This window comes from Aquarana catesbeiana, linkage group LG02 (genome assembly GCF_042186555.1).
Source record: "Aquarana catesbeiana isolate 2022-GZ linkage group LG02, ASM4218655v1, whole genome shotgun sequence".
NCBI classification, from domain to species: Eukaryota; Metazoa; Chordata; class Amphibia; order Anura; family Ranidae; genus Aquarana; species Aquarana catesbeiana.
Window position 1 is genome coordinate 138,190,776 of NC_133325.1, and position 144,179 is coordinate 138,334,954.

The following is a 144,179-nucleotide window of genomic DNA, read 5'->3' on the forward strand; positions in this document are numbered from 1 at the left end:
TCTCCCAATCACCACCAATGTAAGGGAGCACTTTATCCTTGAAAATGAATGTTAAAGGAGAAGTACAGCCTGAGCTCGAATGACTGGGCTTCTCCTATGGGTCACAGAAGTGCAATTCTTTTTGCACTCCTGTGACCCGTTTTTGAACTCCGCTCTCTGCTGACATCACAGGAATCAGTCCAGGTATCACGTCATCATGAAAATAAAGTCTGGATCTGCCAGGTGCCTAGACTGATGCCTGTCTCAGCCTCTCAGCGAGCCACTGAGAGCCTGAGATGGCCGCTCCCCGCCCCTCCACAGATCAGCGCTCCAGTGAACGTGGAGGAGTAGAGCAGAGAGTTGCTGATTAACAGCAGCATCCACCTAGGTAAGTATGAATGTGCAAAAAAAAAAAACCCTTACTTCTCTTTTAAGCCAGCCACACTGTACATGGATCGAAATTCAGCTGGTTCAGCAGGGACCATATGAATTTTGATCCATGTAGGAGCAAGCTGATTGTACCCAAGTCGATCCATCGATCGACTTTGGTACAACCAGTCTGTTGTATTTTTGGTACAGTATGTGGTTACTGCCAGAGGCTGTAGCTGCTAGCAGTAATCATTGTTTTCTGCCAGCTGGGAAGGCTTCCTGTGCCCCACCCCCTCCCGACAGCAGCCAGCACTGCAGGAGGCATCTAGTGCTGATGAGGGAATCAAGCAATTTTCTTTCCTTCCACCCGCGGTGGAAGGAAAGAGCATTGAATCATCTATGGGCTGCCTAAGGGTACACTACAATTTTAACCATTTTCATTTCATTCTGGCCTTTATTATTATTTAATAATCTTAAAGTGATTGTAAAGTCTTGTTTTTTTTTTCTTATAAAAATAACAAACATATTATATTTACCTGCTCTGTTGCAGTTGGGTTTGCACAGAGCAGTCCGGATCCTCCTTTTCTCGGTCCCTCCCTTCTGTTCAGTGCCCCCAGAGCAAGCAGCTTGCTATGGGGCACCCGAGCTGAGTTACAGCTCCCTGTGTCTATTCAGACACGGAGCCCCGACCTGGCCCAGCCCCTTCTCTCCCCTGATTGGCTAGCTGACTTTGATTGACAGCAACGGGAGCCAATGGCGCCGTTGCTGTGTCTCAGCCAATCAGGAAGGAGAATCTCGGACAGCTAAGACACTTGTGGACATCGTTGGACAGGGAGGGACCTCAGGTAACTGTTAGGGGGGCTGAGGGGGGCTGCTACACACTTTATCTTAATGCATAGAATGCATTAACATGAAAAAACCTTCTGCCTTTACAACCCCTTTAATTATCACTGGAATTAATTTTGATGTATAGGGGGGTTAAATAAAAGATCCACCCTGGGATTTGAATATGATAGGTGTGTTACTGGTCTGGAAACAAAGACAAACCTACAGTTATACAGTTATAATGGGCGTAAACATGGAATGGTGTTAGGGTATACAGAAGGAAGCAAAAAACAGCAATGTTTAGAAAAAAAGTCCAAGTCATTTGCTTTAGAGACGAAGCAGGGGCCATTCCTTCTGTCATTCCTTTAATCAAGTGTTGGAGTTCAGATAGATGTTGTTTCCACTCCCGAGTCCAGAAAGTCAGGATATGTTCAAGTTCTTCCTTGGACACTGTGGTCCATAGATCTGTGAGCTCCCTTCCCGAGTGTTCAGCCAAACCTAACATGGTAGGGTGAGCTTTCTGCTGAGCAATGTACTGTATGGTTGTATTTCCAGACCACTTTGACTAATGGGTCAATTTCCCTTGTTTGTCATGATTTAAGCCACTCAACAGTTGTATCATGGTGCGACTGGACCTGTTACTTGCCCAATTGCCTTGCGAGTGATACAAGGCAGTTTGTGACTTCTTTAGGCCTAGTAAATGGCACCATTCTTGGAAGAATTTGCTTCTGAAACAGGACCCCTGGTCTGAATGTATCTTATGTGGACAGACATAATAAAGGCAGAACTGCTCCCACACCATCTGGGCCATAGTTTTGGTGGTCTGGTTGCAAGTTGGTACTGCCACTGCAAATTTGGTAAAGTGGTTGACCATGACTAGAATGTGAAGTATCCATCCATCTATGTCAAGTGTAAGAAAATCAGTACTTCCACTGAGGCAGATGTGCCAAGCCAGAAGCTGGAATTTGGGCCTCAGCACCCTCCAACACTGAACGAACCACACAGTATTGGCAGACTTGCACAACTACAGGTGACTAGAACAGATGCACACAGTGCTTGTCTCTTGAACCGAGTGTTGTGGATACCCCTGTCCCCTGCATAGTGGCTTCCCTGCTGCATTCTAAACACATGAGGTTGCTTGCTCGAAATAGGCAGCATTCAGGGAATATTTTGCATTTTCTCTATGATTGAAAATTCTTTAATTAGACCAGCGGGAGGGGCTGTAACGGTGATGTCTCACCTCATCCAATCAGAGAACACTTTGCATTCTTTGAGAAATGGAAAATGTTTTCTGAATTGCACCAGTGCCGAGCCAGTGACCTCCTATTTTCAGTAAGCAACAGTGCTGCTGCTTGGCAAGGGACCTGGAACCTACAGGCAGTCAGTGTAGTAAGGAAGCCTGCTACAGGGATTTTCAGCTTCCACGGGGATGCCACAGATATGTCACATGCCAGGTTGGTCCAGTTTGTAAAAATTGCTATACAGTACCTGGAATTCAGCTCTAAGTAGTTCTTTGTCGCTTTTGCTAGATTTTGGCCTTTTTTACATGTGTAAAGCTCAGGAATAGCTCAAGGTATGCTTCATGTGGACCTGGAAACCCCACTGTAATTTAACATACTATACCTGAAAGCAAAAAGTATTATAAAGGGCAGGAACATAGCAGGAAGCCATGGTTTGCTAGCCTGGCTACGATTAAGTGAAATCTGATTGGTTGGTGCAAGCCACTACAGATTGTATAAGTACACCTTCAGTGCTCTTGGCCTTGCCCATTGAACTTTAACTCGTATATTTCATCAGATCTGAATTCTTGTGCTATGCAAGATTTTTTTCATTGTTTGACTTCAAAAAAAGTGTGAGAGAAAGAAGCTTAGAGCTAAAAGGATGCCAAACTAGTACTGAGTGACGGAATAACTAATATCTACTCTCTTATAGCATTCTTACTTGTCAGAGGGTTTCTATAATCAGAGGATGGTATGCTCAGTTTTAGCCCTGAGGTGTGGGTCTTTCTCAGATTCTCACAGCCATAAATTACACATGAATGAAAATTTATTATAATACAACCAGTCTGCTAGTTTCTATCTATTGTTTTTTTTTATATGCATGCATAAAGCATACTGCAAGTTAGCACGTCGTTTTTTTAGCTGGAGGTGTGGGTGCAGGTTGTAGTTAAAATGAGTTTCCTCTAAAGCGCCACTATTTATATAATGGTTATCTCCATTAAAGCTGATCTACAGGGGAAAAAACAACTAAATACACAGCTGAAATACATTAATATCAGCACTATACTAACAGCATTTTCTATTCAGGTCAAAGTGGCAGAACCTTCTTAAGTGCCGGTTCACACTTGTGTGATGTCAGACATCGCATGTGATTTGCACCGCACTGCTGTGCAGATCACATGCCATGTCTGCGCGATGCAAATTCAGCCATGCAGATTGTATGGCTGAATTCACATCGCATTTGGACCAAAATCACGCAGGACCCTTTTTTTTGTCTGCACCAGAATTGGATCGCATGGGTGTTCACACCCATGCAATCCAATTCCTGTCTGAATTCACAGTTTGCACTGTGATATGCGAACTGATCTGGGGGTGTCATTAACTTTCTATTGACACCCACAGCGGTTCGCATAGGGCCACGTGAACTGCCTGCAGGTTCTATGTGATGCGGGAATCGGCACTGGAATTACGCTGGTTCCAGCATCGCGCTGGTGTGAACCAGCACTAAAGCCCAATTGAACTCCCAATTTATTCTGCTAAATACATTCCAGGTGCAGTCAAATTAAATATGTTCAAAGTCGTACAGTTTATTCTTTAAAAAGTAGCCATAGCCTAGATAGAAAAGCCTGTCCCCTGCCAGCAGCTACAGAGATTCAATGAAAAGCAGCTGCCACTGGTTGGGGGTAATGAGAGAATAATGCTCTAGGAAAGTGCTCTGTAAACTTTCTAAACAAAGGGCCAGTTTACTGTCTTTTTACTTTTTGGGGGGGGCAGACTTTGGCCATTGGGAGCAGAAAGGTCCTGACATCAGTGGGAAAAAACAATGCCCCATCTTTGGTCTCAGTGGGAGGAATTGTACCCTGTCATTGGCTGCGATGAATTGTGCCCCATCATTGGTGTCAGTGGAGGGAGGGGAGTTATGCCCCATTGTTGGTATCAGTGGAAGGAATAGTGCCCCAAGGGCCGGATAAAAGCAAGCAAAGGGACACATCTGGCTCCCGGGCCGGAGTTTAGAGACCACTGCTCTAGAAGACGGTGAGTAGCATCTTAATAATTCTGTTGCCATCAAATTGTCACTAGAAACACAATAAATATTGTAAAATAGCCATATGGAGCAACGGGAACAGAGCAATGAATAGATGATCAGAAAAATGTGCAGCAATGACTCTACATATTATAATAGAAAAAGAAAATGTCATTTTACTGGCAACCTGCCCCTACTTTTATCCTTTCTCCAGGCAATGGGGATACTTGAAAGAAGGCAAAATACCAATGTAGCAGTATGCTGGCTGCTTTGTCCTGGGGAAGTCACCAGTGGTTGCCCATAGTAGCCCCAGTGAAATTTTGTATAGAGTACAGTATGTGGAGCATGTGAAAAAGGGTACCAGGTGCCTTATCACATCTCGGGCACATTGGAGAAACTCAATTGTCCCAACACACTTGGGTGCTGGATTTCTGTACCTACAAGCTTAAGATTCTGTACCTACAAGATTTCTGAGCTACAAGCTTAAAGTTGCTCTCTGATAAATTAGCGTTGACAGAAAAAGTATGAGTTAAGAGAAGCATTTTAGACCAATGTTCGGAATTGTAGATGTGTGACAATTCCTTCTCCCAGCAGACTAGGTAGGCCTTCGTGCCCCTTCACACCACAAAAACGTCCTCCAGATCTGTTCTGGATGCGTTTAAGTTTTTTGATGCATTCCAGTGCATCTTTTAATGCTTTATTGATACGTTTCTGGATACATGCCAGATGGGTTTTTTTTCCTTAATTTTTCCTGTTTTTTTTTTTTTTCATTGTACTGGGGCCCGGTGCGTTTTTTATGCATTTTTGATGCTTTTTACCACGTTCCAGTACAGTTCTGTGCAGGAAAAAAGCAGCATGTTGTACCTTTTTTCTGGAAAATAAAACATGTAAAGTAGGTTAGATGGGTTCCAATGGCATAGTTCACACCAGCGCAGTGTGTTTCCAGTGCTTCCCAGTTCCAGGAAAAAAGTACAACATGCTGCTTTTTTCCTGCACAGAACTTTACTAGAACGCAGTAAATGGTATAAAAACACCAGACCCCAGCACAGTAAAAAAAAAAAAACCAGGATAAAAGAAGGAAAAAGTATCTGGAATGCACCCGGAAATGCATCAAAACGTGTTAAAAAAGTGCATTCAGAAGAGAGCCTAAGTGCTTTGACTTTAGTAACATAATTTGGTCATAGTGGGCTTTCTTTAGACCAGTTTTGGGAAGCTCTCTCATCTACACCTGGAGGGAACGTTCATCTTAAAATTCCACATTCTAAGGCCTCATGCGTACAGGATGTTAAAAACGCCAGTATCTTTGCAGTGATTTTTTAAAACTTTTTTCAGCTTTTTTCAACGTTTTTGCAATAGCGGTTTTTAGTGTTTTTCCGCGTTAGCGTTTTTTAGCGGTTTTTTTATTTCAAATTTTTTTTTTTTTTTCAATGGATCAAAAACTTTAAAAAAATGTTGGTGAGTGATGTTTTTGAGCATTTTTGAGCGTTTATCAGCAGGCCCGGATTTACTCCCTTTGCCGCCCCAAGGCCGGGTCCTTCAATGCCACCCCCCACCCCCGACACACACACACACACCACCATTCTCGTCCTTTATCGATGGCTGCTACAATAGATCGATTAAAAACATATCTCCACTATATACTCCCCCCTCTATCATCTCTATATACTCCCCCCTCTATCGTCTCTATATACTCCCCCCTCTATCGTCTCTATATACTCCCCCCTCTATTGTCTCTATATACACCCCCCTCTATATACAGGTATACAGGCAGGCCAGGACTGTATACAGGCAGGCCGGGACGGTATACAGGCAGGCCGGGACGGTATACAGGCAGGCCGGGACGGTGTACAGGCAGGCCGGGACGGTATACAGGCAGGCCGGGACGATATACAGGCAGGCCGGGACGGTATACAGGCAGGCCGAGACGGTATACAGCCAGGCCGGGACGGTATACAGGCAGGCCGGGACGGTATACAGGCAGGCCGGGACGGTATACAGGCAGGCCGGGACGGTATACAGGCAGGCCGGGACGGTATACAGGCAGGCCGGGACGATATACAGGCAGGCTGGGACGGTGTACAGGCAGGCCGGGACGGTATACAGGCAGGCCGGGACGATATACAGGCAGGCCGGGACGGTATACAGGCAGGCCGAGACGGTATACAGCCAGGCCGGGACGGTATACAGGCAGGCCGGGACGGTATACAGGCAGGCCGGGACGGTATACAGGCAGGCCGGGACGGTATACAGGCAGGCCGGGACGGTATACAGGCAGGCCGGGACGATATACAGGCAGGCTGGGACGAGAGAGAAGGTGATGATCATGAGGAAGAGGGGGGGGGGAAGAAGGTGCATAGCACAAAGGGGTGGGAACAGAGAGGGGGGTTATTCTGGGGGTCTCACTCACCAATTATGCTCTCCCATTTAGCCTGGTCTCCCCCAGGGCTGTGGCAGCTATTGTTTGAAAACAGAACTCCTCTCACAGCACAGTACAGTGCATTGCATGCATGTGGCTGGAGTGTGGGTGGGCACAAATGGGAGGCGGAGTATTGGATTGGACAAGCAGTGCAGTGAGGGAGGGGTTAGGAAGACAGTGGAGACAGAACACAGCCCGACTCCTGCACAAGCTAGCTGGCTTTCCACACTCTCACTGTGTCACTGTGACAGGATGCCAGAGGTTGTGGAGCGCCGGAGTTAGAGGGGAATACCTATCCTTGATCTCCACTCCATACAAGTCTTGCTGCCTGGGGGAGAATATGCTCCTCCCACAGCTGCCCACACAGACTCCGCCTCCTGCTCTCCTTTCTAGTCAGAACAGCTGGTTTATCCTCATCCCGCCCTGCTCATACAGAGCCACGAATGATGTTAGTGCAGGGGGGCGGCCGCAAAAGCCGAGAAGTCGCCGCCGCCCCTGCACCACTGCCGCCCCGAGGCCTGGCCTCGGTGGCCTTGTGGGAAATCCGGCCTTGTTTATCAGCGTTAGAGTGTTTTTACAGCTGAAAAACGTCTCTCAGAACCCACTGGTCCTGGGTTTTTTTACAGCTTAAAAACGCCTATGCCATTTGCAGCTCAAAAACGCCTAGGTGGGCATGAAGCCATAGACTAACATAGACAGGTCTTTTTAAGCTGCAAAAACGCTCAAAAAAGCGGCTGTAAAAACGTCCGTGTGCATGAGGCCTAAGTGTTATAAATACACTTTAACCACTTGCTGTCCTGCTCATGTACATTTACTGCGGCAGGTCGGCTCTCCTGCAGGAACCAACGTACCTGTACTTCGGTCTGTGCAAGGAGGATAGCGGGCGCGCAATGTCCGCCAGCAACACGTGATCACTGTGTACAGAGGCAGAATGGGGAACTGCCTATGTAAACAAGCCGATTCCCTGTTCTGCCTAATGACATGTCAGAAATCTTCTGTTCCCAGTGATCGGGAAAAGTGATCTCTGTCATGTCGCAGTGAGCCCATCCCCCCTACAGTTAGAACACACCCAGGGAACACAGTTAACCCCTTTTTTGCTTAGTGTTCACTCCTTCCCTGTCAGTGACATTTTTACATTGATCAGTGCATTTTTATAGCACTGATCAATGTAAAAATGTCACTGGTCCCCAAAAAGTTTGGGGTCAGATTTGTCCGCAGCAATGTCACAGTCCCGCTAAAAATCGCAGATCCCCACCATTACCAGTAAAAACGATAAAAATAAAGTCCCCAAATCTATTCCGTAGTTTGTAGACGCAATAACTTTTGCGCAAACTAATCAATATATGCCTATTGCGTTTTTGTTTACCAAAAATATGTAGAAGAATATATATCAGCCTAAACTGATGAATAAATGTGTTTTTTTCTATATTTTTTGGGATACGTATTATAGCAGAACATTTTTTTTCTTCAAATTTGTAGGTTGTTTTTTGTGTATAGCGCAAAAAATAAAAACCGCAGAGGTGATCACCAAAAGAAAGCTCTATTTGTGAGTAAAAAAGGACATTCATTTTGTTTGGCTACAGCGTGGCACGACCGCGCAATTGTCAGTTAAAGGGATGCAGTGCCATACCCCAAAAAATGGCCTGGTCATTAGGGGGGCTAATCCTTCTGGGGCTGAAGTGGAAACTACAGTTGGAAATTATAAACATTTTTGAAAAAAATCACACATTGATTGTTCATTGCACCTGCTCAAGAGCATAGCATACAAATATGCAGCATGCTAAGAGAAAGACAGCCAAGGGCCCTTTCACATGGGCTTTATGATCAGGTCCGCCTTTCAGTTTTTCAGGTGGACCTGATTGGAAGCTCTTTGCATCTCTATAAGTAGGCTTATGTAAACGACCTTGTGTCCTTGTGACCTACCTCAGAGTTTGTCAAACTCTGTTTTTCTAGACCTAAACATGATGGACCAGAGGTAAAAAATGTTTAACACCTTCCCGCCCAGGCTATAGCAAAATGACAACCAGGTGGTGGCTCTCCCGTTCTATCTGGACATCATATGATGTTCTTTTAACCACATGCCAACCAGCTGCCGCAGTTGTACTGCGGCAAAATGGCACGGCTGGGTGAAGCGACGTTATTTAACGTTGCTTCGCCCTGTGGCCACTAGGGGCGCGCGAGCCCGGTCACGATCACCGCCGGGCTCCCGTGATCGCGGCTGACACATGGAGAACCGGGATCTGTGTGTGTGTAAACACACAGTTTCCGGTTCTCTGAGTCCCAGTCCCAGTCCCAGTCCCAGTCCCCTTCAGTTAGAATCACCTCCCAGGGATCACAATTAACCCCTTGATCGCCCCCTAGTGTTAATCCCTTCCCCGCCAGTGACATTTTTACAGTAATAGTACAGTAAAAGCCACAAAACTATCCCCTATTTTGTAGACGCCTTTTGCGCAAACCAATCAATATACGCTTATTGCAATTTTTTATATATATATATATATTTTGGGGATATTTATTATAGCAAAAAGTAAAAAATATTGTGTTTTTTTCAAAACTGTCGCTCTTTTTTTGTTTATAGCGCAAAAAATAAAAAAGGCAGAGGTGATCAAATACCACCAAAAGGGTGCAACGTAGCACGACCGCGCAATTGTCAGTTAAAGCGACGCAGTGCCGAAACGCAAAAAGTGCTCTGGTCAGGAAGGGGGTAAAATCTTCCGGGGCTGAAACGGTTAAACAAGCTACTCATGTGTACCGGGGGCGCGCAACACGGCAATCGGTAGTGTGGTGTGTCTCTGACACACTGCATCTCTGATTACAGTAGAGAGCCTCTTGGGTAGGCTCTTTACCATGTGAACAGCTGTGTCCAATCACAGCTGATCACAGCGTAACTAGGAAGGGCCAGTTATCAACACTCTGCTGGCAGAGCGTGAGTAGAGGAGAGCCAATAAGCGGCTCTCCTGACGGGGGGATCTGCACTGATGATCAGTGCAGTGATTATTAGTGCACTCCCATCCACAATGCCCACCAGTGATGCCAATCAGTGTCCATCAGTGATGCCCATCAGTAATGCCTTTTAGTGCCGCCCATCAGTGCCCAAAAAGGCTGCCCATCAGTGCCACCTATCAGTGCCGCCTATCAGTGCTCATCAGTGCCGCTCATTAGTGCCTATCAGTGCTGCATATCAGTGCCCATCACTGTTGCATATTAGTGCCTCCTCATCAGTGCCGCCTCATCAGTGAAGGAGAAAACGTACTTATTTACAAAATTTTACAGCACAAATGAAGAAGAATTTTTTTTTCAAAATTTTCAGGCTTTTTTAATTTGTTTAGCAAAAAATAAAAAAACCCAATGGTGATTAAATACCAAAAGAAAGCTCTATTTGTCTCAAAAAATTTTTAGAAATGACCACACAGTTATCATTCAAAGTGAAAAGCTGAAAATTGTCCTGGGCAGGAAGGGGGTGAAAGTGCCCTGTATTGAAGTGGTTAATCAACAAATATGTCATACTTACCTGCTCTGTGCAATGGTTTTACACAGAGCAGCCCCGACCCTTCTCTTCTCGGGTCCTCTGCAGGCGCTCTGGGCTCCTCCCCTGATTGCTATGAGGGCACTCGTGCATGCTCGCTTCTAAGCCCCACTCTGTGTGTCCATAAGACATACAAAACGGGGCTCAGCCCCACCACCTGCTTCCATCTCACTGGCTGTGATTGACAGCAGCGGGAGCTGATGGCTCCCGCTGCTGTCTCTGAGACAATGAGAACTGAGAGAGCTGGGAGAGCCTCAGCTCTCACGCATATCATTGGATCAAGATCGGGCGCAGGTATGTATTTTTGGGGGTGCTGCACATGGAAGGTTTTTTTCATGCATAGAAGTTAAAAAAAAAAAAAAACTTCAGCCTTTAGAACTACTTTAAGTTTAAGTACTCGCATTGGTTAATTTTGGTTTATGGTTTGCTTAATAAAGTTAGAGTAACATTTTAAGAAAAAGTACCAGGTCAAAGTCTCTATGTCCACAAATAAGGAGTGTGGCCTGAATGGAAGATGTATAATAAAAAAAATGCACCAAATGATTAGTATCACCTTAAACCAAATAGGAAAAAAAAAAAGAAAAAGGAGGACACAAAAGAAAACAGAATCATGTAAACAAAGGTTTTTGCTTGCTTGTCTTAAAGCAAATGTAAGTATAATTAAAATATAACAACATAAAATTCAAACAAAGGTAAACATACTGTGAAAAAGTACACAGGGCAGTGGTTGAGAAAATCCAAAGCGATCAGCTGAAGGTTGATATTTGATTGCTTGCCAAGGATTACCTCACCCTATATCATTTTGCATTATTTTACAAGCTTGTTGCACATAGTATGCTTTACGGTGATGTTGTGTAGCTGAAAGTTTCTGGAGTCTTACACTCTGCCAAGTGTTAACTCAAATGATACACGATGGCAAACGAATAAAAGCTTGTTATATTATTATTTGTTTACTGTTTATCACATATAATATGGATTAATTTTAGAAATTAAGCACATTATTAATTTTTACAAAATTCTGTGAATTGTTCATTACTTGGTAACTATGGAGAAATTAGCAATGCGTTTTTTATTTTTTTTCTCACATAACAGAAACACATACTGTAACACAGAAGAAGAAATTATATTATCACACATATGTTAATAAATCTATGTATAGTATTAGAAGCAAATATTCTCAATCTACAATGTGAATAGATAGCTTGGAGCCTGGACATTTAGGGAACTAAGGCTGGCCATACACAGTTCAAATCTCGGCTGGTTTAGCAGGAACCGGCCGAGATTCAACCCATTAATGGGCAGGCTGAAAGTACCAAGTAGATCAATCGATCAACTTGGGCACAACCAGCCTGCCGGATTCTCTTGCGATTATTACTAGCGGCTTCTATAGCCGCTATCAATGATCACTGTCTTCTCCCGGTGGGAATGGCTGCCTCACCCCCCCCGCCGGGAGAAGACAGTTGTTTAGCAAGAGTGACTCCCCTGTCAGCACTGTCTGTGTTGATGAAAAAAGGAAAGAAATTCACACTGTGTGTGGCCTACCTTACACTTAGCTGCTAACAAATCTCTGACAAGGTCTTGTAGGCTTTGGTGTAGATAATGCTAATCAACAATCACCTCAAAAAGCCATCAAAATTGTCCTCACAGACTATAAGACTACAACCCAGAGGGGAGGGAGAGTTCTTTACACAATGAGGCTCCAAACTGTCTGCAGTATTTCATAATTTTTGTTATGATCAAAGGGAAATATGTTACATCTCCCATAAAATCCAAAATATTAGCAGTGAGGAGATGAGAATTAATACTCAAAATGCGGTGTGAGCTACATGCAGATGCAAAATGGTATATCCTGGCCTTAAAGAAAAGCCTAGGGAATGACTAAATAGTTTTATTGACTCTGCTTACAGATGCCATGTGTTGTTTGGACTGCAATCTGGATAATGAGGTCCTGTCAGAAACTCTTCAATTCAACCTGTCCATCAGTACTGGATGGTCCATACAAGCTATAATCATTTCAGGGAACAAGAAATCTCCTCAAAGCAGGTGAGGTACTGTCAGAAACCATGAATCAGACCGAGGCAGAAGTACAGTTAAATCACACTTGTTTAATAATAAAAGTAAATAGAACAAACGTAGTCAAAACGTAGCCAAAGTTCGGTAACCGGAACAGATAGTCAGACAAGCCAGAAAGTCAGGAAGCCAGAGATCAGCATAGTGGAACAGCAAGCAGGATCTGGAGCCAGAAGAAATGTCAGCCAAGCAAGAAATGTCAGCCAAGCAAGAAATATAGCAACCTAGGAATTGCTTCAAGGACTGATTGGCTCGTTCTGCAGCCACAATAGACTGCGGGTGATACGCAGAGGAGAAAGCAAGCTGAATTCCCAACTGTGCACAAAAAGCTTGCCAGAACCGGGACACAAACTGACTACCCCTGTCCAAGACAATCACCTTGGGTAGCCCATGTAAGCAAAAGATCTCCCGAGCAAAAATGGAAGCCAGTTCCTTAGAAGTGGGCAACTTCTTAAGTTGAGACAATGAGACATTTTCGAGAACCGGTCAACCACCCTAAGGATAACTGTGTTGCCCTAGGAGTTGGGTAACTCCACAATGAAATCCATAGACAGGTGGGTCCAGGGCCTCCCTCCATTGGGTATGGGTTGTAGGAGGCCGACTGGAAGGTGTCGTGGAGTCTTACTCTGAGGACGCACAGAACAGGTAGCTACTGAAGGTGGTTACATCAGCACATAGACTAGGCCACCAGAATTGTTGACAAATGGCCCAAAAGAGTTGATTCTTCACAGGGTGGCCAGCAGCCTTGGGAGAATGGTAAGTCTGGAGCACGGAAGTACAGAGACTCTCCGGGACAAAGCAGCGGTCACAAGGTTTCTCAGGAGGAGCATGGACCTGAGCAGCAAGAATTTTGTCACCCAAAGGAGAAGTGAGACTGGTGCGAACCGTAGCCAGAATACGATCAGGAGGAATCACAGGAACCGGAAGCGACTCCATCTTGGAAGTAGAGGAAAATTGTCGTGACAAAGCGTCAACCCTTACATTGTTAGTACCGGGTAAGAATGAGACAATGTAATTTTAAATTTGACAAGAAAAGAGCCCATCGCGCCCTTCTGGGAAAGAGGCGTTTAGCCCTAGACAAGAATGTGAGATTCTTATGATCAGTAAGAATGAGAACCGGCACGGTGGTACCTCCATTCTTTCAGGGCTAAAATGATCGCTAACAGCTCTCTCTCACCAATCTCGTAATTGCACTCCGCAGGTGACAATTTCTTGGAAAAGTAGCCACAAGGATGCATAACTCTCCCAGAGGCAGGACGTTGAGACAAAAGGGCACCAACTCCAGTCTCAGAAGCATCAACCTCAAGGATAAAGGGTAACTTAGGAGCAGGATATGCCAACACAGGAGCAGAAACAAAGGCAGCCTTGAGACTCTCAAAGGCCTTAATGGACTCGGGAGACCAACTCTGTGGGTTACCGTCCTTTCTGGTCATATCAGTCAGGGGCTTGACCAGAGACGAGAAGTTATGAATAAACTTCCGCTAATAGTTGGCAAAGCCAAGAAAAAGCTGCAGAGGATGTAAACCCATGGGGCGGGGCCACTGTAGGACTGCTGAAAGTTTCTCTGGGTCCATCCAAAAACCAGCAGTGGAAATGACATAACCCAGGAATTTAACCTGTTAACGATGGAATTCGCACTTCTCCAATTTACAATAGAGATTGTTCTCTCTTAGTTTCTGAAGCACATGACAAACATCTATGTGGTGGCTCCCCAGGGACTTGGAAAATATGGATAGATAGGAGCTAGCAATTAGCCGACAGCTGATTGGCCAGCTCTGGGGAAGGAAGGGCTTAGCCCAGCCCTGACAGGTACTACCTTCAGAGGCGAATGACCAAGGGTTAGAGTCTGTCCTACATCCATACCCCTGAATATTAAGGCTACTTTCAAACTGAGGCGCTTTACAGGTGCTACAGCGCTAAAAAAAGTGCCTGTAAAGAGCCTCTCCTGTGTCCCGCGTGAAAGCCGGGGGCCGAGGGCTTTCACACTGGAGCGCTGCGCTTGCAGGACGGTCAAAAAAGTCCTGCAAGCAGCATCTTTTCAGCGCTATAGGACAACGCTCATAAAGCGCCCCTGCCCAAGTGAAAAACAATGGGGCAGCTCCTGCAAACCGCCGGCGGCTTTAACCCTTTTTCAGTCACTAGCGGGTGTTAAAACCATCCCGCTAGCAGCCTGAATAGCGCCTCTAAAATCACGGTAAATCGACGCCAAAAATAGTGCCGCTTTAGCGTCGGCGCCCGCCCGCCCCAGTGTGAAAGTAGCCTTAGTTGCCTGAAAATTAACATTTGTATTTTTCCATAAAATGTATTCAGGGACACGGTTATTACAGACTTTCCAGCATAAACAGCAAAATTTATGGTTGTTCTCTATCAAATTTTAATTTCATTCTGTTCAATAAAATGTTGTTTTTTGGACTGTAAAACCTTGTCACTTGGAATTATAGATATAGTTAGAACAGTTGGCAATAATGGTGTGTCTGTCGAGCTTCATAAATTACCCTCCAACCTTCTTGTGTTTTCTTCCGTTCTACCTCACAGCAAATTGGGAACCCACCACCCATGTGTGAAAAAAGAGAACCGTCAGAATTGGTATGTCACAGGATCACGGATTTTAGGTGAATAAAAGGAGACATTTGGATAGCAATTTTTTTTGCAAGTGTGCTTGAATAGAGACAGAAATTTGGTGATTTCCAAATCCACTCTTGCAGAATCCATGATAAGAAACTTGTTTTGAATGTTTGCATCTTTAAAAATTCTTTAAAATGTCTTTATAACAACTAAATCCATCTGTTAAAGCTTGAGTTCTGGTGGGAAGATTTTGCTATTAAAGACCACGAATGATAAACAAAGGCTGTATATGATTCCAACTGCCAAGCTACAAGACAAAACTAAAACATGAGTTTTGTGTGAGGGTCACTGTCAATTTACCTTGCACCTTACAGAGGACCTCGGAATGGGTCTGCAGCCTTTTGCCTGTCATTCTGAGCAACCTTCCTGTTCCTTTGGGGCTGCAGTTTGAGAGAACAAAGGGTGTGTAATTTTTCTAGAAATGTGTCTCCTTAAAGTGTATCTATAGCCAACATTTAAAGAAGAACTCCAGATTTTCCTCCCCCAAACAACAGATGCATTGTGCATGTAAATGAATCACAACCTCACTGTCAGATTGTGTGTAACTTATCTCCTTTAGCTGCATAAAGCAGGTTTCTGTGTCTGTGATGTCACTCCTTCTCCTGGCTAAATTTCAAAGTTCTCTGACTTCCTGTTTCCTTTTTTTACCATTCCTGATACTACATGTCTCATCATGCTTTGAGCCTCTGTAGTTTCAGGGCGGGCTATGAGAGCATCACTTGTAGCAGTTCTGGGAGTTGATGTGGGTGGGTCCTAGGGTTAGTATGGGTGTTTCTGGGTCTTCATGTAGGTGGTGATAGGAGAGTATTGGAATTCTGCTCTCACCAATCACACTCCATTCCTCTCTGCAGTGAACAGAGTGCTGTACAGCAGGAAGACCATCTCTTGGATAAGAAATGTGCTATTCTAGCTATAAAGGACAAATAAATATAAGACTGATCACATGATCGTGTTTTTTTTCTGTTCTGATCTCATCCTTTTTAACAGAGAAACAGCAAATTGTCTTTGTTGACGGCATGATTTGTAATGTGTATATAGTGTATGCACACACAACACACACACACACAATTTTAGTCACACACAAATCTTTGGTTGTTGTAAAGTGTATGTGTAGTCACCAAACACACTAAATTGTTGTGAGCAGAAATGCGCACTCCTTCTACACAAAGTGTAAATGGGACTTAGATGCAAGGGATCACTACCATACTAGAATCATTACAGTCTTAAGCCTCGTACACAAGATCAGATTTTTGGACAACTGTTCGTTCGTTTTTTGTTGCATGCTAGTCTCATGTCGAAAGTGAAGAGGTTACTCACCATGCGAAAATTCTCGTACGACAGAATACAACTTCAGAAGTGACGTAATGTGTTGACTAGTTTTGTATGTATTCTTTAGTTTCTGAGCATGCGTAGTCTTGCTCTTACAATTTTTGTTCCTATGAAAACCGTACTAATTAAACAAAAATCGGACTTTGAGTTCACATACGACAAAAATTATATAGTCTGCACATCCAGCTTTTGTCTGACGAAAAACCGGAATCGTCTCTCGAAAGCACCATACTAACGATCCGAAAATCGGCAGATCGGTTGTCGGACTAAATGTTACTTCCGATTTTTGTATCGTGTGTACGGGCCTTTAAGGACTTGTTTAAATGAATGGTGTAAATATGCAGCACAACCACAAGGTTTTACCACCTTCAACTGCTCCCCCTTTAGCTGAAGGGGCAGTGGCTGGGGGTAAACAAATGCCACAACTGCGATATTCTGCTTCATGGCTGTGGTGGGATCTCTACCTCCTGTTGTGCTTGGTGGGCCTGCCGGACACAACCAATTCTAATGAATTGAGCCACACTGCAATTGTACACAATGTGCATGTTTGCAGTGCAGTACTTTTGCAGCATTTAGGGGGTTAAAATAGGTGATGAGGAGGTGATACAACCCCTTTTCATCACTTGTCAAATGCTCTCTGAAGAGTGATCCAAATGCAGATCGTTCTTCAGTCTGCAAAGCAGGTGTAAATGTGTCATTCCTGTTTTGCAGCATGCCAAAGAATAAAGGCTTACTGCAAGACTACAGAGAAAGGGCTATGGGAAACTATTATGAAGGTGTTTCCTTCAAATGTAAATTAATCAGTTCACAGAGAGCAGGGCTCTGGGAGAGCGGGAACTGAGGGGTGGCACTTTCCCTGTTCACACTGGTCAGCATATTTAACTGGGCAGGACTGATTCTAATTGTGATCCATTCAGTCTTGTCCAGCAGCAGCACAACTAGCATTTAGAACAGGCTGTGTATGAAGGCCTTTCCTTCTTGAACAAAGCTGTGATCTGTGAGGTGGGACTGCTAATTAGGATGTATTCCATCCCACCCACCATCAGAGCTGTGAAGGAAATTACATCATTTGCAGAGTCTCAAAGACTACAGAGGGGTGTGTTTTAGGCTACATATGTTGCAGGAAGTGGCTATGGAAGGCATTCAATGTACATCAGACTATACAGAGTGTCACATGGTACAAAGCCACAACTAAACCCAGAATATCAGGAGATCTGCAGATATCAGAGCAACATGGTACAGAGGTATGACCTATGCTAGGACTGATTCCATTCAGTACTAGTAAAAAAGAAAGTTGGAGTTCAGCTTTAAAATCATATATTCATTTCAATGTTGAATTTCAACTATTTCTACCCTACTCCGATAATTTGAATGATCTTGAAGTTTGAAAATGTTTACTTCCTTTAATGCGGTGACACACATTCACTATGCCCTCTGAATATGCACTGCTGTGTCACACATTTCACAGATACTGTTGTCTGAACTACAAAGAAGCTGAGGAGGAGGAGGTTCAGGAGGCACAGTCAGTACTGGAAACACACCACATCATGCATAGTTGCCAACATTGTAAAAAAAAAAATGTGGGACACTTTTGTGGCTGTAGGCGGAGGTGTACAATAATTAGGGGGCGGGGCATTCATTTGTAGGCGTGGCTTAGAGAAAATACAAAAGTGTGGCGTGCTCAGCGTGCCGCGGCGAAAAATGGGCGTGGTTTACACGACATAGTGGGTGTGGCTTAAATGGGCGTGGCTCAATAGGGTGTGGTTAGAGTCTGAGATGAATGATGGAGAGGGGGAAAGGGGGAGAGGGAAATGACGAGGGAGCAGCCCCAGATCCTACACAATAAAAATATGTGTATTCTAGAAAGTTTAACAATCAGCAGATAAAGATACTCCAAACACCTGGTGTTAGCACTTCAATCATCCCGGCACCATGGTTGTTATGGTGTCAGGATGATTGAAGTGCATTATTTCTATTATTACATTGTAATATAAAATTAAATCATTCAACTCACCATAATGCAGAATCAGTGGGATCCCTGAGCGTGTCACTAGCCACGTCGCCTGCCACCAGCCGTCCGTCCTTGCGTCAGATGTCCCAGTAGAGTCCGTTCTTGCATCAGGTGCCCCCAGCGGAGCCCCCCTTACATCAGATGTCCCCAGAGGAGCCCCCCTCACACCAGGAGTCCCCGGCGGAGCCCCCTCTCACACCAGGAGTCCCCGGCAGAGCTCCCCCTCACATCAGGAGTCCCCGGCGGAGCCCCCCTCACATCAGGAGTCCCCGGCGGAGCTCCCCCTCACATCAGGAGTCCCCGGCGGAGCTCCCCCTCACATAAGGGTCCCAGCGGAGCCCCACCTCACATGAGGAGTCCCCGGCGGAGCCCCCCCTCACATGAGGAGTCCCCGGCGGAGCCCCCTCACATGAGGAGTCCCCGGCGGAGCCCCCCCCACATGAGGAGTCCCCGGCGGAGCTCCCCCTCACATGAGGAGTCCCCGGCGGAGCCCCCCTCACATGAGGAGTCCCCGGCGGAGCCCCCCTCACATGAGGAGTCCCCGGCGGAGCCCCCCCTCACATGAGGAGTCCCCGGCGGAGTTCCCCCTCACATTAGGAGTCCCCGGCGGACCCTCCCTTACATCAGGAGTCCCCGGCGGAGCTCCCCCTCACATCAGGAGTCCCTGGCCGAGCCCCCCCTCACATTAGGAGTCCCTGGCGGAGATCCCCCTCACATCAGGTGCCCACGGCGGAGCTCCCCCTCACATCAGGTATCCCCGGTAGAGCCCCCCTCACATCAGGAGTCCCCAGCGGAGCCCCCCCTCACATCAGGTGTCCCCGGTAGAGCCCCCCCTCACATCAGGAGTCCCCAGTGGAGCCCCCCTCAGGTCAGGTGTCCCCAGTGGAGCCCCCCCTCACAGGTGTCCCCAGTGGAGCCCCCCCCTCACATCAGGAGTCCCCAGTGGAGCCCCCCTCACATTAGGTGTCCCCAGTGGAGCCCCCCCTCACATTAGGTGTCCCCAGTTGAGCCCCCCCTCACATTAGGTGTCCCCAGTGGAGCCCCCCTCACATCAGGTGTCCCCGGCGGAGCCCCCCTTGCATCAGGTGTCCCCAGTGGAGCTCCCCCTTACGATTCCCAGAGCGATGCGCCCCCCCACCTCAGAGGTGTCCGCCGGCCGCATGGCTAGAACCCCCGCCCCTTTCCATAACAGACTGGCAGCGGGGTGTGGCAAGGCGGAGCGGGGTGGAGGGTGGGCGGCGACGCAGGACTGGCAGCGGGGCGGGGCGGGGCGTAGGCGGGGCGGAGGGTGGTTGGCGATGCAGGACTGGCAGCGGGGTGTGGCAAGGCGGATCGGGATGGAGGGTGGGCGGCGACGCAGGACTGGCAGCGGGGCGGGGCGTAGGCGGGGCGGAGGGTGGGCGGCGACGCAGGACTGGCAGCGGGGCGGGGGGTAGGCGGGGAGAGGCGGGGCGAGGCGGAGCGGGGCGGAGGGTGGGCGGTGACGCAGGAGCTCTGTCTAGCTCCCCCCAGCCGTGTTCCTGATCTTCGTTAAAATGGCGGCCGGCGGAGACATTGTCTCCGCCGGCCGCGGACCTCTAGCGGCGGTGGCGAAAATCCTGAAGAACTGGATTTCTCTGCACATTTACCGGGACACCACAAATTCGGGGATGGCGTGTAAGTCCCGGGAATGTCCCGGGAAATCCGGGACCGTTGGCAACTATGCATCATGTCTTCTTGCAGGCAGCAATGTACCATGGGATATGTGGTCCTTAGAATCAAAAGTAAGCCAAAGGAATGAGCGGAGGAGAAGCTGAAAAGGATGCAGGGAATCCAGAAAGTTGTGGAAAGAGAAAACAACATGAAATTAGATTTTTCAGGTAAGCTTATTTTGTATTGTCAAAAATATTGATTGTTTGTATTGCTATTACAATGCTGATGTTCCAAATTGACAGTGTATGCTGTTGTTCCAGGACATTAGGTTACCACCAATCACAGGGATTTGCAGACTCGGGTGTCCTGGTATGCATAATCAATACTGGGATATAATGGGATCCAGGTAGACTACTTCTGTGTTTATTTAAAGTTTTTCTGTTTAAGGCATCTGTATACATTTCTTATCAAATATTTCCCTAACATAACAAGATGCTTGTATTGAATATGGCAGCTATTTGGAGATATATTGTAAAAAAAAAAAAAAAGGAAGATTCACTAAATTAGGCATCACTTAGTAATCTGATGTACTGCTGTGCATACTCCAGGAACTGCTACTGCTCTGAGATCTGGAAGGCCTTCTCACTTCTGCAAAGTGGAAAAGAAAACCTTATGTTATTGTCTTAGTGAAAAAACTCAAGCATTTATATATTTAAATAAATTACATTTTGCTACCAGTCTCTTTTCTTGCTTGTGATTTGTTTTCTCTAGGTCAGGGCCATAAAACTATGGGGTCTCTTTTAAAAAAAAAAATAGCGTTACAGATGCCACAGCATTTGCACAGCCATCCCGAATAAATCTTGTAATGTGTCTAATTTCCTATGATCGTCAGCTCCATCTAGTGGCCATTACATGGTATTTTCCTGATTGAGATGTGCCAGGAAAATATTGCATTATGGTAATTAGGTGGAGCTGAAAATCATGGAAAATATATTAGACACATTACATGGATTATTCGTGAAGGTTGTTCAAATGCTGTGACATTCGTACAGCAATTTTTAATTTTTTATTTAATAAACAACCGGCTTAGTGTGTTTGAGGCCATATACAGCCACTTTGGTCCCCATCCATATACTGAAGCTGTCAGTAAGCGCAAGATGAATTTAAACTGAATATCATCCAACAAGTTTTTAAAGCAAACTTGCAGAGCAAAGCAACAATTAAAAGAAAACTTGCAGGGCAAAGCAAAAAGTTTGTTTTAATTTCTCTCCCTACCAGCATATACACATATTGCGTCTGTTTACACCCATCGGTCTATAGGAGTGAATGAAGGGTCCTTTTAGGTCTGGCTGAAAAACTGACAGACGAACCTGATTGGACCCTTCCTCTGAAAGAGGCCTTACTGTTATCTGCATGGGCAAAAGCACAGTTTTACTTAAAGGAGAAGTCCAGCCTAAGCTCGTTTGGCTGGGCTTCTCCTATGGGTCACAGGAGTGCAATGCATTTTGCACTCCTGTGACCCGTTTTCAGCAGAGAGCGGTCTGATGTCCGTTCTCTGCTGACGTCACAGAAATCAGTCCAGGCACTGCGTCATCCCGACAATAAAGTCTGGATCCGCCAGGTGCCTGGACTGACCCTCGTCTCAGCCTCTTAGCAAGCTGCTAAGAGCCTGAGATGGCCACTCCCTGCCCCTCCACAGATCAGCACTCCAGTGTGTGTGGAGGAGCAGAAAGGAGAGCTGCTGATTGACAGTCAGCAGCTCTCTGCTCAGAGAGCAGTGAGAACTGAGCCATCGGTGGTATTCGATCGCTTGGCTCAAGTGTAGAGGCGCCAGGGGACAGATGCAGCATCGGACCGATGCTGAATCCACCTAGGTATGTATAATGGAGGAAAAAACCCCAAACCCATACTTCTCTTTTAAGCCCTGGTCCACACCAGTGAAATCATGCTACTTCAGAACGATTTTAAAGCTGCAGATCAGTGCAATTTGGGTTGGCGATTTTATTGCAGCTTACGACTTCATTTAGCAGAAGTCAGTCAATTAAATCACAGAAAAATAATGCAGGAACCTTTTTCAAAGTCTCTGCAACTTGAGTCGCAATGATTTGAACAGTTCCATTGCCAAAAATAGTGACTTGTCATGCGATTTTGAACTGTCAAATTGCATTGGTGTGAGACGAGGGCTTAAAGCCACACTTTTAGTGGCTTTAAAGGGACTATGTCAGCATTTTAAATAAAACAAAAAATACCCTGCAAAAGAAATGATTATAGTTACCCATCCCTATGCATTTGACACAGTTCTAGGTGATTTGAATATCCTTTGGCACGCTGTATTCCATCCGCTAATCCATACGTCACTTAAAGGACACAGAAGTGGCATATAGCCAACCGATGGAACCAAAGCATGAGGTTGGTATTGAGGAAACCAACATATTCTGAAGTGTGTAAGATGTGAATTTCCGTGGGCAGATTTTGAAGTTCCGTGGGCAGATTTTCCCTACAAATGACCACGCATTTCTGAGTGACAGATAATTATAAAAAGTATTCTTTTGCACTGTATTTTAATTGTTTGATAAAAGCAAACTTTGCTGCCTTGCGTAATGAACCTCACAATTATGCAGAGCAAAAGTGAAGTAATGCTGACAAGAGTTATTGTAGAACTGCCCTCCAGTGATGTGATGTCTGCAAGCTCCCTTCCCAGTGCTGACATCTTTGCCTGGTTTTTGTCTGGGTTCACCATCTTCAGTCACCTTGATTGGCTGGGCTGAAATAATGTAACTCCTATGCATGCATAGCTCAGTGTATTGTCTAAATATGCTAGCAAGAAGGACGTTTAGAAGCTTTTAATGCCAAAGAGGCACAATATGTCTCTTCTTCAATAAAAAAAACTCTATTGTCTGCAATTTTTTAAAAACATTTCTTTAATTCACAATAGATAGGGAAGATGCTGATTTGCATCACAGTAATGCTGCCTTGTGTTCCCCAACATTTGGTCATGTGACCAGATTCCCTGTCTATGCTCTGAAAATACATGCAACCTGACAGTTTAAAGATGTCACAACTTATAATATATATAGCAATGTTCATTTAGTTAGTAAAGAAACCTACCAGTTGTTTCACAATGAACATTTACAACTGGAGGAGACTTCAGCCTGAAAAACAAAATAGAGGGGAGACTTTACTGATTGAAAAAAAAAACAACAGATCTTGAAGGCTTTAAAGAGGAAGTAAACACTGTCTCCTTTTTTTTTTGGTCACCTGCAAAGTAAAGGCATAATGTGCTAGTATGCATCGCAGTGGCATCTGGTGGTATATTTTTTTGGGGGGGCGGTAATCAATCCCCCGGCTGCCATCCCCCTCCCCCAGTCTGTGTCACCAGCCCTGCACTAACCCCATCTAGGTCGCGGGCAGCGCTTCCTCCGGGTGGCGTCTCCTCCTCCTGGTGCTTCACGGTGGCTTCCTCTGCGTCTCCTCCCTCCTCGGTGGCCAATAGGATCGCTTCTTCTCTCAGCCAATCGGACGGGAGGAGAATCAGAAAGACAATTAATTCCCTATTGTCACACAACTGGGTGGGCTCGGGAGGCGCAGTGATCTGCCCCTGAGCCCATCCTTTTTGGAAGCCTATTAAAGTCTCTGGCTCTAATCACGTGCTTAAAAAAAAACCATTGGAATCCATGCGTCCGGTGTCCCGCATGTAGATTAGGGGACCGGACGCATTGATTAGGGTTATTTTTTCTTTAAGCACGTGATTAAACCCAGAGGGGCCGCCACTGATGCATCGCATACCAGCACTTTATGAGAAACTTACCTGCAAACAAAGCCCTTGTCGTCCCCGCTGGAGGCCGCATCCATCTTCCTTCTGGGTCCGCAGGCTCCGGCTGTGTGAGCTATTTCCTCACGGGAGCCGCCGGTCACGGCACAGGGCTCTAAAGAAATGGCACGGATGGCCGTTCCTTCAGAGCGCATGCACCGATTACGTCATTGGCGCAGTATACAGTAAATATCTCCTAAATAGTGCAAGTTTAGGAGATATTTACAGTACCTATAGGTAAGCCTTATTATAGGCTTACCTATAGGTACAAACATTAGAGAGGTTTACTTCCTCTTTAACACTATGGATCTTGTGTATTACAAACATCTCAAGAAAGGGTCTGTGTTGAATTTAGAAGCTGGTTAGATTTCAGCAATAATGTTTCTGGTGCAGGTAAGACATTAACCTCTTGCCGACCAGCCACTGTCATTATACCGTGGCAGGTTGGCACGGCTGCACGGATCACCGTAGGTGTACGTCGGCCCCTTTAAGAGCGATAGGGGGCGCGGTGCCGGAGTCAATGCATGTGGCCGGCGGTCGTGATGTCCTGCGATCGCTCCACAGAGAACCAGAATGGGGATGTGTGTATGTAAACAAACAGATCCCTGTTCTGACAGGGGAGTAGAGAGAGATCTGCTGTTGCTAGTGATCAGGAACAGTGATCTCTCTCCTCCTCCAGTCAGCCCAGCCCCCACAGTTAGAAACACCTCTTTAGGGAACACTTAACCCCTTGATCGCCTCTAGTGTTAACCCCTTCCCTGCCAGTGACATTTATACAGTAATCAGTGGCTATTTTTAGCTCTGATTGCTGTATAAATGTCACTGGTCCCACAAAAGTGTCAAAAGTGTCCAATTCGTCCGTCGCAATGTCGCAGTCCCGCTAAAAATCACAGTTTGCCACCATCAGGGCTTTTTTTCAGCGGGAACGCGGGGGAACGCAGTTCTGGCACCTCCACCACTGAATGTATGTAATGACAAGGGGTGCTGGGGGTGTGCTGGAGGTTCTATTGATGCTAGCTGCTGGGGAATCAATTGTTGCTGGAGGATATTTATTTTTGCAGGGGGGGTCTATTGTTCCTGTGGAAGGATCTATTGCTGCTGGGGGTGGGTCTTATGTTGCTGGGGGGAATTAGTCGTTGCTGGGAGGGATCTACTGTTGAGACAGGGGTCTATTGTTGCTGGCTGCTGGAGTGTCTATTGATGCTGACTGTTGGGAGTCTAACGTTGCTGGGGTGGATCTATTGTTGCTGGAAGGTCCATTGTTGCTAGCTACAGGGAATCTTTTTTACTGTCTTTCTTGTTGTCATTAACAAATTCCATACAAATTACACAAAATTATTCTTGGTTCTGTATTCTGTAAAAGGGGTGGTACTGGGAGGTGGGGTGAGGGTGGAACCAAGGAACAGTGCTCAGAGGTGAGTACGGGGCAGGGACAAGGGGTGAGTTGGAAGAGGTGAGTTCCTGCACCTATCCTCTGAGAAAAAATGCCCTGGCCGCCATTACTAGTAAAAAATAAATAAATAATAAAAATGCCATAAATCTATCCCCTATTTTGTAGACGCTATATCTTAGCGCAAACCAATCAATACGCTTATTGCGATTATTTTTACCAAAAATATGTAGTAGAATACATATTGGCCTAAACTGATGAAGAATTTTTTTTTTTTTTTTTTAAATTGGGGATATTTATTATAGCAAAAAGTAAAAAAAATATATATATATTTTTTCACAATTGTCGCTCTTTTTTTGTTTATAGCGCAAAAAATAAAAATCGCAGAGGTGATCAAATACCACCAGAAGAAAGCTCTATTTGTGAGAAAAAAAGGACATACATTTTCTTTGGGTACAATGTCGCACGACCGCGCAATTGTCAGTTAAAGCAACGCAGTGCCGTATCTCAAAAAATGGCCTGGTCATTAACTGCTTCCTGACCGCCTCACGCGGATATACTGTGGCAGAAGGGCATGTACAGGCAGATTAACGTACCTGTACGTTGCCATTTAAGAGGCGGCATGCAGGTGCCCGCCCGCCGGGTACCCCGTGGGCGTGATCACGGGTCCCACGGACTCGATGTCCGCGGGGATACCCGCAATCGTCTCACGGAGAGGAAGAACGGGGAAATGCTGATGTAAACAAGCATTTCCCCGTTCTGCCTAATGACACACACTGATCACAGCTCCCTGTAATCGGGAGTGATGATTAGTGTTGTGTCACACATTCTCATTCCCAGCCCATTCCCCCCACAGTTAGAATCACTCCCTAGGACACACTTAACCCCTACAGGGCCACCTAGTGGTTAACCCCTTCACTGCCAGTCAATGCATTTTTAATCTCACTGATCGCTGTATAAATGTGAATGGTCCCAAAAATGTTTTTTTATATATTTTTTTGGGGATATTTATTATAGTAAGTAAAAAACAAAGCATTTTTTTCAAAATTGTCACAATTTTTTTAATAGCACAAAAAATAAAAACCGCAAAGGTGATCAAATACCACTAAAAGAAAGCTCTATTTGTGGGGAAAAAAGGACGTAAATTTTGTTTGGGAGCCACGTCGCACGAACGCACAATTGTCAGTTAAAGCGACGCAGTGGCGAATCGCAAAAAGTGCTCTGGTCTTTGGCCAGCCAAATGGTCCGGGGCTTAAGTGGTTAAGGGGGCAAATCCTTCCAGTCCTTAAGTGGTTAAATGGAAGAATCTCACTTACTGCTATAGTCACACAGACTTTCTTTTTTTTTTAAACGCTAGCCATAGACAGATAGAAATTTGACCAGTTTAGCGAACAGTGACTGCAGCCAATTGGCTACAAATACTGATCAGTGTATTCTGACAGCAGCAGGAATCTATCCATCTGTGGCCAGTGCAACTGTATTTTAAACTGCAATTTACTGTTTAGTTCATGGCAATAAATGGCAGCAAGTTAAAGAGACCATACAATATAATTTACCATACTTTACAGCCTAATTCAAAGAGCACTTCCAGTCTAATCAAGCTAACACTAATGCCGCGTACACACGGTCGGACTTTTGAGCTAAAAAAGTCCGACAGCCTGTCCGACAGACTTTCGACGGACTTTTGGCGAACTTTCAACAGACTTTCTAACGATATTTCTGGGTCCAGCGGAGTTACGACGTAATGATTTGAAGCATGTTCCAAATCTAAAGTCCGTCAAATTTGTGGCTGGAAAAGTCCGCTGAAGGTCCGAGGAAGCCCACACACGATCGGATTGTCCGCCGGATTTGGTCCGTCGGCGTCCGTCGGACAAGTCCGGTCGAAAAGTCTGACCATGTGTACGCGGCATTACAAATTCCTCTTGGAAGCTTTAAGACCCTGGGTGCTTTATTTTGGAAATCCCATCTTTATCTAAGACTGGCACGTTGGCTTTTAGCCCCCACACCACACCCAAAGTGATGGGTTTCCTCACTGACTAAAATAGCCCTGGGAAAAATGCTAAATATGTAATGCAGGCCCCTGGATTTGAATATGAATTTACTTATGTTAGAATAAGGGCACTTTCACACTGGCGTGCTTCAAAACTGCCAGTAAAATGCCTAGGTGTTCATGGAGCGCTTTTGCTGCACTTTTTAAAAGGACATGTTCCTCAAAAACTGCACCAAAAATGCTTAGTGGGAGTGTTTTTGGGGCGTTTTTGAGCCGGTTCCCGTTCAATTCAATGGAGAGGAGCGTTTTTGGTGTGTTTTTTTTTTCTTTTAGCGCCCCAAACATGCTCCAAAGATTCTATAAGCAGGGTTTTTTTTGACTACAAGGAAAGTGCACCACCCCAGTGTGAAAACATTCATTGATTTTAAAGAGAAACACTTTTCTTGAGCTTTTTGAATTGTTTAGAATGCTGGGTGTCCAGTGCACCCCTGTACCTTTAAAGAGGGATGGGCTCCCTCCAGGCTCACCTGCCCTCTGCCTTTCCATTATAATGCATGTGCTGCCATTGTGGAGTTTTTTGAGTTAGGACTGCAGATAATATTGGGGTGCCTTGAAGGGGCTCTGCAGCTTGCGTGTGTATTTGCAAATGCGAGCAAAATAATCCCCTGTTTTTAATTCATACTGTTCGATAGGATATTTTTGTTGGTTGCAGTCTGGTCGGTAAGTTGAACTGGGAATTTCTTGGGTTTTGTTTTGCATGGAATTGTTTAGTGTTGACAGGGTGCCAGCAGGTGGAATCTATGTTGTGGGCAGAGCCTGAAAATCTGGTGGAGATATCTGAGCATTGCAATACCAAAAAGATAAAACTTTTCTAGCACCTTCTCATGGGAAAAATAACAGTTCTTTACAAAAATGAAAAAATAAAATAAAATGGGAAAATTTTGAGTTTTGCTATATGTATGCTCTACTTCAGATCATACTACTCAAAATGACAATGTAGGGAAGCCCGGAATGATAATGGAAATATGGAATGGTAATGAAGGGCTGGGCATGACAAGGTGGAATAGGAGACAACGGAGGGTTAAAAATGGAAAGGAAGTAAGAGGGAGGGGATTGAAGTTAACTTTAGGGGTGGAGAGATATAAAAGGAATAGGCGGGGTTTAAGCAGGAGCAGTGTGAGGAGACAGAAAAAGGGGAAGTTGCCACAGGGGGAGAGAAGCTTTTGCAGCAGCATGGCAGACATTGATTTGATCCTAGCAAGGCTGAGGACGGCGGCGGCCACGAGGGGACAGGAATGGCTACAGGCTCAGGTAGCTCCATTGCTCCTAGACGAAGCGGGGGGGTCCGGCGGGGGGGGGGAAGCGACGCCACGCGCCAGGCGGTCTAGGCCGCCTGAGCGTTTTTCACCAGGCCCCTCATCCAGAACAGCTCGCCCTAATAGGAGCCCGGGAACGGACCCGTCGGCCCCACCAGCAAAACGGGTGGCCGCCGTCACCCCTGGGGGGACCGGGCGGAATCCTCCACAACGGCGGAGCGCGGGGGGCGGGGCTTCGGGCCGTTATGGCGCCCGGGCTTCGCCACCCAGAAGACAGGACAGCAGCAGAACGGTCCCCCCCACAGCACAGGCATCTGCTAGGGGGGAGATCCGACGGGGGAGGAGCAGGGGCACGGCTGGAGGTCAGCTTCCAGACGCTGCTGGCAGCCCCCATGCAGCTAGGATCAGTAGAGAGCCAGTGGAAGACAGAAGGAGAGGTCCAGGGGCCAGCAGAGGTGACAGCAGTGTGGGACAGCAGAGCACAGCAGCAGGTGGTCGCAAGGAAAGGGGGAGAACAGCCACAAGATGGGAATCCACAGCCCCCAGGCAAGCTTCACCTGGGAGGTTACTCACGCCGATGCTCCAAGCCACGGAAGTTCGGTCGGAAGGAGAGCTGTCGGGTTCGGATGAGGACGTGCGCCAGGACATCGCGCCTTCTGGAGGATCCAGTGCAGCGGCGATGGGAAGCAGACCCAGTCAGCCTGGTGAGTCACATGTTCTAACTGATTCTGTTATCAATGTTGATGGTGGTAATTGGTTAGATAGGGGTGATGGGGGGGACACCATGGCTCCTGGGGGAGTTCTAGGGGCCGTGGCGGGGGGATCGCCTGGCTTAAGGGGGACGGGCGTTCAGCCTGTCGCCGCTGGGACAGGGGGAACATTGCAGGAATTGTTGGGAGGATTAAGGGATTTGGTGCAACGATTTGCAACCAACCAGACGGCGCCAGCGATAGTGGCGCCGTGGGTTGGAGGGCAGGTGGAGCAGTCGGGTGTTGGGGGAACAACGGGGACAAGGGGTGAGGCTGTCGCCGACTCAGACGCCGGGGTGGCGGAAAACACCGCCACGGGGGAATCTGCAGTGGCGGTCAGGAAGGATGTGGTCAGGATAGCGGATGCGGCTAAATGCGAAGTGTACGTCTGCTATGAAGGCCCGCTGGGAGCACACTTAAAACAAGAAGTGCGGGAGAAAATAGTAAAAGGTGAGTATGTGGAAATTTTTTCCTTGTTACCGTTAGAGAAGTTCAACTTGGATAGGGTAAAGCCTGACGATTCCAAAAAAGAAGATGAGGAGAAGCGAAGGTATCGTCTGATCCCTAGGACCTTTAGTAATTGGTTGCAGGCGTTCGCCATTATGGCGAGTGTAATTGGCGAAAAGAACCCGGAGCATTGCTCTGCGTTGTTTTGCTACATGGATGCCATAGGTGAGGCACATAGGGTGTATGGGGGCACTGCGTGGCTTCGATACGATGAGCAATTTAGGCAACGCAGGGCGGTGAGGCCGGCTCTTAGGTGGGACCATAAGGATATAAGCTTATGGATGCGTTTGATGTCTTCCGCCAGGGCACCAAACCAGCCTTTTCATGGGGGGGCCGGGGGATCGTCTACCTCTGGACTCCCGGCCGGGAAAAAATTTGGGGTGTGTTGGCAGTTTAACGAAGGATCCTGCAAGTTTGGGGGATCCTGTCGTTTTAAACATGAATGCTCAGGATGTGGGGGGAACCACGCGTTGTCACGCTGCTTCAAAAGAGGAAAGAAGACAGGGGAACCTGCTCAGAAGAGGGATAACGCCAGTGAAGGAGGTAAGGATGCGGCCTTTTTTAAATAGGTACCCGGACAGAGAGGCAGCGAGGGAGTTGGGGGAGGGTTTTTCAGTGGGTTTCAGAATTCCATGTTCTCTGACAGCTATACCTCCGATGGCCAAGAACTTGCGGTCTGCACTGCAGAATCCTGGGGTGGTTTCGGAAAAACTGGCCAAGGAGGTTGCGTTGGGGCGCATGAGTGGGCCTTTCGCAACTAAGCCGTTACAGAATTTAGTAGTGTCACCGTTGGGAGTGGTGCCTAAAAAGGAACCAAACAGGTTTCGCCTTATTCACCACCTTTCATTTCCAAAAGGGGCGTCTGTGAATGATGGTATCAATCCTGAAGATTGTTCAGTGTCGTACACATCGTTCGATGCAGCGGTGGGATGGGTGAGACATTACGGTCAGGGGGCACTCATGGCAAAAGCAGACATTGAGGCGGCATTCCGTTTGCTTCCAGTACATCCGGACAGCTTTTGGCTGTTGGGTTGCTGTTGGCAGGGGGAGTTTTACGTCGATCAGTGCCTGCCAATGGGTTGCTCGATATCTTGCGCCAAGTTTGAGCTGTTTAGCTCATTTCTTGAATGGGTGATTAGGGATGTGTCAGGGATGGATTCTGTGATTCATTATCTGGATGACTTTCTCTGCGTGGGGCCTCGTGAGTCCAAGGGGTGTGCGATTCTGTTGGCAACCTTGGAACACATTGCAGGTAAGTTTGGGGTACCATTAGCAGCGGATAAAACAGAGGGCCCGACGACAGTGTTGAGTTTTTTGGGCATCGAAATAGATACCAGAGACATGGAGTGCAGGTTGCCAGGGGATAAGGTGGACGGGTTAAAAAGGGATGTCAGGGATTTGATGGGACAGAGGAAAGTGCAGCTGCGGCAATTACAATCCCTTTTAGGTAAGTTGAATTTTGCGTGTCGCATTATTCCAATGGGTAGAGTTTTTTGCCGCCGGTTGTCAGCTGCCACAGCGGGGATACAGTCTCCGACTCACTTTATCAGGCTTACCAGGGAACATAGGGAGGACTTGAAGGTGTGGCACACGTTCCTGGAAAGCTACAACGGGCGCTCGGTGTGGATGGAAGGACCGGTAAGTAACTGTGACATGGATTTGGTGACGGACGCCGCGGGATCTACGGGGTATGGGGCTTTTTTCCAAGGGCAGTGGAGTGTGGAGGCATGGCCTGATTTTTGGGTAGAGGCGGGATTTACCCGGAATCTGGTGCTTTTGGAATTATTCCCGGTGGTATTAGCAGTAGAATTGTGGGGGGAGAGATGGCGGAACTTGAAAATACGTTTAAATTGTGACAATATGGGGGTAGTTCAGGTCATCAATCGGCTATCGGCATCATCCCCGCCGGTAATACGATTGTTGCGTCACCTGGTGTTGAGGTGCTTACAAATTAATGTTTTTCTATATGCTGTGCATATCCCGGGCGTAGACAATACTTTGGCTGATTCCTTGTCTCGGTTCCAGTGGGACAGATTCAGGGAGCTGGCGCCCGCCGCGGAAACAGAGGGGATTCCTTGTCCGGGGTGGCTTTGGGAGACGGTATTGGAATCGCCGCAGGATGGATCAGGAAATCGGTGAGTGGGTCGACATGGGCGGCATATGAAAAAGTATGGTCGGAATGGGCCACGTTTACACGGCTGGCGGACGCCGGGCTGGGAGAACAGGACTTGAGGTTGTTGGTAGTGTATTTTGTGTCACGACACATGGAAGGGGGTGGTTCAGTGTCCGCAATTGAGCGGAAATTGGCGGGGTTGGCCTTTCTGTTCAAGTTGCAGGGCCTGACTGATTTTACCAAGGATTTCTGGGTAAAACAGGCCTTAAAAGGTTATAGGAAGAGCCATGCGAAGAAGGATTCGAGGAGGCCGGTATCTTTTTCATTATTACAGGTATTGTGTAATAAGTTAGGTGGGGTATGTAAGTCGGGTTATGAAGTGATTTTGTTCAAGGCGGTTTTTTCTATCGCGTTTTTTGGAGCGTTTCGGGTTGGCGAGTTGGTGAGTCCAGCAAAACAAGTAGCAGGGGGTTTGAAGATGCAGGATGTGGAAGTAAAACGGGATAGGGTGTTGCTGAAACTGGGCAGGTCAAAAACAGACCAAGCCGGAAAAGGGGTAAAAGTGCAACTGTTCAGGTTACCAGGGTCGGGAATTTGCCCGGTTCAAGTAGTTGAGGAATTTCTGCTAATTCGCCCGGTCGGGGAAGGGCCGTTGTTTGTGCATGAAGATAGAACTTTCTTATCTAGGTTTCAATTCATTGCAGTGTTTAGAAAATGCATTGGGGCTGCAGGATTGGATAGTAGGCAATTCGCCTCACACTCCTTCCGTATCGGGGCGGCTACTGAAGCTGCCAGGTGTGGGTTGGATGAGGCAGCAATCAAGAGGATAGGGAGGTGGGAATCCAGGAGGTTCCAGTCTTATGTGCGCCCTCAATTGTCATCAGATGCGATATAAATAAAAAAAAAAAAAAAAAAAAAAAAAAAAAAATAATATACATAGATATTTTATGATTACATGCATTTGAGGACAGGGGTAGGGGAAGTGCACATGTTTCAATTTGTCTTTTGTTGTGTTATGTCTTTGCAGATGGGGGTCAACCACGCCTCGTTTGGATCTTGGGGCACTCCTATGTTTTCTGGGGTGCAAAAAGGGGGGACGTCAGACCAGAAGGCAGGCAACTGGGGATTTCCAGGAGGGAGGCATGTATTCGCTGGTTGGGCTTTCCAGGCATGGGGTGGGGTAGAGTGGTTCAGGAATTTGAACGATGCACTCGACTCGATAGACCCCCGGATGTTTTAGTGATACATGCAGGAGGGAATGATCTGGGGGTCCGATCTACCAGGGAACTGGTGTCGGCCGTCAAGTGTGATTTTTTGGCACTTCGGGTGGCCTTCCCGGGCATGATCATAGTTTGGTCTGACATAGTGGCAAGGACGTCATGGCGCATGGCTAGATCGGTACCTAGGATCAACAAAGCCAGAATTAAAGTAAACAAGGCAATTGGAAAGTTTGTGGTTAATAATGGGGGATTGGTGGTGAGGCACACGGAGTTGGAGGTTAATGTGGGGATGTACCTAAGGGGAGATGGGGTGCACCTTACCGCAGTAGGCATTGATCTTTGGGCTCTCGGGCTTCAAGATGGCATTGAGAGGGCATTGCGGGTGTGGAGGTGCCCTTAAGGCTAAGGGGTCATCCTTGCGGGCTGTGGCGGCATCTTTGGTCTCTGATGGTGGTAAAATGCAAAGAGGTGATGGTAAATGGTGGGGGGCTTTCAGTATTCTGGGCCCCTCTGGTGTGTTCTGTTCTGACAGCGGAAGGCGAGGCTGGAAGACAGATGTTACACTGCGGGAAGGGTGTTGTCACCGAGCTGTTTTTAAATACGGCTGGTGGCCTGGTATGGTAAATTATGTACCGCAGTGTATGGTGTTTGGTGAAGTTGTTAAAATGGAGGAGATGAAGTTAAGAGTGCCATCAGAAGACCAAAGATTGGGAGGTGTAAGAACTGTCAGTTAAAAGTTATACATAGTTGTACAAAATGTTCATTAAAAGAGTTATTTAAAGTTATTTAAAAGTTGGTTTTATATTTTATAATAAAGGAGGCTGCTATGGCCGGTTTTACTCCAAAACAACTCCTGTGTGCGTTATCTAATTATTATAGATAAGAAAGGGAAGGGGGAGTAGTAAATAAAGAGTGGGTAGTGGAAGTTGGGGACATTAGTTCCTACACTGGTCAAGGGAAGCCCGGAATGATAATGGAAATATGGAATGGTAATGAAGGGCTGGGCATGACAAGGTGGAATAGGAGACAACGGAGGGTTAAAAATGGAAAGGAAGTAAGAGGGAGGGGATTGAAGTTAACTTTAGGGGTGGAGAGATATAAAAGGAATAGGCGGGGTTTAAGCAGGAGCAGTGTGAGGAGACAGAAAAAGGGGAAGTTGCCCACCCACCCTCCCTTTTTTGGTTTGTTGTGGGTATTTTCTGGTTTGCTGTTTCTGTTTTTTCTTTATTACAGGTGAATGGATCATGGTCGTCATAGCAGCAATTTATCGGCGGCATCTTTGGTCTCTGATGGTGGTAAAATGCAAAGAGGTGATGGTAAATGGTGGGGGGCTTTCAGTATTCTGGGCCCCTCTGGTGTGTTCTGTTCTGACAGCGGAAGGCGAGGCTGGAAGACAGATGTTACACTGCGGGAAGGGTGTTGTCACCGAGCTGTTTTTAAATACGGCTGGTGGCCTGGTATGGTAAATTATGTACCGCAGTGTATGGTGTTTGGTGAAGTTGTTAAAATGGAGGAGATGAAGTTAAGAGTGCCATCAGAAGACCAAAGATTGGGAGGTGTAAGAACTGTCAGTTAAAAGTTATACATAGTTGTACAAAATGTTCATTAAAAGAGTTATTTAAAGTTATTTAAAAGTTGGTTTTATATTTTATAATAAAGGAGGCTGCTATGGCCGGTTTTACTCCAAAACAACTCCTGTGTGCGTTATCTAATTATTATAGATAAGAAAGGGAAGGGGGAGTAGTAAATAAAGAGTGGGTAGTGGAAGTTGGGGACATTAGTTCCTACACTGGTCAAGTTTTTTAATATTGATCCAACATAGGACTTGGGAAGATACTTCCCTGAAGAAGATATTTATCCAGCTATGGCAAAGAAAAGTTAAATAAATAAATCACCTACAAGTGGATGTCATCCTTGACTAGGCAGGGATTAAGGAAGTGGAAGCAAGTACCACTAAAATAATCACACAATTATGTAACAGGAACAGGCTATGGGGGAGGAGAGGGTGCTTATAACTTTCATTTTCAGGTGAAGGCCCTAATGATGATTTTAGAAGATACATATCCTAAGATCTTACCTGATCTCTTCTCCCTCCAGCAACTTATTATAGGTCGCAATTTCAATATCCAGAGCCAATTTGACATTCATCAGGTTCTGATGCTCCCTCAGTTGCCGGGCAACATCTTGTTTGGCTTTCTGTAGGGCTTCCTGTACTTCAGCAAGCTTTGCATTGGCATCTTTAAGGGTGGCACTACTGTTCTTCTTGGCCACAGACACATCCTGCTCCAAATTCATACACTGTAGTGCCAGACAAGAGAATGAATGAGAACCATATTTCAACTACTGCGAATTGGCTGCAAACATGTTATGATAAGCAGTGTGCATTTTATCCGAGATTGGTTATCTGTAGGACATAGTAGGGTTCTCAACCCCAATTTGGAGTGAATGTACTGAAAGAGGAGAAAAGAAAATGTGCACCAAATTGGAGCTGTTGCCCACGAGGAGCAATCCCAAATCTTGTTTAATATTTCTATAAAATAAGAAGGAGACTCTTGAATGTTCGAAAACAGACAGCAACTCTAATGTTGCACTTTTTTTCCTCTCTTTAGTTTCATTACAACAACAGCTTTATCTTTTTAGGATCTGCTATCTGAAACACCTGTTGTAATTATTAATAGTAGTGTTGATTGCCTGAATTATGAAGCAAAAATAACGGCCGACATTCGGCACGTGTGCACGGCAGCCGGTCCGACAGACTGTCAGACGAGCATGCTGGAAAACCGATCCCGATCATCGCTTTCAGCCAATGCCAGAGAGTGCTGACCGCAGCGTTCTTGCTTCCCCCTCTCAGAACACAATAGAACAGCAGGGGAGAGCGCTCTACTAACATCGGATTGTCAGGTTTTTTTTTCGGGTTGAACAAAAAAAACTAGTGGTATGTACTAGGCATTAGGCTACATTCATTTGGGAGTTCATGTGTAGCCAGGGGAGGCCGCTAGTAAGAATCGGTAGATTCTTGCTGGTGGTTGTAAACACTGTTGTGCGAATAACTGCAGGTATTAGACATGTGAAATTCGTTTAGTTCCGAATTTTTTTTTTGTTTTTTAATGAATTTTGACAAATTTGTTAATTCCGAAATTTCCGAATTTTTCAATTTCCGAAATTTCGAATTTTCAAATTACAAATTCCGAATTTCGAATTTCCGAATTTTCAAATTTCCAAATTTTCGAATTTCCGAAAATTTGAAATTTCGGAAATTTGAAATTTTGGAAATTCTAAATTTCAGAAATTCGGAAATTCGAAATTTCGAAAATTGGAAAATTCTAAATTTTCAGAAATTTGAAATTTGGAAATTTGGAATTTCATAAATTCGGAAATTTTAAATTTCAGAAATTCGGAAATTCGAAATTTCAGAAATTCGAAATTCGAAATTTCAGAAATTCGAAATTCGGAGATTTGAAATTTCGGAAATTGGAAAATTTTGAAAATTTGAGTTCAGAAATTCAAAATTTTGGAAATTCGGAAATTAGGAAATTCGGAAGTTCGGAAATTCGAAATGAGAAAATTCAAAATTTCATAAATTCAAACATTTGGAAATTTGAAAATCCAAAAATAAGAATGAAAATCTGAAGATTCAAAAGAATGAATATCTGAAAGTTCAAAAACCCGAAAATCTGAAATAATAACTAACTAATAATAAATATTAAATTATAAGTATTGGAATTTCCTTTCAAATTTGGCCGTTAGTGAACGTAACGAGTACGAATTCATCCAAAGTTACGAATTATCTGAAATAACGAATGCCGTATCTAAATGAATGGAACATAACGATCTAATAATAATAAATAACAATAACAATAATAAAACATTTTTATTATTATTATTTATTATTAATTTGTTTAGATGCGGCATTCTTTATTTCGGATAATTCGCAACTTCAGATAAATTTGTATTCGTTGTGTTCACAAACGGTCACATTTGAAAGGAAATTCCAATACCTATAATTTAATAGTTAGTTATTATTAGTTAGTTATTATTTTGAAGTTTACTGATTTTCTTTCTTTTTTTCAGATTTTAGAATTTCCAAAGATTTGGAAATTCGGAATTCGAAGATTCAAAAATTCGGAAATTCGAAAATTCAAAATTCGGAAATTCGAAAATTCAAAATTCGGAAATTTGAAAATTTGGAAATTCGAAATGCGAAACTTTGGAAATGTGAAAATTTGACATTCGGAAATTTGAATATGCGAATTTTCGGATTTCCAAATTCACAAATCCCGAATTTTCGAATTTCCTAAAAAAGCAAAAAAACGAATGAAACGAAAACAAACACATTTTTTGTCAGTGCACATGTCTAGCAGGTATTAGTGGCAGTTGTCAGATCTGTACTATAAGCAGTACGGACCCTGGATGCAGTTATTAGAGGCAGTTGCTGTGTTCAGCTGCCTTCGAACATAGCAAACTATTCACACACAAAATTCCATGTGAATGTAGCTTTAGAGGATTGGATAGGTCCTAGTTTAGCAATAGACACTGTTACTACTTACTAAAACAAAATCCCACTTATTTTGATAGCCAGTGCAATTAGGAATTATAAACTCCAATACAAGTTTTGAAAAAATACTGATCTATTGAATTGCCTTTACAAGTTTTCCACCTGCCTAAAAAAACCCAATCTAGAGGGGATTGTTTAAGGGCCAGTTCACACCATAGAAACGCAGTCCGAATGCGTTCCAGGTGCTTTTCTACATGCGCATTTTTGATGTGTTCCAGTGCGTTTTTGATGCGTTTTTGGTGCCTTTTTGTATGCAGTCCAGTACTTATTTTTCCCCCTCTTTTTTAAATAAGGACAAGTATGTTGCAGTGCGTTTTTGTGCGTTCCGGTGCATTCCCGTGTGTTTTTGATGCGTTTTACAGCATTCCAGTACAGTCCAGTGCAGAAAAAATGCAGCATGTTCTACTTTTTTTTCTTGATGCATTTTACAGCATTCCAGTACAGTCCAGTGCAGAAAAAATGCAGCATGTTCTACTTTTTTTTTTCTGGAACTGGAACACACTGGAACTGCAAGCACTGGTGTAGACTATGTCATTGAAAACCAAATAACCTACTTTCCATGCGTTTTTAATGCAGAAAAAAAAAACACACTGGACTGCATGTGGTGTGAACTGGCCCTTAGAACATGTTTTATGCAATAGGGTCTTGTTTGCAGAAATAGTGGCCAGCGCAACCCCAATGTATAGAGAAAACAAAATACCTTGTTTCCAGTGGTGTCAGTTAATACCTCAGTGTTGCTGTGGTGTGGGCTGGTAAAAGTACTGCATGCATTACTTAATTTTTAGCACAGGGTTACGACGCAAACCCCCCACATTGTAACAACACTGCGGTGAATAGAACTGTAATGAAATCTCATTCAAGTTTCAAAGTTCATAAATCTCTGTAATAAATAAGTAAACAGTGTGATGCATCGGGATCAGTGCAGTAACACTGTGTCTTACAGCATGCACTAAAAGCCAAGTGTTTAGGACAGTTTGCTGGTATGAGCCCTAAGCCTATGCTCACATACAGTATGTGCAGTGACATGCATATTTGCACACATTCCTCAACTGCAGGCAAAACGTGCTGCTCTCAGAAGATGCGCTGGGGTGCCATTTATTCTTATTTTTTTCCTTGCGTTTCCCATTGGTACATTTGCCTATTCACAGGAAGAGGCTGTTGTACCTACGGTGCCCGCATGCACAGGTGTGAGCCTAGCCTAAGTCACCCAAATAACTCTTGCACTGCATAAATGTTTGTAAACAGTTAAAATGTAAACATGATCAAAAGTGATTGTATCCAAAAAACCCTCCAAAAATGTATTCAAAATTTATTTTCTTTCAGTTAGCGTACTAGATTTGGATCTGCGTTAAATATTGACAACTTATTGGAGACACACCAATATGTTCCACTCCAGTAGACAGAAACACTCTGTTCCTGATCATCTTTCTGCCTTGACAAGATGACAATCTTCTAACATGTAAGTGGAGCTCCGCCGGCCTGCCCTATATATTCTGCAGAAAATTGGGCCTTGGGTGTTGGTGGTACCAGAACACTGTAAACCCTCATAGTTACTCTTGGTGAGCGCAGGAACGGGCCCTGCTGTGAATATGATATCAAAAATTGTAATTACTTGCCCCTGTTAAACATGGGCAGAAAAATTGGGCCTGTGGTGGTGGTGGTACCAGAACACTGTAAGCCCTCACAGTTACTCTTGTTGGGTGCAGGAACGGGCCCTGCTGTGAATTATTATATCAAGAATTGTAATGACATGCCCCTGTTAAACAGGGGCAGAAAAATTGGGCCTTTGGTGGTGCCGCAACACTGTAAGCCCACACAGTTACTCTTGTTGGGCTCAGGAACAGGCCCTGCTGTGAAATATTAGATCAAGATTTGGAATTACATGCCCCTGTTAAACAGGGGCAGAAAAATTGGGCCTTTGGTGGTGGTGGTGCCACAACACTGTAAGCCCTCTCAGTTACGCTTGTTGGGCGCAGGAATGGGCCCTGCTATGAATATTATATCCAGCAGCACTGAATGTGCGTTCAGAAAAAACACTGGATGCAGGACAGGCCAGTAGCTCAATTGCATATTGAGCAAGATCTGGCCAGTGGTTCATCTTCAAGACACAGTAACCCCGTGGATGCTCTGTTGGAAAGGTCTCCAAGTCTGCTCTTGCCCCTAGATATTCCTGCACCATGTAATGCAGACGCTGGCGATGGTTGCTTGAACCGATCAGACTTTGGCGCTGAGGACTGAAAAATTGTTTAAAGGCATCGGTCAGCCGGCCACCTTCTCCACCGCTCTTCCTCTGACTGAAGCCTCAGCAACACGTTGTCCAGCACCAGGAAATTGTAACCTCCCAGGGTCTTGAAATGCATTGCACAAACCTTTCTTCAAGGCCTCCAGAAGATGTTTCATCTTCTGCTCCCTCTGCGAAGGCAGGATGAGTTCTGAAACCTTACCTTTGTAACGCGGATCATGAAGGGTTGCCAGCCAGTAATGATCCCTCTCCTTGATGCCACAAATCCTAGGGTCCTTTCGCAGGCTTTGCAGAATCAGGGAGGCCATGCAGCGTAAGTTTGAAGAGGCATTCGATTCTGAGTCCTCTGGGTCACTAAGGATCACATGATCCATAACTACCTCCTCCCAGCCACGTACAACTCCTTGAGTTTATGGGGACTAAAAACCATCCCTTGAAGTCTGCTGCTGAGTGTTATCCTCTACATCCATGCTGGCACAATCCTCCTCCTCCTCTTCTTCCTGTGTGTTTGGCGGGCCCGCAGGAATGCTATCTGGATAAAGGGGGCCTTGAGAGGTAAGGAAGTCCTCCTTCCTCCCGCTGTTCTGCCTCAAATGCCCTGTCTATTATTCCACGAAGCGTGTGCTCCAACAGGAAGACTAGAGAGACAGTGTCACTGATGCATGCATTGTCGCTGCTCACCATCCTTGTGGCCTCCTCAAATGGTGACAGGACAGTGCATGCATCCTTGATCAGTAGCCACTGGTGTGGCAAAAAGAAGCCAAGCTCCCCTGACCCTGTCCTGGTGCCATACTTGCAAAGGTACTCATTGATGGCCCTCTGCTGCGTGTGCAGCTGCTGCAGCATTGCCAACATTGAGTTCCACCTGGTGGGCATGTCACAAACGAGGCAGTTGGTGGGCAGGTTGCATTCCCTTTGAATGTCAGCCAGCCGAGCACTGGCATTGTATGGCCGGCGGAAATGACCACAGACTTTTCTGGCCTGCCTCAGGAGATCCTGTAAGCCTGGATACCTGATCAAGAACTGCTGCACCACCAAATCCAGAACATGAGCCAAACATGGAACATGGGTCAAGTGTCCCTGTTGGAGGGCGTAGAGAAGGTTGGTGCCATTATCGCATACAACCATTCTTGGCTGAAGCTGGCGTGGTGTCAACCACTTCTGTGCCTGCCCCTGCAGAGCTGACAGAATCTCTGCCCCAGTGTGGCTCCTGTCCCCTAAGCAGACCGACTCAAGCACCGCATGGCATCTTTTTGCCTGACTGCTTGCGTAGCCCCTTGAAAGCTTACGGAGCACCGCTGGTTCAGAGGACAAATCTGCAGAAGAGGCCATAGAGGAAGAAGAAGAGGAGGGGGTGGAGGAGAGAGCTGTGGCAGAATCACCACTAGCATTTTGAAGCCGTGGTGGCGGAACAAGCTCCAACAATACTGAACCCTGTCCTGCATCCTTCACAACTGCCAGCAGAGTTACCCAGTGCGTCGTGAAGGAAAGGTAATGTCCCTGCCCATGCCTGCTGGACCATGAGTCAGCTGTAATATGCACCTTACTGCTGACCTCCCTGTCCAAAGAGGCCAAAAGATTGCCTTCCACATGCCGGTAGAGAGCCGGAACGGCCTTCTGTGAAAAGAAATGGCGTTTTGGAACCTGCCACTAAGGTACAGCACATTCCACAAATTCATGAAAGGGGACAGAGTCTACCAGCTGAAAAGGCAGCAGTTGCAGTGCTAGCAATTTGGCCAAGCTAGCATTTAGACGCTGAGCATGTGGATGGCTGGGACCAAATTTCTTTTTACAGTTTAGCAACTGGGGTAGGGAAATTTGCCTGCTAAAATCAGATGGTGGTGTACTGCTAGCAGATTGGCTGCAAGTACTTGGGACACCTATTGCTATACCTTCATTCCTCTCAGTGCAGGTTTTTGAGAGGACTGGAGTTATAGTGGAGTTGGAGATCCCAGATGAGGAGCAAGGAGAAGTCCGCCTTTTTCTTTGATGTGGGTCTTTCAAGTGCTGTTCCCAACAGACTGCATGGCAGGTTGTCATATGTCTGGTCAAACATGTGGCACCTAAGCGGCTGCTGTTCTGGCTACGCTTGATCTGCTTCAGACATACTGTAGGTTGCAAACAGCAACGGTGTGATCTGCTGCACACGTGTCGATAAAGGCTCACACGAGGAACTTTTGAAAGTCAGTGGGGAGTCATCAGCAGTGCCCTGCACCTGCAGAGCTCTGCGGTGTGATGCAATAGGGTGGCTGCCCTTAAGCTGCCCCCTAGATGACATCCTGCCTCATTGGAGTTGTACCTCCTCCTCCTCTCTTCTCTCAGGCATCCAAGTAGTCAGTGACCTCATCATCCCCTCCCTCCTTGTCACTGGAGCAAACTTGGCAGTATGCTGCAGCTGGGGGTACATGACTGCCAGTTTCTTGTCCTTCTTGGGCACCCCCTCTCTCTAGGCTCACGATACTCCCTTCCTCAACCTGGGAACCAGCATCGGAGCCTTCAAACTGCTGCACATCCTCCAGCAGCATGTACCCGACACTGTGGTAGAATAATTCTGGGGACTCCTCTGTGCATGATGGTGGGGCTACAGAAGGAGTGACTGTGGACAAGGAGCCAGTGGAATAGGCCACTTTGGCAGATGCGTTGTAAGGCAAACTACTCTGAGCCTGGGTGACAGGGGTTGAGGAGGAGGAGGACGGCTTTGTTATCCACTCCACCAACTCTTCTGCATGTTCTGGCTCAATAACACGGCTAGCAGCAGGAAAAAAAAGGACAAGTGTGCCCCACGGCCACCTGCAGAGGCTGCACCATGTCCACGACCAGCACTGTTTGTAGACGCAGAGGCTGCTTGCCCTCTTTTAGTGGCCTGTGAGTGTCTGCCTCTCCTTGGTGGCCTTCCAGACATGATATATATTTTGTTTTGCAACACCACACTACACTATATTAGATAATGTGTACACCGCGTAGTAGTGTAGTAGAAACTGTACGCACTGTATTAGATACCGTGTACACCGCCTGCACTGAAATAGCAACTGTACTATGGCTGCACTGTATTTTATATACTGTGTACACCACCAGAAGTGTAGTATAAACTGTACACACTGTATTAGAAACTGTGTACACCGCCTGCACTGTATTAGCAACTGTACTACGGCTGCACCGTATTGTGTACTGAGTACACCAACAGAAGTATAGTAAAAACTGTACACACTGTATTAGATACTGTGTACACCGCCTGCACTGTACTACGGCTGCATTGTATTTTATACTGTGTACACCACCAGAAAAGTAGTAGAAACTGTACTATGGCTGCACTGTGTTGTGTATTGTGTACACCACCAGAAGTGTAGTAGAAACTGTACGCACTGTATTAGATACTGTGTACACCGCCTGCACTGTATTAGCAACTGTACTATGACTGTACTGTATTGTGTACTGTGTACACCACCAGAAGTGTAGTAGAAACTGTACGCACTGTATTAGATACTGTGTACCCCACCAGACAAGTAGTAGAAACTGTACTACAGCTGCACTGTATTGTGTACACCACCAGAAGTGTAGCTGAAACTGTACACACTGTATTAGATACTGTTTAAACCGCCTGCACTGTACTACGGCTGCACTGTGTTGTGTACTGTGCACACCACCAGAAGTGTAGTAGAAACTGCACACACCTCTCAAATAAACTGCCACTAACTGAATACCCTGCCTGCTTTATCTAACTCAAGCTATCTCTCTATCCACACCAACAACACTACACACAGCCGCCGTATAAGCAGCCTTATATAGTGTGGGGGTGGACTTAGACCCCCTGAGCCATGATTGGCCAAAGGCACCCTGCCTTTGGCCAATTATGGCTCTCTTAGCAGAGGGCGCTGTGATTGGCCAAAGCATGCAGGTCAGGTGCATGCTTTGGCCAATCATCATACAGCAATGCACTGTGATCTCGCAGTGCATTATGGGGTGTTCCGCGGTGCTCAAATTTGTTCTGCAAACGGGCGAACACCCGATGTTAGAGTCGAACTTATGTTCGACAGGAACATCAAGCTCATCCCTATTTATTACCTACAAAAGTTATCTGTTTACGTTCTCTCATCACATGCCTTTTCATCATGTTTGATGTGTGATATGTTATACCCCTGCGTGGGTGATTGTGGCTTGGGGGGACACGTGCACCGTTGCCCCCTATAGCATACAAATTGGTATAGGGGTACCCACAGGAAGAAATAGGAGAGAGCAAAGTCATTTTTTTTTGTTTTTGCATAGATCCACCTATTTTAGGAAAGGACAAGTACAATTTATTGGTGATGAATTACTAAATAAGCTTGTTATCAGGTAACAAGTAAGCTGCATTTAATTGTAAGTATGTAGATGCTTTTATCCAACTTGCATCTGTCAGTTTCACAAAGATGTGAAGTAAATGTGTTCGCCTGTGCTTGGAATTTTTGTTAAGACATTGCTATTTTTTTATCTTTTGGACAAGGTTATTTCAGCAGACACTTGTTAAAAAGAAGCTATATATCACAGTTCCTCGGGCGATCTAATTTAAGTTTTTTTATGGCGGTGAGTGACAGTATAATTATGTTGTGGTCCTTCCGCCGCCTTTATGATGGTTGTTAAAATAACACTGATTGAAATGCACATTAGAAAGAGATTATTACTGTGCACCTATTGGCAGAACTAAAGCACTCTACTAAATCACGGATTAGTATTTGCACAGTTTATGCTTTGGTTACAAAAGAAACAGGAAAAGAACAAGAAAAGATAGTTATGAGGCATCCAATTGCAGGCAACATACAGTATGCTGCCTATATAATCTTACTTTACAGAAGCTTATTTTTAAAACAGGTTATAAGCCTGTGGACTGGGGCTCCCAAGACGCAAAGGGAATACATGGAGGTATAAGATGCTTCCCATAAAATGATAGCAATTGATGTCTCATTAAACCAAAACAAAACAAACTGAGCTTAGTGCATAATTTGGAGTGGCGATGGAAACCTCTTCACAAAAATGGCTATTTGAATTATTTTGGACATTTTCATCTTTGGTAGTGGACTTCTGTATTTGTTTGAAATTTGTATTTTTATTTGTGTACATTGTATATGATTTATTAATTGATTTAAAGGGCACATCGCAACATGTTTTTGCGTTTCTAATTGATGTCTGATTGGATATACAGTGGGGATGGAAAGTATTCAGACCCCCTTAAATTTTTCACTCTTTGTTATATTGCAGCCATTTGCTAAAATTATTTAAGTTAATTTTTTTCCTCATTAATGTACACACAGCACCCCATATTGACAGAAAAACACAGAATTGTTGAAATTTTTGCAGATTTATTAAAAAAGAAAAACTGAAATATCACATGGTCCTAAGTATTCAGACCCTTTGCTCAGTATTTAGTAGAAGCACCCTTTTGATCTAATACAGCCATGAGTCTTTTTGGGAAAGGTGCAACAAGTTTTTCACACCTGGATTGGGGGATCCTCTGCCATTGCTCCTTGCAGATCCTCTCCAGTTCTGTCAGGTTGGATGGTAAACGTTGGTGGACAGCCATTTTTAGGTCTCTCCAGAGATGCTCAATTGGGTTTAAGTCAGGGCTCTGGCTGGGCCATTCAAGAACAGTCACGGAGTTGTTGTGAAGCTACTCCTTCGCTATTTTAGCTGTATGCTTAGGGTCATTGTCTTGTTAGAAGGTAAACCTTCGGCCCAGTCTGAGGTCCTGAGCACTCTGGAGAAGGTTTTCGTCCAGGACATCCCTGTACTTGGCCGCATTCATCTTTCCCTTGATTGCAACCAGTCGTTCTGTCCCTGCAGCTGAAAAACGCCCTCACAGCATGATGCTGCCACCACCATGCTTCACTGTTGGGACTGTATTGGACAGGTGATGAGCAGTGCCTGGTTTTCTCCACACATACCGCTTAGAATTAAGGCCAAAAAGTTCTATCTTGGTCTCATCAGACCAGAGAATCTTATTTCTCACCATCTTGGAGTCCTTCAGGTTTTTTTTAGCAAACTCCATGCGGGCTTTCATCTGTCTTGTACTGAGGAGAGGCTTCCGTCGGGCCACTCTGCCATAAAGCCCCGACTGGTGGACGGCTGCAGTGATGGTTGACTTTCTACAACTTTCTCCCATCTCCTGACTGCATCTCTGGAGCTCAGCCACAGTGATCATTGAGTTCTTCTTTACCTCTCTCACCAAGGCTCTTCTCCCTGATAGCTCAGTTTGGCCTGACAGCCAGGTCTAGGAAGGGTTCTGGTCGTCCCAAACGCCTTCCATTTAAGGATTATGGAGGCCACTGTGCTCTTAGGAACCTTAAGTGCAGCCAGATCTGTGCCTTGCCACAATTCTGTCTCTGAGCTCTTCAGGCAGTTCCTTTGACCTCATGATTCTCATTTGCTCTGACATGCACTGTGAGCTGTAAGGCCTTATATAGACAGGTGTGTGGCTTTCCTAATAAAGTCCAATCAGTATAATCAAACACAGCTGGACTCAAATGAAGGTGTAGAACCATCTCAAGGAAGATCAGAAGAAATGGACAGCACCTGAGTTAAATATATGAGTGTCACAGCAAAGGGTCTGAATACTTAGGACCATGTGATATTTCAGTTTTTCTTTTTTAATAAATCTGAAAAAATGTCAACAATTCTGTGTTTTTCTGTCAATATGGGGTGCTGTGTGTACATTAATGAGGGAAAAAAATGAACTTAAATGATTTTAGCAAATGGTTGCAATATAACAAAGAGTGAAAAATTTAAGGGGGTCTGAATACTTTCCGTCCCCACTGTAGTTTCCAAAGTTTATAATACTTTATACTGAATAGTAAGCAATAAAATTATTAATGTGTTGGTCCAAATACTGTGGGTATGGAAAAAAATCACCCCCCCTTAAAATAATCACATTTTGTTGCTTTCCAGCCTGAAATGAACACAGACACAGTTTTTGTTTCAAACAGATTATTTACTCAGTGCAACTTATAACATCCAAGTGAAAGATACAACACCAACATGTCAGAAAAAAAATCAAAAACTGAATCGCTAATTTGGAAAAATATCACCCCCTCCTAAAAATTACTTGTAAACTCAATCAGGTGTAGCTAATCATTTTCTCAATGGCACACAAAGCCATTTGACATAAAACTGTGATCAGCTGTGATCATTTGGATTAGCTCAGCATGAAAAGAGATTTCCTGGAGCATTTCAGTCCCTGGTAATTCAACCAAAGCAAACAATCAACTATGGGTACCAAGGCACTGCCACCGGGATCTCCGGGATAAAGGTGTGGACAGGCACAAGTCAGGAGATGGATATAAAAAAAATTCAAAGGCTATATCAATGCCTAGAAGCACAGTGAAGTCTACTATTAAGAAGTGGAAGGTATTTGGTACACTCCAGACCCTCCCTGGATCAGGACGTTGCTCCAAACTGGATGAAAGAGACAGGAGGAAACTCGTCAGAGAGGCTACCAAGAGGCCTACAGCAACTCTGAAGCAGTTGCAGGAATCTATGACAAAGAAAGGTCATTGTGTTCATGTGACAACAATATCACACATTCTCCACAAATGTGGCTTGCATGGGAGGGTTGCAAGAAAAATGACACCCCTCAAGAAAGGGCCACATGCATTCATGACTGAGCTTTGCCAAAACGTACCTTGAAGATTCTGAGGTCACATGAAAAAAGGTGTTATAGTCAGATGAGACTAAAATTGCATTATTTGACCTCAACACCAAACAATGTGTCTGGTGGAAATCCAATACAGCTCACCAATCAAATAACCCCATTCCTACAGTAAAGCATGGAGGTGGTAATATCCTGTTATGGGGATGTTTCTCTGCAGCAGGGACTGGAGCACTTGTCAGGATAGAAGAAAAAATGGATGGGGCAAAATGCCATCAAATTCTTGAGGAAAATCTGCTGCCCTCTGCCAGAAGGTGGTCAATGGGAAGAAGGTTTACCTTACAACATGACAATGACCTAAAGACAAAGCAAAAATGACCACACAGTGGTTGAAGGAGAAAAAGGTGAATGTCCTTGCATGACCTAGTCAGAGCCCAGACTTAAACCCTACTGAAAATTTATGAAAGACTGCAGTCCACAAACGGTCACCGTCAAATTTCTTTTTTGCAAATTTTTTTTTATTAGTTTTGTATAGTATATAAATTAAAAAAGACATTAATATAGCAACTGTACAGTTCTCATAGTGTCATGAGTCCAGCAATCATCTCCACATGCAACCATTGAAATAGAAGACAGTCCCCAAATAATCCCAGCGAGGATGCAGGAACAACAGAGCCCTATACTCCAATATCCAGGCCCAGGCAGACCTCCCCTTCCATCTCAGTGAAGTCTATATAGTCATTAGGCTACAGAAAGATCACTGTCCAACCAAATTTTCCAAATGTTGTCAAATTTCCTTGGACATCCTCTGCTCAGGTATATTGCTCTATAGAACTGAATAACATTGTTTACAAGCCCTTTCCAGTATGATAGTGAGGGCGTCATAGGTTTTTTCCAATAAAGGATCAGTGCCTTACGCGCAATAAACAACAACAGGCTAAGCAAGGTACGTTGGGCCCTAGTAGGTGCCAAGCCCTCCACCAAACCAAGTAAGCACGTCACTGCCGTCAAGGGCACAGGTATAGATTTAATCTCCGTTATACAGCGCCCAACATCAGACCAAAACTCCTTGACCACCTGGCAATGCCAAAAGACGTGACTAAAATTGTCCAGGGACAGTGAACAGCGCCAACATTCAGCCGATGTACCCAGGTAAATTTTAAATAACTTTGCTGGTGTATAATATATCCTGCGCAGAAATTTAAATTTAATTAATCGATCTCTAGCGGACACTAAGTGAGGGAACGCTCATATATCGTCCCACTCTTCTCCACCCATATCTGGGACCACTTCCACCCACTGCTCCCTACATTTGATCACCGAAGGAGGCGAGACAGAAAACAGCTCCTTATATAATTCAGCTAACATTTTTTTTCATGGAGTCATCCAAGAGAACATTCTTGGAAGAATTCAAAATTAGTCACCATCACATTTAACTAAACTTGAGTAGTTGCAAAGTCCAGATGTGCAAAGTTAGTAGAGACATATCCCAACAGACTAAAGGCTCTAATTAAAGCAAAAGATGGTTCAATAAAAGGGGGTGATCTTTTTTCCAACTCAGAATTTCTGGCATGTTGGTGTTACATCTTTCACTTGGATGTTATACGTTGCACTGAGTAAATACAGCTGGATAAAACAAAAACGGTGTCTGTCTTCATTTTAGGCTGCAAAGCAGCCAAATGTGGTTGGATTATTCTTTTCTATACCCATTGTAAGGTGACACTTTAGAGTCAATCCATGTAGTGATTAACATGCCTTGACATTAGGTAAATGCACTTTAGTTGACTTATGTTGACATTTATTTTAATGCAATTGTGTTATGATGGGTTTTATTGCATTGCAGATCATTGTGCTGCATTTAAATGCAACATGTTCTAGTAAATTAATGCAGTGCATTGGTGTGAACTCGGCCTATTGGAAACAATGGATTCAGCTTGTCATTGTGTTGGACCTGTGGTAAGCAACACAGCCCAATGGACATGGCATGACTAGGTCCTATATGTGGAGCCTGATTGCTGAATCAGCCCCTGATTTCATATATGTCTTGGCTCCTCCATCAGTGAGGCCTCCCTGCTATAATTCCAAAGTTTCTTTAAAATTATTGAAAAATCCCACAGGAACAGTGGAAAACCATCATAATGGCCGCAGTGGGTGTGAAACCCCAAGAATTAGAGTTCAAATATCTCAGCTTGGTTTATGTAAAACATATTTTTTTTTTAGTTTTGTATGGAGTGAGGAAAGGTTAGAACTTCTGTCAAGGCTATAATTGCTTTCTGTACCCCCCACTGAAGAGATTCACCCACTCTTTTAAATCGAAAATGTTACAGTTGTTACTGGAACGAAAATAAAGGAGAAGGCATTAAATTAGGACACATATTCTGGTGACAGAATATCTCACTTGGAAGAGATTTTCTTTGGCTTCCTGCTGTGGCTTCGGAAAAGTAAGTGAAGATGAATCTTTCCAAATCCATCCCCGACTCTCTCCAAATCTAAAAAATGTTTTTGCTACAGATACACATTAAATCGTTGAGTTGTTTAACGTTAGTTCTGCTAATAATTGCTGCAATATTGGCATTCTAGACCTCAACTTACAGTGTATTTTTCATCATAGCTTTATCATAATTCATAATACCTACAGCAAACACTGCCCTTTACTCCAAAAATGTACCTGGGTTTTAATGCTTAAGATATCTGACCGCAGACGCTGGATCTGACTGTTGAGCTGGGTAATGTGGCTGCGGCTGTTTTCCAACTCAGTTTCATAGCGTCCAGCTTGGAGTACTCCTTGCTGTAACTAAATGAAAGGAACACAATGGTGATGTTTCATTGTTATCAAGTACAATAAGACCTCTCTATAGATTGATGGGTATGACTTATGGTTTCTGTTTAACTAATGTATATTTTTTAAAAGCACAATCATTTACATAAAGCTCATCTCTGCAGTATGCATTATCAATATATCAATTCTATGACCCGTCAATCATTATGTGCAATTGTAAGACTTCTGATGTATCACAAAGGCGATGATGTCAATTCTCTGGTGATTTTGTTAAACAATCAGTTGATTGCTTGCACATGTTATAATTTTTTTAGTCAACAATTAAAGTGCCAGAAAGAACTACAGGCCTTGTCATGTTTTTTTTTTTTTTTATTGTTGTCTTTGTCACTGCTGAAGAGATTCACCATCTCTTTTTGTCCAGGTGCTCATTACAGAAAATATTAAATTTTCCAATCAAAATACATATTCCTATGACAAACCTCTTAAAGGGATTTCACCTCACTTTGTAGGGATTTTTCTCACTTCCTCTTGCATTTTGGAAAGCTCCCCAATGGGAAAAATTAACTGTGGCGGTCTACTTTACTGTATTTAAAAAAAAAAATTGGCCTGAAAACTATTTTACATAGGTGGAACAGGGCTCTTTATCTCTTTATTTAGATATAAATTATCATACATTTATCACGTGGAATGGGTGGAGGCCTCCTTGCATAAGGAATTACAGTTTCAAAAATTGTTTGAAGTTTCGGAGTCTTTCATCCAAACTTTGCCCATTGAAACCCAACACTCTCTAGTGCAATGCTTCCAATATACTAAATGGAATCAAGTCAGACTTTTCACCTCCCACATAAACTGAATTGCACAGGGGACATGGCTTGATGTAGAGCGGTGGAGACACTTGGGGATTGAGCTCCTAAGATCCTGCTCCTGATACATACATCCTTACAGTCTTTGGCATGCCCTGCTCACACCGAATCTCTCCTGAGACATCTCTGAGCCTGCAGTGAATGTGACCATGCCATCAAAAGGCCACTCTGCTGCTCCTTCATCTAACAAGACATCTCACGTGGCTCTGGCCTTGTGTGCAGATGCCATCTTTTGCTGGAAGGCTCTGTGCCCTGTTAGCAGAGATGGTGGAGGGCATGGAGCGGGCTGCTACTCCTCTTGCACAGGACACAGTGGGGGACACTGCTCTGATTCTCTCAGAGATTGAACAAAGTAAAACCTCACTACTCACAGAACACAATAGGGCAGCAGGAGGCATTCTTTCATTTGTTTATTTTCTTTCACAGGTGGAAGGTTTTTTTTGCTGCCTCCGTCCCTGTTAGTGAGATTTTCTGTACCACTGAAACTTGGTCAAGAACAAAGCCTCCAACCCCTCTCCAGTCTGTCCTATCCAAGTTACTGCTATTTTTTTTAACAAGTAACTGTACTCTTGCACAGTTACTGTAAATAGCTAAATAACCTCATAACCCCCACTCTCCCCTGGTTCATAGCATTTGTCCGTAGTCCTGTCAGGCCCATGGCAAGCCACAATGATAATGTGGTAAATTCTGACATCAGGTCCTGTAATTATTTTGTGCATGCCCATTTATTCCATGCTCCTGCCAGGTCCACGCCGAGCCACAATGGCACTTCAGCAAACTCTGCCAGCAGGTCCTTTAATTATTTTGTGCATGCCAATGTATTCCTATAGAGAGGTGGCCTAGCATGTATCCCAACAAAAGTAAAACCTTTCCTTAGGATTCCTTAGGAATTAATGGGATTTTTCTGTGAAATGTGGGAGAGTTTGCATCATCATTGGTTGCCCAAGAGATAGCAGATGCAAGTTGCAAATGATACATTCGAGATAGAGAGGTTCCTGCAGAACAGCGGCAGAAGCACATAGATGTTTACCATAATGTGTAAGTATGTTGTGCATACTTGAGCATTAAAAAGTGGCTCCACTGTGTCTCTGTTCGGTTTTAACAACTGTCAAAAAAAAGACTAAATTTATATCATACAAAACTCAGATATGAAATATTTAAATGCTTATATTTCCTTATATTTTTTTCTTAAAGAGAAAAATGTATTTGGTCAATAGACTGTACAGTATTTAGTACGGCAGTGATAATATTGGCAACAACCTCTGGAAGATACTAATAAAAGAATGATAATATCTTATTGCGCTTATTGCGTATGTGACTGTTTACGGGTACAGACAGTAGGAGCACTTTTCCATTTCTGCCTATTTTATTATTATTGTTTAAGAATATTTATTAATGTTTAATACACTATTGCTTAAGAATTTAATATAACATGGGGCATAATTGAATTTTATAATGATTCAATACAAATACCTTGACTGTTATATATTTATATATCTACCTTTTTCTGGGACAGAACCCTTGCTTCTTCTCGACTTTTTGCTGCAATACTTTCATATCGTTCCTTTATCTCTTGTACAAAATTTTCAAATTTCAAAGGACATCTGCTGTCCATGTTCAACAGCACTGATATGTCTCCAGACTCCTCCATCACTCCTTTCAGCTCCTAGGACAAAAAGGGACACAATTAATGGATTCTTACTTTTTTTGGACAGTGTTGGTTTTACATTCCAACCATGTGTGCCATGCTCTTGTAGTGGAGGTGTTACCCAAAATAACTAATTTGGTGGAAGCAGAATTCCAGGCAACAACATTTTAGCCTTCTGGTAATTCCTATATATACACCTTATTTTTGTATGGGGAAGTGTGTTCCTTGTGTTTGCTTTCGTTACTTGAAAAAAATACTTATTTTATTTCTGACCACCAAACTGATTAGAAGGATGAATAAAAAGCTTTACATTCGCTTTGCTGATTATTGTCAATGGCCAAAGGTTTCAATACTGCTAGATTTCGTCTTTCTACCATCCAAACTAAAAGGGGCGACTCTCCAGCTTACTCTAACATCCTTTGAATTCTCTTGCAAGGCTGCCACACTCCAGAGGAGCCATGTGTCTACCTTTATATGAGCTTTTAGTTACTCCAACGCACAAACTTCCCTGCATGACCCAATAGGAATGAGATTTGAAAAGCACCTTAGACCTGGACGAATGGCAAGAAGTAGCCAATAATCTGGCCAAAGTATCTCTTAACAAAACCCTGGTAAAATCCAATTACAAAATGCTGTTAAGGTGGTACATGGTCCCTACCAGAGTTGATAAAATATGCCCACAAGACCTCTTCTTGCTTTAGGCGATGTTTATAACCGGGAACCAAGTGCCACATTTGGTGGCAATGCCCCAAAATCACTAGATTTTGGATAAGGATCTAATACACTCAGTAATGGAGATGAACATCTCCAGAAAACCTGAAATTGCCCTTTTTTTTGTATATCCTACGTTATCATGGCAGCTAGAATTGCTGTTACTAGGTGTTGGAACCAGTCGGTGATCTCACTTGAATACGTTACTCAAAAACTAAACCGGATAATGATTAACAATAAACTCTTGGGTACTCTCAATAATACCCAATCAAAAATTGAAAAGACCTGAAAGCCTTGGCTGCAGTACCTGGAGAGAGTCTAGTGAGGCCTGGGGATCTTGCTCATATATTTTCTACTTTCGTCCTTTCTCTAACCTTCTTCTTGTCTCCCCCTTGCCCTGCCTCCTTCTTCCTTCTTTTGGGCGGCCATGTAAAATTTCCACTTGATGGTAATTTGCTTTTGTTTAGGCACTTGGTGCAAGTAAAACAGCAGGCGAGAATGTTGAAAAAGATAGATGAACCTGCTCTTTCCTCTAGCGTTCTAGCAACTGTTGAAATGTAACCGTATTTCTCATCTGCTTTGTCTTTACTACATTAGTTATCCCAAGAAGGGAATCTGTACACAAGTGTCTGCTTACTTGTTCCCCCTCGTGGAGGCTCTGTTCTGTTAAACGAATAAAAACTTAATAAAAAGATTGGAATGTAAAAATGGCCAAAGTTCTGCCTTTAGATCTTCAATGCTATTGCTTCCCAACAAGGCTGGATAAGAGGAGACAAGAAAACTTTTCATTATAGAAGCAGACCTCTCCGCATTTACTTTTGTGTATTTTCTTCAATCATCTGATGTCTTTTTTTCATCACTCTAACCAAATTTCCATGTTTTATCTACACTGGTAAGTTTCTCAATTATGACCTACTTTCATCTCAAGGAAACAGTGCTGCTGTTGCTTTCAGCAGAAACAACCATAGCTAGAGACTTAAGTGAACCAGTGGTGTACCTAGCATAACTTGTACCCACTAAACATAATTTTAAACAACACCCCCCACCCAAAAAATTAAAATTAATTATTAGTAATAATTATGAAATTAGATGTCATGCATGCTGGGGTGGGAATAGAATTGTCCAGTGGAGAGCGGACAGCAGCAGCTGTGAGTACAGTTGCAATTTTATGTGGCGATACTGAACTTAAGCTGGCTATAGATGGGTATAAGTTCAAACAAAAATTCTTAGGAAAAGAGTGTTCTAAGAAAGTTTGTTCATTTTTCGAATCAGCATTCATTTTCGACCATAGTGATGAGGAAATTTGAAGGGGCATGTTGAAAAGTTTTTCTTGAATGAAATTTCAGAGTATGCGGTTTCATTTGTAAAGTCCATTAATTCCAAAATCAAACGTAAAAGCAAATGAAATCTTTCGAAAAGTCATTTGAATGTTTTTAAAATGTTCTAAAAATTTTCGTACCAATTTTACTAATACTTTTTGTTTGAAATTCTTTCCATCTATGGCCAACTTTAGCATCAATCTGTCCAATGTGCGGAAGCGCAGGAATGCTATCTCCTGCATAGTTACGAACATTTGAAAATATTCAAGAGGGATGCCTTGAAGGGATCAAGAAGAATAATGTATGGCACATAGCATGCCTCCTGCCTAACACCTGGAAAACTAGCAAATAAAGTGGGTTTCACTTTATAGTATATAGCTTGTATTGTGGGAGAAAATAAGCCCCATCAATAGTGGCAGTGGCAGTGATATTAATGTCCAACATTGGTGTAAGTGGTCACAATAATCCACCCTTCATTGGTTGTTAGAGGTAGTAATGTTAAACTTCCTTAGCACTGGTGGCCAGTAGAAGGCTGTAATAATTACCCCCTTCCAGCATTAGTGGTCAGTGGCATGCCTGGGCTGTAATAACTGCCCTCCCCATCACATTGGTGGTCAGTGGCAGGCTGTGACATTACAATAACCCCCCAAGCATTAGTGTTTAGTGGCTTACTTATCTGCATTGTACGACTGTTGGGAAGAGATCACTCCACCTGATGGTTCCGGTTTCTTTCGGTGTCTGGTGCTCGAGTGCAGCAAGCGTTACTGCACTCAACACACTGCTGCCACTCTACAGGGGGCGCACTAGGGCACTTTCTCATCACTTTGTTGCAACTGAAGTACAAACTGTAAGGCTGACAATGCAAGGTTCTTGGCAGGCAGTGAATCAGTTTGCTGGTATATTGTGACATGCTTGGGAACAGCATAATTTTCCTGCTGCTGATAGCCCAGTACTTCTATTGTGGGTAGGGGTGGCACTGAAATGCTTTCAGTGACACCTTTACTGCCAGATTCCTTTTTACAGGATGATAACTTTTTTTTAGTTGCTGACCTACTCTACTGAAATAATAATGATGTACTGTATAAAAACATGTTTATGTTTTACTTAACAGTGTACTTGGGCTATTGGGTGTCTGATTCAATGAGACGAGGGTCAAAACTTGACTAAAATGCTAAAGAAATATGTCTGTCACTGTGGCTAAAAATTAAAAAAAAAAATACATGTAGATGGAATAGGATACTTACATTACATGTGGATGGATGAGGTTACATGCAGTTAGGTAAAGACTTTTTGGGGGAAAAATACAGCATGGCTGTTATTTGTTGCCTATTCACTAGAGCAAGAAAACAAAAAAGCTCTTTATTGGAATTTAGTTGAATTCTAGTTGTTGTACCAAACATAAGACATGCAGAAAACTAGCTGTGAATCTCCTGTATCCTGTAACCCTATAGCTTTACCCACTAATTATGGCCCTGTGTGACTAACGAAATTATGGTTAACTCATTTATGGCTATGGTTTATAAAGGGCAGTCAGTTGTAGACATGTAGACAGACATAAGATAAGTGGGGATATTCTAGAGCAGGAATCTTCAAACTACGGCCCTCCAGCTGTTGCGGAATTACACATCCCATGAGGCATTGTTAAACTCTGACATTCACAGACATGACTAGGCATGATGGGAATTGTAGTTCCTGAACAACTGGAGGGCCGTAGTTTGAAGACCCCTGTTCTAGAGCATGTTTCAAACACAAGGCCTGCCGGTCGAATCTGGCCCACCAGGTAATTTCATGGAGGCCCTTGCATGTCTCTGGCAGCTGCAGAACCCCAGCTTCTCCACCTCCACCTTGTCTCAGCAGTCAGCAGCAGAGAGGAGGACAGACGTCCTCCACCAGATCATGCGCTTCTCTGTGCAGAGGCTTTTCTTTGTGTCCCCCTCCCCATCTCAGCAGTAGGAGGCAGAGAGGATGACAGAACTCCTCTTACAGATCCTATGTCTCTCTGAGCAGCCGCAGCAGCCCCTTGTCTTCGCCTCTCCATTCAGCAGACTCCTGCAGCTGACTCTAGCCCTCCTCCTCCAGACCCTGCACTCTCTGCTTCCCAGCTCTGCCCCCAGCTCCTTCCCAGCAGCAGCACAAGGTAAAGGTGGGGGGGAGTGCACTGTGGTGTGAGGTTTGAGACTCTTGATTTCTGATGGTGGGGAGGCTCTTGACATCTGATGTAAGTGGCAGTGGGATGCTGTGAACATCTAGTCTTACAGATACAACCTGCCCTATGAGGGCAACTATAATGTTGATGTGACCCACAATGAAATTGCGTTTAACACCCCTGGTGTAGTGCGAGAAATGCAATAGAATCCTCAGTGACTGTCCACAGAAAGCAACAGAAATGAAAATGCAGCCAGGCATATGCAGTATAGAAATGCAAAGTGCAAGAAATCATAGCATACACTCTGAGTTTTGTTCACAGGGCAAATCTTAAGAAAAGGACAATGTAAGGTTACAGACACATAGAATTTAGGAAACATTTCTATTTACCTGCTCATAGACAGTGGTAAGCAGTTCTATAATTCCCTTCAGATGGCCATGTTTTACTTCGAGTTCAGTCTTGTCCAAACTACAAGCATCTACATCCTGTAAAAAATAGACATGTGCACACTGAAATATTTTGTTTCGGAATTTCATTTTCGTCCGAAAAATGTATTTATTTAGTTACTCCCGAAATTAGTTTTTTTTTAATTTTGTTTCGTAAAAAATGCATTCGTCCGAAAATCCAAAATAATTAAGGTCGAATCTGTCATTGAAGGCTTATGGTTTCTGTTGAATGTTCTAAGAAGATTCGACGGAGAAGCTAAACTGTACAACGCCGCAATCGTACATTTCCGGTCGAATGTTCCGCCTACAAGCTATAGTAGAATTCTAATGTTGCATGACACTAGTAATAATGATATTTATTAATTATTATTACTAGTCAACCAACATCAGAATTCTTCTATAGCCTATGGGCGAAGCATTTGACCATAAATGTCTGCTCGCGGCGACTGCTTCGTCGAATCTACATGTCGAATCTTTTCTCTCTATGTCGAATAATCTGGGACTAATAGTTAGGTTTGGCACATTTGACCTTTTTTGCTATTGTCTCTATAATGTCGAATCTTTTCTCTCTATGTCGAATCTTTTCTCTCTATGTAGAATAATCTTGGACTAATAGAGCTAAGGTTAGGCACATTCGACCACAGGTTCGATGGACACAGATCGCTATTGTCAGCGTCATGTCGAATCTCCTATCTATATTGAACTGTTGTCGCAACGAAAACAAAAATAAAGCATTTGTTTATGCTGTATATCTCTAGCATTTTTTTAAAGCTTTTAGGGATGGGCAAATCTGCCCATGTTTGTCTTGTGGGGGGTTTGTCATCTGTCTATTGTGTTAGTCCAGGCCATAGATGGTTGCTGAACCGGCCAAGATTCGAGCCATGTATGGGCAGGCTGAATGTACCCAATAATAATTAAATATAATAAATGTGGCACTAACTCAAATAAAGTGCTATAATAAACAAAATCAATATTCACATAATCAATTAATGCACATATATGAATTTTGAATTGTTATTTCACTGATTGGACTTATATTTATGGACTTGATTGATTGATTGATTTATTGATTATGTGAATACTGATTTTGTTTATTATAGCACTTTATTTGAGTTAGTGTCACATTTATTATATTTAATTAGTATTCTGTTTTGTGGGGACACTCTTTTTATGTTGGCTGCCACCCCTTTAGGTTTGGGATATATTTTGGTTTGCGCATTCGTTTTTCATTTTTAATGAATGTACCCAAGTTGATCGATCGATCGATCAACTTGGGTTCAACCAGCCTGCCCGATTTTACATAGATAATTGCTAGCAGGTGGTAGCAGCTGGTATAGTTACTAGCAATAATCACTGTCTTTTCTTGGGAGGGGGTGAGGGGGGGTGGTGGCTTCCACTGCCCCCCATGGGAAGAATACAATGGCACCACAGGAAGGATTCCCCTGTCAACACGTGGTCGCAAGAAAGAAATTTGCTCCGTCAACGGCCTGCCTTACTAAATTCTGTCCTTTTTCTAGGCTAATGCCACGTACACACAATCAGAAATTTGGCCAGCAAAAGACCGATGAGAGCTTTTGGTCGGAAAATGCGACTATGTGTATGCTCCATCAGACTTTTGCTGGCGGAATTCCCGCCAGCAAAAGATTGAGATCATGTTTTCAATTTTTCGGTCGGAAAAAGTTCCTATCCGAAAATGCAATTGTCTGTACAAATTCCGACGTGCAAAATTCCTGCGCATGCTCGGAAACAATTCGACGCATGCTCGGAAGCATTGAACTTCATTTTATTGGCTTGTCGTAGTGTTATACATCACCGTGTTCTTGATGGTCAAAAGTTCAGAGAACTTTTGTGTGACCGTGTGTATGCAAGCCAAGCTTGAGTGGAATTCCGTCGGAAAAACGAACCAAGTTTTTTCAGACGGAAAATCTGCTCGTGTGTACGCGGCATAATAGGCAATCTATTGACGAAAAGTTCACGGGGAGCTGGGCAATGTCATAGGGTATTTAACAAAGCAAAAAAACATTAAAAAAACTTCAATAGTGACATGGGAAAAAAAATTATTTTCAATTGCATGCTTGGGAAATTTCTTTAAGTTATATGTGGTTGCTCTGTTTCACATACTACTTTTTGTATTACCATACCTCCATATATACTCTGGACAGTCTGGTCACCTGCTACCTTGGCACCATCCACAGGCAGTTTAACTCTTCAATAAGACAGGCGTTGATTGCAATGCAATTGTATTTCAAATAATTACAGTACAAAGGATGTTTTTGCTTTACTTTGAAGTGTAAATAGGCAATGACTTTCTGAAGTCCTGTATATATATCGACACTCAGGGAACCTTAATAAAAACAGGGAGAATCTAGCTAGCACTAAACTAACTAGCACTAAACAGGAATGATAGACAAAGGGAGAAACAAATTCACATAGTTGTAGTGGTCCAAAACTACCTCTACAGTAGGCAAATATCAAACCAAGACAGCCTGATACAGTTACACAGACAACATACACATAAGTGGGTCAGAATATTATCTGCCTGAAATCTTTAGATTTCACTATAACCCAGTAAAATACATAAAGTTTGACTTGTCCCTGGACATAATGTAGCACCCTCTAGTGCAGGGGTCTCAAACTGGCAGCCCTCCAGCTGTTGCAAAAATACAAGTCCCATCATGCCTCTGTATGTGGGAGTCATGCTTGTAACTGCCAGCTTTGCAATGCCTCATAGGACTTGTAGTTTTGCAACAGCTGGAGGGCCGCCAGTTTGAGACCCCTGCTCTAGTGTGTGCTAGAAGTGAGTGTAGGCAAACCATACCCTGATTTAAGCTGGTGAGTCTTAATTGGGTCAGGGTTTATTAAAGGTCAGGCCTGGATGACTCATCTCAGCAGCTCTCTGGTGCCTCCCCCTGTTTCCAGAATGTTGGAGAACTTTCTGGAAAATAGTGGGTGGAGACTAGAAAGGGCTGCTCAGCATATTTGGAGGCCCCCGAGTGTGGGCTTGGCAGGGAGCCTTTAAACATTGATGAGTCATGCCAGTGGGGCAGCGGGGTGAAAGATGGAGATTCAGTGTTGAGGAGGCTGTCAGTGGCTCTCAGGGGTGCCAACTAGTCTGGGGGGGAGTGTCCTGCCGTGGGCCAGGGCTCGGGTGCTGGAAGAATCCTGATAAAACACAGAGGAGGAATTCTTCCTGGAGGCAGGGGAGCAAGAGAAGTCAGAGTGAGTAGTCAACACCGTTGGGACTAACAAAGGGGGGAGACTGTCACATGTAGCCAGTCTCACTTGAAGACAGTGGTGTGCTTAAGTCTTCAGTCCTTTCCCTGAGAGATCTTCTGAGAGTCAACCAGATGGGCTGGTGAAGAGTCAGCCAGGTGGGTTGATTTAGACAGACAGCCAGGAGGGCTAATGAAAGGGGCAGATTCAGTCAGGTGGGTTGGCAGTGCCTGGATAGGTGGTTCTGGGATCAGTGGCCACAGAGAAGAAGTTACATTCTGTTTAACTATATCAGAGCTACACTGAAGTGGGCTGCGAGTTCCTGCCTGTAATGGGCTGTTGCTAAATCTGACTGGAAGCCTGTCAGATCATCTCAAGAGTGATTCAGCTGGCGAAAGCAAGTTTCTGTGCAGGAGGAAAGAAGAGAAGAGACTGTATATAGGGAGTTGTACCTTAAGTTGTTGAAGTCAAGTGGGCATCCCATAACCTCCCATCCCTATCCAAGTTATTACCCTCTAATGAATAACCAAAAAAAAAAAAAAACACGGACTGTTCTCCGACTCTGGATGCTTGTGAAGATTTGGTGTCCTTGGCTGTGCAGGAGTGGGGGATCCCTTTCATCTAAAACTCTTAGTGGGGTAGTGCTACAATAAAAAATAAACATAAGAGAGAAAACATGCACAAGCCCAAAAACATCAGAAACTGGGATAATTTTGACATCTCTTCGAATCAAGGCATTAAGTCACTTCTCTATGGGTGCAAAGCATGTGTAACCATTTAGAGGTAGACATGGAAAAGCCTCTTTTATTGATCTTAAAGTGATTGTAAAGGCAGAAGTTTTTTTTTTTTTATCTTAATGCATTCTATGTATTAGGATAAAAAACCTTCTGTGTGTAGCAGCCCCCCTAATATTTACCTGAGCCCATCTCTATCCAGCGATGTTGCACAAGAGACTCGGCTGCCCGGGACTCTCCTCCTCATTGGCTGAGACAGCAGTGGAGCCCCATTGGCTCCTGCTGCTGTCAAAGTCAGTGAGCCAGAGAGGGGGCGGGGCCTATCCGGGGCTCCATGTCTGAATGGACACACGGTGCTGCAGCTTGGCTCAGGTGCCCCATAGCAAGAGACTTTAGTATCACTTTAAGGAACTCCAGATGATTCTGTCCTCCGGAGGCTCTGCTTTAAAGCGTTTGTTAACCCCCCCAAAAAAAGGATCCTGCTCCTTTAACCACTTAAGGACCGGAAGGATTTGCCCCCTTAATGACCAGGCCATTTTTTGGGATACAGCACTGCGTCGTTTTAACTGACTATTGCGCGGTCGTGCAACGCTGTACCCAAATAAAATTGACGTCCCTTTTTTCCCACAAATAGAGCTTTCTTTTGGTGGTATTTGATCATCTCTGCGTTTTTTATTGTTTCTGCTATAAACAAAAAAGCGCGACAATTTTGAAAAAAAACTAATATTTTTTACTTTTTGCTCTAATACATATCCAAAATAAAATTTTAAAAACACATTTTTTCATCACGTTAGGCCAATATGTATTCTTCTACATATTTCTGGTAAAAAAAAAAAAAATCGCAATAAGTGTGTATTGATTGGTTTGCGCAAAATATGTTTATGGCATTTTTATTATTCATTTTTATTTTACTAGTAATTGCGGCGATCAGCAATTTTTAGCGGGACTGCGACATTGCAGTGGACAGATCAGACACTTTTGACACTTTTTTGGGACCATTGACATTTATGCAGTGATCATTGCTTAAAATAGCCACCGATTATTGTATAAATGTCACTGGCAGGGAAGAGGTTAACACTAGGGGCCGATCAAGGGGTTAAGTGTGTTCCCTGGCAGGTGTTCATGCCGCGTACACACGAGCGGATTTTCCCTCAGAAAAAACTTGGATGGTTCTTCCGACGGAATTCCGCTCAAGCTTGCCTTGCATACACACGGTCACACAAAAGTTCTCTGAACTTTTGACCGTCAAGAACGCGGTGACGTACAACACCACGACGAGCCGAGAAAATGAAGTTCAATGCTTCCGAGCATGCGTCGAATTGTTTCCGAGCATGCGTAGGAATTTTGCACGTCGGAATTTGTACAGACGATCGCATTTTCAGATAGGAACTTTTTCCAAACGAAAAATTGAGAACCTGCTCTCAATCTTTTGCTGGCGGGAATTCCGCCAGCAAAAGTCCGATGGAGCGTACACACGGTTGCATTTTCCGACCAAAAGCTCTCATCTGTCTTTTGCTGACCGAATTTCCGATCGTGTGTACGCGGCATAACTGTATGGGAGTAGAGAGAGACCGCTGTTCCTAATCACTCTTTACTCCCTTGACAGAACGGAGATCTGTCTGTTTACATTGACAGATCCCCATTCTGTCTCTCTGTGGAGCGATCGTGGCTGGCCAGCGGACATCGCAGCTTCCGGCCAGGCGCATCGGATCCCGGAGCACCTCCTATTCTATTTAAAGCAGCCGACGAACAATGACGCCGATTCGTGCAGGAGTGCCAACCTGCGGTTAAGCGGTTAAAGCATGTTATATGACACAGTGCTTGTCCTGTGTCATTTGGCCCACTCTAACACCTAAAAACCTGGCTGATCCTGCCAGTTTCTCCCCACCCCTCTGTAAATTGACCACGGTGTATCATGGCTGCTGAGCCCTGACACCATGGTCAGTTTACGTGCCTCTGTCATCAGCAACCTGCTATCTGCTCTCCTCTCTGCTCCTGTGTCTGCTTCCCCCCTCCCCTCTCTGTCTGTGTGTGAGCTGCCCCTCCTGCTGCTCTCATAACACTAACCTGTATACACTATCAGCACTGCCTCATATTGCAGTGTCCCCCTCTGTGAATGATTAATAAATATAAATGCTGTAAATACCTAATTTAAGAGCTGAGATTGCAACCACATGACCAGCCAGCTCTCTCCTCCTCCCCTCCAGACTGACATCAGCAGAGGAATCTCAGCTCTGCCCACTGCATCTCTCAGAGGAGGGGAGGAGAAAACTGGGCAGTCATGTGATCACAATCTCGGCAGTGAAATTAGGTATTTGCAGCATTTATTTTTATAAATCACAAACAGAGGGGGATACTGTACTACAATAGGAGGCACTGCTGATGGTGTATACAGATTAGAGTGGCTTAACAACCACTTTAAACCAGTGGAGAATGCTCTGTTTTGAAGGCTGGGGTAGAAGACTTTGATGCATTTTTTAGGTCTCTAACTGCTAGCAAGACTCTTGGCTGCTTGAGCTGTTATGCCATGTACACACGGGCGGACTTTTCGACTGGACTGGTCTGACGGAATGAATCCGTCGGACAATCCGACCGTGTGTGGGCTTCATCGGACCTTCAGCTGACTTTTTCTGTCGAAAATCAGATGGACTTTAGATTCGGAAAGTTTCAAATCTTTCCGATGGACTCGAGTCTGGTCGAAAAATCCGTTCCTCTGTATGCTAGTCCGACGGACAAAAAAGGACGCAAGGGCAGCTATTGGCTACTGGCTATGAACTTCCTTATTCTAGTACTTCGTACGTCATCACGTTCATACCAACGGACTTTCGAACAGACTTTAGTCTGTTCATGTGTGGGCAAGTCTGGTCGTCCGAAAGTCTGTCGTAACTCCGTCGAAAGTCCGTTGGAAAGGCCGTCAGACGTTTGATGCTGAAAAGTCCACTCGTGTGTACACGGCTTTAGTCATAAGTCAGGCAGTAATATGGAATCAAGTCTTTGGGGTTTTCACTGGGACTCCCCATGTGAAGTCACATTACTGTTTGCAGTTGCCAGGTGTAGTTCCATCAATAAAAGGACTAGCATGAGGTTGCAGCTGGTTCTCTGTGAACAACTCAGTAGTATATACACTGAAAGAGATAGTGGTTTAGAGTCACTAGTTACAGAGTCCATGAAATGATGAATGTTAGTATTGTTGTGCATGATCCTGGCGTTAGTAGATCTGTGGACACGAACTGAAAGTTCAACTGTCAGTAGTATTTTGAGATGTTTCACTGACACCGTTGTAAGGTGATTCTCTGAAGTAGACTTGATTGCTCACAGGAAGTCTTATTATCAGATTGGGTATCTCTTTTAAGTTTCCATAGCACAATTTTTGAGAGATGAAGGCAATGTCTTAGGTGCTTTCAGCAATAGATTTACAAGTGTGCCCTTGTCTCCCACAGTCTCCTGCCTGTAAATTACCCTGTCATATGTTCTCTCAAAGGAAATTACTATATAAGCTACTGTGATTGTGCACATTTCCCTAGAATACAGTATTCTAAAAGATGTGAAAAAACATATGCAGCCTGTTATCACTGTAGTGCATATGGATACAACAGGCTGTAAGGAGGATGTCCTTGTTTTTCCTTAGGGTAGCTACTAGCTAGGTTTTCAAAACCCAACTGCATTGATATCTGCAGGTGCTTATAATCTGGCTTGTTCAAAAAACCAGATTCCTGTTTTATCTCTTTCTGTAATGTGCCATTGTGGAAATTATGCCGCGTACACAAGAGCAGACTTTTCGACCGGACTGGTCCAATGGACCGAGTCCGGCGGACAATTCGACCGTGTGTGGGCTTCATCGGACCTGCAGCGAACTTTTTCGGTCAAAAATCTGACGGACCTTAGATTTGGAACATGTTTCAAATCTTTCCGACGGACTCGAGTCCGGTCGAAAAGTCTGCTCGTCTGTATGCTAGTCCGACGGACAAAAACCGACGCTAGGGCAGCTATTGGCTACTGGCTATCAACTTTCTTATTTTAGTCCGGTCCCGGTCATACGTCATTGCGTATGAATCCATCGGACTTTGGTGTGATCGTGTGTAGGCAAATCTGTTCGTTGGGAAAGTCCACCGGAAGTCTGCCGAAAGTCCGTCGGATAGACCGTCGGACCAGTCCGGTCAAAAAGTTCTCCCGTATGTACGCTGCATTAGTTGTTTCCACTATCCCACTTTTCCTGAGAACATCAGACAGTGATTATAACTTTTGAAATAAGAAATCAAGTGATCTATACAGTGTTTTTACTGGTAAATCATGCAAATACCAGATGAGTATGCCAACTGTGAAGAGCTTTACCTTAAATCCTTCACGTTTAAAATCCTATTAAACTTTTGTGTAAAAGTTAAAGTGAAACTTCTCCCAAATAGGGAAGTTCGCCTCTTCCTCCTCCTTCCCCTAACCTGACACATTTTGATTTATTTTTTGGGGGGGAGCAGGGGTGGTGCCAGCTGGGTGCTTGGGGGTGCTGAAGCCGGGATGAGCAGCCAGCTGGGAAGCAGCGAGGAATCACAACCAGCTATCCACAGTTAACCTGCGCCGGGAACCTGAGAACTGATGAAGAACCGGGTCGGGTGAAGAAGGTACTGGATCTTTGGACAGGTGAGTTTCTGTTTATTACAACTCAGCAGCTGCAGTTTTTGTACCTGCTGACTATTAATTTTTGCATAATTGACTGAAGCTCGCCTTTAAACGTGAAAGAAAACAAAAGGTTTGCAAGGACTGCTACAGAAAGGTCCCTGTTCACACATATATAGCAGCAGTCCTTTCTACAGTGTCCTGGTGAGGGACAGACTGAAACATTGTTGCAGCTGCATACAACAGAGAGTAAGGTTGGCCATACACATGGCAAATTTCAGGCAAGTTTAACCACTTTCAATTGACCCGGAACTGAAAATACAATCCAAAGTGGTTGCCTAAAAACAACCAATCTACCATCCACAAATTTGATTGATCGAACTAGGCTATAAATTGACAGCTTCAGTACAGGTTTTGAAAAAAATTTTTGGAAACTAGAAAAACTATGGCAAAGTCACTGAAAGCAAATATAATTTTTCATCAAGTTTGATCAAGGCAATTTTAATGCTATCCCCTTGAGGCCAATCAAAACCCCTAATTTCAATATTCAAAAGCTTGAAATGTTCATTCCAACTTGATTGAAAGTGGTTAACATTTCCAGAAAATTGCTGCGCTTATGGCCAGCTTTGAACTTTGCAATCTACGCTGTATTTGCAGATAGAAGTTTCATACTGGATCACAGTGCAGATCTGGAAGATGATTGGTGATTCGGCAGGAACTGGCCTACTTACGACCCGTGTGTACAGCTCTCTGTTCTCCAGAAGCCAGTGTGACTTTTGTCGAATGGGTATGCTGGAAAACCAGCATCCAACCTGCATCCGATCAGCTCTGGTAGCCAGTGTGTTCTGGTGGAGGGGCAGCCAACCTTTTAGAACATAAAAGCACAGCGGGGGAGATTGCTAACATCACTTATACGGTGATCTCTCTTTTTTACGTGTAACGCAGGGGTTTTTGCCACCTAAGTTACTATGTAAATAATGTGATATTCTTTAAATAAGAGTTTGGCTCCCTCTAGTGTCCTTTGGTTTCATTAAAGCCACGCTGCAAATCATTGTGGGAGATGTAGTGAATGAGGAAATGACTCAAGTGCTAAAACTCAGTCTGTGAACTACCTACCCACAATCCCCAGTTCACCTACCCACAATGCCCGGTCAGAGAACAGCCTGCTGGGTAGGCAAATAAAAGGGGCAGCGCAACCATTTGACTGGCCTCTTGGGACGCCATTCAAAGCCTGCCTGCAGGGAGGTCTGTGTGTGACCAACAGACTGCGGCCTGGAAGGCGCGGAGCAGAAACTACGTGTATTGTCTTGAGTATTAGTGCCAGGAAGCTAGCTGTTAGGTAATTTGGACAGGGTAAAATCCCCAGTCCATGGATTGAAAACTGGCTACAAGGGCGAGCTCAGAGGGTGGTGATAAATGGGGAGTACTCAGAATGGTCAGGGATGGGTAGTGGGGTTCCCCAGGGTTCTGTGCTGGGACCAATCCTATTTAATTTGTTCATAAACGACCTGGAGGATGGGATAAACAGTTCAATCTCTGTATTTGCAGACGATACGAAGCTAAGCAGGGCAATAACTTCTCTGCAGGACGTGGAAACCTTGCAAAAAGACCTGAACAAATTAATGGGGTGGGCGACTACATGGCAAATGAGGTTCAATGTAGAAAAATGTAAAATAATGCATTTGGGTGGCAAAAATATGAATGCAATCTATACACTGGGGGGAGGACCTCTGGGGGAATCTAGGATGGAAAAGGACCTGGGGGTCCTAGTAGATGATAGGCTCAGCAATGGCATGCAATGCCAAGCTTCTGCTAACAAAGCAAACAGAATATTGGCATGCATTAAAAAGGGGATCAACTCCAGAGATAAAACGATAATTCTCCCACTCTAAAAGACTCTGGTCCGGCCGCACCAGGAAGGATGTACTGGAAATGGAGCGAGTACAAAGAAGGGCAACAAAGCTAATAAAGGGTCTGGAGGATCTTAGTTATGAGGAAAGGTTGCAAGCACTGAACTTATTCTCTCTGGAGAAGAGACGCTTGAAAGGGGATATGATTTCAATTTACAAATACTGTACTGGTGACCCCACAATAGGGATAAAACTTTTTCGCAGAAGAGAGTTTAATAAGACTCGTGGCCACTCATTACAATTAGAAGAAAAGAGGTTTAACCTTAAACTATGTAGAGGGTTCTTTACTGTAAGAGCGGCAAGGATGTGGAATTCCCTTCCACAGGCGGTGGTCTCAGCGGGGAGCATTGATAGCTTCAAGAAACTATTAGATAATCACCTGAATGACCGCAACATACAGGGATATACAATGTAATACTGACACATAATCACACACATAGGTTGGACTTGATCGACTTGTGTCTTTTTTCAACCTCACCTACTATGTAACTATGTAACTAAGAATCGTTTGGCCTCTGAGGAGCTCCAGAGCACAGTCAGCTGGAGCAGCGTGCGGATGGACTGATCCAAGATTTCTAAAGGGTTCCCGTGTTACATAGCTACAGACTGCTGGTGGCACTTGTAGTCCCACAGAAGTATTCTCACTTACATATAGCCTGCATACAGCGGAACCGCATGATTGCTCTCCATGTGCTGTGAAGTTAATGTTGCAACACATCCACCGCTAAGGAGGAATTATTACAAGTGCCTTTTGTCACAAGTACACAACTATTAATGCATTATTCAATCTACAGTCTTCTGTCTACTTGTCTCTCTGCTGGATTTACAAATACCGCAGTTTAATACCTTGAGCTAGCTGAAGAAAGAAGACAAGAGACTTCTATAATCTTTCACAAAGCTCCTTGCATTGAGAACATTGCATTGCAATCTAGGGGAAGACCTTGAGCATAAGATATATTTATTGTGTTGTACTACTGTGTGCTCATAACAGTTATTGCAGATTTGGTGCGCATGCTTGGAGGTCAGTGGCAAGGCGTTCGGTATAAGTATTTGAGGGTATTGAGCGTCTGTCTTACTGTGCGCCTGTCTGCATGCACATCTTTATATTGGTTATTGAATCATTCGTTCCCTGTTCATATTGATTCTCCATATCCATAAGTTATCACATTGTTTATTGTGCTAACTATCTTCTCAGTAAACTTCTTACGTGGTTAATGTACATTTGGTGTGAGACTATATCTATTACTGCAACCAGTGAAGTGACGGGTTCCAAGGATACGGTAAATATAATGTGTGGTGTACCATTACTGTGTTTCTCCTTACTGTTAGGTCTCACACTAACATCACTATACAGGTGTGCAAGAGGGGTTGAGTCTTGGGGTTGATAGGCAGAGTACAGGATTAAACATTCATCAGCAGCTCCTATGGGGGGGGGGGGGTGAGTGAGTGCTACATATGTTTTTTTGTTCGATTCGCTGGGTTGAACAAACAAAAAAAAAAAACTTCTGGTGCGTACCAGGCTTAAAGTGGTTGTAAACTTCAGTCTTGGAATCTGAGGAAAGCACATATCTGTAGTGTTTACTTATCTCTCTCCAAAATGTTGTTTCTCTCTGGTGCTTAGTTCCTCTGTTATCAGCATGAGTCACTTCTAAAAGGTTTTCCCAACACATGAGATACATTTGTGTTGGAGAGGGAGCTCAACAAACAGCTTGTCTGTTCACAACACAGTTCTTCTGCTGTGTGTGTGTGTGTGTGTGTATGTGGGGGGGGGGGGGGGGGGGTGTTCCTTTCCTTCAGTCAGCTCTCTCACACTGTAACTGCAGCCTCTCCACCCCCTCCTCTGTAATACCTACAGATGGAGAAGGATTTTAACACTTTTCTGCCCTTTTGAAGGGGTGTAGGGAAGAGAGGGCTGCAGATAAACAAGTAAAACTTACATAGGATGATTTGTTTCATCTGTGTGTATCATCTGAAGCTGTGCACTTCACTGGGTATATGTGAAAGTTTACAACCACTTTAGGAATGCACATGCTTCTTTTGCTTAAGTGATATTTACTTATCTCAAAGTTCAGCTTTAAAAAGGCTAATGTTTTTTTTTACATTTTTGTGATCATTTGAAAACAAAAGGCACTCCATGCTTTGTCTTTTAGCATATCCTCATTTGAATTGAATGATTGTTAGATAAACTTAGATTTTTTTTTTGAAAGTGAAACTTGTTACACATTATGTTGTTCAAATGGATTTGCACTACAAACAGTAGTTACATCTGCTAGTCAGGTACCTCCAAATATTAGCTATTGAGGATCCCTGTGCTCGCTTCTTTGCACTAGAATTCCTAAAATTAGATTTTAGCATACTTATTGTGAATTCCATAGTTTTTTTTTTCCTGTTAAACAAAATTTTGCCATGGTCTGCTTAACATAAAGAATTGGCACACTTTCATACAAATTGCAGTTAGTCTTTTTTTCCCCCTACACTCATCTAACAGAGCCCACCTCCCCCCTCTGAAGATGTATACTCAGGGCTTTTTTTCTCAGAAAATAGGTGCAGGAACTCAACAGTAGACGACTCCCTTCCCTCCCACACATACAATTTCACCAACAGTGGAAGGATCTTATACTGGGAGTGCATTACATACAGAATGCAGAGTTCAGAGGTGCGCTACTTGAAGAGTTCAGCGGATGCTATGTACATAGTGCAGAATTCAGAGGTGCGCTGCAAACAGTGTGCAGAGTTCAGCCTTCTTCCACAGCTGCTTACCTCTGCACCTCCCATCCACATCTTGCTTTCACCCCTCTTTAGCTCTGACCTCTGTATGCATCTCCCCTTCCACTGCCCTCATCTTCTCCCTCCCACCCTAAAAGCTCCACCATCTTCCACATGTCTTACTTGTGTTGCTGTATTATGCTGAAGCACCCTGCTGCCTCTAGTACCTCCCTGCACACTGTAGGTGGCTCTGCCTCCTCACTTGCAGGGAGATCATCCAGTGGGAGTGCATTGCACACCGGGCACCTGCATCTCCCTTCTCACCATCCTGCACTCAGTTGGAGTCACTCGAGATCATATCTGTGGGAGCCATTGGGAGACAAGCTGCCACTTGTGAACATAGAAGCCGGATTTCTGTGTTTAAAAGTGATAGTGGTGAGCAGGGAGCAGCGGGCCTGAGCCAGAGGTGGTGGAACCAAGTTCCAGCTGAAAAAAAGACCTGTGTATACTTACTGAGATGTGATGCCTGAAGTCTCTGTGGATTGTTTAAATCCCACACCAAAAGTCTTCTGTCTCCTTCTCCTGGCAATGCCTGCGCACTGGAGCTCCATAAACCTCTATGGGGCTCCTCTACCTCCAGCTCCCAGCAAGGATATGTAGAGAGACAATTTAAACAATCGCCGGGGGCCACGGGCGTGAGATCTTGGTAAGTATGCATCTATGGAAAAGGTGGGCTCTGTTAAGTCAGCGGAGTGGGCCAAAAATAATATAAGTATTTTGTATCAAATTTTGTTGCCAAAATCAAACAACCAACCAAAAATCTGGCTGCTTACATTATCGCTAAGGTACCATCTGGTCTCCTGTGGAGGAAGAAGTACATAGGAAGTACTATTTCCAGTAAGTTTTAAGCCCCAGCATTAAATGCACCTGAGGAAACTCTGCCAAAAAATAGCTGAAAGTCAAACAGAGGGCGATCTAATTGGCTTATGCCCCGTACACACGGTCGGACTTTGTTCGGACATTCCGACAACAAAATCCTAGGATTTTTCCCGACGGATGTTGGCTCAAACTTGTCTTGCATACACACGGTCACACAAACTTGTCGAAAAATCCGATCATTCTGAACGCGGTGACTTAAAACACGTACGTCGGGACTATAAACGGGGCAGTGGCCAATAGCTTTCATCTCTTTATTTATTCTGAGCATGCGTGGCACTTTGTCCGTCGGATTTGTGTACACACGATCGGAATTTCCGACAACGGATTTTGTTGTCGGAAAATTTTATATCCTGCTCTCAAACTTTGTGTGTCGGAAAATCCGATGGAAAATGTGTGATGGAGCCTACACATGGTCGGAATTTCCGACAACAAGGTCCTATCACACATTTTCCGTCGGAAAATCCGACCATGTGTACGGGGCATTAAACTCAAAGATTAACAAAATCTTGCTTACTGGGTTTTGCTAGTATCACCCACATGAATAATGCCAGATACAGTATTGATTTATCTCTTTCCTGTTCAGGGTTGCTGCTAAATATCCTTAGCATGTCCATCAATCAGCAAGCAGGTGGAGGGGATGGGTGTGCAAGTAAAAGCATTCAGGCATTTGTAAGAATTATTAGTAAAACTTATACATTTATTGATGCCTTGGAATTTGTCAATTATTAGGCAAGTGGATATTTTGACCAAATCATCATTGTTATGCATATTCTAACTCCAAGCTGTATAAACTTGAATCCTTATTGGATTTAAGCATATCAGGTGATATCAGGTGATGTGTATTTGTGTAATGAGGGAGGGTGTGGCCTAAGGAGATTAACACCCTATATCGAGGTGTGCATAATTATTAGGCAGTTTCTTTTCCTCAGGCAAAATGGGCCAAAAAAAGAGATTTAAAGGGGTTGTAAACCCTTTTTTTTCACCTTAATGCATCCTATGCATTAAGGTGAAAAAACTTCTGGTAGTGACCGGCCCCCAGCACCCCCGTTTTACTTACCTGAGCCCCTTCATTCACTCGGCAGAGACGCACTCTCCCTCTCTGCTTGGGGTCCCAGCTCTTGATTGGATAGATTGATAGCAGCGCAGCCATTGGCTCCTGCTGCTGTCAATCAAATCCTATGATGCGGGCGCCGAGTCCAGCATTTGTGTCCGCGGACGCAAATGCTGGACTCGGAAGCGCGATAACGCCCCAGGGAGAGCGCTTCTCCTAGGGGGTTTTCTGATAAGAGGAGGACCCGCGAGAGCCGCCTAGGGTCCCTAGAAGTCAAGGATCGGGGCCACTCTGTGCAAAACGAGCTGCACAGTGGAGGTAAGTATGACATGTTTGTTATTTAAAAAAAAAGAAAGATGAAGCCTTGCAATCACTTTAAGTGCTCAGAAAAGTCAAAAATTTTAAAAAGTCTTTTAGAGGGATGCAGCACTCTTGAAATATCTAATATATTGGGGCATGATCACAGAACCATCGAATGTTTTGTTGCAAATAGTCAACAGGGTCGCAAGAAACGTGTTGAGAAAAAAAGACGCAAATTAACTGCCAAAGATTGGAGAAGAATCAAACAAGAAGCTACCAGGAACCCATTATCCTCCAGTGCTGTTATATTCCAGAACTGCAACCTACCTGGGGTGCCCAGAAGGCACTCTCTCCCAGAGTGCTCAGAGACATGGCCAAGGCAAGGGAGGCTGAAACCCGACCACCACTGAACAAGACACATAAGTTGAAATGTCAAGACTGGGCCAAGAAATATCTGAAGACAGATTTTTTTAAAGGTGTTATGGACTGATGAGATGAGAGTGACTCTTCATGGACCAGATGGATGGGCCTGTGGCTTGATTAGTAGCGGGCACAGAGCTCCACTTCCACTCAGATGCCAGCAAGGTGGAGGTGGGGTACTAGTATGGGCTGGTATTATTAAAGATGAGCTAGTTGGACCTTTTCAGGTTGAAGGTGGACTCAAAATCAGCCCCCAAACCTACTGCCAGTTTTTAGAAGACACTTTCTTCCAGCAATGGTACAGGAAAAAATCTGCATCTTTCAAGAACACCATGATTTTTATTCAGGACAATGCTCCATTGCATGCATCAAAGTACTCCACTGCATTACTAGCCAGTAATGGCCTTAAAGATGAAGGCCCCCTTTCTCCCCTGACCTAAACCCTATTGAGAACTTGTGGGCCCTTCTTAAACGGGAGATTTAGGCCTCTTTCACACTGGGGCGGTTTGCAGGCGTTATTGCGCTAAAAATGCCGCCTGCAAACCGCCCCTAAACAGCCTCCGCTGTTTGTTCAGTGTGAAAGCCCGAGGGCTTTCACACTGAAGCGGTGCGCTGGCAGGACGGTAAAAAAAAAGTCCAGCGAGCCGCATCTTTGGAGCGGTGAAGGAGCGGTGTGTTCACTGCTCCTAAACCGCTCCTTCCCATTGAAATCAATGGGACAGCGCGGTCATACCACGGTAATACCACGGCTATAGCCGCGCTGTACGAGTGGGTTTAACCCTTTTTCGGCCGCCAGCGGGGGGTTAAAACCACACCGCTAGCGGGCAAATACAGCCGCAAAAACGACGGTAAAACAGCGCTGTTTTACCGCCGACGACCCCACCGCCCAGTGTGAAAGGGGCCTTACAGTGAAGGAAAATAGAACACCTCTCTGAAGAGTGTCTGGGAGGCTGTGGTTGCTGCTGCACAAAAAGTTGATTGTCAACAGATCAACAGATCAAGAAACTGACATGAATGGAAGGCTTTTGACTGTTATCGAAAAGAAGGGTGGCTATATTGATCACTGATTGTTTTTTTTAAATGTCAGAAATGTTTATTTGTAAATTTTGAGTTGTTTGTTTATTATTCTCACTTTAACAGGTGAAAATAAACAGGTGAGATGGGTACATTTACGTTTTTGATTTAGTTGCATAACTAAACAGTGTCACACAATTAAATATTACCAACAACAACTTTAACAATATGGGACAGGGCACTGGGGGCAGACCCGAGGGACAGGGCACTGGGGACAGACCAGTGAGACAGGGCACTGGGGGAAGATCAGAGGGACATGGCACTGGGGCAGACCATGTAATAGGTAAATAACAGTGCAGCGCTAAGAATATATACAGAAACAAAATAACGGATTGCTCATAGCATAAGATGTTAAAAAGTCCCCTTTGGTATAAAAGATGGATATAAAAGTTGACATATTAAGATCTCCTCAGCAGTGAAAAGGGTGTTCCTGAGCTAACAGATGGGTCAAATAGGCATTTGCCACTTACGGTGGTCACAGATGGAAGCTTGAATGTACAGATGAATAAGATACGATGTCCAACCATTTTTAACAAGCGCACGTTGTCACTCTTAAATTCCAACCGTAGTACCATTAAAGAACCAATGAAAAAATATATAGTGCACACTGTGTGGCTAAAATACTTTCTTTTTATTCATAAAAATCAGGTACTCACATAAAAAGCACTGTAACTGATAAGAAATATTTAAAGAATTACAAGTGATATCAACATTTGCCTTGTTCCTTATATGCTTTTGTCTAGTTAAAATGGCGCTGACTTATTGTTTATGCAATCTGCTTAGTTTCGACCAACACCTACAACAATATTTAAAGAACTAGCAAAAGTTTACCATATTAGGCCATATTGTGAAAGGGCACTGTTTTTGACAATAAAGCTGACGATGCACCATGAGTCACAAGTGTGCCTTAGCCAATGGTAGCTTGCCAAATACTGTTATAAAATGACATGTGTAAAGGGTTCCTATATGACTCTGCACGGAGCTCCTTGCTGTGAGAGTTCATCCCTATGTATATACATTTGTAATAAATCTGTCTTCTAATCAACATGACCGGAGTGATCAGTGAGAGAATGGAATTTTACCAACATCATGGTCCTTTCGAGCCGGAAGTAAGGATTAGGTGGTGGATCGAACGGTTCCGTCCAAAATATCGGTGAGTATCAGACTCCCTCTCGCCGAGACCTAGGTCCTCCCACTCAAGTTAAGTGGTAAAAAGAGGCTGGTCGGTTCCGGGATCCACACCTGACTTCTACTCCTGGACTTCTGATCCAGTCCTCCGAGTCTGTGAAAGGTAAGACAGATTTTTTTTCTTTTCTCTTCTTTTCTTTTCTCTTCTACTTGAGGTGATTTGGGTTTTTATTAAGTATTCCGGCACTGTAAGTTGATTAAGTGACACAGGGGCCGAAGACAGAGGCACTTGGGGACGTTGCCTATGGTAAATAGACGTAGCCCGCTGTCTAAGACAGATTAAAAAAATTTAAGGTACCGAAAGATGATAGATGATTGATAATTGTTGTGAATAGTGACTACTCGTAATATGGATAGATTACAGAGAGTCACAGTGGCCATTTCAGGGTTTTTTTCTAACTGAGTAGTGGTTGGGACAAAAAGGAAGTGAATGTACGAGCAGGAATCAATCTAACTTGATCAGAAACACTTAGCCCATAGATCGATCGTTTTTCTCTTTTTCTCTCGAGAGCAATATTTCCTGCACTGTTCCTTTTGCTGCATTTGTTAAATCATGAGACTAACTCTCGCTCTTTCCTCTTCATGTTTAACATTACTGCTAACTTTGTGTGGGGAGTCTTATATTTTTGCTTTACTGTGATCCAAGGGTTGCTAGTCTGGTGGTTTACAGGTTGATATAAGGCCTGCTTTATGATCTGTCTGGCTGCAAACTTGTGGTTAAAAAAAAAAAAAAAAAAAAACTGGACTCACTCACTCCTTCCCCCCCCCACGAACACCTAAGTGCACTTCCTCTTTTGTGTGTGTGTAAAAAAAAAAATTCTGATCAGAACGTTAAGAATACTGTTTGTTTTGACCAACTATATATATAATGTTTATTTCCTGTTTGGAGAGTTTGGACTTTGTTTGCTGTTTTATATAGATTTTGGCAAAGTTCGAGAGTAGAATTACCAGTCTTGTATTCTAAACTCAAGGAAAAAAAAAAACAGAGACATGGGGAATAGTTAGTTAGAAGGAGATAAGAAATGTATACATAGCAAATAACCAAAATCTGTTAAATATTGTGCTAAGTGGGAAAGGAAGTTGGGATTCAATGGTAAACTAACTGTGAAAGGGTGTCAGGAGTTGGTGGATAAGCTTAAATTGTTAGGACCCAAAAAAAAAAAAAAAAAAAAAAGAAGAAGTAAAAGATTAGAAATGGCGGAATAAGGAGAACAAAAGAGAAATGCCAAGCCCAATTGCCCCTAGTGGACAAAGAGGCAGACAAAACGGTCAGCCCCTAACTATGACTGTTTTTAAACCATGGACTGAGAGTGACGTGCAGAAGGCTACTGAGCATATTAAACATCCTAAGTTTGGGGCCCCAGAAATCATTGAAAATATGGAAGGTCTGAGGAACAGTTATAGGCTAAACGGGGTCGAAGTGGAAAGGGCTTTAAGGAGGGTTCTAGGATCAGATTGGGCATCAGTAAAGGGAAATTGGGACCCCTGTGTAGCCACAGTGCCCCCTCAACAAAGAGGCCCTTGATAGCAAAGATTTGACAGACAGGTTGACTGCCTTCTATCAGAGATGCAATCTCCGATGGGTATAACGAACTGACTGGCAAAAGATTAATATGACTGTAAAGGAAGACAAGGAAAGTGTCAGTGATTATCTAAATAAACTACGAGAAGTTTTTAAAGTGTTCTCTGGGCTCCCCAAAGCTGAGGATTTGAATAGTGCATATCAACAACAGCTAAAGATAGCTTTTGTTAATGGATTAAAACAGGACCATAAGGATTACATTGTTAAAAACTTGGTTACTTACTGAACTGCATCAGTTTTAGATGTTTTGCAATATGTTAATCATTCTGAGAAGTATTTGAAAGTGATGGAAAAAACAATGTGAAAGCAAAAGTATTTGTGCAAGGTGATGAAGGAGATACCCCCTTAAGAAGGAAGCAGAGGAGGGTATAGCCCCTGCAATAGAATAGTACAGGATTTACAAGCTGTTAACCAGGCAGTTATACCAAGGGCATAAGGTAAATAAAACTAAACCCCAGTTGTGGCAACAGCAGGTTAAATACTTAGGGTATAATATCTCAAAAGAAGGTCGACACCTGGATGAGGAGAGAATTGGAGCCCTCCACCAGGTGCCGAAGCCAGAAACAAAGAAACAAATTATGTTTTTTTTGGGCATGACAAATTTTTGTAGAGCTTGGATTTCTGGGTATTCAATACTGACCGCGCCCCATTGGTCCATAAATTTGAGCCCAGCACGACACCTTTCCTGTATGACAATACTTTTGACACAACCTCACTTAACAATACAGAGATGTACTACATTAAACCCATCCACACTAATACCACTTCCTACTGATGGTCATAAACATGACTGTACTGCTGCCATCACTGAAAAGGTACTGCCATGGAGTGATTGGAAAGATGTACCATTATCTAACCCTGACATGACACTTTTTGTTGATGGCTCCAGTACGAAAAATCCAGATGGCACAAGTGTAACTGGATATGCAGAAGTGACACATGACAGAACAGGAAATCATAGAGATAGATCATACAGTCCTTACTGATATACAGCAGAATATATCCCCTGAGGAGAAACAATATCGGAAAACAAAAGGTTGCACAATAATAGATAACATCTACACATCACCTGAAGGAAAGCTGGTATTGCCAAAATCCTTATTTAGGTATGCAGCAGTATTGACACATGGAGTAACTTATGTGTCAAACAGGGGGATGACTGAAATGTTAAATAAGGTATGTACAGCCTATGGTTTCACAAACTACTAAAAAAAATCTTTTTGTCTTTTTGTTCTCTATGCATTATATGTGCAAGACACAATGCTCAGGGAGGCATAAGACCACGGAAAGGGAAGTTCCCCACACCGCAATATCCATTCCAACACATTTGCATGGATTTTATTGAATTAGACAAATGTGAAAAGGAAGAAATATTGTTTGGAAATCATTGATGCATTGACCACATGGGTAGAGATATAGTGCTGGCGCCTTAACAGTATTCAAAGCCTTACTAAAAGATATCATTTCATGATTTGGGATACCAGAGAAGATTTATAGCGATAATGGTCCACATTTTGTAAATCAGACTATAAAACACCTAACAGAAGTGATGGGTATAGAAGTAAAAGAACGACTGTGCATATCACCCTCAGTCAGCAGGGCTCGTAGAAAGACATAATGGGATATTAAAGAGCAAGCTAAAAAAGGCTATGGAAGAGACAGGGAAAAAATTGGATGTACTGTCTCCCACTAGCTATTTTAAGCATGCATATCACCCTCACTAAAGAGGGGCTGAGTCCATTTGAAATGATGTATGGTAGACCTTATAAAATACCTTTATTACCAAATAAAACCCACACAGAGGAAGGGGAGAGAACCTTAGCAGAATACATGTCAAGGTTATTAAAACGGAAACAAATTAACCAAGAGTGTTCCATTCCAGAAGGAGAGCCCATAGGAGAAGACAAAGTACAAATCGGGTGCTCATCAAGGTGATCAGAAAGAAGCATTGGCACTCCCCTAAGTGGGACGGGCCATATCAAGTACTCCTTACTACTCCCACTGCAGTAAGAATTACTGAAAGGACTATCTGGATTCACCAATCCCACTGTAAAAAAGGTAAATATAGGCAGAGTAGGGACAGAGAGACTGAAGGAGGGGGAAAGTCCAACTACAAAGGGAGGCAGATAAAAGGTCTGCTTGTCTCAACCTTGGTGAAGAAAAGGCCCTATCTAGGCCCCCCTCACTTCAGATAGGATGGTAGGGATTTTGTTCCTCGTGGGAGTATTGGTGACTCTAGGAGAGGCCTCTATACGGGGAGGGAGGAGACACGGGAGGATAGTGGAACCAATCAATTGGGAAGAGACAGGAAGAGCATTGAACCTCACCTTTGTTGAAAGAACCACCAGTACTATACAGGTGGATTTCTGCCAGATGACAGATTGTGGAGATAAGGTAGAAGCAAGCAAGCTGACCTGGGCAGATAAATACGTGTGCTACCTGGCTGGAACTACCGGGTGTACTACTTGGGATTCAGTCATGTGGACAACTGCAGCCCAGGAATTGGGGATATGAGATCCCAGCAGCAGGAGATTTAAAAAATAGATTAACCATAACTAAAGCGGTCCACTCTCCCTGTACAGAATCAAAGAATTGCAATATATTATTGATTTCCCTGAAGGACCTAAAACTAGCGGATCAGAGGTTATATCGTATAGGAGCTTGGATATCAGGAACTGACCCTTTGGGAAAATTCTTTCTTGAAGTCAAACCAAAGAATGAGACAAACAAGAAGAAAGAATTAGATAATGAGGACCGACTTAAAGTAGAGGTATTAGGATCCACAGTGAGATTCACCAATCTCACAGCGGAAGAAGCTATAACATTAGAAACAGGATACCAGGATAAGAATGAATGGCTTGAATGGTTAATATATACTGCTAACACCCTTAAAAAAGAGAACTGCTTGGTCTGTGCAGGGGCCAGACCCCAGCTGGCTACAGTGCCTTTTCCCTTAAATAACAATACAGATCTAGATGGTTTAGAGTGTATGCTAAAGCTATATCAAAAAACATACAAACCTGACACCAACACTCCCTGTCACACATTAAGTTTATTGTTTCCCCAGGTTCAGAGACCTCGGATACCCCCTGCTGTCACGGCATACCGTGGCAACTTTGCTTGCTTTGCACTTCCGGGGAATGAGAGTGGCAAAGATTTGGGGTCTTTACCGGATGACTACTGCATGGAGAGGATTAACAAAATAGTAAAGGGAGAGGGTGACAACTGGGTTGAGGACGACACCCAGAGGGCGGACGTCTGGTGGTTATGCGAAGACAAGAGGCTCAGAGCGAGCATCCCAGCCAATTCCCGAGGGGATTGTGCCCTGGTACAGCTGGAAATGCCTCTGCGCTTACTGTTAGAGTCCCCTTGGAAGACGGGTCACCGGAGGAGCAGAAGGGACACCTCTCCTGCGGGGTCTTTTGACCCCCAGATCTGCCTAGATGAGATTGGGGTTCCGCGTGGAGTGCCCAGCGAGTTTAAGGCTAGGAACCGAGTGGCAGCTGGATTTGAGTCTCTTCTCTGGTGGGTGACAGTAAAAAAAAAAAAAAAGAAATGTTGACTGGATTAACTATATATATATATATATATATATATATATATATATATATATATATATATCCAACAAAGGTTTGTAAACTACACCAGGGATGCAGTTAAGAGATTGACAGAGCAATTAGCCCCTACCTCTCTGACGGCATGGCAGAATAGGATGGCATTAGATATGGTCCTAGCAGAAAGAGGAGGGGTCTGTAAAATGTTTGGAAGTATGTGTTGCACCTTTATTTCTAACATTACAGCTCTTGGAGGAACCGTGACTAGAGCCCTCGAAGGATTGAAAGCTTTATCGAATGAATTAGCGGAAAACTCAGGTACTGATGATCCATTCACAAATTGGCTTGAAGGTTGGTTTGGGAAATGGACTGGACTTGCTAAGGTCTGAAAACCCAGTTGTGGAACTGACCTGCAGTGAAGTAATAAATTGAGGAAGCAAATATAGATATCAGAGGAGGGAATGATAAGAAATATTTAAAGAATTACAAGTGATATCAACATTTGCCTTGTTCCTTATATGCTTTTTTCTAGCTAAAATGGCGCTGACTTATTGTTTATGCAATCTGCTTAGTTCCGACCAACACCTACAACAATATTTAAAGAACTAGCAAAAGTTTACCATATTAGGCCATATTGTGAAAGGGCACTGTTTTTGACAATAAAGCTGACGATGCACCATAAGTCACCAGTGTGCCTTAGCCAATGGTAGCTTGCCAAATACTGTTATAAAATGACATGTGTAAAGGGTTCCTGTATGACTCTGCATGGAGCTCCTTGCTGTGGGAGTTCATCCCTATGTATATACATTTGTAATAAATCTGTCTTCTAATCAACATGACCGGAGTTGACTGATCAGTGAGAGAATGGAATTTTACCAACAGTAACCCCAGTGCTAGGATGAATGGCATGTAATATTGTTGGAATACATAGGTGGATAAGGTGGCTGCAGTGACGTCATAAAGTCTTCTCACACGCGTATCATCCCTAAGCAGGACATCCTCAGCGATAATGGAGGCCCGTATGTCTATCCTTTATATAGTAAGCTACCTATGTAATTGTACCTATACACTCCTCCTCCTAAGGAGTGCGCCGTCCAATCAGCTTCAAACGTCCGGAGGTTAAGTGTTCACTTCCTATTCATTCCGTCCGTTGGTATAGCAACCTCGGCATACCAGGAGGGACAGGGCACTGGGGGCAGACCAGAGGGACAGGGCACTGGAGGCAGATCAGAGGGACATGGCACTGGGGCAGACCAGGAGGGACAGGGCCCTGGGGCAGACCAGAGGGACAGGGCCCTGGGGCAGAACAGAGGGATAGGGCACTGGGGGCAGACCAGAGGGACAGGGCACTGGGGGCAGACCAGAGGGACAGGGCACTGGGGGCAGACCAGAGGGACAGGGCACTGGGGCAGATCAGAGGGACATGGACTTTTTTACTTCTGCAAATTCTGCTCTCCCTCTTCCTATGTACAAGCCTCCTCCTCCCTGTGTGTGGCTCAGCGCTTGCATGTCCCCACTTCCAACTTTCATTCAGTCTGGCAGTGAGGAGAGGAGCTGCAGCACAGCAGGGGGAGTACAGTCCAGCGCTGCGTTCCACACACCCACATAGCCATTGACACCACACAGCACAAATTGAGACCAATCTGCTCACACTGCACTGCTCTGGCTGAACTGCTGGAGATTTTAATAGGGCACAAGGAGAAGAAAACTGCACAAACTGGAAGGCTGCCACTCTCTTGTCAGGGCAACTCTTGGTGAGCGCTGCACTGCCTACCTGGAACACCCGGAGTGGTGATTATCACAGTCCTCCGGCTTACTCATTCCTTCCTGCTCTCTGCTCTCCAGCTACATCGGCCTGAGCGGGAAGCCAAGCTCAGAGAGGTAATACTGTCAGTTCCCATGGCTTGATGAGAATTGTAGGGAGAGCACCTGTGTACTGCTCTGCTTGTGTGTGGCTCACCAGACTACTTTTCCTGGGGACGCACCTTTCCTCCTCGGCCGCCAATCGCAGCAGGGCACTACGTGTAGGTACAGATTGGACTATTGGTCATGCAGCCCTGTCATCACTCACCCCCAGCTTAAATCCACTTGCCAAATGTGAGCGGGCCAGTGGAAATTTTGAGGGCTGCTCTAATGTGTCTGAAAGTGTGGGAATGTGGCCCATTCTTGGCAATTTTCCCCAATTACAGTAATTTTAAATATATCTCTGTTGCTAAATTTTCTTTTCCTCCTGACTCATTATTCATCTGACTGCTGCCTGTCTAGATCTCTGGCTTTTTTTTTTCACTTCGCCTTTGTCTTTGTTTTGGTACCTGCTCAATCCCTGTACTAACCCTGTATGTAACCCTGGACTTACCGACTGCTAGTGGCTCAAAGGATTACTCTAGCAGCCTTTCCTCTCTATCTGATCTGATCATCACCCATAAATATCTGTCTGACATCACCCTAATGCTGTGTCAGGAATACGTCAGCTGTTAAAATACATGCACATGGCCAAAAATGTGTGTACAAGTCCACCATGGACATAGACACCAAGTGAGTTATTAGGCTGGGTTCGCACTGGTACCACACGACTGTTGTACGACTGTCATCCTACTTTGCCCTGCAGCCTCGGTCCATTTGACTTGAATGAACAAGATAAGATTTTGCTCCGATTTTGAGATAGTACGACTTGCCTTTTGACCAATCAAAACAATCCCAGTGTGACATAAATTCCTTTTACTGCTGCTGTAATCACCATGTCGGATGTCACAAGTCGGATGGTTAGGACGAGGATCCTACTTTGATTTGACTTCAATGATATTTAATGGGCTGAAGTAGGACCAAAGTCGGACCAAAGTAGTGCAGGAACCTTTTTCAAAGTTGGACTGTCTTGTGTCCCACCAGTTAAGATGGCTCTCATAGGGAATCATTGATTTACACACGTCATGCGTCATATGCTCCCGAAGTCGGAGCGTATGTCATACCAGTGCGTTTTTTTCCACACCTTTTTTTTTTAGGTGAATGGGTAGGGGTGCAATGTACCTGATTCTCATTTACATGGGGGGCGGGATCTGGGAGCCCTCTTGTTAAAGGGGGCTTCCAGATTCCGGTAAGTCCCCCACCCGCAGACCCTGACAACCAACAGCCAGGGTTGTCGGGAAGAGGCCCTTGTCCTCATCAACATGGGGACAAGGTGCTTTGGGGCATAAGGCCCCCCTTCCCCAAAGCACCCCCCCCATATTAAGGGCATGCAGCCTGGTACGGTTCAGGAGGGGGGGCGCTCGCTCGTCCCAACCCCCTTTCCTGACCTGCCGGGCTACGTACTCGGATAAGGGTCTGGTATGGATTTTGGGAGGGGAGGGGGGGGGTTTGGCGGGGGGGTTCCCCTTAAAATCCATACCAGACTGAAAGGCCTGGGACAGGGTTATCTCTCCCACAGAGTCATTGTGTTCTCCTGATGAGAGCAGACTATTGCTAGCGGCTATAGCAGCTGCTTGCAATAATCGTATGTAAAATCCAGAAGGCTGGTTGTACCCAAGTTGATAGATCGCTCGACTTTTCTTTGTCTGTCATTGATTGCTGAATACCTCCATTACCGAATTCAGCCTGGACTTCTGACCAAGATTTTGCTCACTGGCTTTGTACCTCGTTGCAGTGGCAAAACTTTCAGGGTCGCAGCAGTCGCACTTGTGACTGCGCCCTGGTGTTCTGCCGCTGGGGGGGGCAAGACCCGGCATCTCCAGGCGACGATCGGCAGCTCTATGGTGGCCACGGGATCTCCCTGGGGCTAGTAGTTCTCCTCCCGAGTTTATACAGTGGAGAGGTGAGGGGGCTCTGACCGGGCATGTATCAGTTTCACTCTTCAGTGTACAAGTGAGTCGCTCTGCTTGTACACTCTTGCTGATACATGCTCGGGGCAGAGGCCTCTCCCTTCTACACTGTATACACTCGGGAGAACTACTAGCCCCAGGGAGATCGCGCGGTCCACGGGCACCATAGAGCTGCCGATCCCCCCCTCCCACCTCATCCCAGGTGGGGGGTAAGTAGAGAAGCTCTCTGGAGACCCTGATGTAAGGAGGGGCTCTCTGGGGACCCTAATGTAAGGGGGGGCTTTCTGGGGACCCTGATGTAAGGGGGGGCTCTCTGGGGACCCGGATGTAAGGGGGGGCTCTCCAGGGACCCGGATGTAAGGGGGGGCTCTCCAGGGACCCGGATGTAAGGGAGGTTCTCTGGGGACCCTGATGTAAGGGGAGGCTCTCTGGGGACCCGGATGTAAGGGGGGGCTCTCCAGGGACCCGGATGTAAGGGGGGGCTCTCCAGGGACCCGGATGTAAGGGAGGTTCTCTGGGGACCCTGATGTAAGGGGAGGCTCTCTGGGGACCCAGAGAACCCCCCTTACATCAGGGTCCCCAGAGAGCGGCACAGTGGTGTAGTGGGTAGCACTCTCACCTAGCAGTAAAAAGGGTCGCTGGTTTGAATCCCAACCACGACACTACCTGCCTGGAGTTTGCATGTTCTCCCTGTGGTTTCCTCCGGGTACTCCGGTTTCCTCCCACAATCCAAAGACATGCTGGTAGGTTAATTGGCTTCTGTCCAAAATTGGCCCTAGTATATGAATGTGAGTTGGGGACCTTGGATTGTGGGCTCCTTGAGGGTAGGGACCGATGTGAGTGTGCGATGTATGTGTGGAGCGATGCGTAAATTGACGGCGCTATATGGGTACCTTAAATAAATAATAATATAGATGAGCATCTTAATGAGACACAATGTACAGGGATAGGGACAATTGTAGACACGCACCCATACTCAGGTTGAACTGGATGGACTGGTGTCTTTATTCAACCTTACTAACTATGTAACTATGTAACTATGACCCTGATGTAAGGGGACGCTCTCTTGGGAACCTGATGTAAAGGGAGGCTCTCTGAGGACCCTGATGTAAGGGGGGCTCTCTGGGGACCCTGATGTAATGGGGGGCTCTCTGGGGACCCTGTAGTGAGGAGGGGCTCTCTGGGGACCCTGATGTAAGGGGGGGCTCTCTGGGGACCCTGATGTAAGGGGAGGCTCTCTGGGGACCCTGATGCAATGAGGGGGGATCTACACTTAGATATGTAACGATATATATATATATATATATATATATATATATATATATATGCGTACAGACTATCGGAATTTCCCACAACCAAACCTTGGATTTGGCTCAAACTTGTCTTGCATACACAAGTTGTCGGAAATTCCGATCACCAAGAACGTGCTGACGTACAACACGTACGACGCTGCGCAATAAGAGGGAAGTTCAATAGCCAGTGAGCCACCCTTTGGGCTCCTTCTGCTAATCTCGTGTTAGTAGAAGTTTGGTGAGAGACGATTCACGCTTTTCAGCCTCGTGCTTTTCAGTTTGTTACTGCTCTTCAGTTTGTGCTTGTGGGTCCGTATCTGTTTTTCAGTGCGTGTAGTCAGTTCATATCTGTTTTTCAGCGCGTTCTTGTCCGCTCGTTTCTGATTTTCAGCTCGCTCTTCTCAGGCCTTTCTAATTTTCAGTTCGTTCTGTTAGTTCGTTCTGACTGCCGACCGTTTTCAAGCCATGTTGCAGCTACGTACTCGTCATAGAGTTCATGCTATGCAGGGGCTTGGTGTTGGGGTTCTTACTTTGACCCAAGCCCAGTCCATGAACAGGGGGAGGAGGAGTTCACGGACAAAGAATTGGTTGCTCCAGCGTGACCAATTCTCGCACATGCCTTTTGTTGCGGGAGATCCAGGAGAATAATCCTGATGATTTCAGGAATTATCTCCGGATGACGGACCCCGTTTTTCACTGTCTGTTGGCTTTGCTGTCCCCTTATATTACGAAGCAGGACACCTGCATGTGGCAAGCCATGACTCCGGAACAAAGGCTAGTCACCACCTTGCGGTACTTGGCGATGGGGAGAAGTCTGCAGAACATCAAGTTCTCCACAGGCATCGCCCCCCCCCAGGCTCTGGGGATCATTATTCCAGAGACCAATTTGTACAGTGTGTATTCATATTTTTGTATTATGACACTTCTTACCTGTCCAGTGGGCTGCCAATAGTGTAAGGGTTACCTGTCTAAAACATCCCCCCCCCTAAAATTTTTACAATGGGCCATCAGAGGGGGTGAGGAATCTAATAAGTGGACCTTATACTTTTGTCTTTAAATACTCATAATCAGTAATCTTTTATCTGTCTCCTAGGTTCTACAATGGGCTTTTCTTTTTGGCCATTTTCTTCAATAGTGCAAATGTAATTTATTTGATACATGAGGTGACAATCTCTTCTTCAGCTAACAATTCAGCTAACTATTATGTTGTGGGTCTGCTACACACACACATTGTTTTTGTTGTTAATGTATGTAATGCATTAATGATAAAAATATTCATCTTTTATCACCATGAATTCATTTTTTTGAGTCCCTAAAATGGCCTGATTGGTGCCAATTTTAGAGCACTGTGGGAGTTATTTACTAAAGGCAAATCCACTTTGCACTACAAGTGCACTTGAAAGTGCACTGAAACTGCACTGAAAGTGCACTTGTAGTGCAAAGTGGATTTGCCTTTAGTAAATACCCCCATTGTCACTGTAAACTCCAACAACTTACTCCAAAAACTGGTATTGAGCATTGAAATAAGAAGCCACACATTGTTGAGTATAAAACATTTTACTCTGTGCTTATTCACATGTGTGTTAGAAAAGGATTTTTGAACAAACCAACATCTTTGGTGTATAACATTTTTATGGTTGACATTAAAAATAGCCTTTTTTTGGTTAAACAAGCGTGTTTAAAACCATAATAACATACACAATTCAGGAACTTACAAAGTTCAACTTTGAAAAATTGAAGGCAATATCAGACATGAGTATGTCCAAACTGTGTTGATCTTGCCTACATCAGATGGGGTGATGTCACCCCTGTAAAAGCCACATTTTGAAGATGCACACAAATTGGGAGGCAAAATGTGGATTTTCCTTCTGATCCCATGCCTAATGGCAACATGTGCTAACTCCCATCATGGGGGATCAATGGACGTGTTTCGGGGGGTGCAACCCCTTCCTCTCACTTACTTGAGTTGTGAGGAAGGGGTTGCACCCACAAAACGCGTACATTGATATCCTGTGATGGCAGATAGCACATGTTGACACACTGTGTGCATCTTCAAAATTTGGCTTTTATAATACTTTAAGACTTGATTTACAATAAAAAATTCCAAAACGGTACAATTTTTGTGTGTTTTAGATTCTGCCTAAAACATCAATGATGTTCTTCATTTTTTTGTTGAACATCATTGATGTTTTCCTTTATTTTTTCTAAATCACGATTGCACACCATGATCTCCCCGATGAGGACGTGTGAACTTGCACTGGTGAAATGAGTTTCTGCTTCCACAACATCCACATCACCTAAAATAAAAAAAACACACCATGTATTATAAATATGGAGGCATACATCTATTACCTGAAGCTGTGGTCTCAGAAAACTGACCTGCTGTGGTCAGGTTGTGGCGTGGGGATTTCCCCTTCTTTAGGAGGTTGGGGGTCGCTGGTGTCCTCAGATGTCCCGAGTCTTTTCTCCCCTATGTGAATAAAAAAAAGGTATACTTAGCACACAGATATTTGAGGCAAGAAATAGTAATATGAAACATTGCTTGGAAGTGTCGTACAATTGTCTGTTTTGGCAGAGTTCCAAGCTGAAGACATGATTTTTTTCCCTTTCTTCAAGCTGGAATACTTTTTGGTAAATTTCCCACATGGAGACACCCCTAGTATCCACTGGAGCACCTGTGTGGGACACCCTAAAAAGGGTGTTCTGTTATCCCACACTCGTGCTCCTGCGTTCAGATGTGTAAACAGCTGCTGAGTGTCCTCTCCTTACACTGAATCAAGTTTGCATTTCATTCTAGTTACAAACAACAAACTTCTTTTAATACAAATAGGCCTGAACAAATGTAGTTAACCTGCATCTGCCAAAAACATTGTATTAGTGGGCGAACAAACAATGTTTACTACGAACGATTACTGTGCCCACAAACCTGAATCTTGCCATTTTAAACGCCATTTTAATGTCTACGTTCTACGTTCTAAAATATTTACAATATTTACTATATATATACATATATTTTGATATATTGACTTTGAATCACTTTTTCACCATTTAAATAATTGGTTTATCAAACTTCACTATTTACTTCACATATCCAGCGCTGCACTCTTTATATTTTAGTTTTTGTTTTTTGTGCCCTTATATCGGGGTTATAGTGCACAGCAGCAGGAATCTTTTTTATCTATTCATTAATTTTTATGCACCTAGCGCAATTTCTTTTTCTTTAACTTTTGAAATGTAGTTAACCTGCATCTGCCAAAAACATTGTATTAGTGGGCGAACAAACAATGTTTACTACGAACGATTACTGTGCCCACAAACCTGAATCTTGCCATTTTAAACGCCATTTTAAACTGTACAGCAGTAAAGAAAAGCACATGGAGCAGCACAAACGTAATAATAATAGTAGGAACACACAACAAAATACTTACTTTTTTGCAGCACTCTCTTGATTCTTCTGTACTGATCATGCTCCCTCAACTTGAGGTCTGACCATCATTTCCTCAATTGCTCCTTGGATCGTCGTACCCCAAAATTCTTCTTCAGACTTTTTACAACTTTAGTCATGATTTTGGCCTTTTTCATATTTGGGTTTCTGTACGTTCCATATTTCCCGTCATAGTCGGCCCTCTTCAAGATGTCCATCATCTCAACAAAGGACATATTTGAGGCCTTAAATCTCCTGGATCGGGACGTTTGTGGCTCCGGGCTTTCCTCGTCGTTGCTGCTACTCTCATGCACCTGCTCTGCCTCCGCCATGTGCTCTCCCACTGCGCCGAATGAGAAGGCGTGGGAAATATACTAGAAAGAAGGTCAGGGGCAGGTGGAGTTTCACTCATGCGCAGTGTATATAAAGCGTAACACGCTTGTGTCGTACGTACGATCTGTGAACGGAGGATGACGTAGCGGAAGCGCCGATCGTGCTAACGAAGGTACAATAAACTTGGGGCATCAGTGGTTAGTGGCCTATGGAAAATGGGAAAAAAAACCCTGGCGGGGCTTTAATGCAACCAATAGTGTAATATAATATAATTCAAAGTGGATGGATGGTCAAGGATAATTTTTATTAGTACAAAAAATATTAAATAATAAATTCTGACATTAAAAAGTCAGGACATGAACTGGAGTACAAAATAGATAAAAAGCAATACCCATGGCATGGGGCAATGTGTAACAAAATAAAACCACAGGCAACAAGGCTATAGTGACACAAAGTTTAAATTTGTAGAATCCTGACACGTTTCGACCCCAGTGGGTCTTCTTCAGAGGATAGATGTATAACAGCTGTAAGGATGTAAACATGCATCAAAGAAATCTTTTCAAGTAAAACAGAACAGGAAATTCTTTTTATCTATATATACATGAACAAATCCATATATTGTATCATTACCAGTCACGTTGATCTTAATGATTATAAACAGCCATGGTGTAAGGGAGTTGCCTGGCGGTGCTTTTGTGTAAACTATATATATATATATATATATATATATATATATATATATATATATATATATATATGCTACAGTCAACAGAGGTTGTTTTGTACTTGACACTTAGAAGTTTCATTATCCAATCACAGTTTGTTAATAACCCCCATGGACTTTCCCTCTCTCTCCCTTCTTTCCCTCTCCTAGGTATAGATACCTTTTGGCTATCATTTTGAGGCTGGCCGTGCCTTCCCCTTGGGGGCAGGACCATGTCACGCATGACTTACTGGCAGGGTGGGGAGACGCAAGGGCCCTGCGTCTCCCCAGACGCCCACCAGGTGGCAGCACCTGGATTGGGCACCATCCTCTTTCCTGCCAGCGGCATTCCGGATCTCTTCCGGACGCCGTGCTCACACGCGTGCAACGTAGTGCGCGTGACGTCACGGCACCTGCGCACTTGCGGCGGAAGTGACGGTGGATCCGGGAGGATTACTCCTCCGGAACGCCTGGGGGGGGTCACCCAGTGAGTGCCACTATGCGCTGCTCTCTTCCCCCATTGGAGGAACAGATAAGGGAGGGGACAATGCCTGCACCTGAGACATTTCCAGGCAATCAGCGTTATTATAAATTACTCTGGCGGCAGGGGAGGCTTAGTGATACTGCCTGGTCTCGCCGGATGTTCATGTGCTGTAGCTCTACATATTGATTGGTAAGAACACATATACTCCCTAACCATCCCCTCTGATGTGTGGTCCACATCATGTTCATCTCATCCTTTTTACCTGCATTAATCAACTTCTGACCTTTATACACTTATAACCTTTCAGAATTTCGGGTACTCCGATTCGATTCATTGTGATTTACATTTAAGGTAATTTGTTGTTTCCACCATGTGTCACTCACTCTTTATTTCTCACGTTTTTTGTGGCATCGTTTTGTTTTGTTTTGATTTTTGGGTTTGCCTCTTTCTTGGTTCACTCCAACATGAGTTCACTTGTGTTTTTCACTTCCTTCTTTCCCTTCCCCCTCCCCCCGGCCTGTGGCCGGGCTTCCTTCACACATGATGATTCCTTGGCACCTCACTACCAAGCACACACAATAACCGTTATTACCTCTTAGGATGTTTATGTTTAGAATGGGAGCCAGTTCATACATATATACACACATATTGTTCGTTGTCCATGTCTTTGTTTGTTACCCTTGTCGCACTGCCTTTTCTGAGTGTTTTTCCTGCTCACTTATTTCTCCAGTCACTCATTATTCCTCACGTTTTCTTTTCTCCTTCTTTTCTCCACTTTTTTGCCTTTCCTTCACTCCCCTTTTCCTTTCTGTCCTTCCTGTTCTTCCTTTCCCCGTCCTTCCCCCCTTTCCCTTTTTTTTTTTTCTCTCCCTTCCCTCCCCCTTCTTTCCTCATGTATCTTTTCCCTCTTTTTATTCACTTTGTTCTTTGTGTGTAACATTTATGGACCCGCTCTCAACCCATACTGGTCAACAATTTAAAAGCCATTGTAATATGCCACTTCCCCTCATTGTTTTCTTTGAGGGAAAAACTCCTTGCTCGAACTTTTAATTATAATTTCAATTTTAATTTAGTATTTTGTTACCTCATCGCAGGTGCAGTGTATGCCCCTCCTCCTAGTCTTGGGGGTTATTTAATGTGTGATCCTGATTTAATGTGTGATGCGTACTTGATACCTGCATCCCATGAGACCGGCCTACCATTTGGGAAATGAAGGATATATGAGAGGGCAACTCCCTTACACCATGGATGTTTATAATCATTAAGATCAACGTGACTGTTAATGATACAATATATGGATTTGTTCAAGTATATATAGATAAAAAGAACCTGTTCTGTTTTACTTGAAAAGATTTATTTGATGCATGTTTACATCCTTACAGCTGTTATACATCTATCCTCTGAAGAAGACCCACTGGGGTCGAAACGCATCAGGATTCTACAAATTTAAACTTTGTGCCACTATATCCTTGTTGCCTGTGGTTTTATTTTGTTACACATTGCCCCATGCCATGGGTATTGCTTTTTATCTATTTTGTAACCAGTTCATGTCCTGACTTTTTAATGTCAGAATTTATTATTTAATATTTTTTGTACTAATAAAAATTATCCTTGACCATCCATCCACTTTGAATTGTATTATATTACACTATTGGCTGCATTAAAGCCCCGCCAGGGTTTTTTTTTCTGTTTTCCATTTGCATCTTTTGGGGTGCGCAGCCCTTTCGTCTGTACTCCTTTGAGTGTCCCCTTTTCTGTCGGTTAGTGGCCTATACTGCTTAGAGATTGAGGCCTATATTGGGATAAGATTAGGAGAGTTTAGCCTGACATTAGGGTTTGTCTTGTGTTGTGTCTTGCAGATAAAATGGATAGATTCAACGATCACGACTCTCTCCCTAGCTTCATTGATAAATACAGAGAGCTGCCCTGTCTGTGGCAGGTGAAACACCCATTTTATAATGATAAAATAAAGAGGAAGGCAGCGCTGGATCAATTGCTGGAATTGGTGAAGCCGGTGATTCCCACGGCAACCATCCCCTATTTGAAGTGCAAAATTGGTGGCCTGAGGAGCACATATAATAGGGAGCTCAAGAAGGTCCAGGATTCCATGAGATCAGGAGCAGCAGCAGATGATGTTTATGTCTCCAGGCTGTGGTACTACGAGAAACTGCAGTTTTTGTCAGACCAGACTGAAATCAAGCCATCACTCTGAACCCTTCCTTCCACTCTTCCTTCCACACTTCCTTCCACCTCAGATGAGGCTTCCGACGTACAACCTGGGCCTTCCACCCAGGTAGAAGTGGAGGAGCCCAGCTTGAGCCAGCTATAGCATTGTTCAACATATTTCTTGTCACAAAATGAATGATGTTAACTAGATGCTATTATTGATCACTAATTTCTGATTTAACAAAGTGGTTTACATATCAATAGACATATCAATAGATTTTTGTCCCAAAAATGTTTGGGACAAGAATGAAAAATGCTGGGGTCAGAAGGATAGTCTTTTCTATTTGTTAACATTCAATTTGCAACAGTCATGAGCTCAAAATTGTGTGTGATTGATGACCAAAAAACTAAAACTATGTACCATTTTCATACACAGGAAAGTCTCAGCCAGGAGGATGCCGTGGAAAGTGGCAGCCAAGAGGTGGCGGGGGAAAGTGGCAGCCAGGAGGTGGTGGGGGAAAGTGGCAGCCAGGAGGTGGTGGGGGAAAGTGGCAGCCAGGAGGTGGAGGGGGTAAGTGGCAGCCAGAAAAAAACACTAATAAAAAAACATTAATAAAAAAAAACGGGAGATCTTGATAAAAAAAAAGGAGATCACTATAAAAAAAATTCAAAACATTATTCTGGAGATCTGGCGAAAAAAAATTATTCAGGAGATCACAAGAAATAATTAAGAAATCAGTTTGTCAAAACTCTGTGTGAATATCAGCAGCAAAACAACTTCATTATTCTTGCATTATAAAGAAGAAGAGAATGCGCTGCATTAAAAGATTTAAAAATTTGCAGCGTGACGAATGTGCTATCTCCATTATGACCGCTAGTTTTACCAGTCCGAGCACTTCCATCTCATACTTTATTCAGAGCATGCGTGGAATTTGGTGCGTCGGAATTGTCTACACACGCTCGGAATTTACGAGAACGGATTTTGTCGGAAAATTTGAGATCCAGCTCTCAAACATGTGTTGTCGGAAATTCCGATAGCAAATGTCCGATGGATCCTATACATGGTCGGAATTTCCGACAACAAGAACATTTGTTGTCAGAAATATCCGATCGTGTGTACGCGGCATATGACTATGTCATAGTTGCCAACATTGTAAAAAACTGTATATTTTTAATTTCTTATAAAGTCTTATAATTCAGGGGTGGGGCATGCGTTTGTAGGCGTGACATAGCGAAAAAAAAAAAAATCGGGAAAAAACAAATTTCCTGTACATTTCCCGGGAAACGATAAAATTGGGAAAAGGGTCTAAATCCCGGGAAATTCGGGACAGTTGGCAAGTATGCTTTCTTTACTTCACTGCTATAGGCTATAGCCCGATATCTTTTGTAGACCTAGCAACGCCCCTGGTGGGGGCCCTTCATGGTTTCTTGCACCGGGGCCCTGAAAATACTAGTTACACCACTGCCTCATTGCCTGCACAGTGCTGATCTCTGCATGTTCCTGGCCTTGGTTCTGCCTATCTGTTACTGACTCAAATCTGTGCTGTACTTCTATAAATCTGATAGCAGTGCTCCTGAGTTCTAGTCACCAGATCTTGCACCTTGACACTTGTGCCATTCTATTGCCCATTCACTCGCTGTCTTAGTTTTCAAGGGTGCTCAGAAGGGAATTGTGCAAAAGGCCACCTTTGTCACCTCAGCTCCTCATACAGGTAGATGACACACTACAAAGCTATTTGGGTCAGGTTATAACAATTTAATGAGTTTCAGCTTCTTTTATAGAGTTAAAAGATCTCTCGGGGACTAGTTTTAAATGACTTGAGAAAACAAACTGGGAACAAAAGATCAGTTTGTGCCAGTTCCTCCTTATGTCCTTTTAATTTGTACATTGGCTACTCTGTATAAAAGTTTTCTGGTACTCAGACAGCCCATATGCTAGCAGTGACTTGTTAAACAGGTTTTGCATCTTTGTCAGGATTAATATAATAATATTGCAATAATATTGGCAGTGCACTAAGATGACATATCTATCAAACACCTTGTACACCAGTGCAGACTGACAGCTTGGTAGCCATTTGGAGATTGCAGCTGTTTGGTGTTTGCATTCTGCCTTTTCTGTTAGTAGTAGTAGTAGTGCTTGTTCTCTACTCAAAGTGGGTTGGATGCATCTACATAGACTCTCCAGATATGTCAGATTTGGCCATTACTGTGGATGGGGTAGGTTTATACCTGTGATTTTGTCCTTTTTATTCATTTTCCCCTAGTTAAGGTTGGAAAAGCTAGCATGAGATATTGTCCAAAGCAACCAATCAGATGGTAGTTTTAACAAGTGATCCTATACGTTCACTCTCATCAGACTATTTGCTATGAACAGCTCCTCTGACCTCAATAAAAAAGAAAAACATACAGCTCACCTTCTACTGCACTTCCTCTACCCTCTCATAGCTCACAGCACAGACATTCATCCTCTTATAGAACATGATTGCACAATGCCAAAACTTATTTTATTAGGAGCTACAACTAAGACCCTAGCAAGCTGAAACGTCTTAGCAGGTTGTCCTGTATGTTTCTATGCTGATCTAATAAAATAAGTTTTGGATGAGTCGATGGATGCTGGATACTCTCGTTATAACAAAACATGTATTAGATGCATGACATCACTCTTACCTTCTTCAGTCCTACAAATGCATATTCCATGTCTGTGCGTAGATTGAACTCATCTTCATACCTAGGGAAGACAGATGGTATATTAAGAGATATACAGGCTAGTTGCCCTATGGTGATATATTGGTGGTCTAGGGATTCATTACATTTTGGGCTATATAAAGTAGTATGTAAGACTGGCAAACTTTCTGTTGGAAAGGTGTTGTAGCTATTCCTGCTGGACCCTGATGAAGTGGGGATGTCCTGGATAATGTAATGATATCAGCACCATGTCAGCTGTTATGGCTTATTTTACTGAAAGGTTCTGCTGCAGCCTCTGTTCTGAGACACCTGGCGTCCTTTAGTACATTCTCATTATTATTATACAGGATTTATATAGCGCCAACAGTTTATGCAGCTTTTTACAACATGAGGGCAGACAGCACAGTTACAATACAATTCAATACATGGAGCATAATTGCTCTTAGTACTTTTATAAAGAGAGAACTGACCATCTGACTTTTTAAACAGCTTTTTAACAAACAGCTTTTAAACAAATTTTCTGGTTGTCTATTTTTCCCTACTGTGCAGATATGTAAAAACATCTACCTTGGCTTTTTATCGAATACTTGCCCAACAATTTTACTTGGTGTGCACTGAATAGTGGATGTGCATTTAATACTGTATGAGAGGAGAATCTATATTTTTTTGCATGTTGTTGGAAAGCTGCTTCCAAATAGAACATTCAAAAGTCCTTTTGATGGAACCATTCATATCCAAGAAACTAAAATGGAATTATATTAAATGCTGGCAAGCAAGCTATTATTGATTTAGCGACTCTTTTGCAATAAAAGCACCAAAAGCAATGTTCTTCTGCATGTACACTGAGCCGAAGATGTCAAACCCAGAAGACGACCAGGTGAAGATGGAAGTGTTAGCAAGGGGGCTCATGTTGTTAGAAGAGGAAAGTATAGCAGAGTTTAGCTCCACTATAATTTGTTGTTATCTTGCATGTTCGTTATAAAAAAATCAAGGCGACCTTAAAGGGCAGGTTCCAGCCTCTCTTCCGGGAGCCTGCCAAACTCTATGGGAGGCTGGCAGTTGATGTTCCTGGACAGGGCTGGATAGTGCACTGAGCAGTATGTAAGTTTATGGCAATATGCACCAGGGCTGTTTACCTTGAATTCAGGTAGCCTTGTCAGTGTTCATGTGGCTTTAGGGTGGTTAGACAGTTATTTGTGAACCACTTTTACCCAGCAAACAACAAAGCTGGGCCTATACTAGCAACATTTAATTTGAACACTCATACAGAATTTCTGAACCGTCAGAGCATTCAATTTTGCTCTCGTTGGGTCAACTAAATTCATTAGCTAACTCAATTTTGTGTTTAGAACATGCATCTTACAATATGTATGATTTAATTTGTCTGAGAAAATGTTTCCATTCTGCTCCTTTGAATTTTCTTGACATTACAGTCAAAAGCAATCATTGATTTAACCCCACTATCTATTAGGAAATTGAGCAAAGATTCTGAAAACAAAAAAAAAATTAAAAATTTGTACGAGCATGTGGCTGGCTTTATGGTACCTATACATTTTTAGCTAGTTTGGGGGAGGTTCTCCGTCTATAGAAATCCCTGGAGACAAAGTTGGCTAACTGTTTCCAGGGCATCAATCAAATGGACAGGTTGTAAAGCTGGGCTGAAAACACTGCTACCTTAAGACCCCATTCACACAGGGGCAACACGACTTGCCGGTCGCCTCAGCGAGGCGACCTGCAAATGAATGGCCGGGCGACTTGCAAAACGACTTCTGCATAGAAGTCTATGCAAGTCGCCCCAAGTCGCCCCCGAAGTCGTACAGGAACCTTTTTCTAAGTCGGAGCGACTGGCGTCGCTCCCCTTAGAACGGCTCCATAGTACAGAACGGGAGGCGACTTGTCAGGCGACTAGGTCGCCTGACAAGTCGTCCCTGTGTGAATGGGGTCTAAGCAGGAGTGCAGGTTTAAAAGGGGTAAAGTTGCTGCATAAACCCCTTATGTAAAAGTGTCAGTACCTTTTGTAGACCATTACTGAACTATGCAATACAATACTTATTTCTGGTTTTACATGCACAGCATGGGAGCCAAGTGAAAGCACTGTGGATTTGAAGCACAGAAATGAGCATGAAGTTTGAATACATATTTATATTGTTTCTTCTAGCTACTCCAGGTTCCTACAGTCTAAAAAACATACTGGTTGGATATGATGTGACTGTCTTCGAGCCAGAATGACTCTAGAGCGTATGTATGTTTTTCTTTGTATGACTAGCAGGGGCATTAGGTTGTAAACTCTTGTAAGGAGGGGTCTGATGGGACTGGTTTCTACACTCTTGGACCTGATACAATGCAATTTTGTTAATCTGCTGACATTACTCCAGCGTTCCACCCGAAAAGACAAGGATACAAATATCTACATACCAATGAATGTTTCTCAAGGTACCAGGTCATTCTTATGACAAGGACTAACGCCCAAAACGCATAGGCTGTTTTACAGCTATGTAGATATTTACTTAATCGAGAAATACTATGTTGGATGTCATCCTGAGTGCCGACCATACCTTTCCTTACTCTGGTACGTTGGATATGTCAGCAGCCTCAAGGTCTGAGCACTGGGCGAGGTTTTATGTGGAAAGGTTTGAGCGCCTATACACCTGTCTTCCTTGGATGCTTATGACAATGGTTTTTCAAGATTTTTCTGTTAGTTTCATGATGGGCTAAATCCTGTGCATTAGTAAAATTATGCAGGATCAGGTCCAAAAGCACAGGATTTGTATGCTTTCTATGGTAGGCTGTTTTCATCTCTGAAATTGGATTTGGGCACCTGAGGGACCACTTCTTGAGTCAGAAAGCAGTCAAATAAATCCCATGTGCCATGCTAGTGAACATACATAACATGCCATCTCCAGAAGTAGTGCCAATTGGTTACATTCTCTATAAGGAAGCATGAATAGTTCTATGTTCATTCTAAAGCAATGGTATAATTATCATCATTATACAAATTAGTGAAAAAATTAAAAGTTAGCACTCTTATTTATAGAGTGAGTAACACAGATGTTTATAAATACATGATATGATTATGACTATTATGTTAATAATGGAAATTTAGATTAAAATAATATTTAATTCAGGACTTAATATTTATTTCAAAACCAGTTCCTCCCATTACTTTGGTATTTTCAGATAGAAGATTCACCAGTTAGAAGTTATATATAACTAATACACTGTGAATCACCTAAATAAGTATAATTATAACAGAATAAATATTAACACACTTTCTAATTACGAGCAATACTCACCCTAAACACTGCAATTACACATATCAATCAACATTTTACTTTGGAACAAAGCCAAAGCCATACTTGCCTTCCTTACTAAGTTTCATCCAACAATCAGCTACTTTAGGTATCAGAAGCACTAGGCCACATTACCTGTAGCTGTAAAGTTGTTTCTGGAGTTCATTAAAATGAGCTTCATATTGTTTATTATTGATGTGCTCATCAGTGTAAGGGTCCTTTCACACGGGCTTGTCCACTTGTTTAGCGGGGGATCGATCCGCTGATCCCCGCTGAGCAGGAGGATAACAGCTCCACTCACTGTGCCGAGACAGGCCTGTCAGAGTCCCACTCTCCTCAATGGGGAGATCAGATGAAAACAGACCGCCTGTCCGTTTTCTTCTGATACGCCAGACAGATGGCAAATAGGGTCACCAGCAGCGTGATTTCCGCCCGGATCCACCAATCATTCGGAAGACAGGCAGAATGGTGATCTGCCTATGTAAACAAGGCAGATCACCGTTCTGTGACAAGGGAATGCAGGGATCAGGTCTTCCTGCTAAGCAGGAACATAGATCTCTGCCTTCCCACAGTGAAAACACTCCCCACACAGTTAGAAAGCACTCACAGGGAACACAATAAACCCTTTGATTGCCCTCGATGTTAACCCTTTCCCTGCCAGTGTTATTAGTACAGCAACAGTGCATATTTTTTTTAGCACTGATCGCTGTATTATTGTCACTGGTCCCCAAAAAGTGTCAAAAGTGTCAGTTAGGTGTCTGATTTGTCGCAGTCCCGCTATAAGTCGCTGATCGCAGCCATTACTAGTAAAAAAATTTAAATAAATAAAAATTCTAAAAACAATATACCATAGCTTGTAGATGCTATAACTTTTGCACAAAACAATCAATATACGCTTACTGGGAAATTTTTATACCAAAAATATGTAGCAGATTACATATTGGCCTAAATTAATGAAGACATTTGATTTATTAAATTTTTTTATTGGGTGTGTTTTATAGCAGAAAGTAAAAAATACTTTTTTTTTTCAAAATTGTCAGTTTTTTTTGTTTATAAATAAAAAACGCAGAGGTGATCAAATACCACCAAAAGAAAGCTCTTTTTGTGGGGAAAAAAAAGGACATACATATTATTTGGGTACAGCGTTGCACTTGTTGGATAAAGTAACGCAGAACCGTATCGCAAAAAATGGCCTGGTCATGAAGGGGGATAAACCTTCCGAAACTGAAGTGGTTAAGCATGGATACATACAGAATGCCAAGGTATGTTTCTAAACTGTGAAAGCCAATGTAGCATTGGGAACCATCTTCAACATTACCAAGCAATTTTACTACTAGCTTTAGTATCTTATTGTGATAAAATTCAATGCATCCAGATATAGAGACCTTTTGAAATGATCTCTAAGCAGAACTGCTGCCTCTATGCTCTGTAACTTTCCTCTCATGCTTCATTATGTGTGGCTAAAGCTGTAGAGAGGCTGGTGGTGGAAGACATTGGTGTACATCGTCACAACCTAAGGTTTAGGGGCCAATAAGGACAGTGGTAACTTTGGCATTCAGTATGTATTGCAACCAGGTGCTTAAAATTTTAAAGCATAATTTTTAAGGAAACTATACATAAACTCACTTTTTTTCTTTATAATGTTATATCTGGAGAGAGTGTGTAAGGGATAAAACACCTGCCAGTTTTTTTTTTTTTTTTTATCTGTGCTCCTATTAGGGACTCACCCTCTGTACTTTTCCTGTTTACAGTTATTATTGCAAGTGAAAAAAAGCACATTTTTTGATTGTCATCAGAACAGTATTAGATTGGAAATATTCCAATGGAGATGCTAGTTCTGGGGCTCCTAATGACAACCAGGGATTCCCTCACTCTGGAGGGATTTCCTCTCGCTTTCTGTTTTGGCTATGGCACAGGAAGAGAAGGAAAATCTCAATGAGACACCGATGGCAAAAGAAAAAAAAAAAAACTTACTCTATACAGAATGTCAAAACCTGCATATTTGCTAAAAGCTACTTTAGAGAAGTGCATATTTTTCAAAAACATACTCTGGAGAATAAAATAGTTGCAATTGCATTTTTTTTTTGTGCCATATGATATTTGCACAGGTGTTTTTTAAATTCATATTTTCGGGAAAAAAATCACTAAAATTAATCAAATTCAAATACACACAATATTATACAAATTTTTTTGCAATTTTGTTTTTTTCCCACAATAGAGCTTTCTTTTGGTGGTATTTGATCACCTCTGCGGTTTTTATTTTTTGCGCTATAAACAAAAAAAGAGCGACAATTTTGAAAATAAAGCAATTTTTTTTTACTTTTTGCTATAATAAATATCCCCAAAAAATATATTAAAAAAACAAATTTCTTTCTCAGTTTAGGCCGATATGTATTTTTCCACATATTTTTGTAAAAAAAAAAAAAAAAAAAAAAATCGCAATAAGCGTGTATTGATTGGTTTGCGCAAAAGTTATAGCATCTACAAAATAGGGGATAGATTTATTACATTTTTTTTTTATCGTGACTGCGACATGGCAGACACATCGGACACTTTTGACACTATTTTGGGACCATTGTCATTTATACAGTGATCAGTGCTATAAACATGCAGTGATTACTGTATAAATGATACTGGCAGGGAAGGGGTTAAACACTAGGGGGCGATCAAGGGGTTGTGTGTCCTAGGGAGTGATTCTAATTGTGGGGGGGATGGGCTACCACTGACATGACAGTGATCACTGCTCCCGATGACAGGGAGCAGTAGATCTCTGTCATGTCACTAGGCAGAACGGGGAAATGCCTTGTTTACATAGGCATCTCCCATTCTGCCTCTCCGTGACACGATTGCGGGACACCGGCGGACATCCAATCCATGGGACCCGCGGGCACACAATGCAGGGCACGGAGTACGCGGCAGGCCCGCGTGCCCGCAATGCAGCGTCTTAAAGGTGGACGTACCTGTACGCCCATTTGCGCAGCCTTGCCACTGTGCTGACGTATATCTTTGTGCACTGGTCGGCAAGCGGTTAAGGAGAAATCAGGGGTCTGTTAGATCTTCAATGTCTTCCTAGTCCTCCATTGCAGCTAATCATGCACAGATTGTGCTTGATTAACTGCCACCCCAGCTACAGTAGCCAGGGAATGAAAACTCTGAACTCGGAAGTGATATAATGCCTGTCACTTTTGGGTTCATTAGTTGCAGAGGGGGTCCATTCCCTGACTTTCTCCTGCTCTCAAAGTTTAAGCAATATACAGCGGTCCTGAGCTTCCTGGAGAAATGGGAAAGCCCAGGAATTTGGAACCACCATGGGCACCTTCAGAGCCCCGAGAAATTATCACTTTTTTCTGAAAGCCATCAGTTTGCTTTAACTTCTTGCATACCAAGACATTATTGATGTGCCAAGTCCACAGCTGTAAATATAATACAGTTGGAGCATTATATCTGAAACACAAAACCCCTAGTTTTCAGATTCTGTATATATACATACATCTATAGTCTGAATTGTTTTGCTTTTATGTGTCTTTATATAGTAAGCCTAGATAATATGTTTGTACCTGTTGTCATCTTTTTCCACCTTTATGTGTGGCTGGCTGCTTCATGCAAAGTGCAAAATTGTAGCAAAAATTCACAATCTTTTTATATAACAAAAAGCTGTCTAGACTGGGAGTGATCTCTCCATACCCTACAGAAACTGTGTTTATTCGGACATGAAATGTTTCAATAAGTACTGGGTAAACACCGCTGTGTGTCTTAGGATAGAATTCCTTTGTGTGTCTGTGTGCTTTGTGTATGTTTCAATAACAATTTCTGTGTGTATATGTCAAGAAAAGAACATATGATAAAATCTGTGAAGTAGATTTATCAATCACACAACAAAAAGTTTTCTATAGGATATGAATAAGCCTATAGTTTAAATAAATGTGACCCTTAAACCTTTATTATTATGGTATGGTTTCACTATAGAATAGCTGAATGTTGCAGTCAGACAATCTAATCTGATTATTAGCCTGTATTCATACCTAAGCAGAGTCTATTCCTGGTGGTTTTAATGTGTTTTACAAGCTTTATGCAAACATTTTGCACACATATCAAGCTTTAGGAGATTGTTTCTTGAGCTTGGCAGGGGGAAGAATTCTCAAGGCACTGAAACATACACAAAATGCATGAAAATGAGCATGTAGTGCATTTTTAGATGAGCTCCCTTCAAAGTCTATGTGGCTGAAAATGTCTGATTATGCTAAAGAAATAGCTCATCTACTATAATGCCCCGTACACACGGTCGGACACTGATTGGACATTCCGAAAACAAAATCCATGGATTTTTTCCGAAGGATGTTGGCTCAAACTTGTCTTGCATACACACGGTCGCACAAAGTTGTCGTAAAATCCGATCGTTCTGAACGCGGTGACGTAAAACACGTACGTCAGGACTATAAATGGGGCAGTAGCCAATAGCTTTCGTCTCTTAATTTATTCTGAGCATGCGTGGCACTTTGTGCGTTGGATTTGTGTACACACGATCGGAATTTCCGACAACGGATTTTGTTGTCGGAAAATTTTATAGCAAGCTCTCAAACTTTGTGTGTCGGAAAATCCGATGGAAAATGTGTGATGGAGCCTACACACGGTCGGAATTTCCGACAACAAGGTCCTATCACACATTTTCCGTCAGAAAATCCGACCGTGTGTACAGTGCATAAGTGTACAGTGTACAAGCAACTGAGTTTTAAAATGTGAACAGACACAATTAAATGTTCAGTGTTTTCAGGTGTAGGGAAACAAGCTACAACATGCTCAGATGTGAATAGGGGCCTTGAGGAGAAGTACAGCCAAAGCTCATTTGGCTGTACTTCTTCTATGGATCACAGGAGTACAGTCCATTCTGCACTGTGACTCCTGTGATGCCCGCTGTCAGCTGCTGCCAAAGTGCCGGTCCAGGCTCAGGCGAGATCGCGACAATGAAGTCGAGATCCCCCCACCAGTGGCGGCTGGTGCTCAAAAAATTTTTGGTGCGCAAAAAAACTGAAAAATACTGAAAAAAAACCCCATCAATTGTAGCTGTTGTGCCCATCAAATGCAGCCACTGTGCCCCATCATATGCAGCCACTTGTGCCATCAAATGCAGCCAATGTGCCCCATCAAATGCAGCCAATATGCGATCAATTTCAGCCATTGTGCCCATCAAATGCATCCACTTGTGACCCATCATATGCAGCCACTTGTGCCCATCATATGCAGCCACTTGTGCCCATCATATGCAGCCACTTGTGCCCCATCATATGTAGCCACTGTGCCCCATCATATGCAGCCACTGTGCCCCATCATATGCAGCCACTGTGCCCCATCATATGCAGCCATTTGTGCCATCAAATGCAGCCACTGTGCCATCAATTGCAGCCATTGTGCCCTTTAAATTGAGCCATTTGTGCCCCATCATATGCAGCCACTTGTGCCCATCAAATGCAGCCACTTGCGCCCCAGCATATGCAACCACTTGTGCCTATCAAATGCAGCCACTTGTGCCCCATCATATGCAGCCACTTGTGCCCCATCATATGCAGCCACTTGTGACCATCATATGCAGCCACTGTGCCCCATCATATGCAGCCACTTGTGCCATCAAATGCAGCCACTGTGCCATCAATTGCAGCCATTGTGCCCTTTAAATGGAGCTACTTGTGCCCATCATATGCAGCCACTTGTGCTCATCATACGCAGCCACTTGTGCCCCAACATATGCAGCCACTTGTGCCCCATCATATCCAGCCACTTATGCCCATAATATGCAGCCACTTGTGCCCCATCAAATGCAGCCACTGTGACCTCTGCCCGCTGCCTGCTCCGCACTTACCCCATCTTGGTGGCCAGGCAGCGGGTGACGGTGGCGAGCTGTGGGTTGGCTCCTGTATCCTCCATGCTTCCCATGTGTCTCTTCCGTTCTGCTAGGTGTCCAATAGGGGCCTATGCCTTCAGCCAATCAGATGATGGGTATTAGACCCACGCTTTCTGATTGGCAGGGAGGGGGTTCAGTGTTAGAAAAGCAAATATTCATTTGCTTTTCTAACACACCTGGGTGGACTCCAAGTACAATCCTCTGCGCTCCGAGTCCACCTTTTTTTGAAGCCTATTAGAGCCTATGGCTCTAATCAGGTGCTTCAAAAATACACTCCCGCAGCTGTAATTCAGGTACCCGGCATCTGCAAAGGGGTGTCTAATGTTTAAAATATCCAGAGACATCAAACTACTCTGTTATCAACTCTATATCCTCTTTGTTTCTGCCTATTGTTTCATTATGCTTTAGGAGTGGTAAGCACAGGCCTAGGTAAGTATTGTTCTGCTTCTGTTTTGTAACTTGGGGCATCAGCTGCAGACAATGAAGGCATCTGCTCATAATGCATGCTTGATTCAATGTCTTCAGAATCAGATACAATAAATAATGTTTTCAGGGTTGCAGTGCAGTCGTGTAATCATCGAAGAACAAAAACTGCTAGAAGCTAACCCCTCTGCATAAATTTAGCCTCTTGGTAGGAAAATGACATGATTTCAGGCTGAGAGGGGCTGAGAGAACAAGGAAGGTGTCAGGGATATATGTGCACTCTGCTTACCTCAATTGTATGTTTGGAATCACTTAGAATGGAGGCAAGGGAGCTGACGGGGTTAGAGGTTATCATTTCCTATTTTTCTTTGGAGCGAATATATTATACAATAAAATTGGTAAGGGATCTTTACAGGAATTGGCCCTATTTCTCACTCCATAGTTGTGTCAAATATCATAGTTTGTCCTGTTTTCTGATTGTACAGTTGTATTTTCCAATAAGATAAAAAGTTCTCTACTGTGGGAAGGTCAAATTCATTCTCCAAAAGCTATGAGTAGAGAATACGGCTTTGTTGCCTCTATGAGATTGACAAGTGTTGCCAGGGCTTTTTTTCAGCTGGAACTTGGTGAAACTGAGTTCCACCACCTCTGGCTCGGGCCCTTTGCTTCCTGCTCCTCACTATCACTTGTAAACACAGAAGATTGGCTTCTGTGTTTAAAAGTGACAGTTTGTCTCCCAACAGATCCCACAGATCTGATCTCCTAAGCAGCTTCCACTGAGTGTATGATGGAGACAAGGGAGGTGTAGGTGCTGACACCCCCACTAGATGATTTCCCTGCAAGTGAGAGAGGCAGAGCCACCTATAGTGTGTGGCTAGGTACTAGAGCCCCCTGGGTGCTTCAGCTTAATACACCAACACAATTAAGACAAGTGGAAGATGGTGGAGCTTTTAATGAGGAAGAAGATAGGGGCAGTGGAAGAGGGGTTTCACGCAGAAGTCAGAGCTGAAGAGGGGTGAAAGTGAGATGTGAATAGGGGATGCAGAGGTAGGCACCTGTTGCAGAAGGCTAAGCCATGCACTCTGTGTGTAACAACCCCCGAACTCTGCATCCTGTACATAATGCACTCCTGGTATTTAATCCCCTTTTAAGACACTTCAACTGTTAGTGAAATTTGACCACATCCACTATTCAATGTGGTATGGAGAGTGTGGGGGGGGGGGGGGTGTTGGGGGTCGTGGTTGAGTTCCTGCACCTATTTTCTGAGAAAAAAAGGCCTGGGTATTGCAATGGGCCTTGCTGTGGTACTATTATTATCGTCAATATGCAGGATTTATATTGCGCCAATAGTTTGAAAAAGGCTTTACAATATAAAAGAAAACAGTTTAGCTACAATACATATCTAGGCAAGAGGGTTAGGACGGCCGTGTATGTAAGAGTATATAGAGTGTATTAAGCTTCTAGAAAGAAAAGTTGTTATATGGCAGAGTGACTTGTAATTGTCAAGTGTAATTTTTATAGTTGTTATACAAATTTGAAAAATGTCTACTAGCAGTGTTATTTTTATTTTTAAGCTAGTACAGTTATCTAAAATCTACAATGTATCTTTATACTGCGTTGTTGCATGATAGCTGAAAGTTGAAATTAGCTCTGCGATGGGGGCTTCACTGTAAGCTGATAGCCAGGATGCTTAGATGAGTTTACAAGGTAGAGAAGTCAGGCAAGTCAGCAGAAATGAAAAGACGGGTGGATTTGTGCTTGAAATGTGGAGAGGATTTGTGCTGGGGGGGATTTGGGGGGCACGGGGATGTGCCAGGATAAGGAGTTGTGCTGGGAGGGGTGATTTGGGGGGGTGGAAGAAAATTTGTGCTGGAGGGGAGATTTGGAGAAGAGGATTTGTGCTAGAAGTGGGGAAAGGATTTGACCTAGAAGGGGAATGGGGGGAATGTGTGCTTAAAGGGGGGAGAGAATTTTTGCCAAGAGGAGGAATTTAGGGGAAATTTGTGGTGTTGGGAGGGGGGATTGTGGGGAGGGAGATTTGTGCTGGGGGATTTTCAGAGGAGAATTGGGTGAGCAAGGATTTGTACTGGAATGGTGGTTGTACTGGGAGGTAAGATTTGGGGGGAGGAAGAGAATTTAGTCTGGGAGGGCGGATTGGGGAGAAGGAGGATTCCCTCGTTCTCAAGTTCTAAAGTTGGGGTCTTTTCTGGACTAGAGTTGCCTTTTATAAAACTTCCATCAGTACACCCCAACAGCCAGCACTAACTTGTCTTTTATATCATTGATTGAATCCATCATGTCCAGTAGGCTCCCCTGGGTCTGGTTGTTTTTCTTGGTTACATTGTTGACTTGGCCGAGAAGTCGACTAATGTAGGACAGGTAAATAGGCTCCAAGTCTGTTTCAGAAGTATCTTCTACTTTCAGCATGGACAAGCGGTCTTCCAGGATTTCACGCTGTTTTTCCAGAAATAGAATCTGTAAAACAAGGGTTGACAGCATATTTAGATCATAAGTGTGAATGCTGCTCCTTGATTTGTCAGTTATAGATATTATCCTCCCGTGACATGCTTGTCACCAGTTCTTCATATCACATGTCTGCATCAGATTTCAGCAGCAGATGTATACATGTATCCCTTTATCTCATATTTTCCAAATAACTTGCTGTACTCATACTGTAAATAAACTTCTCATCACATTCCTGATAGATAACATCCACTTCTATTTTCAATGCGTCCCTAACCATTTATCACCAGTGCTGTGCACTGCTGTCCTTATACGGCCTTCATGTCCTCATTCAGACAACATTCCTTTTAATAATGCATTCTTTGCTTTTTTTTTACTACTGGTTGGATGGGGTCCCTCTTTAACCCCAGATGGTCCCCTGGGGAATACCTCTACTAAGAAGGTTAGCCCAAGGGGCATTAGTGTGAAGTGGAGATCTCTGATGCTCATAATAGTTGAGTAGATCAAAAAACATTGGTTCTCACCTCCTGTGTAACCACTCTTTCATACCAGGTACCTGAAAACATGTCAGAAGTGACCCCTGCTACTAATCAAAAAATGAGAAAAGTTGCTGCAGCCTAGAATGCAGTCATTAATTTCCTTTTATGACTGATTAGCTGGAATGTAATGAGCTATGGCCATCACCCTGGAGCTTGTAATGAGCCACTCAGCCTACAAGATATACTGTACATGCTAGGTTGGTGATCTGGCATAACTTTCATTCCCTTATGGGAAATCATTTCATCCCCTAAGCACAAGTTATTTTATCCCACCACTGAAGACACAGGAATTGGGCCACAGCTCATCGCCCTATGAGTTTATTGTGTGTTGAAAATAATTTAGTAGACCATGATCATGCACATACTTAAGCATGGTAAACCAAAAAAAAAAATCCAAAATATTTCCTCCATGGGTCACTGTTGATCACAAGTTGATGCACATTTTGAAATGTGGCATCTATAGCAACAATGTCTCCCACAATCCCCTTCACTCATTCCTCAGTAATGTCTTTGCCCCCCCCCCTCCCCCCAAGAGGGGAACCATCTCTGTCATTAATATGGGGCACCTAGTTGTCTCAGACCCCCAGAGAATAGATGAACACTCTGATTACCTGTGCAAAATTCTCCTTTCAGCCAGCAACCAGTGGCCTATTCCCCTTTTTGGAGGAGAATTCCCTCCATCATAAATGAACATCACCAATTAAATTATTATGTGTTACAACATTATCATTTTTGAAAAGTGATATCAAAGCTAAATGTGTTACATAGTTAGTCAGGTTAAAAAAGACCCAATCCATCTAGTTCAACCAATTAAAAAATGAATAAAATCACACAATCCCATATACACAATCCTATACGCACAGATCCAGAGGAAGGCAAAAAACCCCAGCAAAGCATGATCCAATTTGCTACAGCAGGGGAAAAAATTCCTTCCTGATCCCCAAGAGGCAATCGGATTTTCCCTGAATCAACTTTACCTATAAATGTTAGTACCCAGTTATATTATGTACATTTAGGAAAGAATCCAGGTCTTTTTTAACGCAATCTACTGAGCTGGCCAGAACCACCTCTGGAGGGAGTCTATTCCACATTTTCACAGCTCTCACTGTGAAGAAACCTTTCCGTATTTGGAGATGAAATCTCTTTTCCTCTAGACGTGCCCGCTTGTCCTCTGTGCTGACCTTAAAGCGAATAACTCAACACCAAGTTCACTATATGGACCACTTATGTACGGTGCCTTGAAAAAGTATTCATACCCCTTGAAATTTACCAAATGTTGTCATGTTACAAAAAAACATAAATGTATTTTATTGGGATTTTATTTGATAGACCAATGCAAAGTGGCACATGACTGTGAAGTGGAAGAAAAATAATGAATGGCCTGTCAGGTTTTTATTGCTTTCAGTGTCCCTGAGACAGCAACTTTTGGTGACAGTGTCACCAAAAGTGAAAGAAAATCCCACATTTTGAGTGGACTCCGGAACAAGAATAGAGGGGAAGTCTTTCAACTAGAAACTCCAGTTCCGGTGACCCTGGTAACCACCAGAGATTTTCCTCCATTTGAAAAGGGAAATCTTCCCAATTAGACACAGATGGAAAAAAAACAAAACGAAAACTGCTGGGGTTATAACTGTCCCTTACTCCATCAAAAGTGAAAAAAAGATTTTGCTTTCAATTCAACTCAAAAGTGATTGTAAAGTCTTGTTTTTATTTGTTTAAAAATAACAAACATGTTATACTTACCTGCTCAGTGCAGTGTTTTTGCACAAAGCAGTCCAGATCCTCCTCTTCTCAGGTCCCTCCCTGGCGCTCCTGGCCCCTCCCTCCTGCCGAGTGCCCCCACAGAAAGCAGCTTGTTATGGGGGCACCCGAGCTGAGCCACTGCTCTGCGTGTTCATTTAGACACAGAGCCGCAGCCTGGCCCCACCCCTCTTTCTTCTCATTGGCTCATTGACAGCAGCAGGGGCCAATGGTGCTTGCTGTGTGCCTCAGCCAATCAGGAGGGAGAGACCCAGACAGCGGAGTCTCTAGTGTAACGTCGCTGGATCCAAATGAGGCTCAGGTAAGTATTAGGGGGGCTGAGGGGGGACTGCTGCACACAGAAGGTTTTTTTTTTTATCTTAATGCATATAATGCATTACGATATAACAACCTTTTGTCTTTAGAACCACTTTAAGACTTTAGTTGGCTATGCCAACGCTCAATCCACAGGCACCGTGCTGTTGTCAATAACAGGAAGCAGGTATAAAGAAATGACATGCACTGGCCACTGAAGCGCATGTGTGTAAACGGGAAGTGGCTAAAAGAAGCTAAGTGCTAAAATGTAAAACAAGAATAAAAAACGGTTATTTACTAAAACATATATGGCAATTGTTTATGATACAAATTGCTTTAGCAAAGTATATGGTATCCAGATTTCACTATGAATGGCCAGCTTAATGTAGAATTAAAAAAAAAAAACTTTTTTTTTGGAAAGAGTGAGGTAGGGTTATAACCCCTTGTTCTTTTTTTCCGACCTGTGTCCTATTGCCAACATTTTCAGTCATTTTCTGTTCCATAGCCAAAACAGGAAGTGAGAGGAAATCCCTCCAAAGTGAGGGAATCCTTGGTTGTCACCAGGGCCAACAGAGCTAGGGCCCCCCATTAGAAAAATTGATGACAATCCAAAATTTGGAATCTTTCACTTTCACTCTCAATGATAACGGTAAACAGGAAAAATAGAGTGTGAATCTTCCTAATGGGAGCACAAGCAGCAATTAAAACTTGACAGGGGTTCTAATCCACCTCCTCTCTATCCAAAACTAAAAGGTTTTGGCTTTAGTTATACATTAAATAGGCTTTTACTTAAAGAACAACTCCACTTTTGTTGAGAAAAATACATTCCCCTCTGGGTGATCTATGTACATTGCAAGGATTTTAATAAACTTTGTAGCAGATTCCTACATTGTGTTATTCTGAAGAAATCCCTGTGTGTTTGTCTGTGTCCATGTGAAAAATATATCTAATGGGATTGGTTTCATAATTATAAATCAGCTGCTGCACCTGCAGGGCTCTAATGAGGAAAATTGCAGGGTCTGCATCCCTTTTAGATCTGATTTCCTATTGGGAGTATCTTACCAAAAATGACATTTTTGTTGCAGGAGTTGTCGGAAATCTGACTTGTAACTTTTGTTGTTGGATTTCCTTTAGATTTACCTTCAACCATGTAGTGGAGAGGTCTCCAAACTTTATAAACAAAGGGCCAGTTTACTGTCCTTCAGACTTTAGGGGGGCCTGACTGTGGCAATTGGGAGTAGAAATTGTGCTGGCTTCAGTGCAAGTAAACAGTGCATCTTTGGGATTAGGAGGAGGAATAGTGCCCCATCGCTGGTGTCAGTGGGAGGAATAGTGCCTTTTTTTGGTGTCAATTTGGAAGAAGAGTGCCCCATCACTGGTGTCAGTGGAAGTAAACAATACATCTTTGGTATTGGAGGAGGAATAGTGCCCATTGCCGGTGTCAGTGGGAGGAATAGTGCCTTATCGTTGGTGTCAGTTTGAGGAATAGTGTCCCATCATTAGAATCAATGAGAGAAATAGCGCCCCATTGTTGATGTCGGTGGGAGGAATAATGTCTTGTATCAATGGAAAGAAAGTGCTCCAAGGGCCGGATAATAGCAAGCAAGTGGCCACACTTTGGAGACCACTGATGTAGTGGAAGGGCCTGCCTGATTGCATATAAATTGAAAGTGTTTAGGTTTGACCTCATGTTATATGGTTTTGGTAAATCTAAGGCTCGGTTTCCACTAGTGTGACTTGTCATGTGACTTGGGACTACAAAGTCGCATGACAAGTCGTACCCCATGATTTACAATGAGTACCGTTCATATCTGTGCCACTTCAAGTCGCAGCGACTTGAAAGTAGACCCTGCACTACTTTAGTCCCACTTTGATGCGACTTGAGATCCATAGACCTCAAAAATACACAGGCACTGTTTCAAGTCGCATAAAAATCGCGGCAAAAATCCCAGCAAAACCGTGGCAAAAAATCAGGTCACAAAAATGGAAACCTAGCCTAAGGCCCCTTTCACACTGGGGCCACGGCCGTATTTGCGGTATTTTAGAGGTGCTTTTCGGCCACTAGCGGGGCTCTTTTAACCCCAAAGAAGGGGTTAAAAACTCTCGTGTTGCGGCACTTCCGAAGCGCTTTTCAGGCGCTCCGGAAGTGCTGTCCATTCATTCCAACGGACAGGGCGTTTTGGGAGCGCTAAATACAGCGCTCCCAAACGGCCCCAAAGATGCTGCTTGCAGGACTTTTCAAAACGTCCCACAAGCGCACGACCCAGTGTGAAAAGTCACACTTGAATGAATGGGAGGTGGTTTTCAGGCGCTTAGCAGACGCTATTTCCAGCGCTAAAGCACCTGAAAACTGCCCCAGTGTGAAAGGGGTCTAAAGAAAAAAAAATCTAAGGCTACTTTCACACTGAAAGCGCCCGGCGTTAGCGCTAAAGCGCCGCTAGTTTTAGCGGCGCCTTTCGGCTGCTACTGGGATGCTTTTAACCCACACTAGCGGCCAAAGAGAGGGTTAAAAGCGCCCGTGTTGCGGCGCTGCCGAAGCGCTTTGCAGGCAGGGGAGGTTTAGGAGGCTCCCAAACCGCCCCAAAGATGCCGCTTGCAGGACTTTTTCTATCGTCCCGCAAACGCACTGCCCCAGTGTGAAAGCCCTCAGGCTTTCACACTGGGAGGCATGAGAGGTGTTTTTCAGGCGCTTTATAGGCGCTATTTCTAGCGATAAAACACCTGAAAAACGCCTCCAGCGTGAAAGTAGATATAGTGTATAGTGTGTATCCAGCTTTAGTGTAGACTTCGATGAAAATCAGTGAGCCAATCACACAAGCAGGAAAAGATGTTTCTTGGTGGCGTTCTGTACACAATCTGTGTACAGAACACCTCCAGGTTGCCATATTGCATTTTACAGAAAATTACAGAGCTGCAGATTGAAAAGGAAAGGTAACTTTTAATAACATAGTTACATAGTTAGTCAAGTCGAAAAAAGACACAAGTCCATTTAGTTCAATCAAAAAAAAAAAAAAATACAATCCCTTATACACAATCACAACATACCCACTGTTCATCCAGAGCCAGAGGAAGGTGAAAAACCCCAGCAAAGCATGATCCAATTTGTTACACCAAGGGAAAAAATTCCTTCCTGATCCCCCGAGAGGCAATTGGATTTTCCTTGGATCAACTTTACCTATAAATGATAGTACCCAGTTATATTATGTACATTTAGGAAGGAATCCAGGCCTTTTTTAAAGCAATCTACTGAGCTGGCCAGAACCACCTCTGGAGGGAGTCTATTCCACATTTTTACAGCTCTTACTGTGAAGAAACCTTCAGTTACAATATGACTTGAGTTACAATTGTATATACTATATATATATTTTTTTTTTGCTATTTTTTTTCCCACGAAAGTGGAGTTACCCTTTAAGCAAACTGTCATCCAAGAAAATTACTGATGATTGAAGGACCATAGGTTGAACACCCATTTAGCACATCAGGTCAATAAAATATACACTAAACACACAAACAAAATATGCAGTGTACTTCATCATACTGGCTTCCTGAATGTCAGTCCTGCATTACTTCAGTGTAGAAAAATGTAGAGTGTTGTCACTATCTGCCCATCCCTCTGCACTCACCTTGTCTCTGAAAGACATCAGTGCAGAACTTAGCTTGTTCTCTGCATCATCCTGATGGCTGACCATAGTTTGGGAACCAGAAGACAACGTGAGCTTGGATGTAAAAACCTCTTCAAATGACTGAGATGAATAGGAGCCATTAGTAGTAGTGGTACAGGATCCTGTTGTGTAACTTTCAGATAGTGAAGGGCTTGAAGATGGATAATTCTCCCCATTTTGAGATTGCCAGGGGGACACGTCATAGCTGAAGGCGTTAGAGAAAGTAGCCATTGAGTTTCGTTAGTAAGCTTGTCGTGAGCTCCGGTAACCAAATCTTTTTTTTTGTGATGAGCAGCTTCTTCCAGAGTTGGAGAACACACTGTCTGGGTGTGCCTGACATAGGGAGAGGCTGCAATTAGCAGCCGACTGAAAAATACAGTGGGGTGTCAGCCGTTCAGTATGCTAATGTGGCATATACAAAATCCCTCACAAGTGGTGTATTAATGTACACATGCCCACTTTGAGTGATGTGCTCTTTAGTTATTAGAGCAATGCAACAGCAACACAAGCAGTCATTACTATAAGCACTCCGATAGACAGACCTACTCACACAAAGCACTTGTGCATGAAAAGACAAGTAGGAGAGGTATTTCACAAGCACTGTAAAAAAATTCTCATCTCTACAGGAACTAAATCGCATAATTTAAGGTAAATCAATCATCCAAGAAAAAAAATAGCGCATTCATGGGTGTTGTTTAATCAGAGGAGTGTTTTACATTTTTTTGTTTGATAGGATAGAACATGGGGGTATACAAGTCTATAGACACCACTCAGAAATCAGCTATGGACGTCAAATTATTTATATATTTTTTACACACATTAAAGGAGTTGTAAAGTCTTATGGTTTTTCGCCTTAATGTATTCTATGCATTAGGATGAAAAACCTTCTGTAGTGCAGCTGCCTCCCAGAGCCCCCCTTTTTCTTATCTGAACCCTATCCTTCCAGCGACGTGTATGAGCCCAGCAGCTCCAGCCGCTGTCTTGGGTCCTCATTGGATAGATTGATAGCAGCAGGAGCCATTGGCTCCCACTGCTGTCAAACAAATCCAGTGACACGGGGGCGGGGCGAGTCCTGCCGTGTCAATGGACGCAGCTGCCCGCACAAGTACCCCCCATGGAAATCGGCTCTCCATGGGGGCACCCGATGAAGAGGAGGAGCGCCGTCGGGGGACCACAAAACAGGAGGACCTGGCCGCTCTGTGCAAAACCCTTGCACAGGGGAGATAGATGCGAACCTTTACAATCACTTTAACCACTTCAGCCCCGGACCATTTGGCTGCCTAAGGACCAGAGGACTTTTTCCAATTTGGCACTGCATCGCTTTAACTGATAATTGCGCGGTCATGCAATGCTGTACCCAAACAAAATTTGCGTCCTTTTCTTCCCACAAATAGAGCATATCTTTTGATGGTATTTGATCACCTCTGCCATTTTTATTTTTTGCGCTATAAACGGAAAAAGACCGAAAATTTTGAAAAAAAATTATATTTTCTACTGTTTGTTATTAAAAAAATCCAATAAACTCAATTTTAGTCATACATTTAGGCCAAAATGTATTTGGCCACATGTCTTTGGTAAAAAAAAAATGTCAATAAGCGTATATTTATTGGTTTGCGCAAAAGTTATAGCGTCTACAAACTAGGGTACATTTTCTGGAATTTACACAGCTTTTAGTTTATGACTGCCTATGTCATTTCTTGAGGTGCTAAAATGGCAGGGTAGTACAAAACCCCCCAAATGTCCCCATTCTGGAAAGTAGACACCCCAAGGAAATTGCTGAGAGGCATGTTGAACCCATTGAATATTTATTTTTTTTGTCCCAAGTGATTGAATAATGACAAAAAAAAAAATTTGACAAAAAGTTGTCACTAAATGATAAATTGCTCACACAGGCAATGGGCCTATGTGGAATTGCACCCCAAAATACATTCAGCTGCTTCTCCTGAGTACGGGGATACCACATGTGTGGGACTTTTTGCGAGCCTAGCCGCGTACGGGGCCCCGAAATCCAATCACTGCCTTCAGGATTTCTAAGGGCATAAATTTTTGATTTCACTCCTCACTACCTATCACAGTTTTGAAGGCCATAAAATGCCCAGATGGCACAAACCCCCCCAAATGACCCCATTTTGGAAAGTAGACACCCCAAGCTATTTGCTGAGAGGCATGTTGAGTCCATGGAATATTTTATTTTTTGACACAAGTTGCGGGAAAGTGACACATTTTTTTTTTTTGCACAAAGTTGTCACTAAATTATATATTTCTCACACAGGCCATGGGCATATGTGGAATTGCACCCCAAAATACATTTAGCTGCTTCTCCTGAGTATGGGGATACCACATGTGTGGGACTTTTTGGGAGCCTAGCCGCATACGGGGCCCTGAAAACCAAGCACCGCCTTCAGGATTTCTAAGGGCGTAAAGTTGTGATTTCACTCCTCACTACCTATCACAGTTTTGAAGGCCATAAAATGCCCAGATGGCACAACCCCCCCCCCCCCCAAATGACCCCATTTTGGAAAGTAGACACCCCAAGCTATTTGCTGAGAGGCATGTTGAGTCCATGGAATATTTTATATTTTGACACAAGTTGCGGGAAAGTGACAATTTTTTTTTTTTTTGCACAAAGTTGTCACTAAATGATATATTGCTCAAACATGCCATGGGCATATGTGGAATTACACCCCAAAATATATTCTGCTGCTTCTCCTGAGTACGGGGATACCACATGTGTGGGACTTTTTGGCAGCCTAGCTTCATACGGGGCCCTGAAATCCAATCACCGCCTTCAGGATTTCCAAGGGCGTAAATTTTTGATTTCACTCCTCACTACCTATCACAGTTTCGAAGGCCATAAAATGCCAAGATAGCACAAACCCCCCAAAATGACCCCATTTTGGAAAGTAGACACCCCAAGCTATTTACTGAGAGGCATGGTGAGTATTTTGCAGCTCTCATTTGTTTTTGAAAATGAAGAAAGACAAGAAAAATGTATTTTATTTTTCTTTTTTTAATTTTCAAAAGTTTGTGACAAAAAGTGAGGTCTGCAAAACACTCACTATACCTCTCAGCAAATAGCTTGGGGTGTCTATTTTCCAAAATGGGGTCATTTGGGGGGTTTGTGCTATCTTGGCATTTTATGGCCTTCGAAACTGTGATAGGTAGTGAGGAGTGAAATCAAAAATTTACACCCTTGGAAATCCTGAAGACGGTGATTGGATTTCAGGGTCCCGTATGAAGCTATACTCAGGAGAAGCAACAGAATTTATTTTGGGGTGTAATTTCACATATTCCCATGGCATGTTTGAGCAATATATCATTTAGTGACAACTTTGTGCATTAAAAAAAAATTTGTCTTTTTCCCGCAACTTGTGTCACAATATAAAATATTCCATGGACTCGACATGCCTCTCAGCAAATAGCTTGGGGTGTCTACTTTCCAAAATGGGGTCATTTGGGGGGGGTTTGAACTGTCCTGGCATTTTATGCACCGCATTTAGAAGCTTATGTCACACATCACCCACTCTTCTAACCACTTGAAGACAAAGCCCTTTCTGACACTTTTTGTTTACATGAAAAAATTATTTTTTTTTGCAAGAAAATTACTTTGAACCCCCAAACATTATATATTTTTTAAAGCAAATGCCCTACAGATTAAAATTTTTAAACTGTTCCTTTCATTTTTATGTTTTTTAATCATTTTTATTGTTATCTCAGGGAATGTAAATATCCCCTATGATAGCAATAGGTAGTGACAGGTACTCTTTTTAAAAAAAATTGGGGTCTATTAGACCCTAGATCTCTCCTCTGCCCTCAAAGCATCTGACCACACCAAGATCGGTGTGATAAACTGCTTTCTCAATTTCCCAATGGCGCTGTTTACATCCAGTGAAATCTAAGTCATGAAATGCTCGTAGCTTCCGGTTTCTTAGGCCATAGAGCTGTTTGGAGCCATTCTGGTCTCTGATCAGCTCTATGGTCAGCTGGCTGAATCACCGGCTGCATTTTCAGGTTCCCTGTTGGGACAGGAGAGCCAGAGAAAAACATGGAAGACGGTGGGGGGCATTCCCTCCCACTGCTTGTAAAAGCAGTCTAGAGCTTAATTAGCCGCTAGGATTGCTTTTACATGAAAGCCGACCGCTGGCTGAAAAGAATGATACCAAGATGATACCTAAACCTGCAGGCATCATTCTGATATAACCACTCAAAGTCCAGCAACATACCAGTACGTTGCTGGTCCTTGTTGGGCATATATTGTAAACTTTTTTTTCATGCAGCCTGTGGGCTGAACGAAAAAAAGATATTGATCGGTGGGTATGCCCACCATTAGAATACCTCCCTTCATCCACCCACTTCTAATGATGGGCATACATGCACCATTTATATATGCCGAAGCATGGGGGCATCCTCCCGCAAAAGGCAGGAGCAAATCGCTCCTCCACCCACTGCTGCCCCCACGCTTCGGCATATATGCTGAAGTATGTAACTGTGGTGGTGAAATCACCTCCGACAGCGCTGGAGTCACGGCTTTATATATCGTGGGAGCAAACGCTATTGCTGTCAAGATAAATAAATCCACTCTGCAACTGAATGGCGTACCTGCTAAGCAAATGATGGTTAACAAAAAAACAAAGTAACATTACAGTATAACAGTAATACTTACCATACCTGCTAAGCAAATACAAAAAAAAATAGTAAAAAATAAAACATTTAACACAACCTATGCCTACCTAAAATATATATATGCCGAAGCATGGGGGCATCCTCCCGCAAAAGGCAGGAGCAAATCGCTCCTCCACCCACTGTTGCCCCCACGCTTTGGCATATATGCTGAAGTATGTAACTGTGGTGGTGAAATCACCTCCGACAGCGCTGGAGTCACGGCTTTATATATCGTGGGAGCAAACGCTGTTGCTGTCAAGATAAATAAACCGGCTCTGCAGCTGAATGGCGTACCTGAAAATAATAAAATGGTTACCAACAAAACACAGTAAACAGTAAAGTATAAAAAAATTGCATATCTGAAAAGCAAACATGGTAAAACATAATAACAATAAAACATTGCAGAATAGAATACAGTAAAAAAGAGCAGAACAATAGAGAGAGAATAGAGAGAGAGAGAACAATAAAACGACAACTATTTTTTTTTTTTATTTTATATTTTTTTTGTGTTTTTTTTTTTTTAATTTTTTAAATTTTTTAAAATTTTTTTACACTTTTTTTAGTAACTTTAACTTTTGTAACTGGTACCAGGTTTGGGTCTCTCAAAATGCGATGGCATCTTGGGAGACCCTGTGAAAGTGTGTCCTAGTCTGTGCAGTGCTGTACCCTACGCTAATACTCAACTAGTGTATGGTAGCGTTCAAAACATTCACCCATGCAAAGACCAGGATTGCCTGGACAGGAGGGACAATAACACCGGGTGTCACGCCTAAATCCGCGCTTGCTACAGACACGACATCTTTTTTGGGGGGCTCGTTGGGTAGGGGTACTCGGGAGGGCATAAGGAAAATGCCTCTCATGCAGCCGGCCTACTGCATTTGGTTGGGGATGGTGAGGTGGAGCACCGTCTGGATACAGAAGGGCTCTGACGATCTCTTCCTGGAATTTAAGGAAGGATCCAGTCCGTCCTGAAGCTCTGTATAGCACATGAGCTTTCAGCAAAGCCAATTGAAATAAATAAACAGACACTTTTTTGTACCAGCGTCTGGCCTTACGGGCAACTAGGTACGGCGCCAACAACTGGTCATTGAGGTCCACCCCTCCCATATTTTGGTTATATTCGTGGACACAGAGGGGTTTCTCCACAACACCAGTCGCCGTAGTAATTTGGGCCGTCGTGTCTGCATGAAGGGAGGTGAGATCGAAAACATTCTTCTTATCCCTCCACTTCATAGCGAGCAAGTTATTACACTTCAAGCAGGCTCTCTCCCCCAGCCTAAGACGGGAATCTACAAGCCGCTGGTGAAAGCCCCGGTGATTAGGTCGCACGTGCCACATGCTCCAATCTGCTGATCAAACAAGTGACTAAAAAGTGGCACGCTCGTGTAATAATTGTCCACGTACAAGTGGTACCCCTTTCCGAATAAGGGTGACACCAAGTCCCTATATCTATCTATCTATCTTGCCAGCGCTTCCTATGTAGTCAGGGCAGTTTGTCGGCTCTACGTGACTATCTTTGCCCTCGTAAACCATAAATCTACATGTATAGCCTGTGGCCCTGTCACAGAGCTTATACATCTTGACCCCGTATCTGGCACGCTTGCTGGGAAGGTACTGTTTGAATGACAAGCGGCCAGAAAATTTAATCAGGGACTCATCAACGCAGACAACTTGATGGAGAGTAAACAAGTCTGCAAAACGTTGGTTGAAGTGGTTTACGAGGGGCCGAATTTTGTAGAGCCGATCGTATCCAGGGTCTCCACGAGGACGACAGAGTTCATTGTCATTGAAGTGCATGAACCGCAAAATCTGCTCGTATCGTGCCCTGGCCATAGAAGCAGAGAACACGGGCATATGGTAAATTGGGTCAGTGGACCAATATGACCGCAACTTACCCTTTTTATTTATGCCCATGTTGAGGGAAAGGCCCAGAAAGATCTTAAATTCGGAGACCATAATTGGTCTCCAATCTCTGGCAAGGGTGGACTGGGGATTAGCGGCGATGTGTTGACCAGCGTATAAATTGCTTTGGTCCACAATAGATCTATAGAGATCTTCGGTGAAAAACAGCGAATAAAAATCCAGTGGCGTAAAATCAATGGTTTCCACCTGAATTCCGGGTTGGGCAGTGAATGGGGGAAGTATGGGTGCTGCAGAAGTGGTGGGTTCCCAATTCAGATTGGCGAATGCAGCAGGAAGGGCACTATGGGCACGACGGGCCTGTCTTTGTCTTCTTGGTGGCAGCGGGACACTACTTGTGCTTGCCACCTCGCCAGCTTGAACTGCACTTATGGGACTCGCCACGTCACCAAGTGTTACTGCAGTGCTGGATGTATGACCAGGGTGTACTAGGCCGCTGGTGCTTGCCAGTTCACCAGAAGGAATAGCGGCACTAGTACTTCTCTGCTCCATACGAGAGCCCTGCGGTTCTTGCACTTCAAGGACAGAAGAAGAAGATTGGGGTCTGGTACGCCTGACCTTGGCAGGGACCACAACTCCGTCGTCAGAGCTATCTGTCATGGAGCCGCTGTCCTCTACAGGATCGTATTCTGAGCCTGAATCTGACAGATGAGTGACTTCCTCTTCACTATCTGTCATGCTCAGAAACGTGTAGGCCTCTTCACTACTGTACCTTCAATTTGCCATTTTGGGCTCTAAATTTAGGGGTACACTAGTGAGACTCACAGGCAAAAAAGCTCCTGACTGTCAGCGACTGTATCAAAACGCTACCAAAAAACTGTTAGCGATCGCAGGGATCAGGCCTGACTCTGCGAACGCTGCAGTTATGCGTTTAGTGTTTTCTAAGTGTCAGTGATCGATCGATACTGCACTTGGGTGGGCTGGGCTGGGCTGGGCCGAGGGGCAAAACGCAGCTGCTAGCAGGTATCTGGGCTGATCCTGCTAACACTGTGTTTATGGGAACCCTAAACTGCTGGGGACGCTAGTATAGATCTGATCGGATCAGATATCGATCTGCTCAGATACTATAGCACTAAGGGAGGTGTACGGTGCGTGCGTGGGTGTTAGCGCTACTGGCGCTAACCTGACGCTGCCTGGGGCGACGCAGACCCTAAAAACTTAACTTATATCACCGCCGAGCAATTAGGGGGTTAAACCTTTATAAGGTAATAAACGGCGGGTGCCCTAAAACTATAAAAAACAAACTAACTAACCAGAGTCACCCGTAACACTTATACGGTGATCGCTGGTGAAAGGGTTAACTAGGGGGCAATCAGGGGGTTAAAACCTTTAGTAGGTAGTATATGGGGGTCCCTGTCGCTATAAAACACTGACAGCGAACCTATATACTTACCTCCCTAACTAGCGGCACCTCTGTAAACTAATACAGCGATCAGAAAAACGATCGCTTAGTGACACTGGCGACGGGGGGTGATCAAGGGGTTAACCTTTATTAGGGGGGGTTAGGGGGGTACCCTGGACCTAAGGGGGGTACCCTAGACCTAAAGGGGGCTAACCTAACTGCCCTAACACTTATAACTGTCACAAACTGACACCAATGCAAAAAAAAAAAAAAAAACTGCTATTGGTGTCAGTGTGACAGGGGGTACAGGGGGGTGATCGGGGGGTGATGGGGGGTGAAAAGTGTGCCTGGCGTGTTCTACTGGAAGTGTAGTGTTGGTGCACTTACTTGGATGTCTTCTCTCCTCGGCGCTGGATCGAAAAGACCGGCTCGAGGAGGGATGACATCACTTCCTCTCCCTCTGTTTACATTACAGAGGCAGAGGAAGGATTTCTGCAAATGGCGACCGCCTCGGGCACCGGGGGGGGGTCCGATCGGACCCCCCGCCCGCGGAAGGCAGATCACGTGTATGTGCGTGATTCTGCCTGTCCGTGCCACCTTGCCGACGTACATCGGCGTGAGGCGGTCGTCAAGTGGTTAAATGAGCTTTAAAACCTGCCATAACTGACCTCTCTAGCTGTTTCTACTGTGAAGTTATACCTTTTCACCCACTTGACCTCCGGAATGTTTACCCCTCATGACCAGGCCATTTTCTGCTATTTTACACTGTGATACTTTAGCTGGCAATTGAGCGGTCAATGCAACACTGTATGCAAATGAAATTGATATCCTTTTTTCACACAAATAGAGCTTTCTTTTGGTGGTATTTGACCCCCCCCCCCCCCCCACCCAATATTTTTAACTTTCTGTTGTAAAACATATCCAATAAAATAAAATTTCTTCATAAATTTAGGCCAAAATATACAAGTCTTAACATGGTGCCGTATATAATTGTTCAATCAATTTCTGGTATAAATTGATCATTTCTGATGTACTGATGGCCTGTCTCTTTTCTTGAGCCCCTTAAAATGCCAGGACTATACAAATACCCCCCAAAATGACCCCATTTTGGAAAGTAGTCAGGTATTTAATAAGAGGCCTGGCAAGTTTTTTTAAAGTTATAATTTTTTTTTTTTTTTTTGCACAAATTTTTTTTTACATACTGTCACCAGTGCAGTGCATTGACCGGTGTGGCAGTGATTAGGCATACTGACTGATTATGTTTAAAAAAAAATAAATACATTTTTTTACTTTTTTTTGGCCACAGATTCGCAATTAGATTTAGGTCTGACTTTGACTGGGCCATGCTAACACATGATTATACTTTGATCTAAACCATTCCATTGTAGCTCTGGTTGTATGTTTAGGGTTGTTGTCCTGATGGAAGGTGAACCTCCACCCCAGTCTCAAGTCTTTTGCAGACTCTAATAGGTGTTCTTCTAGGATTGCCCTGCATTTGGCTCCATCCAACTTCCCATCAACTCTGACCGGCTTCCCTGTCCTTGCTGAAGAAAAGCATCCCCACAACATGATGTTGCCACCACCTTGTTTCACGGTTGGGATGGTGTGTTCAGGGTGATGTGCAGCGTTAGTTTTCCACCACACATAGCGTTTTGCTTTTAGGCCAAAAATTGTGGTCTCATCTTTTTGGTCTCATCTGACCAGAGCACCTTCTTCCACATATTTTCTATATCCCTCACATGGCTTCTTGCAAACTGCAAACAGGACTTCTTATGGTTTTTTTTTCAAAAATGGCTTTCTTCTTGCCACTCTTCCATAAGGGCCAGATTAGTGGAGTACATGACTAATAGTTGTCCTGTGGACAGATTCTCCCACCTTAACTGTGGATCTCTCCAGCTGCTCCAGAGTTACCATGGGCCTTTGGTTGCTTCTCTGATTAATGCTCTCCTTGCCCGGCCTGTCAGTTTAGGTGAATGGTCATGTCTTGGTAGGTTTGCAGTTGTGCCATACTTTTTCCACTTTTGGATGATAGATTGAACAGTGCTCCGTGAGATGTTCAAAGCTTGGGATATTTTTTTTATAACCTAACCCTGCTTTAAACTTCTCCACAGCGTTATCTCTGACCTGTCTGGTGTGTCCCTTGTCCTTCATGATGCTGTTTGTTCACTAAGGTTCTCTAACAAACCTCTGGGGGCTTTACAGAACAGCTGCATTTATACTGAGATTAAATTACACACAGGTGGACTCTATTTACTAATTAGGTGACTTGGGCAATTAGTTCCACCAAATTTTAGTTAGGGAAATCAGAGTAAAGGGGGCTGAACACAAATGCACGCCACACTTTTCAGATATTTATTTGTAAAACATTTGGAAAACCATTTATCATTTTCCTTCCACTGCACAATTATGTGCCACTTTGTGTTGGTGTATTATATAAAATTCCAATAAAATACATTTATGTTTTTGGTTGTAACATGACAAAATGTGGAAAATGTCAAGGGGTATGAATACTTTTTCAAGGCACTGTATATTGAAGCATACTGTTCTATGTGAATTTTTTTGCTTTAACCGAGCCATTGTGTCAAATGAGCATAAGGATACATCAAGGGATACATTATACCTTCCAAAGGATCCAAGCATATGAAGTCTCCCATGATTTAGCCATCTGGTGAGTCTGCATTTTTCCCTGCACGAGTGAAGGCGAAGCATGGCTAATTAAGAGTACCTGTCAACACATGCATTTGTATGGTTATTGTTTATGCACTAAGATACTAAGTTATAGCTATATTTGAGTTAGCGCCAACTTTTTATATTTTCCAATGATTTGTTAGAGTAAAGGGGCGGCTCTACTCACTATTTACTATTTTTATTGTTTGGCACCACTTCTTGTTCATTTCAAACCACAGGTAAGTATAACATGTTTGTTATTTTTAACAAAAAAAAAAAACAAAAAAAAAAAACAAGATTTTACAAACACTTTAATATCTCTCACCTCAAATTCCCCATCTTCCCATTCAGTCTTTCATAAATGCTGCTTCCAGACTCATCCACCTTACCAACCATTCAGTGTCTACTACCCCTCTCTGCCAATCCCTCCACTGGCTTTCCAACCCAAAGAATAAAAATCAAAATACAAATAACTACATGCAAAACCATCCGCAACTCCAGCTACATTCCTAATCCTGTCTCAAAATATCACCCAAACCATTCTCATTAAACCTCCTGTCTGCTCTGTAGCTTATCTCCTCCTCCCATGCTCACCTCCAGAGCATCTCTCATCCTCCAATATTCTCTACCCCAGTCTGTCCAACTATCTCTTTCTCTGTCTGCCTTTAGACAATCTGTGAAAACTCATCTCTTCAGAGAAGCCTATCCTGACTCCACCTAACAACTGAACTTTTGTCATTCTTAACCCCTAGGCACGGACAGTACTCAAATATGCGGCTTCTCACTGAATGGGCCTTAGCGCCTAGTGGCTGCATATTTGCGTACCAATTAGCAGACACAGCTGTGCTAAGAGCATGCACCCTGCACGTTACCGGCTACTAATGGAAAGCTCTCGATCGCTTCTTGTGATCGGGAGCATTCCGATCATGTGATCTCCATGACAGCCAATCACGGCAGTCACATGATCATAAACCTCTTTAAGGGTTGGGAGGCACCGGTGCAAAGGGGTTTATCAACTCATCCCCCCACAGTTATTACCTTTTATACCACTTGACTACCCCTTTTAGATTTTGAGCTGTTATGAGCAGGGTCCGCCTAACCCTATTGCCTTGAATTTTATTGTAACTTCTTTGTCTCCCTTTAATTTTCAAAGTATTGCACAGACTGTTTCAGCTATATAGGTACTTATAATAATAATAATAATAATAATAATAATAACGCTGCTTGTTCGGTATATGTACTGTAAATACTTCAGTTTGCAGGATCTGAGTATAGGTTCATTTTAAAGGGGTTGTAAAGGTAAAACATTTTTCACCTTAATGCACTCTATGCATTAAGGTGAAAAAACTTTTGACAGTACCGCCGCCCCCAGCCCCCCCGTTTTACTTACCTGACGCCTCGAATCTTCGCTCCTCGTCCTCGTCAGCTTCATTGCAGCTCAGCCTGGTCGCTGATTGGCTGCAGTGGATGGATTGAAAGCAGCGCAGCCATTGGCTCGCGCTGCTGTCAATCACATCCGATGACGCGGCGCGCCGGGGGGCGGGGCCGAGTGATACAGCGAGCGGCTATAGCCGCCGGCTGTATCACGGGAGCGCGCCCGCAAGCACTCACCACCGTGCGAGGGAGCTCGCATGATGGTGGTAAATGCTTGCGGGGAGGAGCTGGAACAGCCGCCGAGGGACCCCAGAAGACCAGGTTCGGGGCCACTCTGTGCAGAACGAGCTGCACAGTGAAGGTAAGTATAACATGTTTGTTATTTTAAAAAAAAAAAAAAAACAACTTTACAACCCCTTTAAGATAGTTTTTAGCCCAAGGCAAAGTTAGCACTATTATGCCCCGTACACACGGTCGGATTTTCCGATGGACAATGTCCGATCGGAGCGTGTTGTCGGAAATTCCGACCGTGTGTGGGCGCCATCGGACATTTTCCATCGGATTTTCTGACACACAAAGTTGGACAGCAGGAGATAAAATTTTCCGACAACAAAATCCGATCGCGTCAATTCCGACCGTGTGTGGCCTGTTCCGACGCACAAAGTGCCACGCATGCTCAGAAGAAATTCCGACACGGGACAGCTCGTTCTGGTAAACGTAGCGTTCGGAATGGATACAGCACTTTCGTCACGCTGCAATGTTCAAAATGGTTTAATACAGCTCTCTTCTTCTTTATAATGTGACAAGAATTAAGTAGTGTTGCTTCTCATATTCACACAAACTTCTCACAAACTTATTTCGTTACTATTTATCGGGATTCCCTCAATATATTTTGATTTCTCACATCTGACAACAAAATTTTTTTTTTTTTTTGGACTTTAATGTAGATTCTTTTTTTGTGTTTCTCTTTTTTCTTTTTTTTTTTTTTCGTGATTTTGATTTGTATTCCCGAAAATGTTTGTGTGTTTTTTGTGACAAGTTCCCACAACACCACTAATATGTTGTTCTATTTAATCTGTAGGAGATTGTTTGGTGTTGTTGTCCCTTGTTAATTTCACATTGTACTTTAGAAATGTACCTGAATCGTCACCAACAAACTGTCCTTTTTGGATGAAAACACACACAGGAGAGTAGAATTTACCCAAAAATATTTTATTAAGGGCTCACAACTAAACAAAGAGGGAGGCAACGCTGGAGAAACTGCAGAAGTGGGCGAAGCCTTGGACCCCCGGTGCAGACATCAACTATTTAAAAGCAAAATTGGTGGCCTGAGGAGTCCATATCATAAGGGAGGGCAGTCTGGTCCAGAAGTCCCAGAGATCCGGAAAGCAGCAGATGACATCTGTGTCCCCAGGCTGTGGTCATACGAGAGACTGCATCTTCTGTCAGACCAGACTGAACCCAGGGCAATCACTCTCAGGTCTTCTTTCCACGCTTCCTTCCAGCCTTTGGCTGTGGTGGTGGAGTTGTGGCAGCAGGAGGAGGAGGAGGATCGTCCCTCTCAATGACATCCGTCTTGTGTGTCAGTTCCCCACTCTCCCCCTTACGAAGGACTTTATAAATCAGGTCCTCAGAGATCTTGCGTTGACCCTCCTGCATGCCCTGCAATTTTGTGGCAGCCATGCAGGCAAAGGCCTCTTCAGGACTGGGGAAGGCTCAGAGGGACGCCGAAGCCTCCTGGATCAGCCTGTACGCTGAATCCTGCACGGGACTCGGAGTGGCCTTCCTGGCTCGTTTATATGGCAGGCGGAGGGGAGGGACCTGAGACTCAGTCAGGCTGCGACTTGTCCCTGGCTTCTCTTGGCTGACACTTAGCCCCGCCTCCTCCTGGCTGCCACTAATCCCCGCCTCCTCCTGACTGCCACATTCCACAACCTCCTCCTGGCTGAGGTCTTCCTGTGTATGAAAAAGGGACATAGTTTTAGTTTTTTATTCATCAATCACACACAATTTTCACCTCCTGACTGCTGCAAATTGAATGTTAACAAATATAACAGACTATCCTTCTGAGCCCAGCAGTTTTCATTCTTTTCCCAATTTTGGGTGCCCACTACTGTCTATTGATATGTAAAGCACTTTTTTTAATCAGCAATTAGTGATCAATAATAACATCTAATAAACATCATTTATTTATTGACCAGAAATCTGTAGAAGAATGCTATACCTGACTCCAGCTGGGCTCCTCCATTTCTTCCTGGCTGGAAGGCCCAGGTTGGACATCGGAAGCCTCAGCTGGGGTGGAAGGAAGAGTGGAAGGAAGAGTAGAGAGGGATTCCCTGACTTCAGTGTGGTCTGACAGAAATCGCAGTCTCTCGTAGTACCACAGCCTGGGGACATAAATGTCATCTGCTGCAGCTCCGGACCTCTGGGAATCTGTGACCTTCTTGCGCTCCCTAAGATATGTGCTCCTCAGGCCACCAATTTTAGCTTTCAAATAAGGGATGGTTGCTGTGGGGACCACCGGCTTCACCAACTCCAGCAGTTTCTCCAGCGCTGCCTGCCTCTTCTGTTTGTGATTATAGTGGGGGTGTCTCACTTGCCACAGACAGGGCAGCTCCCTGTACTTGTCTATGAACAGGGGCAGGAAATTGTGGTCGTTGAACCCATCCATTTTCTCTGTAAGACACAACACAAGACAAAGCCTAATGTCAGGCCAAACTCCCCTAATCTTGTTACAATATAGGCTTCCATTTCGAAGCAGTATAGGCCCAAGTTTAGATCCTACCTTCGTTAGCACGATCGGCGTCTCCGATGCTCCTTCCTCCGCTCACAGATCGTACGTAGGACGCGCGCGTTACGATTTATACACACTGCGCATGCGTATAACTCCGCCCGCCCCTGACGTTCTTTCTAGTCTATTCCCCGCCCCTTTTCGTTCGGCGCAGTGGGGGAAGAGCACATGGCGGATAGACAGCAGGATCATGCTAATTGTAGCAACGAGGAGGAGGAGGAAAGGCCAGAGCCTGAAACGTCCCGATCCAGAAGGAGATTAAAGGACTCAAATATGTCCTTTGGGGAGATGTTGGAGATGGTGGACATCCTGAAGAAGGCCGACTATGATGTAAAGTATGGGCCTTACCCCAACCCCAATGTCCGAAAGGCCAAGATCATGGCGAAAGTGGTCAGGAGTCTGCACCGGAAATTCGGGGTACGACGATCGAAAGATCAGCTCAGGAAGCGGTGGTCGGACCTGAAATTACGAGAACATGAGCAGTACAGAAAGATCCGGAGAGTGCTACAAAAAAGTAAGTAGTTGTGCTGTGTTCCTATCCTTTATGTTTATTACGTTCGTGCTGCTCCATGTGCTTTTAGGAACTGTTGTACAGTTTAAAATGGCAACTTTCATGTTCATGGGCACATTATTCGTTCGGATCACACATTGTTATTTCGGACGATAAAATACCATTGTTTAGGCCATACAGTAGGTGACCGCGATATTGTGTCAATCTCGCCGCACTTCTCGGCGAGATTTGACACCTACGAGCCCCGTCGCGGGGGCCAGCGCCGAGATGGCTCACTCATCGCGAAAGGAAAACTTTGTTTTCCTTCCGCGATGAGTGACAGGCAGTGCTGACAGCTGTCTGGTATGAATCCTGAGGCGAGAACACCGCGCCAAATTTTAAATGAAAAAACCGGCGTGGGTTCCCCCCTCGGAGGCATACCAGGCCCTTAGGTCTGGCATGGATTGTAAGGGGAACCCCCTATGCCGAAAAATCGGCGTGGGGGTCCCCCCCAAATCCATACCAGACCCTTATCCGAGCATGCAGCCCGGCCGGCCAGGAAAGGGGGTGGGGACGAGCGAGCGCCCCCCCCCTCCTGAGCCGTACCAGGCCGCATGCCCTCAACATGGGGGGGTGGGTGCCTTGGGGGAGGGGGGCGCCCTGCGGCCCCCCCACCCCAAAGCACCTTGTCCCCATGTTGATGAGGACAAGGGCCTCTTCCCGACAACCCTGGCCGTTGGTTGTCGGGGTCTGCGGGCGGGGGGCTTATCGGAATCCGGGAGCCCCCCTTAATAAGGGGGCCCCCAGATCCCGGCCCCCCACCCTGTGTGAATGAGTTTGGGGTACATGGTACCCCTACCCATTCACCTAGGGAAAAGTGTCAATATAAAAAACACACAGTACACAGGTTTTAAGAGTAATTTATTAGTCAGCTCCGGGGGTCTTATTCCGACTTCGGGGGGTCCCCTTCCGACTTCTCCCGGTGTTCGGCCTCTTCTCCCGGGCCCCACCGCTATCTTCTTCCAGCTCTATTGCCAGCGAGGGGCCCGGTCTGCTGCCGCTGTCTTGTCGCCGCTGTCTCGCCGCCGCTGTCTCGCCGCCGCTGTCTTGCCGCTTCTTCTCTTCTTTTCTTCTTCCCCGATGTTGACACGACGCTCTCTCCGACTCGAATGCTGTGTGCGAGCTGCGGAGCCATTTATATAGGCGGTAACCCCGCCCCCTTACGACGTCATGGTCCCAGCATGCGCAGGGACTCTGGCGTCATAAGGGGGCGTGACCCCAGAGTCCCTGCGCATGCTGGGACCATGACGTTGTAAGGGGGCGGGGTTACCGCCTATATAAATGGCTCCGCAGCTCGCACACAGCATTCGAGTCGGAGAGAGCGTCGTGTCAACATCGGGGAAGAAGAAAAGAAGAGAAGAAGCGGCAAGACAGCGGCGGCGAGACAGCGGCGGCGAGACAGCGGCGACAAGACAGCGGCAGTAGACCGGGCCCCTCGCTGGCAATAGAGCTGGAAGAAGATAGCGGTGGGGCCCGGGAGAAGAGGCCGAACACCGGGAGAAGTCGGAAGGGGACCCCCCGAAGTCGGAAGAAGACCCCCGGAGCTGACTAATAAATTACTCTTAAAACCTGTGTACTGTGTGTTTTTTATATTGACACTTTTCCCTAGGTGAATGGGTAGGGGTACCATGTACCCCAAACTCATTCACACAGGGTGGGGGGCTGGGATCTGGGGGCCCCCTTATTAAGGGGGGCTCCCGGATTCCGATAAGCCCCCCGCCCGCAGACCCCGACAACCAACGGCCAGGGTTGTCGGGAAGAGGCCCTTGTCCTCATCAACATGGGGACAAGGTGCTTTGGGGTGGGGGGGCCGCAGGGCGCCCCCCTCCCCCAAGGCACCCACCCCCCCATGTTGAGGGCATGCGGCCTGGTACGGCTCAGGAGGGGGGGGGGGGGCGCTCGCTCGTCCCCACCCTCTTTCCTGGCCGGCCGGGCTGCATGCTCGGATAAGGGTCTGGTATGGATTTGGGGGGGACCCCCACGCCGATTTTTCGGCATAGGGGGTTCCCCTTACAATCCATGCCAGACCTAAGGGCCTGGTATGCCTCCGAGGGGGGAACCCATGCCGGTTTTTTCATTTAAAATTTGGCGCGGTGTTCCCGCCTCAGGATTCATACCAGACAGCTGTCAGCACTGCCTGTCATTCATGCGGAGCCATGCGAGCCAGCGCGACATTCACAGTACCCTGTCGCCGAGAACCAGCGCGATGGTATCGCGCTGGAAACACAATCTCGCGGTCAGGTACTGTATGCATTTGGCCACCATTTTGACGCCCTATACTTGTCTTCAAAGAATTGGGTTGTGTAGATGGCTTTGTTACTAGAATGAAATGCAAACTAGATTGTGTGTAAGGAGAGGACACTGAGCAGCTGTTTTCACATCTGGACACTGGAGCACTAGTGTGGGACACAAGAACACCATTTTTATTAGGGGGCCACACAGGTGCACCAGTGTATACTATAGATAGGGGGGGGATACATCTGTGAAGCTTTTACCAAACAGGTAAAGTATTGCAGCTTGACAAAGGACACTAAAAAAGCTACATGTTGGAACTCTGCTAAAATAGATAATTGTACCCCACTTCCAAGCAATGTTTCATCTTTATAGTTCTGACATTAAATATCTGTGTGCTAATTATACCATTTTTGTTTTACATAGGGGAGAAAAGACTCGGAAGACACCCCTCATCCGAGGAGACCAGAGCCCCCCCCCCCCTCTGGAAGAAGGGGAAATCCCCCCAACACAAGATGAGCAGGAGGATGAAGATGTGGTGGAAGTAGTCACCACAACAGGTGAGTGTCTGCGACCACAGGCTCAGATAAGAGATGGATTGCAGCATTTTTTTGAAACCTAATTTATTTTGGGGTTCCTCTCTTTTTAGGTGATCGTGAGGTTGTGGATCCAGATCCTTTCACATCCGAAAGTGCCCAGATCCTGATCGGGGAGATCATGGGGTGTAATTTACAATTGGAAAACATCAAGCAAAACATCAATGATGTTATTCCAAAATATAAAAACATCATTGATGTTTTGGGGCGAGTTTAAAGCCCCTCCAAATCACTTTCTTCTTTTGTGTGCTACAATGTGCGAAATGTTTTTGTGATTTTTCCCAAAGCCAAATTTGGAAGATGCACACAGTGTGTCAACATGTGCTATCTGCCATCACGGGAGATCAATGGACGCGTTTTGGGGGTGCAACCACTTCCTCAATAATAAAGTAGCGGTGAGGAAGGGCTTTCTCCCCCAAAACGCGTCCCTTGATCCCCCGTGATGGCAGATAGCACATGTTGACATTGTGAAATTTGTGTGCATCTTCCAAATTTGGCTTTTCCAGGGGTGATTTCCCCCCATCTGAACGCTATATCAAACACAGTTCCTAAATACTCATGTCTGATATTGCCTTCAAGTTCTACCAAATGTGAACTTTGTAAGATCAAGATTTGTGTCTTTCTTGTGGGTTTTACACAGGCCTGTTTTCTATAAAATGCACATTTTGATTTTGGATAATGACACCACAAAAATTGGTATACAACAAACATGTTGGTTTGTCAGAAAAACCTTTGGTAAATGCACATGTGATTGTGCAGGTATTAAAAAGATTGTTCATCAAGAATGTGTGGATTATTGTCTCACGCTACAACACTTTTGGGGTGATGTAATTGTTGTTTTATGAGAAAATGGGGGTTATTTCCTAAGGGGAAATCCACTTTGCACTACAAGTGCAGTTTCAGTGCAGTTGCAAGTGCACTTGTAGTGAAAAGTGTCTTTGCATTTAGTAAATAACAGCCAACAGTGCTTTGTATAAGGTTACACAATCACGACATTTTCTGCACTCCACACATTTCTGTCAGGGTCAGCTCAAACAAACACAAGCAGTAAATGTCCACAAAGAAGAGCCTGGGGGGAGATGCCTGTCGAGAACTTGAGGTTCTGCAGGCTTCTCCCTGTGGCCAAATACCGCAAGGTAGCGACCAACCTCTGCTCCGGAGTGATGGCTTGCCTCATGCAGGTATCCTGCCTGCTAATATAAGGGGTCAGCAAAGCCAACAAACGGTGAAACACGGGGTCCGTCATCCTGAGAAAGTTCCTGAAATCATCAGGATTATTCTCACGGATCTCACGGAGCAAAGGCATATGAGAGAACTGGTGACGCTGAAGCAACCAATTCTTGGTCCATGAACTCCTCCCCACCCTGTTCATGGACTGGACTTGTGTCAAGGTCAGGACCCCAACACCAAGCCCCCGCACAGCACGAACTGTACGAGGAGTACGCATACAAAACATGGCTAGAAACCGGTCGGCTGCTCAGAACGAAGTAACAGAACGCACTGAAGAACAACAAGGCCTGTGAAGAGCGACCTGAAAAACAGCAACAAGCAGGCAAGATCACACAGAAAACTCTGATACGAACTGACTGCACGCTCTGAAGAGCAGATACAAACCCACAAGCACAAACTGAACGGCAGAAAACGATCTGAAAGCCACGAGTCTGAAAAAGCGCGAATCGTCTCTCACCAAACTTTTACTAACACGAGATTAGCAAAAGGAGCCCAAAGGGTGCCGCGCTTGGTTCTGAACCGGCCTTTTCTAGTCTCGTCGTACGTGGTGTACGTGACCGCGTGGTTGTCGATCGGAAATTCCGACAACTTTGTGCGACCGTGTGTAGACAAAAAAAGTTTGAGCCAACATCCGTCGGAAAAAATCCTAGGATTTTGTTGTCGGAATGTCCGAACAAAGTCCGACCGTGTGTACGGGGCATAAGACTCTCATTACAAGTTGCCATAGCTAAGAGGAAAAATGTGGAAAATTAAAATTAAAAACCTTTATTCGTTTTGGATAACATCGGGAATCTCTCTCTCTCTTTTTTTTTTTGCAGTATCCTACTACTATCCCTTACTATACCTTTGCTTCCTGTCTCACAGACACAATGAGAGGCAAGAGGAAATGTTTCCATAGTGAATAGACATCACTTATGTGTCACCAGAACAAGTGTTTGTATTTGAATATTTCCTCTTACCTCCTGTTTTGATAACTGAAAAAAGTCTGGTTTTCCCATCACCATCTGTCACAGTGACAATTGTCACCAAAATATATTGTGAGAGGGTAAATCAACACAGCAAGGAAACAGCCGTACATAAGGTTTTCGCTATGGATATACTTTAAGTGTATGTTACCCCAACATTTCATATTTCTGATCTGTGTCTGTGTTGCCATGAAGCATCCTGTTCACTTTGTATTGCTTGGCTTGCTTTGTGTGAAATACCTGGTGATTCTGCCATCTGTCCTGTTTTTCTATTTCAAACTGACCAAGCCAGGGCATGGAAGCACAGCTGTTCCAGTATCGTCAGTTTGCTGCTTCGCATTCTACTATAGAGCACAGCCTGCCTGTAATCCAGTGGTCAGACTTGAGCTGACACGCCCCCCCCCCCCCCCTGCACAGCTGTTCACCACGAAGATCTGTGTACTGCTGTTTCTCTACCTCCTGCTGACACATGCTCTGCACAGCTTCTTACTGGGAAAATCAGTGTCCTGGTTTCTCTGCCTCCTGCTGACACACTCCCCTGCACAGCTCTTCACTGGGTAGACCAGTGTACTGATGTTTCTCTGCCTCATACTGACAGGCCCGCCCCCCTGTTCAGCACCTCACAATGTATTTCCGTCTCTGCATTTTACGCTGGACAGTGTCTGTGCTCTCAAGCTGCTGCTGTTATGCCCCCCATTGTCACTCCCCAAGCCCCTTTTGCAGCTGAGAACAGAGGTCACACGATCACTTATAAAAAAAATGAATATATACAGTGAGGGAAAAAGGTATTTGATCCCCTGCTGATTTTGTACGTTTGCCCACTGACAAAGAAATGATCAGTCTATAATTTTAATGGTAGATTTATTTTAACAGTGAGGGACAGAATTACAACAAAAATATCCGGAAAACGCATTTCAAAAAAGTTATAAATTGATTTGCATTTTAATGTGTGAGTAAGTATTTGATATCCTATCAATCAGCAAGATTTCTGGCTTCCAGGTGTCTTCTATACAGGCAACAAGCTGAGATTAGGGACACGCTTTAAGCGAGTGCTCCTAATCTCAGCTTGTTACCTGTATAAAAGACACCTGTCCACAGAAGCAATCAATTAATCAATCAATCATATTTCAATCTCTCCACCATGGTCAAGAGCAAAGAGCTGTCCAAGGATGTCAGAGACAAGTTTGTAGACCTACACATGGCTGAAATGGGCTAAAAGACCTTTGTCAAGCAGCCTGGTGAAAGGGTAACAACAGCTGGTGCGATTATTTGCAAAAGGAAGAAACACAAAATTACTGTCAATCTCCCTCAGTGTGGGGCTCCATGCAAGATCTCACCTCGTGGAGTTTCAATGATCATGAGTAGCATGTCAATGATCTCAAGGCAGCTGGGACCAAGTCACGTTTTGCGAAGGGGTCAAATACTTATTTCATTCGATAAAATACAAATCAATCTAACTTTTTTGAAATGCATTTTTCTGGATTTTTTTTGGTTGTTATTCTGTCTCTCGCTGTTAAAATAAACCTACCATTAAAATTATAGATTAGGGATGAGCCGAACACGCCCTAGTTCGGTTCGCACAAGAACATGCGAACAGACAAAAAATTTGTGCGAACATGCAAACACTGTTAAAGTCTATGGGACATGAACATGAAAAATCAAAAGTGCTAATTTTAAAGGCTTATATACAAGTTATTGTCATAAAAAGTATATGGGGACCTGGGTCCTGCCCCATGTATTAATGCAAAAAAAAGTTTTGAAAAGTTTTTTCAGGAGAAAAGATTTTAAAAATGCTTAAAGTGAAAAAATAAAAATGAAATATTCCTTTAAATATTGTGCCTGGGGGGGGGGTCTCCTTAGTCTGCCTGTAAAGTAGCGCATCTTTCTGATGTTTTTTACAGTACCGCAGCAAAATTACATTTCTAAAGGAAAAAATGTCACGGCTGTAATTTATTGTCAGCTCCCGGTAATATAGCTAAAAAAACATTTAAAATAACGGCGTATGGATTTTAAGGAGAACCCCGTGCCAAAATGTAAAAAAATGGCGTGGGGGTCCCCCCCAAAAATCAATACCAGACCCTTATCCAAGCACGCAGCCATGGTAGACCAAGAAAGGGTGGGGAACGAGCGAGCGCCCCCGCCTGAACCATACCAGGCCGCTAGCCCTCAACATGGGGAGGGTGCTTTGGAGACCCCCCAAAAAACCTTTTCCCCATGTTGATGGGGACAAGGGCTTCATCTATATATATATATATATATATATATATATATATATATATACACTGGGTGTGATATGTGACTTTCTCATTTGTTGACTGACAAATAGTCACGTGTTTATTCAAGTGTAGCTGTCCTGCTCTGTACTCTGCTAAGATGGGTGACCCAAAGCCCCATTACCCCTTTGTACTGTAACAGCCTCTTGGGGCTCATTTACAGTTATGCTTGTCTCCAAAATGTGATCCACGGTGGATGGCTTTGCAGAGAGCGGTACAGGAGTAGCTGAAAATCATTCATGAGAAAATACTGCTAACTACTTTTCTCTTGATGGCTGAATGGGGTTTTTGAATGGGAACACCATACCAAAACCATGTGCCTAGCATTTGGCCAGTGTTTGCTGCAAAGCCCCATTCTTGAATGGGTTGCTTTTGCCGGCAGTACTGCTTGCCAAATTAATAAAACTTGATTGAACCTAACAGTATTCCATGATTTTTACAATGAAATAGACATGTGAGATAAGGGAATTTTTTGGCTAATGCACGCATTGCGATGACACAGCCATTGATGTAAGGGTGGGGTTGGGGTTTTGGGGGAAGATACAGGAAGCATCCTTGAATCAGGGCTAGAGCTGGACCACAGTGTCATCTCCACAATAGTAATTGGCTTTGTTACTTCTTTTCCTGCACCAATGTGTGTTTCCTGCACCAGTGAGTCACACCACTACTTAATGTGTGTAATTACTTTGAAATGTTATATATATACGCAATGACCAGTGAAGATGCATACCCCAGATAATGTCTTAGCAGAGGAAACACGTCGGATCCAAGCTGTATCCAGGCCATTGCATTCTACATGTTGTTCTTCTATTGGATTTCGTGACAGGCTTTTTAACTTTTGATATGATGTAAGTCATGATGTGATGTAAGTGTTCTACCTTTTCTAATAAAACTACAAGTTACGGTTTTACACTATGTGGAGGCTTTTTTATGCTTTTATGGTCCATTGGAACGTACAATATAACTGAGTGGCGATCCTGTCGTGAGGCAGTGATGTGAGACCCACAGAGCCGCCTTCCTACAACTATTATTTGGCTTACACATGCTTTGTTGACTCAGTACCACAGTAACTGAGTCCACACTTTCTGCTAAGCGCAATACCGGTTTTTGGTGGTGGATATTCACTTATGGGTGATATATATGGATTGCCATCGCTGCCTTCTAGTGACGGAACATTCAGGATCGCAGCAGCTGCACTTGCGACTGGGCCCTGGCGTTCTGCGGCTGTGGGGGGGCCAAGACCCGGCATCTCCCCTGCACCTCTGGCTGTCAGTTTGGGATGCAGTGGGGGGAGTGGGAGGCGACGATCGCCAGCTCTATGGTGGCCATGGGATCTCCCTGGGTCTAGTAGTTCTCTCTGACCCAGGCATGTATCAGTTTCACTCTTCAGTGTACAAGTGAGTCGCTCTGCTTGTACACTGTTGCTGATACATGCTCGGGTTCTGAGGCCCTATCCCTCTCCACTGTATACACTCGGCAGGAGAACTACTAGCCCCAGGGAGATGCTGCTGATCATCCCAGGTGGGGGGTACAGAGATGTGATGGGGGTTGGAGGTGCACAGACAGCGGAAACCAGCCAGGTACAGGGGAACCTCTGGAGGAGGGGGGGGGGGGGCAGTTACATAGTAGGTGAGGTTGAAAAAAGACACAAGTCCATCAAGTCCAACCTATGAGTGTGATTATGTGTCAGTATTACATTGTATATCCCTGTATGTTGTGGTGATTCAGGTGCTTATCTAATAGTTTCTTGAAACTATCGATGCTCCCTGCTGAGACCACCGCCTGTGGGAGGGAATTCCACATCCTTGCCGCTCTTACAGTAAAGAACCCTCTACGTAGTTTAAAGTTAAACCTCTTTTCTTCTAATTTGAATGAGTGGCCATGAGTCTTGTTAAACTCTCTTCTGCGAAAAAGTTTTATTCCTATTGTGGGGTCACCAATACGGTATTTGTAAATTGAAATCATATCCCCTCTCAAGCGTCTCTTCTCCAGAGAGAATAAGTTCAGTGCTCGCAACCTTTCCTCATAACTAATATCGTCCAGACCCTTTATTACCTTTGTTGCCCTTCTTTGTACTCGCTCCATTTCTAGTGCATCCTTCCTGAGGACTGATGCCCAGAACTGGATAGCATACTCTAGGTGCGGCCGGACCAGAGTCTTGTAGAGCGGGAAAATTATCGTTTTATCTCTGGAGTTGATCCCCTTTTTAATGCATGTCAATATTCTGTTTGCTTTGTTAGCAGCAGCTTGGTATTGCATGCCATTGCTGAGCCTATCATCTACTAGAACCCCGAGGTCCTTTTCCATCCCAGTTGTCTGGGGACCCTGATGTAAGGGGGGGCCCTCTGGGGACCCTGATGTAAAGGGGGGCTCTTTGGGGACCCTGATGTAAGGGGGGGCTCTCTGGGGACCCTGATGTAAGGGGGGCTCTCTGGGGACCCTGATGTGAGGGGGTGCTTTCTGGGGACCCTGATGTACAGGAGGCTCTCTGGGGACCCTGATGTAAAGGTGAGGCTCTCTGGGGACCCTAATGTAAGGGGGGAGCTCTCATGGGACCCTGATGTAAGGAAGGGGCTCTCTGGGACCCTGATGTAATGAGGGGGCTCTGGGGACCCTGATGTAAAGGGGGAGGCTCTTTGGGGACCCTGATGTAAGGAGGGGCTCTCTGGGGACCCTGATGTAAGGGGGGTTTTTCTGGGGACCCTGATGTAAGGGGAGGCTCTCTGGGGACCCTGATGTAAGGGGGCTCTCTGGGGATCCTGATGCAATGAGGGGGGATCTGGGGACCCTGATGTAAGGGGGGCTCTCTGGGGACCCTGATGTAAGGGGGGCTCTCTGGGGACCCTGATGTAAGGGGAGTCTCTCTGGGGACCGTGATGTAAGGGGGGCTCTCTGGAGACCCTGATTAAAAGGGGAGGCTCTCTGGGGACCCTGATGTAAGGGGGGTCTTTCTGGAGACCCTGGTGTAAGGAAGAGGCTTTCTGGGGATCCTGATGTATGGAAGGGCTCTTTGGGGACCCTGATGTAATGAGGGGGCTCTGGGGACCCTGATCTAAGGGGGAGGCTCTTTGGGGAACCTGATGTAAGTAGGGAGGTTCTCTGGGGACCCTGATGTAAGGGGAGGCTCTCCGGGGACCCTGATGTAAGGGGGGCTCTCTGGGGACCCTAATGTAAGGGGGGCTTTCTGGGGACTCTGATTTAAGGGGAGGCTCTCTGGGGACCCTGATGTAAGGGGGGCTCTCTGGGGACCCTGATGTAAGGGGGGCTCTCTGGGGACCCTGATGTAAGGGGGGCTCTCAGGGGACCCTGATGTAAGGGGGGGCTCTCTGGGGACCCTGATGTAAGCGGGGCTTTCTGGGGACGTTGATGTAAGGGGGTGCTCTCTGGGGACCCCGATGTAAGGAGAGGATATCTGGGGATCCTGATGTAAGGGGGCTCTCTGGGGACCCTGATGTAAAGAGGAGGCTCTCTGGGGACCCTGGTGTAAGGGGGGGCTCTTTGGGGAGCCTGATGTAAGGAGGGGCTCTCTGGGGACCCTGATGTAAGGGAAGGCTCTCTGGGGACCCTGATGTAAGGGGGCTTTCTTGGGACCCTGATTTAAGGGAAGGCTCTCTGGGGACCCTGATGTAAGGGGGGGCTCTCTGGGGACCCTGATGTAAGGAAGGGCTCTCTGGGGACCCTGATGTAAGAAAGGGCTCTCTGGGACCCTGATGTAATCAGGGGGCTCTGGGGACCCTGATGTAAAAGGGAGGCTCTTTGGGGACCCTGGTGTAAGGAGGGGCTCTCTGGGGACCCTGATGTAAGGAAGGGCTCTCTAGGGACCCTGATGTAAAAAAGGGCTCTCTGGGACCCTGATGTAATCAGGGGGCTCTGGGGACCCTGATGTAAAAAGGAGGCTCTTTGAGGACCCTGGTGTAAGGAGGGGCTCTCTGGGGACCCTGATGTAAGGGGGGGGGGGCTCTCTGGGGACCCTGATGTAAAAGGGGGCTCTCTGGGGACCCTCATGTAAGGGGGAGCTCTCTGGAGACCCTGATGTAAGGGGGGGCTCTCTGGGGACCCTGATGCAATGAGGGGCTCTCTGGGGACCCTGATGTAAAAGGGGGCTCTCTGGGGACCCAGATGTAAGGGGGGCTCTCTGGGGACCCTGATGTAAGGGGAGGCTCTCTGGGGACCCTAATGTAAGGGGAGGCTCTCTGGGGACCCTGATGTAAGGGGGGCTCTCTGGAGACCCTGATGTAAAGGGGAGGCTCTCTGGGAACCCTGATGTAAGGGGGGGTCTCTCTGGGGACCCTGGTGTAAGGAAGGGGCTTTCTGGGGACCCTGATGTATGGAAGGGCTCTCTGGGGACCCTGATGTAATGAGGGGGCTCTGGGGACCCTGATGTAAGAGGGGAGGCTCTTTGGGGACTCTGATGTAAGTAGGGAGGCTCTCTGGGGACCCTGATGTAAGGGGAGGCTCTCTGGGGACCCTGATGTAAGTGGGGCTTTCTGGGGACCCTGAAGTAAGGGGGGCTCTCTGGGGACCCTGATGTAAGGGGGGCTCTCTGGAGACCCTGATGTAAGGGGGGCTCTCTGGGGACCCTGATGTAAGGAGGGACTCTCTGGGGACCCTGATGTGAGGGGGGCTTTCTGGGGACACTGATGTAAGGGGGGGCTCTCTGGGGCCCCGATGTAAGGGGAGGCTCTCTGGGGACCCTGATGTAAAGAGGAGGCTCTCTGGGGACCCTGATTTAAGGAAGGGGCTCTCTGGCGATCCTGATGTAAGGAAGGGCTCTCTGGGACCCTGATGTAATGAGGGGGCTCTGGGGACCCTGATGTAAAGGGGGGAGGCTCTTTGTGGACCCTGATGTAAGGAGGGGCTCTCTGGGGACCCTGATGTAAGGGAAGGTTCTCTGGTGACCCTGATGTAAGGGGGCTTTCTTGGGACCCTGATTTAAGGGAAGGCTCTCTGGGGACCCTGATGTAAGGGGGGCTCTCTGGGGACCCTGATGTAAGGAAGGGCTCTCTGGGGGCCCTGATGTAATGAGGGGGCTCTGGGGACCCTGATGTAAGAGGGGAGGCTCTTTGGGGACCCTGATATAAGTAGGGAGGCTCTCTGGGGACCCTGATGTAAGGGGAGGCTCTCTGGGGACCCTGATGTAAGGGGGTCTTTCTGGGGACCCTGATTTAAGGGGAGGCTCTCTGGGACCCTGATGTAAGGGGAGGCTCTCTGGGAACCCTGATGTAAGGAAGGGCTCTCTGGGGACCCTGATGTAATGATGGGGCTCTGGGGACCCTGATGTAAGGGGGGAGGCTCTTTGGGAACCCTGGTGTAAGTAGGGACGCTCTTTGGGGACCCTGATGTAAGTAGGGAGGCTTTTTTGGGACCCTTATGAAAGGGGAGGCTCTCCGGGGATGTAATTGGGGCTCTCTGATGTAAGGGAAGAGCTCTCTGGGGACCCTGATGTAAGGGGGGTTTTCTGGGGGCTCTAAATTAAGGGGGGTCTCTCTGGGGACCCTGATGTAAGGGGGGGGGGGCTTTCTGGGGATCCTGATGTATAGAAAGGCTCTCTGGGGACCCTGATGTAATGAGGGGGCTCTAGGGACCCTGATGTAAGGGGGGAGGCTCTGGGGACCCTGATGTAAGTGGGGGATCTCTGGAGACCCTGATGTAAGTGGGGATCAGCACTCAGATATGTAACGATTTATATATATATATATATAATACTTCAATTTTAGTTGCCTCGGAGGGGACAAGGAGGGGGGCCGGATGAGCGCTGTCAGATTACATACAGCGAGAATCTCCTGTTTACTTGGCAGCCTCTGTAATAGGAAATCCTGTCTCCTGGGCCGCCATTGGACCACTGTTCTGTCTATCATAGGAGATTCTCTTTGTATGTAATCTGTCGGCACTCGTCCCGCCCCCTCCCTGTCCCCTCTAGGCTGCAGGTGGACGTCAGTCAGGCTGCACTGATGGCAATGGTGAGGCTGCTGCATTGAAGGCAATCGTAAGCCTGTATTGATGTGGATTGATGAGGCTGCAGATGGGCACTGACCCTTATTTTGCTCCAAAGTTCCTTATTTAAAATTTTAGTTTTTTTCCTGAAACTTCCCTCTTAAAATGAATGTGCGTGTTATACGCCTGTGCGTGTTATACGCCGATAAATACGGTATATATATATATATACATACACATACACACACACACACACACGCACATGTATATTATATACATGTGTATGCCCGCCCAAGCGTATGACTTTTTTTACTTCACTGCTATGGGCTGTAGCCCGAGATCTTTTGTAGCCTGTGGGCCTGGTGGGGGCCCTTCATGATTTCTTTCACCGGAGCCCTGAAGATTCTAGTTACACCTCTCCTGCCATCCATAATTATTTTGATTGCATTGAGACTTCTGCGTTGTGGACTTTTATTACAAATATGAACTGGACTTTTTAAATATATTATTTGCACATTGCACTTTATTGTTTATATGAGATATGGCTTTGTGAGAATATCACTGTTCTTTTCACATATTGTTTTTTTCAGCGCTGCACTTTTAGTATATAAGTTTGTATCCAAGACAAGTTTGAGCCAACATCCATCGGAAAAAATCCATGGATTTTGTTGTCGGAATATCCGATCAATGATCATGTGTATGTGGCATAAGGGTTCATGTGTGTCTCGCCTTTAAAGTAAACCTAAACTCAGAAAGGAAAGATTTTTTAAACTTATATGGAACATCTTGAAATGTTAATTGCCCCTAAGCAGTACCATGAAAAATGCACACTTTGCCTTGAATTCCTCCTGAAAATTTGCATTATGCTTTGTAGTATGTGACTCTGCATAGGCACCCTAGTCCTATAGCTGTATATCTGCAGTGTAAGATCATCTAAAGCACTGTTGTTCTCCTAGCCGGAAAAAGAGATGCAGTGCCATGCTTCTTCTTCATTACTCTGTGGATGTGGGCTTCCTACACTTCTCCTGCTTCTTCTTAATCGTTGTCCTATATAAATCCTGTATAATAATAATAATAATTATCAGATCACCAGGCCTTGTGGGGAAAGGGGGGGGGGAGTAGGAGGCGGTAGCAAATTCCTGGTCCTCTTGCAAGATGGTTGCCTCCACACAGAAATACAGTTCAGAACAACAATAGGTGAGAAAATTGGGGTGCGGGATTTTTTTCTTTTGAATGTATGTTATAGTTAAGGTGAATAGATCTTCAAAAAGAGTAATGCCCTGTACACACGGTCGGATTTTCAGACGGAAAAAGTGCGATCGGATTATGTTATCGGAAATTCCGATCGTGTGTGGGCTTCATTGGACTTTTTCCGTCGGAATTTCCGAAACACAAAGTTTGAGAGCAGGCTATAAAATTTTCTGACAACAAAATCCGATCGGATAAATTCCGATCGTGTGTACACAAATCCGACGCACAAGTGCCACGCATGCTCAGAATAAATTAAGAGATGAAAGCTATTGGCTACTGCCCCGTTTATAGTCCCGATGCACGTGTTTTACATCACCGCGTTCAGTCCGATCGGATTTTCCGACCGTGTGTATGCAAGACAAGTTTCAGCTAACATCTGTCGGAAAAAATCCATGGATTTTGTTGTCGGAATGTCCGATCGGGTGTACAGGGCATAAC

The 144,179-nt window shown here is 44.4% G+C and overlaps 1 protein-coding gene across 2 annotated transcripts; it reads right to left on the bottom strand.

The window, feature by feature from the left end:
- Positions 1-20,426: 20,426 nt before the first annotated feature.
- LOC141127245 (keratin, type II cytoskeletal 80-like) lies at positions 20,427-114,500 on the bottom strand. Of its 2 annotated transcripts, XM_073613516.1 has the most exons (9): positions 113,916-114,499; positions 107,502-107,710; positions 95,609-95,669; positions 57,389-57,484; positions 52,677-52,841; positions 50,202-50,327; positions 35,199-35,419; positions 23,134-23,177; positions 20,427-20,673 (listed from the first exon to the last, which is right to left on the bottom strand). In XM_073613516.1, the coding sequence occupies exons 1-9, from the start codon at positions 114,183-114,185 to the stop codon at positions 20,600-20,602; spliced, it is 1,266 nt and encodes a 421-aa protein (XP_073469617.1). In that variant the 5' UTR covers positions 114,186-114,499; the 3' UTR covers positions 20,427-20,599. The 2 variants fall into 2 exon arrangements, with proteins under 2 accessions (XP_073469617.1, XP_073469618.1); XM_073613517.1 differs by lacking the exons at positions 20,427-20,673; positions 23,134-23,177 and adding an exon at positions 23,397-23,526 and having other exon boundaries at positions 113,916-114,500.
- Positions 114,501-144,179: the final 29,679 nt, after the last annotated feature.

Bases quoted from the DNA above. Each gene is read 5' to 3' on its own strand.
- LOC141127245 (XM_073613516.1), bottom strand. From the start codon at position 114,185: ATGGCTACTTTCTCTAACGCCTTCAGCTATGACGTGTCCCCCTGGCAA. The intron at 57,485-95,608 runs GTAAGAGTGATG...TATTTTTTACAG, and splicing joins CATTTGTAGGACTGAAGAAG to GATGTAGATGCTTGTAGTTT. The intron at 35,420-50,201 runs GTACATTTTTGG...CTGGCACTACAG, and splicing joins TCTTAAGCATTAAAACCCAG to TGTATGAATTTGGAGCAGGA.